This window comes from Anser brachyrhynchus, assembly GCF_964034855.1.
Source record: "Anser brachyrhynchus genome assembly, chromosome: Z".
NCBI classification, from domain to species: domain Eukaryota; kingdom Metazoa; phylum Chordata; class Aves; order Anseriformes; family Anatidae; genus Anser; species Anser brachyrhynchus.
Window position 1 is genome coordinate 5,874,603 of NC_137697.1, and position 108,582 is coordinate 5,983,184.

The window sequence follows — 108,582 nt, forward strand, 5'->3', positions numbered from 1 at the left end:
TTGAGCATTCTGCCATCATGGGGACGCTGCCCAGGGCTGCTGGCTCTTCCCAGCTACCCCTCTGCTGCATGCCGTGGACAGGGTGGGGGGCCAGGATGGCTCCCCCTGGGCTCCCTGCGTAGGGCCAGGGTCACATCCCAGCTCCCAGCTCCTCCCACACCCCACACCATACCCAATGCTCTGTCTCTGCCTGCAACTCCATCAGCAACCCTCCTGCAGTCCTTTGTTTGCTGAGCTGCCGCTGTCACCCTTGCCTTTTGGTTCTGGGTGGCGGGCACTTCCTTCAGCCCCTCCGGCCTCTGTCAGGTTTTCCAGCACCTTCCATAAAGCAGCACCCATGCCCTGTGTTGTCCCTCGCCAGCTCCCTTGCAGCTCTGGACACACACATCTCACCTGCTGCTTGCTGTCAGCCCCGTGGACTCCCATCTCCGTGATGCGTGACACACCGCCAGCTAGCCGTCCGTGGAGGGAATCCTGACAGGGACTGGAGGAGGAGCCCCTCGAAAGTCACGTTGTCTTGAAACGTGTGTTAAAGCAAAACTGGAGCTATGCATGGCCAAACTGCACAGCCTCAGAAAGCTGATTTCAGCCCCTTGTCAGACAGGGGCAGCGCCTACAGCTGCTACGAGGGAAGCACTGGCCCTTCTGGGCACCCACCCCTTCTCCTGCCACCCCCACAGAAGAGGCCACTCCCCCTGTGAGAAACTAAGTTGCGTTTTTGCAGTAGAGAGCTAATTTTCTGTATTCCGAGCTAATTGTGTAGTCATAACAAAGAGAAATGCTAAGTAGATAAGTGGACAGTAGAAGGCCTCACTGTTCCAAAATAAGGTGGAAGCTTGAGAAAAACGGGATGAGCAGTGTGAGAACAGTAAAACAAAGATCACACGTTCTCAATACATAGCAAAGGGAAAAAAGGGAAAAAGGAGAAATTAAAGGGTTAAAAAAGAAAGAAAGAAAGAAAGAAAGAAAAATTGTGCATATATGGTATAGAGGAGCATCGAGTAGCTTGTGAGCCTGTAGTACTCAGCCAATGAGGAAACAGGGGAGGTGATCAGGTGTTGGGTAATAGGGAATAAAAGGTTATGATTTGTTTACAAAAATGCACTCCTAATTGGCAGGACGCCCGCCATTGCAATCATGAATAAAATAGCCTCACAGAAGATCCTGTCTGAAGAAAATTATTTGAGATTTTTCTCACAATACCAAGTTGGGAGAGAAGGGCTCTTGGTGGATACTATGCCAACAAGGGCCTCACTCTTCCATAGAATCATAGAATATCCCAAGTTAGAAGGGACCCACCTCGATCATCGAGTCCAACTCCTGGCTCCACAAAGGACCAAAAAACCAAACGCGATGTCTGAGAGCATTGTCTAAACACTGCATGAACTCTGACAGGCTCACTGCTGTGACCACATCCCTGGGGACCCTGTTCCAGTGCCCAACCATCCTCTTTGGTGAAGAACCTTTTCCTAACACCCAGCCTGACCCTCCCCTGTCACAGCTCCGTGCTGTTCCCTCAGGTCCCGTTGCTCTCCCAAAAGAGCAGAGATCAGCACCTTCCCCTCCACTCCCCAGAGGGAGCGGGTGCTGTTGATGGTCGGTACCGCTCCAGTACCCTGGGTGCCACAGGCTTGGTGCAAGTGCCATGAGCACATGTACCTTGTGGCAGGGGCCAGGATGATGACAAAGTCAGTTCTGCAGCCCCGGTCTTTTTGCAGTACTGTGTTGGCTGGGCTGGGAAGCACAGGGAGGGCCGTGGACAATCCAAGAGTCTGCTGGGACAGGTCCTTCCACCGACATCGCCCCTTGTCTGGTCAAGAAGACTCTCATGAAGGATCATCCCTGTTGCTGCTTTCTGGATGGTGGGACATACCCCATCTGGTGGCTCTCATGCACCATGCTGCCCAGCGCTGGCGGCTGGCTGGAGGAGCAGCCCCCTGTGCACATCATTTCAGCTCCGTTTCCTGCCTTGTGGTCCTGAACCTCAGTCTGGGCAGGCTCAGTTGCCATCTGCACCTGCAGGCAGTGCCCCTGCCTTGGGCAGCATTCTGGCTCCCTTGCAGCTCCAGATGCACTGAGGCCCCAACTCCTGCCCTGCTCTGTGAGCTGCAGGTTTGGGGCCTTTGCATCTTTAAAAGCTATCGTGCAGGCATAACAGTGGCATAACAGTGGGGAGTATGCTAAGCAGATAAAGGGATATTGGAAGGTCCCACTCTCCCAAAACAAGGAGGATGGCTAAGAAATACAACACAAGCAGTTGCGGATACAGCAAAAACAAAAAGTCACGAGCCCCTCCAGTCACAAGAGAAGAAAAAAGGAGGGAAAAGGAGAAATTAAAGGTTGGTCAAATAAAATTGGACATACATGGTATAGCAACAAGCGTCGAGTAGGTTCTGAACCTGTGCTACTCAGCCAGTGAGGAAACAGGGGAGGAATCAAGCATCGGGTAATAGGGGATATAAGGTTATGATACACGTCTGCTTCGCGCTCCTGCTTGCAGGACACCCGGCACTGCAATCATGAATAAAAAGCTAGTTCACTGAGATCCTCAGCTGAGCCCGTGTTACTTTCTACAGATTGCTTCTCACAAGGGTATCCTGATGTGCCCCTTTTTCCCACACACGGTCCGTCAGTTATAGCTGGAGATGAGTTAACTCCAAGGAGGCCAAGCCTCTCGCGGGAGTCTGAGGGGGTGCATCTGGGTTTGCTCAATGCCTTTCACAGGAGCAGCCAGCTCCATGGCATTGCCTTTGCCCAAATCATCTAAATCATCACTGTCAGGAGGATCAGAAGAACCGCGATCGAGCCGGGTATCTCCTGAGTATTCATCAGCCTCTGCGTATGTAGCTCTCTCACCCTCAGGTAGACAACTATTTTCTCGATGGATGCACGAAACAAGTCATGAGTTGTGAGCTACCAGTTGGGAATTGCAAGTTAGGAGTTTGAGAAGGTGTCAGTTAGAATACCCCTGAATTAAGAGAGGAATGGGTGAATTCACACTGGACTAATGGGCAAGCCCCCTGCCCTGGGACACCCCTTCCCTGCCACCCCCCTCCAGCCTGCAGCCACAGCCCACCGTGAGTCTGCCGGCGCTTCACAAACAAGACACGATTCCCACCATGGGGCTAGGAAGAGGATTTATTTGGACCGGAGGAGTGAGCTGCCTGGACCCTGGTCCTCTCTCACACCTTTCCACAATTGCTACTTGTGACCGTGGGCCTTGCCCTGCAGGGCAGAGTAGAGTGCCCGCAGGTTCTGCCACTTGCTCTTGTGCACCGCCTCAGCAGAGTCTGCCTGGTGGGATCCCTGGTTCCACGAGGTGCTCGATGTCTTTGCAACTTTTCAGGGCATGCTGGGCAGGGCGCTGGTCCTTAGGGCTGCCCTGCCACCCTCCTCCTGGGGCACAGCTGACTGGGATGGATGCTTCGTGCCCAGACGTCTCTCAAGGATCTGCAGCTTCTTGGCACGAATGTGCAGCTCCAGGGCCTCACGCTGCTCCTCAGGCATAAACGTGGCCTCAGGGCTGTGGAAAAAGACAGGCACGGGGCGGGAGCGTGGTGTCCTCGAGGCTGCTGGGCAGGCAATGGATGCCCCAAGCCTCCTCTGCTTGACCTGGTCCGGATGCAGGAGGGGCTTGTGCTTGATGAAGCGGACACAGGGACTTCGTGGTGGTAAGGCTCCGGCCCCAGCACAGGCATTTTTGGGCAGTGCTCGATGCATCTTTTCAGTGGACCTCTGCACTGGCCCAGGGAAGCGTTGCAGCTGTACTTCCCGGCACTTCTTTGTTATGTGCTCACTGAGCTTGCTGCGGTGCTCTTCCTTCAGCTGCAGCTTCTTGATCCTGAGAGGCGCTGCAGTGTCGGGCTCTTTCCCATTCCTGACATCCGTCACAAACGGATCCAGGATGATAACATAGTCAGTTTGGCAGCCCTGGTCTTTATGCATAATTCCGTTGGCCGGGCTGGGAAGCACTGGAAGGGCCGTGGACAGTTCAAAAGGTGGCTGGGACAGGTCGTCCTGTGGAAGTCGCCCCTTGGACACCTCCTTCCACTGACATCGTCCCTCTTGTGGGTCAAGTAACCTCTCATGAACAATCATCCACCTTGCAGATGGCTCACTGTTATTGCATTGCGTGGAGCCCCGAATGTCAGTCCTGGGTTGCTGCTGTTTCATGGGGAGCCCGCCCAGTTTCCCTGTGCATTCCTTGGGACTAAGAGCACAGTCTGTGTGCCTGCCAGGTGCAGACCTGCCATCTCTTCTCTTTGCCTGGGGCAAAGGTAGTCCTTTTTCCCTCTTGGCCCAGCTGGGAAATGCTGAAGAGAGCATGGGCAACCCAAAAGGCTTCAGGAACTCCCCCTTCCTCTGAGGCAGCCCTCCATCAGGGCGGAGAATGCTCTCCCGGACAATGCAGTCCATTTGTGGTGGCTGGCTGGAGGAGCTGATCCCAGAGTGTGGCCCTTGCTTCCTCTTTCCTTCCATGTAATCCTGAATCTCCATCTTAGATATTTTGCGTGCCCTCAAGCCCTTTGGGCACTGGTTCTCTGTGGAGAGCCCACTTGGTTTCCCCATGCTTCTGTCGGTGTCAGTGGAAGACTCTAATTTGTGTTTTTTCACAGTCATGCCATGACCAGCATTTCTCTGGATTGTAGGTGGTCTTGCTGTTGGTCCTGCAGCCACTTTGGCCATGCCAGGAACAGCTGAAGAAGCCATGGACAATCTGTGAGGCCGCAGGAATTCCTTTTCTCTTCTTGTCTGCTCCTCATCCTTATGAAAGAAGCTCTTGCGGATGGTGTTCTCAGGGCTCAGTACGGCTGGTTCTGCCCTGGGCTGTGCAGGAGGCCGCAGTAACAATCCACTCATGTAAGGCAGCCCTCCATCCGGGCGGAGAATGCTCTCACGCACAATGCAGTCCATTTGTGGTGGCTGGCTGGAGGAGCTCACCTCAGAGTGCAACTCTTTGTCCCTGTCTCCTGCCCTACGATCCTGAGTCTCGGTTATTGAACGTTTGAGGGCTGTCAGGCCATGCGGTTGCTTGTTCGTTCTGGAGGAATCACTTGCTTTTTCCACACTTCCGCTGGTGTTGATAGAAGAGAGCAATCTGTCTTCTCTTCCAGAGATGCCACGATCATCTTTCCTTGGCATTGCAGCTCGTCCTGCTGCTTGTCCTGCAGCCACTTTAACCATATCAGGAACAGCTGGGGGGGCCATGGGCAATTTGAGAGGGCGAGTGAGCTGCACCCCTCTGTGAGGCAGCCCCCCGTCTGGGCGAATGATGGACTCATGTACGATGTGGTCCACAGTAACTGACCGGTAACGCCTCTTGCCGCCTGCAAAACAGGGAGGGAGTCTGAGCTGCAGTGGGAGAGAGGCACCAGGGCCACCGCAGCCCCATAGGGATGGGCTGCTCGGTGCTGAGGCTCACCCACGGGGGACTCACCTGGCTTTGGTACCGGTGGTTGCCGCTGCCGCCGTCCACAACTTCGCCGGAGTCGGCCGTCACCCTGTGGGCACAGAAGCACGGCACTGTGACCAACCTGGGGAGGGACCCACGGGACCCCTTCCAACACCTCCTGGCCCCCCAGTCCCAAAGCCCCGAGTCTCCCAGCCCCGAATTCCCCCACCCTCCAGCCCCCGTACCTGTCGGTCTCGACCCCTGGAGAGCAGGGAGATCCCGGCCAGCAAAAGCATGAGGCCGGGGATGAGGAAAAAGCTGCTGTCGTCAGCCATCGCTCACAGCCAGGTACGACCGCACTGGCAGACGGGGGGTGGTGGCCGGTGCTTTATAGGGTCACGGCCGTGAGGTCACAGACAGTACACGGCAACGCCTCTGTGAGGTCACAGCCCCCAGCCCACGTTGAAGCAGGCCGGTGCCCCTGTGCTGCATCCTGTGGGGAGGTGGGGGACCAGGACGGCTTCCCCGGGCTCCTCGCTTGGGGCCAGGGTCTGAGCCCACTGCCCAGCTCCAGCCGTGTCGGACAGCTGCTCCTGTCCCTGACCCCAAGCTGGTTAATATGCCACACTACAGGTTCCCTTCTGATGCCATCCATCCTTTCCTGGCTTCAGCTGAGATCGGGTTTTCTTCCTAGTAGCTGGTATGGTACTGTTTCTGGGTGTAGGAAGAGAATAATGCTGATCACAGACCAATATTTTAATTATTGCGTAGCAGTGCTTACATGGAACCAAGGACGTTTCAGCTCCTCACGCTGCCCTGCCATCGAGGAGGCCGGGGGTGCACAAGGAGCTGGGAGGGGACAGAACCGGGACAGCTGACCCCAGCTGGCCAAAGGGATGTCTCATACCATATCGCGTCATGCTGAACAATAAAACTTGGGGGAGTTGGCCAGGGTGTGCCGCCACTGTCTGGGGACAAACTGGGCATTGGTCAGCAGGTGGTAAGCAATTGCGTTGTGCGTCAGTTACTTTGTGTATTCCATTTTTACTACTATTATCATCCCTTCCTTTTCTTTCGCTATTAAATTGTCATTATCTCAACCCATGACTTTTACCTTTTTTGTGGTTCTCTCCCCAGTCCCACTGTTGAGGAGTGAGCAAACGGCTGTGTGGTGCTTAGCTGTCTGCTGGGTTAAACCACAACCCCTCCTTTTAGCAAACTGGTAAAAGAGCTAGAGGAATGGGGAAGCACTGTCAAGTCTCATCGCCCCTGCAGTTCTCCTCTAGCTTCAGTAAAGACTCCAAATGGCAAGTGGCGACTCTCGGGAGATTATCCAGCCTTGAACACTGCCATTGCTCCTCGGGAATCAACCAATACTCCCAGGTCCTTCTCAGCCAGGCATCTTTCTAACCACTCGTCTCCCAGCCTGTAGCGCTGCTTGGGGTTGTTGTGCCCCAGGTGCAGGACCCGGCACTTGGCCTTGCTGAACTTCATACAGTTGGCCTCAGCCCATCGCTCCAGCCTATCCAGATCCTCCTGCAGAACCTTCCTACCCTCGAGCAGATCGATACACGCACCTAACTTGGTGTCGTCTGCAAACTTACTGAGGGTGCACTCGATCCCCTCGTCCAGATCATCGGTAAAGATATTAAAGAGAACTGGCCCTAGTACTGAGCCCTGGGGGACTCCACTAGTGACCGGCCTCCAACTGGATTTAACTCCTTTCACCACGACTCTTCGGGCCCGGCTACCCCGGCAGTTTCTAACCCAACAAAGCGTACGCCAGTCCAAGCCAAGAGCAGCCAGTTTCTTGAGGAGAATGCTGTGGGAAACGGTGTCAAAAGCCTTACTGAAGTCAAGGTAGACCACATCCACAGCCTTTTCCTCATCCACTAAGCGCGTCACTTTGTCATAGAAGGAGATCAGGTTCGTCAAGCAGGACCTGTCTTTCATAAACCCATGCTGACTGGGCCTGATCGCCTGCTTGCCCTGCAAGTGCCGCGTGATGGCGCTCAAAATAATCTGCTGCATGAGCTTCCCTGGCACTGAGGTCAAACTAACAGGCCTATAGTTTCCCAGGTCTACCCTCCAGCCCTTCTTGTAGATGGGTGTCATGTTTGCTAGCCGCCAGTTGACTGGGACCTCCCCTGCTAGCCAGGGCTGCTGATAAATGATGCAAAGCGGCTTGGCCAGCTCTTGAGCCAGTTCTCTCAGTACCCTCGGGTGGATCCCATCTGGCCCCATTGACTTGCATACATCTAAGTGCTGTAGCAGGTCGCCAACCATTTCCTCGTGGGTTGTGAGGGCCACGTTCTGCTCCCCGTCCCCTTCCTCCAGCTCAGGGTACCGGCTATCTAGAGAACAACTGGTCTTGCCGCTAAAGGCTGAGGCAAAGAAGGCATTAAACACCTCAGCCTTTTCCTCATCTCTCGCCACTAAGTTTCCCCCCGCATGCAGTAAAGGATGGAGATTCTCCTTAGTCCTCCTTTTTGTGTTAATGTACTTCTAAAAACATTTTCTGTTATCTTTAACAGCAGTAGCCAGATTGAGCTCCGGATGAGCTTTGGCCTTTCTAATTTTGCCCCTGCACATCCTTACAACATCCTTATAATCCTTCTGAGTGGCCCACCCTCTTTTCCAAAGATCATAAACCCTCTTTTTTTCCTTAAGCTCTAGCCACACCTCTCTGTTCAGCCAGGCTGGTCTTCTTCCATGCCGGCTCGTCTTTGGGCACGTGGGGACAGACTGCTCCTGAGCCATTAAGATTTCCTTCCTGAGGAGTGCCCAGCCTTCCTGGACTCCTCTGCCCTTCAGAACTGCCTCCCAAGGGACTCTGCCAACCAGTGTCCTGAACGGCTCAAAGGCTGCCCTCCAGAAGTCCAAGACGGCAGTTTTACTGGTCCCCCTCCTGACTGCGCCAAGAATAGAGAACTGTACCGTTTCGTGGTCAATCTGCCCAAGACAGCTCCCAACCACCACATCTCCCACCACTCCTTCTCTGTTTGTGTGGTGGTTTTACCGTGCTAGGCAGCTGAACACCACAACCGCCCTCTCACTCCCCCTCCTTAGATGAGGAGGGGAAGAAGTAAAGGAAAGAACAACTCACGGGTTGAGATAAGGATGATTTAATTAAAGGAAAAAAAATAATTATTAAGGAAAGATTATTATTAATTAAACAATTTAACTAAACAATTTAACTAAACAATTAACAATTTAACTAAAGGGGAAAAAGGAAAGGGGAAAAGGGAGGGGGAAAGGGAAAACGAAACAAAACAAGTAAAGGCTATGTGGAAGTGCAGAGGAAAGAAATTACTCTCTGCTTCCCACAAACGAGCGATGCTTGACCACGTCCTTGAAGCAGGGCCTCAACGCACGTAGCCGGTGTTCGGGAGGAGGACAGACGTTTTCACAACGAGAGCCCACCGCTCCCCTCTTCCTCCTTTTTCCACCTTTTATTGCTGAGTGTGACATCGTATGGTATGGAATATCCCTTTGGTTGGTTTAGGTCAGCTGCCCTGGTGACGTTTCTTTTCTCACATCTTTGCCCACCCCTAGTGGAGTTAGAGAGAGTCCTGATGCTGTGCCAGCACTGCTCAGCAGCAGACACAACACTGGTGTGATACCATCGCTGTTCTAGCTACGAGTGCAGAGCACAGCACTGTATGGGCTGCCGCAGGGAAAGTTAACATCCCAGCCCGACCCAGTACAGTTTGTGAGCAGAAGGTCTAGTGGGGCACCTCCCCTGGTAGGCTCACTAACCAGCTGCATCACGGAACTATCTTCCACGCTCTCCAGAAACCTCCTAGACTGCTTCCTCTGAGCTGTATCGCATTTCCAGGATATGTCTGGGAAGCTGAAGTCCCCTACGAGGACAAGAGCTGATGATTTCGCAACTTTTGCCAGCTGCCTGTAGAATTCCTCATCCGTCTCCTCATCCTGGTTTGGCGGTCTGTAACAGACCCCCACCAGGATGCTTGCCTTGTTGGCCTTCCCGCCGACCCTAACCCACAGGGACTCAGCCTTATCATTCCCAGTCTCAAGTTCCACAACGTCAAAACACTCTCTAATATAGAGAGCCACACCACCACCCCTTCTGCGCTGCCTGTCCCTTCTGAAGATCCTATAGCCAGTCATTGCAGCACTCCAGTCATGGGAGTGGTCCCACCACGTTTCAGTGATGGCAACGTCGTCATAGGTATGTTACTATGCGGTGTAACACTGTCTTATGATATGATGAAATTGCTGGTCATGAGACTAACCTGGTATTTGTACTCAGTCGGAGAATGGGAATCATTCCCAAAATACTCTTCTGAGCTCCTGGACCAAGAAACACTGCATTGAATGGGTGTGTCACCGCCCATATCATCCAGAAGCCTCCGGAAAGGTTGAGAGACACAATGGTCTGTTAAAGACTACAGTTCCCTTGCGTTGACCATAGAGGCTCCAAAGAGTGAGAAACAACCTGCAGCCAATAACACAGGCTCAGGCGAGGATCTCACTGAACTAGCATTTTTATTGGTGATTGCAGTGGTGGGCACCCTACAAGCAGGAGCGCGCAGCAGAGGTGTATCATAACCTTACATCCCCTATTACCCAACGTTTGATTCCTCCCATTTCCTCACTGGCTGAGCACTACAGGTTTACAACCTACTTGACGCTTATTACTATACCATACATGTACAATTTTATTTGACCGACTTTTAATGTCTCCTTTAGTTGTTGTTTTCGTTTTTGTTTTTTTCCCTTCTTCTCTTGTGACTAGAGGGACTTCTTCTGCCTTGACTAGACAGTGGGAACCTCCACTGTCCCCCTATCTTCTTAACATACTTGGCACTGTTATACCACCATTATGCCTGCACAATCACTTTTGAATATGCAAGGTTAGTGGCATTTTCCCCTGCAAAACCACAACTCTCATTCCCACAAAAGGCCACGTGGCGACCCACGGATTACACAGCCCTGAATGCCGCCACTGCACTGGCTACTTTGTCTATTCCCAGTTGAACTGATAAAGTCTATTTTTCTAATGAACAGGCGTTTCCACGGATGGACGCAGTAGACACGTAGGATGTGTTTTTTACGATTCCAATACTGGAGACAGATAGAGAGGGATCTGCTTGTACCTGGCAGGGACTACAATATGCATTTACTCACTTGCCGCAGGATTTTAAACATAGTCCTGCCATTGCTCCTGCTACACTGGCTAGAGAGCTAGAAATACAAAAATTCTTTCAAGACATTCCTGTGGTTCATAATAAAACAGAATCTGTTTTGCCAAAATATGGAGCTTCCATTTCCAGGAACTAGAAGCGTACTTGTTTCTACATACCCAGAGCAAACAAGAGCAGAAAACTGGTAAAGTAACTCAGCTCTTCAACAGATACAGGCAGGTGCAACAGAAGGAAATCAAGCAGATTTCTGCTCTTGTTTCCATGGTCCTACAAGTGGCAGGAAGATGTGATCGCTGGGCAGCAATCCCCACCAACCTGAACTCATGGGCACGAAACAGGGCAAGGGGCACTTTAGGTTATTTTACTGGCTTTCAAGAAGACAGGCCACCTTAGCTAGGCAAATGGTAGCAAGCCATCACTCAGCAAGAGGTAAAGCTGATGAAAAATGCCAAGAGAGAAAGAGCAGAGTGAAAGAGAACTTTAAAAAGGAGAAGAGCAACTCTTTAGTGTACAAAGCCAGACTGCAGAGTGAGGAAAATCTGCAGTCTTGCCTGAAGTGCAGGCTTTGGAAAGGAAGCAGCAAGAAGGGGCTGCCTGAGTGCGTGGGTCGGTCCCGCCAGGCCTGCGGATATGGCATTACTGCCCCATGACACCGGCCCTTAATAAAGCCCTTCGTTAACTGCTCATTTTAGCAAAAGTCAAGCGGTTGTGCTGACAATTCTGCCATCAAGTGGGACCAAAAGTAATAAAGAGCTCCTTCCCAGCTGAGAGGAGGCTGAGAGCAGGCCTCATGGCGGCCTGCAGCTTCCTCACAAGGGGAGCAGAGGGGCAGGCGCTGAGCTGCCAGAGGACAGCAACAGGACCGAGGGAAGGGCACGGAGCTGTGACAGGGGAGGGTGAGGCTGGGTGGCTGGGACCAGTTCTTCACTGAGACGGTGGTCACAGAATCACAGAATGGCTGAGGTTGGAAGGGACCCCTGAAGATCATCCAATTCAAAACCCCCTGCCCAGCAGGGTCACCCAGAGCACATTGCGCAGGATGGCATCCAGGCGCGTTTTTTAGAGTATCTCCAGAGAAGGAGACTCCACAACCTCTCTGGGCAACCTGTTCAAGTGCTCTGTCACCCTCACAGTAAAGAAATGCCCTCTCATATTCAGCCAGGACCTGCTGTGCTTCCGTTTGTGTCCGTTACCCCTCGTCCTGGGTTTAAACAGCGGCCTCCTGTACTGGATGAGACAGAAACAGCCCTTTTCAGCCCTGAGAAGACCAACCGCCACAGCTTCTTTCGGAAGGATGAAGGGGCAGGCACGCAGAGAAAAGGAATTCCTGCGACCTCACGGATTGTCCATGGCCTCTTCAGCTGTTCCTGGCATGGCCAAAGTGGCTGCAGGACCAACACAAGAGCCATCTACAATCCGAAGAAACGCTGATCATGGCATGTCTGTGAGAAACCACAAGTTACAGTCTTCCATTGGCACGGATAAAAGCATGGGGAAACCAATAGGACTCTCCACAAAGAACCAGTGCCCGCAGGGTGTGAGAGTGCCCAAGCCATCCATGATGGAAATTCAGGATTACAAAAAAGGAAAGAGTCCTTTTTTGTCCAAAAATGTCCGAAATGTCCAAAAATCCCTGTGCTGGCTCTGCCCCCCTACCAGCACGAAGTCCCTGTGTCCGCTTCCTCAAGCCCAAATCCCTCCTCCATCCGGACCAGGTCAAACAGAAGGAGCTTGGGGCATCCATCACCTGTCCAGTGGCCTCCAGGACACCACGCTCCCTCCCAGTTCCCATCTACTTTCACAGCACCGAGACCAGGTTCATGTCTGAGGAGCAGCACGAGGCCCTGGAGCTGCACATCCACAGCAAGAGGCTGCAGCACAGTGGGGACCACCTTAGCACAGAGCATGCGTCACAGCGAGCACTGCCCCAGGAGGAGGGGACCACCAGCACGGAGGGGACAACACCACCAAACAGAGCTGGTACTGAGGCAGGCCCCAAAGGGCACAAGTGGTGGCCCTGGAGTAGAAAATGCCCCAGCAGTGCTGAGAACTCCCCAGGCTTGGGCTCACGCTCCGAGAGCACCCCCAGGAGCACTCCACATGGCAGCTTCCCAGCAGGAAGGCCACACTGGTCGGCCATGACACCTCCCAGCTTAACAGCCTCCACAAGACCCCAAAAGCCCTGCAGCCACTCCAGCTCATCCTCACAGCACCACAGTGCCCCTGTCACCAGGTACACATGCTCCTGTCACTTGTGCCAAGCCTGTGGCACCAAAGGTACTTTAGCGGTACCGACCGGCAGCAGCGTCCACTCCATCCGGGATAAGATTTCCCGGGGCAACAGAAGACATCACTGCTGCAGAGCTCTACATCTGAGCGCAGCTGCCACCCAGCCTGCAGGAGAGGCAGGGCATGGGGCTTCCAGGTTTCAAAAAACTCCAGTTTCCTACAGAAAAATATTGACTTGTCCATGAGAGAGCTCTGTGGGGTCTCCCCCTGGCAGCAAGGTAGGATGTGTTGGGGAAGTCTCAAGAAAAGTACGCCTTCTTGTTCTTGTGTATAACAGAATTCCCAAAGCCACTGTTCCAATCTTGAAATACCTGCAGGCCAGGTAATAATTTAGGCTGTGACACATGGGTACCGGCCGGGCTGTGCTGTCATAGAATCATAGAATCATAGAATCATAGAATATCCTGAGTTGGAAGGGACCCTTAAGGATCATCAAGTCCAACTCTTGATACCGCACAGGTCTACCCAAAAGTTCAGACCATGTGACTAAGTGCACAGTCCAATCTCTTCTTAAATTCAGACAGGCTCGGTGCAGTGACCACTTCCCTGGGGAGCCTGTTCCAGTGTGCAACCACCCTCTCTGTGAAGAACCCCCTCCTGATGTCGAGCCTAAATTTCCCCTGCCTCAGCTTAACCCTGTTCCCGCGGGTCCTGTCACTGGTGTTAATGGAGAAAAGGTCTCCTGCCTCTCGACACCCCCTTACGAGGAAGTTGTAGACTGTGATGAGGTCTCCCCTCAGCCTCCTCTTCTCCAGGCTGAACAGGCCCAGTGACCTCAGCCGTTCCTCGTACGTCTTCCCCTCCAGGCCTTTCACCATCTTCGTAGCCCTCCTCTGTACACTCTCCAACAGTTTCATGTCCTTTTTATACTGTGGTGCCCAGAACTGCACACAGTACTCGAGGTGAGGCCACACCAGCGCAGAGTAGAGCAGGACAATCACCTCCCTTGACCTACTAGCGATGCCGTGCTTGATGCACCCCAGGACACGGTTGGCCCTCCTGGCCGCCAGGGCACACTGCTGGCTCATATTCAACTTGCTGTCTACCACGACCCCAGATCCCTGTCGCCCTGGGCAAGGGTCCTGTGGCTTTGAGCATTCTGCCATCATGGGGACGCTGCCCAGGGCTGCTGGCTCTTCCCAGCTACCCCTCTGCTGCATGCCGTGGACAGGGTGGGGGGCCAGGATGGCTCCCCCTGGGCTCCCTGCGTAGGGCCAGGGTCACATCCCAGCTCCCAGCTCCTCCCACACCCCACACCATACCCAATGCTCTGTCTCTGCCTGCAACTCCATCAGCAACCCTCCTGCAGTCCTTTGTTTGCTGAGCTGCCGCTGTCACCCTTGCCTTTTGGTTCTGGGTGGCGGGCACTTCCTTCAGCCCCTCCGGCCTCTGTCAGGTTTTCCAGCACCTTCCATAAAGCAGCACCCATGCCCTGTGTTGTCCCTCGCCAGCTCCCTTGCAGCTCTGGACACACACATCTCACCTGCTGCTTGCTGTCAGCCCCGTGGACTCCCATCTCCGTGATGCGTGACACACCGCCAGCTAGCCGTCCGTGGAGGGAATCCTGACAGGGACTGGAGGAGGAGCCCCTCGAAAGTCACGTTGTCTTGAAACGTGTGTTAAAGCAAAACTGGAGCTATGCATGGCCAAACTGCACAGCCTCAGAAAGCTGATTTCAGCCCCTAGTCAGACAGGGGCAGCGCCTACAGCTGCTACGAGGGAAGCACTGGCCCTTCTGGGCACCCATCCCTTCTCCTGCCACCCCCACAGAAGAGGCCACTCCCCCTGTGAGAAACTAAGTTGCGTTTTTGCAGCAGAGAGCTAATTTTCTGTATTCCGAGCTAATTGTGTAGTCATAACAAAGAGAAATGCTAAGTAGATAAGTGGACAGTAGAAGGCCTCACTGTTCCAAAATAAGGTGGAAGCTTGAGAAAAACGGGATGAGCAGTGTGAGAACAGTAAAACAAAGATCACACGTTCTCAATACATAGCAAAGGGAAAAAAGGGAAAAAGGAGAAATTAAAGGGTTAAAAAAGAAAGAAAGAAAGAAAGAAAGAAAGAAAGAAAAATTGTGCATATATGGTATAGAGGAGCATCGAGTAGCTTGTGAGCCTGTAGTACTCAGCCAATGAGGAAACAGGGGAGGTGATCAGGTGTTGGGTAATAGGGAATAAAAGGTTATGATTTGTTTACAAAAATGCACTCCTAATTGGCAGGACGCCCGCCATTGCAATCATGAATAAAATAGCCTCACAGAAGATCCTGTCTGAAGAAAATTATTTGAGATTTTTCTCACAATACCAAGTTGGGAGAGAAGGGCTCTTGGTGGATACTATGCCAACAAGGGCCTCACTCTTCCATAGAATCATAGAATATCCCAAGTTAGAAGGGACCCACCTCGATCATCGAGTCCAACTCCTGGCTCCACAAAGGACCAAAAAACCAAACGCGATGTCTGAGAGCATTGTCTAAACACTGCATGAACTCTGACAGGCTCACTGCTGTGACCACATCCCTGGGGACCCTGTTCCAGTGCCCAACCATCCTCTTTGGTGAAGAACCTTTTCCTAACACCCAGCCTGACCCTCCCCTGTCACAGCTCCGTGCTGTTCCCTCAGGTCCCGTTGCTCTCCCAAAAGAGCAGAGATCAGCACCTTCCCCTCCACTCCCCAGAGGGAGCGGGTGCTGTTGATGGTCGGTACCGCTCCAGTACCCTGGGTGCCACAGGCTTGGTGCAAGTGCCATGAGCACATGTACCTTGTGGCAGGGGCCAGGATGATGACAAAGTCAGTTCTGCAGCCCCGGTCTTTTTGCAGTACTGTGTTGGCTGGGCTGGGAAGCACAGGGAGGGCCGTGGACAATCCAAGAGTCTGCTGGGACAGGTCCTTCCACCGACATCGCCCCTTGTCTGGTCAAGAAGACTCTCATGAAGGATCATCCCTGTTGCTGCTTTCTGGATGGTGGGACATACCCCATCTGGTGGCTCTCATGCACCATGCTGCCCAGCGCTGGCGGCTGGCTGGAGGAGCAGCCCCCTGTGCACATCATTTCAGCTCCGTTTCCTGCCTTGTGGTCCTGAACCTCAGTCTGGGCAGGCTCAGTTGCCATCTGCACCTGCAGGCAGTGCCCCTGCCTTGGGCAGCATTCTGGCTCCCTTGCAGCTCCAGATGCACTGAGGCCCCAACTCCTGCCCTGCTCTGTGAGCTGCAGGTTTGGGGCCTTTGCATCTTTAAAAGCTATCGTGCAGGCATAACAGTGGCATAACAGTGGGGAGTATGCTAAGCAGATAAAGGGACATTGGAAGGTCCCACTCTCCCAAAACAAGGAGGATGGCTAAGAAATACAACACAAGCAGTTGCGGATACAGCAAAAACAAAAAGTCACGAGCCCCTCCAGTCACAAGAGAAGAAAAAAGGAGGGAAAAGGAGAAATTAAAGGTTGGTCAAATAAAATTGGACATACATGGTATAGCAACAAGCGTCGAGTAGGTTCTGAACCTGTGCTACTCAGCCAGTGAGGAAACAGGGGAGGAATCAAGCATCGGGTAATAGGGGATATAAGGTTATGATACACGTCTGCTTCGCGCTCCTGCTTGCAGGACACCCAGCACTGCAATCATGAATAAAAAGCTAGTTCACTGAGATCCTCAGCTGAGCCCGTGTTACTTTCTACAGATTGCTTCTCACAAGGGTATCCTGATGTGCCCCTTTTTCCCACACACGGTCCGTCAGTTATAGCTGGAGATGAGTTAACTCCAAGGAGGCCAAGCCTCTCGCGGGAGTCTGAGGGGGTGCATCTGGGTTTGCTCAATGCCTTTCACAGGAGCAGCCAGCTCCATGGCATTGCCTTTGCCCAAATCATCTAAATCATCACTGTCAGGAGGATCAGAAGAACCGCGATCGAGCCGGGTATCTCCTGAGTATTCATCAGCCTCTGCGTATGTAGCTCTCTCACCCTCAGGTAGACAACTATTTTCTCGATGGATGCACGAAACAAGTCATGAGTTGTGAGCTACCAGTTGGGAATTGCAAGTTAGGAGTTTGAGAAGGTGTCAGTTAGAATACCCCTGAATTAAGAGAGGAATGGGTGAATTCACACTGGACTAATGGGCAAGCCCCCTGCCCTGGGACACCCCTTCCCTGCCACCCCCCTCCAGCCTGCAGGCACAGCCCACCGTGAGTCTGCCGGCGCTTCACAAACAAGACACGATTCCCACCATGGGGCTAGGAAGAGGATTTATTTGGACCGGAGGAGTGAGCTGCCTGGCCCCTGGTCCTCTGTCACACCTTTCCACAATTGCTACTTGTGACCGTGGGCCTTGCCCTGCAGGGCAGAGTAGAGTGCCCGCAGGTTCTGCCACTTGCTCTTGTGCACCGCCTCAGCAGAGTCTGCCTGGTGGGATCCCTGGTTCCACGAGGTGCTCGATGTCTTTGCAACTTTTCAGGGCATGCTGGGCAGGGCGCTGGTCCTTAGGGCTGCCCTGCCACCCTCCTCCTGGGGCACAGCTGACTGGGATGGATGCTTCGTGCCCAGACGTCTCTCAAGGATCTGCAGCTTCTTGGCACGAATGTGCAGCTCCAGGGCCTCACGCTGCTCCTCAGGCATAAACGTGGCCTCAGGGCTGTGGAAAAAGACAGGCACGGGGCGGGAGCGTGGTGTCCTCGAGGCTGCTGGGCAGGCAATGGATGCCCCAAGCCTCCTCTGCTTGACCTGGTCCGGATGCAGGAGGGGCTTGTGCTTGATGAAGCGGACACAGGGACTTCGTGGTGGTAAGGCTCCGGCCCCAGCACAGGCATTTTTGGGCAGTGCTCGATGCATCTTTTCAGTGGACCTCTGCACTGGCCCAGGGAAGCGTTGCAGCTGTACTTCCCGGCACTTCTTTGTTATGTGCTCACTGAGCTTGCTGCGGTGCTCTTCCTTCAGCTGCAGCTTCTTGATCCTGAGAGGCGCTGCAGTGTCGGGCTCTTTCCCATTCCTGACATCTGTCACAAACGGATCCAGGATGATAACATAGTCAGTTTGGCAGCCCTGGTCTTTATGCATAATTCCGTTGGCCGGGCTGGGAAGCACTGGAAGGGCCGTGGACAGTTCAAAAGGTGGCTGGGACAGGTCGTCCTGTGGAAGTCGCCCCTTGGACACCTCCTTCCACTGACATCGTCCCTCTTGTGGGTCAAGTAACCTCTCATGAACAATCATCCACCTTGCAGATGGCTCACTGTTATTGCATTGCGTGGAGCCCCGAATGTCAGTCCTGGGTTGCTGCTGTTTCATGGGGAGCCCGCCCAGTTTCCCTGTGCATTCCTTGGGACTAAGAGCACAGTCTGTGTGCCTGCCAGGTGCAGACCTGCCATCTCTTCTCTTTGCCTGGGGCAAAGGTAGTCCTTTTTCCCTCTTGGCCCAGCTGGGAAATGCTGAAGAGAGCATGGGCAACCCAAAAGGCTTCAGGAACTCCCCCTTCCTCTGAGGCAGCCCTCCATCAGGGCGGAGAATGCTCTCCCGGACAATGCAGTCCATTTGTGGTGGCTGGCTGGAGGAGCTGATCCCAGAGTGTGGCCCTTGCTTCCTCTTTCCTTCCATGTAATCCTGAATCTCCATCTTAGATATTTTGCGTGCCCTCAAGCCCTTTGGGCACTGGTTCTCTGTGGAGAGCCCACTTGGTTTCCCCATGCTTCTGTCGGTGTCAGTGGAAGACTCTAATTTGTGTTTTTTCACAGTCATGCCATGACCAGCATTTCTCTGGATTGTAGGTGGTCTTGCTGTTGGTCCTGCAGCCACTTTGGCCATGCCAGGAACAGCTGAAGAAGCCATGGACAATCTGTGAGGCCGCAGGAATTCCTTTTCTCTTCTTGTCTGCTCCTCATCCTTATGAAAGAAGCTCTTGCGGATGGTGTTCTCAGGGCTCAGTACGGCTGGTTCTGCCCTGGGCTGTGCAGGAGGCCGCAGTAACAATCCACTCATGTAAGGCAGCCCTCCATCCGGGCGGAGAATGCTCTCACGCACAATGCAGTCCATTTGTGGTGGCTGGCTGGAGGAGCTCACCTCAGAGTGCAACTCTTTGTCCCTGTCTCCTGCCCTACGATCCTGAGTCTCGGTTATTGAACGTTTGAGGGCTGTCAGGCCATGCGGTTGCTTGTTCCTTCTGGAGGAATCACTTGCTTTTTCCACACTTCCGCTGGTGTTGATAGAAGAGAGCAATCTGTCTTCTCTTCCAGAGATGCCACGATCATCTTTCCTTGGCATTGCAGCTCGTCCTGCTGCTTGTCCTGCAGCCACTTTAACCATATCAGGAACAGCTGGGGGGGCCATGGGCAATTTGAGAGGGCGAGTGAGCTGCACCCCTCTGTGAGGCAGCCCCCCGTCTGGGCGAATGATGGACTCATGTACGATGTGGTCCACAGTAACTGACCGGTAACGCCTCTTGCCGCCTGCAAAACAGGGAGGGAGTCTGAGCTGCAGTGGGAGAGAGGCACCAGGGCCACCGCAGCCCCATAGGGATGGGCTGCTCGGTGCTGAGGCTCACCCACGGGGGACTCACCTGGCTTTGGTACCGGTGGTTGCCGCTGCCGCCGTCCACAACTTCGCCGGAGTCGGCCGTCACCCTGTGGGCACAGAAGCACGGCACTGTGACCAACCTGGGGAGGGACCCACGGGACCCCTTCCAACACCTCCTGGCCCCCCAGTCCCAAAGCCCCGAGTCTCCCAGCCCCGAATTCCCCCACCCTCCAGCCCCCGTACCTGTCGGTCTCGACCCCTGGAGAGCAGGGAGATCCCGGCCAGCAAAAGCATGAGGCCGGGGATGAGGAAAAAGCTGCTGTCGTCAGCCATCGCTCACAGCCAGGTACGACCGCACTGGCAGACGGGGGGTGGTGGCCGGTGCTTTATAGGGTCACGGCCGTGAGGTCACAGACAGTACACAGCAACGCCTCTGTGAGGTCACAGCCCCCAGCCCACGTTGAAGCAGGCCGGTGCCCCTGTGCTGCATCCTGTGGGGAGGTGGGGGACCAGGACGGCTTCCCCGGGCTCCTCGCTTGGGGCCAGGGTCTGAGCCCACTGCCCAGCTCCAGCCGTGTCGGACAGCTGCTCCTGTCCCTGACCCCAAGCTGGTTAATATGCCACACTACAGGTTCCCTTCTGATGCCATCCATCCTTTCCTGGCTTCAGCTGAGATCGGGTTTTCTTCCTAGTAGCTGGTATGGTACTGTTTCTGGGTGTAGGAAGAGAAGAATGCTGATCACAGACCAATATTTTAATTATTGCGTAGCAGTGCTTACATGGAGCCAAGGACGTTTCAGCTCCTCACGCTGCCCTGCCATCGAGGAGGCCGGGGGTGCACAAGGAGCTGGGAGGGGACGGAACCAGGACAGCTGACCCCAGCTGGCCAAAGGGATGTCTCATACCATATCGCGTCATGCTGAACAATAAAACTTGGGGGAGTTGGCCAGGGTGTGCCGCCACTGTCTGGGGACAAACTGGGCATTGGTCAGCAGGTGGTAAGCAATTGCGTTGTGCGTCAGTTACTTTGTGTATTCCATTTTTACTACTATTATCATCCCTTCCTTTTCTTTCGCTATTAAATTGTCATTATCTCAACCCATGACTTTTACCTTTTTTGTGGTTCTCTCCCCAGTCCCACTGTTGAGGAGTGAGCAAACGGCTGTGTGGTGCTTAGCTGTCTGCTGGGTTAAACCACAACCCCTCCTTTTAGCAAACTGGTAAAAGAGCTAGAGGAATGGGGAAGCACTGTCAAGTCTCATCGCCCCTGCAGTTCTCCTCTAGCTTCAGTAAAGACTCCAAATGGCAAGTGGCGACTCTCGGGAGATTATCCAGCCTTGAACACTGCCATTGCTCCTCGGGAATCAACCAATACTCCCAGGTCCTTCTCAGCCAGGCAGCTTTCTAACCACTCGTCTCCCAGCCTGTAGCGCTGCTTGGGGTTGTTGTGCCCCAGGTGCAGGACCCGGCACTTGGCCTTGCTGAACTTCATACAGTTGGCCTCAGCCCATCGCTCCAGCCTATCCAGATCCTCCTGCAGAGCCTTCTTACCCTCGAGCAGATCGATACACGCACCTAACTTGGTGTCGTCTGCAAACTTACTGAGGGTGCACTCGATCCCCTCGTCCAGATCATCGGTAAAGATATTAAAGAGAACTGGCCCTAGTACTGAGCCCTGGGGGACTCCACTAGTGACCGGCCTCCAACTGGATTTAACTCCTTTCACCACGACTCTTCGGGCCCGGCTACCCCGGCAGTTTCTAACCCAACAAAGCGTACGCCAGTCCAAGCCAAGAGCAGCCAGTTTCTTGAGGAGAATGCTGTGGGAAACGGTGTCAAAAGCCTTACTGAAGTCAAGGTAGACCACATCCACAGCCTTTTCCTCATCCACTAAGCGCGTCACTTTGTCATAGAAGGAGATCAGGTTCGTCAAGCAGGACCTGTCTTTCATAAACCCATGCTGACTGGGCCTGATCGCCTGCTTGCCCTGCAAGTGCCGCGTGATGGCGCTCAAAATAATCTGCTGCATGAGCTTCCCTGGCACTGAGGTCAAACTAACAGGCCTATAGTTTCCCAGGTCTACCCTCCAGCCCTTCTTGTAGATGGGTGTCATGTTTGCTAGCCGCCAGTTGACTGGGACCTCCCCTGCTAGCCAGGGCTGCTGATAAATGATGCAAAGCGGCTTGGCCAGCTCTTGAGCCAGTTCTCTCAGTACCCTCGGGTGGATCCCATCTGGCCCCATTGACTTGCATACATCTAAGTGCTGTAGCAGGTCGCCAACCATTTCCTCGTGGGTTGTGAGGGCCACGTTCTGCTCCCCGTCCCCTTCCTCCAGCTCAGGGTACCGGCTATCTAGAGAACAACTGGTCTTGCCGCTAAAGGCTGAGGCAAAGAAGGCATTAAACACCTCAGCCTTTTCCTCATCTCTCGCCACTAAGTTTCCCCCCGCATGCAGTAAAGGATGGAGATTCTCCTTAGTCCTCCTTTTTGTGTTAATGTACTTCTAAAAACATTTTCTGTTATCTTTAACAGCAGTAGCCAGATTGAGCTCCGGATGAGCTTTGGCCTTTCTAATTTTGCCCCTGCACATCCTTACAACATCCTTATAATCCTTCTGAGTGGCCCACCCTCTTTTCCAAAGATCATAAACCCTCTTTTTTTCCTTAAGCTCTAGCCACACCTCTCTGTTCAGCCAGGCTGGTCTTCTTCCATGCCGGCTCGTCTTTGGGCACGTGGGGACAGACTGCTCCTGAGCCATTAAGATTTCCTTCCTGAGGAGTGCCCAGCCTTCCTGGACTCCTCTGCCCTTCAGAACTGCCTCCCAAGGGACTCTGCCAACCAGTGTCCTGAACGGCTCAAAGGCTGCCCTCCAGAAGTCCAAGACAGCAGTTTTACTGGTCCCCCTCCTGACTGCGCCAAGAATAGAGAACTGTACCGTTTCGTGGTCAATCTGCCCAAGACAGCTCCCAACCACCACATCTCCCACCACTCCTTCTCTGTTTGTGTGGTGGTTTTACCGTGCTAGGCAGCTGAACACCACAACCGCCCTCTCACTCCCCCTCCTTAGATGAGGAGGGGAAGAAGTAAAGGAAAGAACAACTCACGGGTTGAGATAAGGATGATTTAATTAAAGGAAAAAAAATAATTATTAAGGAAAGATTATTATTAATTAAACAATTTAACTAAACAATTTAACTAAACAATTAACAATTTAACTAAAGGGGAAAAAGGAAAGGGGAAAAGGGAGGGGGAAAGGGAAAACGAAACAAAACAAGTAAAGGCTATGTGGAAGTGCAGAGGAAAGAAATTACTCTCTGCTTCCCACAAACGAGCGATGCTTGACCACGTCCTTGAAGCAGGGCCTCAACGCACGTAGCCGGTGTTCGGGAGGAGGACAGACGTTTTCACAACGAGAGCCCACCGCTCCCCTCTTCCTCCTTTTTCCACCTTTTATTGCTGAGTGTGACATCGTATGGTATGGAATATCCCTTTGGTTGGTTTAGGTCAGCTGCCCTGGTGACGTTTCTTTTCTCACATCTTTGCCCACCCCTAGTGGAGTTAGAGAGAGTCCTGATGCTGTGCCAGCACTGCTCAGCAGCAGACACAACACTGGTGTGATACCATCGCTGTTCTAGCTACGAGTGCAGAGCACAGCACTGTATGGGCTGCCGCAGGGAAAGTTAACATCCCAGCCCGACCCAGTACAGTTTGTGAGCAGAAGGTCTAGTGGGGCACCTCCCCTGGTAGGCTCACTAACCAGCTGCATCACGGAACTATCTTCCACGCTCTCCAGAAACCTCCTAGACTGCTTCCTCTGAGCTGTATCGCATTTCCAGGATATGTCTGGGAAGCTGAAGTCCCCTACGAGGACAAGAGCTGATGATTTCGCAACTTTTGCCAGCTGCCTGTAGAATTCCTCATCCGTCTCCTCATCCTGGTTTGGCGGTCTGTAACAGACCCCCACCAGGATGCTTGCCTTGTTGGCCTTCCCGCCGACCCTAACCCACAGGGACTCAGCCTTATCATTCCCAGTCTCAAGTTCCACAACGTCAAAACACTCTCTAATATAGAGAGCCACACCACCACCCCTTCTGCGCTGCCTGTCCCTTCTGAAGATCCTATAGCCAGTCATTGCAGCACTCCAGTCATGGGAGTGGTCCCACCACGTTTCAGTGATGGCAACGTCGTCATAGGTATGTTACTATGCGGTGTAACACTGTCTTATGATATGATGAAATTGCTGGTCATGAGACTAACCTGGTATTTGTACTCAGTCGGAGAATGGGAATCATTCCCAAAATACTCTTCTGAGCTCCTGGACCAAGAAACACTGCATTGAATGGGTGTGTCACCGCCCATATCATCCAGAAGCCTCCGGAAAGGTTGAGAGACACAATGGTCTGTTAAAGACTACAGTTCCCTTGCGTTGACCATAGAGGCTCCAAAGAGTGAGAAACAACCTGCAGCCAATAACACAGGCTCAGGCGAGGATCTCACTGAACTAGCATTTTTATTGGTGATTGCAGTGGTGGGCACCCTACAAGCAGGAGCGCGCAGCAGAGGTGTATCATAACCTTACATCCCCTATTACCCAACGTTTGATTCCTCCCATTTCCTCACTGGCTGAGCACTACAGGTTTACAACCTACTTGACGCTTATTACTATACCATACATGTACAATTTTATTTGACCGACTTTTAATGTCTCCTTTAGTTGTTGTTTTCGTTTTTGTTTTTTTCCCTTCTTCTCTTGTGACTAGAGGGACTTCTTCTGCCTTGACTAGACAGTGGGAACCTCCACTGTCCCCCTATCTTCTTAACATACTTGGCACTGTTATACCACCATTATGCCTGCACAATCACTTTTGAATATGCAAGGTTAGTGGCATTTTCCCCTGCAAAACCACAACTCTCATTCCCACAAAAGGCCACGTGGCGACCCACGGATTACACAGCCCTGAATGCCGCCACTGCACTGGCTACTTTGTCTATTCCCAGTTGAACTGATAAAGTCTATTTTTCTAATGAACAGGCGTTTCCACGGATGGACGCAGTAGACACGTAGGATGTGTTTTTTACGATTCCAATACTGGAGACAGATAGAGAGGGATCTGCTTGTACCTGGCAGGGACTACAATATGCATTTACTCACTTGCCGCAGGATTTTAAACATAGTCCTGCCATTGCTCCTGCTACACTGGCTAGAGAGCTAGAAATACAAAAATTCTTTCAAGACATTCCTGTGGTTCATAATAAAACAGAATCTGTTTTGCCAAAATATGGAGCTTCCATTTCCAGGAACTAGAAGCGTACTTGTTTCTACATACCCAGAGCAAACAAGAGCAGAAAACTGGTAAAGTAACTCAGCTCTTCAACAGATACAGGCAGGTGCAACAGAAGGAAATCAAGCAGATTTCTGCTCTTGTTTCCATGGTCCTACAAGTGGCAGGAAGATGTGATCGCTGGGCAGCAATCCCCACCAACCTGAACTCATGGGCACGAAACAGGGCAAGGGGCACTTTAGGTTATTTTACTGGCTTTCAAGAAGACAGGCCACCTTAGCTAGGCAAATGGTAGCAAGCCATCACTCAGCAAGAGGTAAAGCTGATGAAAAATGCCAAGAGAGAAAGAGCAGAGTGAAAGAGAACTTTAAAAAGGAGAAGAGCAACTCTTTAGTGTACAAAGCCAGACTGCAGAGTGAGGAAAATCTGCAGTCTTGCCTGAAGTGCAGGCTTTGGAAAGGAAGCAGCAAGAAGGGGCTGCCTGAGTGCGTGGGTCGGTCCCGCCAGGCCTGCGGATATGGCATTGCTGCCCCATGACACCGGCCCTTAATAAAGCCCTTCGTTAACTGCTCATTTTAGCAAAAGTCAAGCGGTTGTGCTGACAATTCTGCCATCAAGTGGGACCAAAAGTAATAAAGAGCTCCTTCCCAGCTGAGAGGAGGCTGAGAGCAGGCCTCATGGCGGCCTGCAGCTTCCTCACAAGGGGAGCAGAGGGGCAGGCGCTGAGCTGCCAGAGGACAGCAACAGGACCGAGGGAAGGGCACGGAGCTGTGACAGGGGAGGGTGAGGCTGGGTGGCTGGGACCAGTTCTTCACTGAGACGGTGGTCACAGAATCACAGAATGGCTGAGGTTGGAAGGGACCCCTGAAGATCATCCAATTCAAAACCCCCTGCCCAGCAGGGTCACCCAGAGCACATTGCGCAGGATGGCATCCAGGCACGTTTTTTAGAGTATCTCCAGAGAAGGAGACTCCACAACCTCTCTGGGCAACCTGTTCAAGTGCTCTGTCACCCTCACAGTAAAGAAATGCCCTCTCATATTCAGCCAGGACCTGCTGTGCTTCCGTTTGTGTCTGTTACCCCTCGTCCTGGGTTTAAACAGCGGCCTCCTGTACTGGATGAGACAGAAACAGCCCTTTTCAGCCCTGAGAAGACCAACCGCCACAGCTTCTTTCGGAAGGATGAAGGGGCAGGCACGCAGAGAAAAGGAATTCCTGCGACCTCACGGATTGTCCATGGCCTCTTCAGCTGTTCCTGGCATGGCCAAAGTGGCTGCAGGACCAACACAAGAGCCATCTACAATCCGAAGAAACGCTGATCATGGCATGTCTGTGAGAAACCACAAGTTACAGTCTTCCATTGGCACGGATAAAAGCATGGGGAAACCAATAGGACTCTCCACAAAGAACCAGTGCCCGCAGGGTGTGAGAGTGCCCAAGCCATCCATGATGGAAATTCAGGATTACAAAAAAGGAAAGAGTCCTTTTTTGTCCAAAAATGTCCGAAATGTCCAAAAATCCCTGTGCTGGCTCTGCCCCCCTACCAGCACCAAGTCCCTGTGTCCGCTTCCTCAAGCCCAAATCCCTCCTCCATCCGGACCAGGTCAAACAGAAGGAGCTTGGGGCATCCATCACCTGTCCAGTGGCCTCCAGGACACCACGCTCCCTCCCAGTTCCCATCTACTTTCACAGCACCGAGACCAGGTTCATGTCTGAGGAGCAGCACGAGGCCCTGGAGCTGCACATCCACAGCAAGAGGCTGCAGCACAGTGGGGACCACCTTAGCACAGAGCATGCGTCACAGCGAGCACTGCCCCAGGAGGAGGGGACCACCAGCACGGAGGGGACAACACCACCAAACAGAGCTGGTACTGAGGCAGGCCCCAAAGGGCACAAGTGGTGGCCCTGGAGTAGAAAATGCCCCAGCAGTGCTGAGAACTCCCCAGGCTTGGGCTCACGCTCCGAGAGCACCCCCAGGAGCACTCCACATGGCAGCTTCCCAGCAGGAAGGCCACACTGGTCGGCCATGACACCTCCCAGCTTAACAGCCTCCACAAGACCCCAAAAGCCCTGCAGCCACTCCAGCTCATCCTCACAGCACCACAGTGCCCCTGTCACCAGGTACACATGCTCCTGTCACTTGTGCCAAGCCTGTGGCACCAAAGGTACTTTAGCGGTACCGACCGGCAGCAGCGTCCACTCCATCCGGGATAAGATTTCCCAGGGGCAACAGAAGACATCACTGCTGCAGAGCTCTACATCTGAGCGCAGCTGCCACCCAGCCTGCAGGAGAGGCAGGGCATGGGGCTTCCAGGTTTCAAAAAACTCCAGTTTCCTACAGAAAAATATTGACTTGTCCATGAGAGAGCTCTGTGGGGTCTCCCCCTGGCAGCAAGGTAGGATGTGTTGGGGAAGTCTCAAGAAAAGTACGCCTTCTTGTTCTTGTGTATAACAGAATTCCCAAAGCCACTGTTCCAATCTTGAAATACCTGCAGGCCAGGTAATAATTTAGGCTTTGACACATGGGTACCGGCCGGGCTGTGCTGTCATAGAATCATAGAATCATAGAATCATAGAATCATAGAATCATAGAATCATAGAATATCCTGAGTTGGAAGGGACCCTTAAGGATCATCAAGTCCAACTCTTGATACCGCACAGGTCTACCCAAAAGTTCAGACCATGTGACTAAGTGCACAGTCCAATCTCTTCTTAAATTCAGACAGGCTCAGTGCAGTGACCACTTCCCTGGGGAGCCTGTTCCAGTGTGCAACCACCCTCTCTGTGAAGAACCCCCTCCTGATGTCGAGCCTAAATTTCCCCTGCCTCAGCTTAACCCTGTTCCCGCGGGTCCTGTCACTGGTGTTAATGGAGAAAAGGTCTCCTGCCTCTCGACACCCCCTTACGAGGAAGTTGTAGACTGTGATGAGGTCTCCCCTCAGCCTCCTCTTCTCCAGGCTGAACAGGCCCAGTGACCTCAGCCGTTCCTCGTACGTCTTCCCCTCCAGGCCTTTCACCATCTTCGTAGCCCTCCTCTGTACACTCTCCAACAGTTTCATGTCCTTTTTATACTGTGGTGCCCAGAACTGCACACAGTACTCGAGGTGAGGCCGCACCAGCGCAGAGTAGAGCGGGACAATCACCTCCCTTGACCTACTAGCGATGCCGTGCTTGATGCATCCCAGGACACGGTTGGCCCTCCTGGCCGCCAGGGCACACTGCTGGCTCATATTCAACTTGCTGTCTACCACGACCCCAGATCCCTGTCGCCCTGGGCAAGGGTCCTGTGGCTTTGAGCATTCTGCCATCATGGGGACGCTGCCCAGGGCTGCTGGCTCTTCCCAGCTACCCCTCTGCTGCATGCCGTGGACAGGGTGGGGGGCCAGGATGGCTCCCCCTGGGCTCCCTGCGTAGGGCCAGGGTCACATCCCAGCTCCCAGCTCCTCCCACACCCCACACCATACCCAATGCTCTGTCTCTGCCTGCAACTCCATCAGCAACCCTCCTGCAGTCCTTTGTTTGCTGAGCTGCCGCTGTCACCCTTGCCTTTTGGTTCTGGGTGGCGGGCACTTCCTTCAGCCCCTCCGGCCTCTGTCAGGTTTTCCAGCACCTTCCATAAAGCAGCACCCATGCCCTGTGTTGTCCCTCGCCAGCTCCCTTGCAGCTCTGGACACACACATCTCACCTGCTGCTTGCTGTCAGCCCCGTGGACTCCCATCTCCGTGATGCGTGACACACCGCCAGCTAGCCGTCCGTGGAGGGAATCCTGACAGGGACTGGAGGAGGAGCCCCTCGAAAGTCACGTTGTCTTGAAACGTGTGTTAAAGCAAAACTGGAGCTATGCATGGCCAAACTGCACAGCCTCAGAAAGCTGATTTCAGCCCCTAGTCAGACAGGGGCAGCGCCTACAGCTGCTACGAGGGAAGCACTGGCCCTTCTGGGCACCCACCCCTTCTCCTGCCACCCCCACAGAAGAGGCCACTCCCCCTGTGAGAAACTAAGTTGCGTTTTTGCAGCAGAGAGCTAATTTTCTGTATTCCGAGCTAATTGTGTAGTCATAACAAAGAGAAATGCTAAGTAGATAAGTGGACAGTAGAAGGCCTCACTGTTCCAAAATAAGGTGGAAGCTTGAGAAAAACGGGATGAGCAGTGTGAGAACAGTAAAACAAAGATCACACGTTCTCAATACATAGCAAAGGGAAAAAAGGGAAAAAGGAGAAATTAAAGGGTTAAAAAAGAAAGAAAGAAAGAAAGAAAGAAAAATTGTGCATATATGGTATAGAGGAGCATCGAGTAGCTTGTGAGCCTGTAGTACTCAGCCAATGAGGAAACAGGGGAGGTGATCAGGTGTTGGGTAATAGGGAATAAAAGGTTATGATTTGTTTACAAAAATGCACTCCTAATTGGCAGGACGCCCGCCATTGCAATCATGAATAAAATAGCCTCACAGAAGATCCTGTCTGAAGAAAATTATTTGAGATTTTTCTCACAATACCAAGTTGGGAGAGAAGGGCTCTTGGTGGATACTATGCCAACAAGGGCCTCACTCTTCCATAGAATCATAGAATATCCCAAGTTAGAAGGGACCCACCTCGATCATCGAGTCCAACTCCTGGCTCCACAAAGGACCAAAAAACCAAACGCGATGTCTGAGAGCATTGTCTAAACACTGCATGAACTCTGACAGGCTCACTGCTGTGACCACATCCCTGGGGACCCTGTTCCAGTGCCCAACCATCCTCTTTGGTGAAGAACCTTTTCCTAACACCCAGCCTGACCCTCCCCTGTCACAGCTCCGTGCTGTTCCCTCAGGTCCCGTTGCTCTCCCAAAAGAGCAGAGATCAGCACCTTCCCCTCCACTCCCCAGAGGGAGCGGGTGCTGTTGATGGTCGGTACCGCTCCAGTACCCTGGGTGCCACAGGCTTGGTGCAAGTGCCATGAGCACATGTACCTTGTGGCAGGGGCCAGGATGATGACAAAGTCAGTTCTGCAGCCCCGGTCTTTTTGCAGTACTGTGTTGGCTGGGCTGGGAAGCACAGGGAGGGCCGTGGACAATCCAAGAGTCTGCTGGGACAGGTCCTTCCACCGACATCGCCCCTTGTCTGGTCAAGAAGACTCTCATGAAGGATCATCCCTGTTGCTGCTGGCTGGATGGTGGGACATACCCCATCTGGTGGCTCTCATGCACCATGCTGCCCAGCGCTGGCGGCTGGCTGGAGGAGCAGCCCCCTGTGCACATCATTTCAGCTCCGTTTCCTGCCTTGTGGTCCTGAACCTCAGTCTGGGCAGGCTCAGTTGCCATCTGCACCTGCAGGCAGTGCCCCTGCCTTGGGCAGCATTCTGGCTCCCTTGCAGCTCCAGATGCACTGAGGCCCCAACTCCTGCCCTGCTCTGTGAGCTGCAGGTTTGGGGCCTTTGCATATTTAAAAGCGATCGTGCAGGCATAACAGTGGCATAACAGTGGGGAGTATGCTAAGCAGATAAAGGGACATTGGAAGGTCCCACTCTCACAAAACAAGGAGGATGGCTAAGAAATACAACACAAGCAGTTGCGGATACAGCAAAAACAAAAAGTCACGAGCCCCTCCAGTCACAAGAGAAGAAAAAAGGAGGGAAAAGGAGAAATTAAAGGTTGGTCAAATAAAATTGGACATATATGGTATAGCAACAAGCGTCGAGTAGGTTCTGAACCTGTACTACTCAGCCAGTGAGGAAACAGGGGAGGAATCAAGAATCGGGTAATAGGGGATATAAGGTTATGATACACGTCTGCTTCGCGCTCCTGCTTGCAGGACACCCGGCACTGCAATCATGAATAAAAAGCTAGTTCACTGAGATCCTCAGCTGAGCCCGTGTTACTTTCTACAGATTGCTTCTCACAAGGGTATCCTGATGTGCCCCTTTTTCCCACACACGGTCCGTCAGTTATAGCTGGAGATGAGTTAACTCCAAGGAGGCCAAGCCTCTCGCGGGAGTCTGAGGGGGTGCATCTGGGTTTGCTCAATGCCTTTCACAGGAGCAGCCAGCTCCATGGCATTGCCTTTGCCCAAATCATCTAAATCATCACTGTCAGGAGGATCAGGAGAACCGCGATCGAGCCGGGTATCTCCTGAGTATTCATCAGCCTCTGCGTATGTAGCTCTCTCACCCTCAGGTAGACAACTATTTTCTCGATGGATGCACGAAACAAGTCATGAGTTGTGAGCTACCAGTTGGGAATTGCAAGTTAGGAGTTTGAGAAGGTGTCAGTTAGAATACCCCTGAATTAAGAGAGGAATGGGTGAATTCACACTGGACTAATGGGCAAGCCCCCTGCCCTGGGACACCCCTTCCCTGCCACCCCCCTCCAGCCTGCAGGCACAGCCCACCGTGAGTCTGCCGGCGCTTCACAAACAAGACACGATTCCCACCATGGGGCTAGGAAGAGGATTTATTTGGACCGGAGGAGTGAGCTGCCTGGACCCTGGTCCTCTCTCACACCTTTCCACAATTGCTACTTGTGACCGTGGGCCTTGCCCTGCAGGGCAGAGTAGAGTGCCCGCAGGTTCTGCCTCTTGCTCTTGTGCACCGCCTCAGCAGAGTCTGCCTGGTGGGATCCCTGGTTCCACGAGGTGCTCGATGTCTTTGCAACTTTGCAGGGCATGCTGGGCAGGGCGCTGGTCCTTAGGGCTGCCCTGCCACCCTCCTCCTGGGGCACAGCTGACTGGGATGGACGCTTCGTGCCCAGACGTCTCTCAAGGATCTGCAGCTTCTTGGCACGAATGTGCAGCTCCAGGGCCTCACGCTGCTCCTCAGGCATAAACATGGCCTCAGGGCTGTGGAAAAAGACAGGCACGGGGCGGGAGCGTGGTGTCCTCGAGGCCGCTGGGCAGGCAATGGATGCCCCAAGCCTCCTCTGCTTGACCTGGTCCGGATGGAGGAGGGGCTTGTGCTTGATGAAGCGGACACAGGGACTTCGTGGTGGTAAGGCTCCAAGAAAATTATCTGAGATTTTTCTCCCCCCCCCCCAAAAAAAAAAAAAAAAAAAAAAAAAAGCAGTGTCAGGGAACCTGCCAGCCATGGCAGATGGCACCTCATCCCATGCTAATGAGCCGGCAGGATTTAATTCCCGACTCCCATTAACACTCATTAGATTGTCACTTGGCCATCCCTCTGCTTCTGTCACATCTCTGCCGCTACTGCTTCACCGTGTTAATTTGGGGCTGCCTCTGGGGTGGCTGTCAGACCTCCCTCCAGTAGTGTGCTGCCTCAATGTCCCTCAAACCCCTCACTAAATGGGTCTTCAGGGGAGGCAAGCCCAGAGCAGCTCGACCAACACCCTTGGGATTGATGGGTAGAGCTGGTTTTAACCCACAGACCAAGTCAGGACACAGGGTTTTCCTGCAGCATCCCCAGTTTACCCCAAATCCCACAGCCACTTGCTGGCACAGAGTGGCAGGAAGAGGCAGACAGACCTACCGCAGCCTGCTCAGGGCTAGAAGTAGGTTACTTTCTGCCATGCATAGAAACGATATGATACATATTCATCAGTTACAGTTGTGTGGAGATTACAACAGTCACATAGATTGCAGGTTTAGAGATTGTCGGCCTCACTCCATGACTTTCCCAGGGCTTCCTGCCCTGAAAAATGCATGAAAATTGGAGTAATCTCATGAAAAATAAAAGCTAACACTTTAAGTGTTGCTTTACAGAAATACTGTTCTCTTTACTGTACATTTTTGCCCTGCTCAGGCCAACAATTCAGTGATCAGAAGCTTCATCTTATTATTTTAAATGGTATTCTCAGCTGTAATCACTCTCACTACATTTTCATTCTTAAAATCAATTTACCAAACTCTTCACAAGTATGATGGAAACAAATAGAATTTGAAGCTCAGCCTCACAGGATCAATGCTAAGCAGGTCGCCGCATCTGACAGCTTGTTTACAAAAGGAAAATGTTCTTTCATGCTGCTGCTTTTGAGTGCAGCGGAGCCCAGGGAGCCTAAAAGCTTTGAGAAGTGGAGATGATTTGAGGATCGATGCACTGCAATCATCCGAAATGGTGGGTGCTGGCTTTTAAGGCACCTCAGGGTATGCATTGCCCCCAGGCTGTGCCACCAGCTCCCCAGCACATGCCTCCTGCCCACCTCACCTCGTCTGAAGTGATGACTGTGTGGTAATTGCTTCAGCCAGCGAAGGTCTCACCTGAAACTCTGAATTAGGCAAAGCTGGGAAGAAAAAAGAACAGAAAAAAAAAAAAAAATCTGAGCAGGTTGGTCAGGCAGCCCCAGGCAAATGCTCCTTTTTGTTGCCTGCTCCCTTGCAACCTCTCCCAGAGGTAGCCCCAGCACCATCAGGTGCATGGAGCGATGAGCTGCCGAGCTCTACAGACCACTCACATCTCCACATTTTCAAATACTTCCAAAAGAGTTCCATCGCTAGCCTGAAAATAGTCCAGCACACAATTATTATTCTCTTTCAGCTAGGAAGCAGCTGTGCAGCAGCCGCTGGAAGAGCGACTGGAAGCATTTAGATGTTCTCATATTTGGGGATATCTGTGACCACAGAGGAAAGCGGGCTCTATTCAGCCCAGCCTTTCATTATTTTTTTATCCAAAAGAGAAGCTAATATCTAAAATATAAAGCTACTTGCTTCCCCAAATGCCTCATTGGAACTATATAGGACTCTCAAGACATGACATCTATCTCCCAAGCAAGTGCTGCAAGTGCCTTTGGATAATACTACGGTTCCCTTTCATTGCTCCTCCATCAACCTCTGTATCATTGCCTGTATTTTCACATCTCTTTAACAGCAGAGGAAGCTGTGGGAGTGCTGCTGTTAGGAGCTATTTGAGAAATGCTCCTGCGATCTGTGCATCCTCAGCAGCGCCAAGGAGAGGGGATAATAACTTCCCTCTATCTGCTGGCCACACTCCTCCTAATGTAGCCCAGGATGTGGTTTGCCTTTTTAGCAACCAGAGTGCTCTGTTGGCTCATATTCAGCCTAGTGCCCATGATAACACCCGGGTCCTTCCCAGCAGCTCAGCCACTCGGCCCCCAGCCAGGGTTATTGCACCTCAGCGCTGCTGGATTTCATGGGGTCGGTGCTCACCTTCATCTCATCCCTCCGGACTGAGGCTGTGCTGGTATCACACCCTCATCTAGTGGCACCTGCAGCTTTGCTGAAGATTCCTCCTGTGTCACTGCCCTATTTGTGGGTGGCGAGCCCTGCACCAGCCCCTGGGTGCTTCACTCATTGCTGTCCTTCTGGCTGCTGACGCAGAACTGGTGGCTACCCTCAGCATCCAGTGTGGTTTGCCCTTGGGAAACCCCTGCCGTTTTACCTCCTTGCCCTTTACATTCTCAGAAATGGCTTCCAAGAGGTTCTGTTCCATAACGAGTCTTTGAGCAATTACTGCTCCTTTTAACGATCCGTGCCCAGTCATGTCACCCTTCCCCTGGAGAGCGCAGGGCCCCTTCTTTCCTGGGGGTGTCCTTTGGTTCCTGGATGGAAAATCCCCAGTGTCACTTGCAAACCTGTAGCATAGGAAAACACAGCATGAAGGGGTTGGAGACTACGTGAGATGTCCGTCACTCCACGTGCTCTGTGCCCCCTTTACTCTGGCCCTCAGGATGAACCATCTCCAGCACAGCACAGAGGAAAGCTGTGGGTGATCCCAGCTGTGAGATTTCTGCACAGGCTGGAGCTTTGCATCCCAGCAGCAGCCTCAGCTAGTTTTATACAAAGACGTTAACGAAATTCAGGATGTCTTGGTTTTGAAAGCGCTGCATAATTGCAAGCTGTTATTGTCTGAAACCGCATTTGCAAGATGCAATCTCAACAGCCAGGCAGTTTGGGGAAAAGAAACATTTGCTCAGTGTGGGGGAGGCTCCTGCAGGAGATACAGCCTCACAGTACCCCTGCCAAGCTTTCACAGGTCATCTTCTCAGCTGCCCAGGCACCGCAGTTTTCAGGCAGAAAGCTCTGGAAAGGCTTTGGGCAACATCCAATACCCAAATACAGGTTTCTCTGTCCCCTTCCTCTATATAGCTGTGTAGGCTCCTTCACACCACCAGCGTCAGGCAGCAAAGCCCTTGTGAAAGGGCAGGTCTCCAAGCTCCCTGTCCTGAACTGCAACATCCAGAAAGCTCTGGCAAACCCCACATGTACATGTTTCTACCCTGCTCACAGCACTGCTGAGACTTTGCAGCCCACTGTGCCCTTCCATGCGAGTGTGGTCCCTTCCAGGCTTCTCTTCCTCATCTGCTTTGAAAAGCAGAGGTGAGGGAGATGCTGGGTGTGCTCAGGCAAAAAAGTGGCAAGCAGAGCATTATTTCAGGCAGGCAATCCACTGAGGGCCTAGAGCACCCCAGAAGGAAAATGGCTGGATTTTGGTTTGAGCTTTGTGGTTATATTTCCAGTCCAAAAAAAAATCAGTGAATTTAAGTGGGATCCTACACTCGTACAAGGTCTGATCAATAGGTTGGTGCTGCTCAGCAAAGACTTGAGCGACCAGATCAGCCTTTTCCCTACAAGACATCCCTCAGCCTACAGAGGTGGCCACGTGCGTTCCCCATCACTGTTTTCTCACATGGGAGAAATTCGTATCCCATCCATTCACATCTTGACTCACCCAACTGCACCCAAACTTCAGACGATTTGTTGAGTCACCAAATCTTAGACTGTGCCTCCTTCTTACCACTTGGCCTTGGGAGCGGAGAACATCCTTGCCAAAAGATGCTGTGGGTGCTGTCCACATACTCAGGCTCCCTAGGAGATGTGCTCATGGTAAGAAGCCCACCAAGGACACCCAAATGATCACATGGTGGCCACCAACCCCTGCCCTTGACCGCTAACCCAGGAGGTCTGCAGAGCTCACAGCAGCCTCACACAGCTCCACGCAGCCTGGCAGCATCCAGCAGCATCAGTGTTAACTGGGCTCTGCCCCGGCCCCGCCGTGAGTGCACGTTTGCCTGCAGAGCCGTGCTTCCAGAACGCTCCTCGCAATTACATGCCCTGCCACCATGCAGGCGAGTTATTAATATTTATTAGGCTCAATTATTCATGGCCTCTTTAGGATCCTGTTGTTTAAGTCCAGCTTGAGATCTCCAGGCTAGCAATCACAAAAGTTGCTTTCCAGAGGAATTACAGTAAATCAATCCTTTGGAGATGTTCCAGGCAGCCATAAAACTCACGGCCAGAGCTGCCCAGAAAGGAGCCTTGTGCCCAACCCTTGGTGGCCCAGAAAGGCTGCAGGAGGTGCCTGGGTCCTCCTGGGTGAGTTCAAGGTCCTGGGATACCACGTCCCCTCTTGCCAATGCCTGCATAGATGTCACATTGACCATCTTAAACTGCAGGGGAAAAACATCTCAGGGATAACAACTTGGAGGTTTCTCCCCATCAAAAGGACACCTGGAGAGGACCAAATCCTGATGTTCATGGCAGGGCAAGGCAAAGCAGGCAGCAGCTCCTGTGGGGCAGGAGAGCACAGCCTGTCCTGGGGGCTGTGGCAGGATGCCCCTACCCATCCCAGCTCCTGCCTGATGCTTGGTGGTTGGTTGGGCAGCCCCAGGGTGCAGGATCCAGCAGGGACACCTCAGGGTGCTCCCACCAGGCACACCGCCTGGCATGGGGCATCCCGCTGGGAGCTGCATGCTTTCCTCCATCAGAGTGGGGCTGGCAGCAGCTGGGAGCACACACGCAGCCCAGGAGGTGAGAATTTGCCTTCCTTGCACTGTGTCAGGGGTCTGCCTGCACACCAGATGCGAGCTGCCGGGGCTGCGCCATGCCAGCAGAAAGCCATCTGGACTGCTCCACGACGCTGGGCGAGGCTGATAAGCCAGGGCCTGGCACCACACTAACTGCAGAAATGACGGCTGGAGTATGAGCCTCGGCGACGAGCAGGCAGAAGGGCCGATGGCACGGTGCCACCAGGCTCACACGTGGTTCGGATGGGTGTCAGAGCCTGGCTGAGGGCTGCGGGTGCACGGATGGAGAGAAGCCGAGGCACTCAGATGCCACAGCGAGGGCCATCCCACGGGGCAGGATATCAAAAGGGCCACGTGCCACCCTCAGAATCTGGGTTTCCTTGTACCTCACCCCTCCTCCAACCTGCCTTCCCCTCTCCCCATCTCCCCTGCGTCCCTGCAGCAGCCAATGCCTCCTGCCCATGACGTGGCTCTCTTTTCACTAAAATCTGCACAGCCTTGTGCTCTGGGCACCAGCACAGCTCAGAATATAAAAATTTAATCCATTAAATGGGTTTGCAGGGGAAGCTGGGGGAGCGGGAGGGGGAGCACCCCCACAGCCCCCCCACTGGGGCTGCTCTGTCACCTGCACCGCACCGGGCACTGCCTGAGATGGAGGGGGACAGTGGTGAGGGAGGGCTCATGCCATGCTGGTGCAGGGAAGGACAGGCAGCCCAGAGCCTGTCCAGCCGGGCAGGAGGTGCTGGAGAGGCCTGATCCAGCTCACAAAGGGTCCCTGGGCCAGCTCCCACCCTGCCGCATGGTGACCTTGTCTCACAGCACCCCCCCTTCCCCCTCCCCCCCCCCCGCCCGACCTGTGCTGAAGAAACCCAGACGATGCTACCACCAGCAGTGCTTCAGACGGACTCCAGCAGGCAGGGGCATTTTCTTTTTCCCCAAAAAGCCTCTGAATCCCAGCAAGAGCTATTTTAATCAGCACTTTCTGCCCTGCGGGACTCCTCGTGGTGTAATGAAAGAGGCACAGACAGCCCTTTTACTCTCCCCTCCCATCAACCCCTGTTTGGCCTCGGCTCCTTTTTTTATGTTTTTGTTGTTTTGCTCCCCCTCTGCATTTCCAGCCTGCTTTGTAAGTGTTTGAAAGTGATGCTGCTGCGGTTGTTATGGTGACACCAGGCTGGGGCCCTTGCCTGAAACCCCAAACACACAATTAGCTGATTAAGAGGAAAACACAGGAGCAGGGCAATGCTGCTCTGCAGGGCTGTCCCCGTGCCACCTTCAGGGGTGCCTGTCCTCTGCCCCTGGGTGTCCCCAAGTGGGGTCAGGGATGTTAGGTCCTTCCAGGGGCTGAGATGCAGCCCAGGTAGCATGCACAGCCCCTCGGGTGGGTACAGGACCAAGGTTTCCAGGCTTGGAGAGGCCAAGTCTTTGCACAAAGCCTCCCTGCAGGATGCTGCAGCATGGGAACGGGGCTGGTGCAAAGTGCCGCGCAGCTCTGCCTGCCCAGGGAGCAATGGAGATGCCAAAGGTGCTGGTCTCGCTTGTAAGCACCACAGACATGTTTAAATCACAGCACCCAGGAGCGTTTTTGAGCTCCTAGCTTGGGTGCAAGCCATGCCACATCCCGACTGCAAGGCTGGACCCAGCTGGGATGCAACGGTGCGATGCAGCAGTGCTGGCTTTCAGCTCTGCTGGGACACGCTGCCATGGAGCCAGCTGGGCTCTGCGCTTGCCCCCAGCCCTGGGGGCTGCTTGCTCACCCCCAGCCTCCAAAACAGCCCCAGCAGTGCCCTCACCAGCAGGGCAGAGGCTTGGGAGGCTGCCTGTGCTCCCCCCACCCCCCAGCTGCTCCACTCCTTGCCACTCACACATCTTTATTGCTCACAAAGCGGCTCAGGAAGGCAGCAATCATCCCCGTGACAGCCCTGTTTAATGAAGTCGGCCTTCATTAGACGTTTCCGTTCCACTTGAAAAGCTCCTCTGTGAGGATTCTCGAGTGCCCTGTGGCGGAGGTGGCACAGGGACGGGTGACACTGCAGGGACAGGCAGCAGCAGGCAGGGCTGGTGTCCCTGTGGGGACCAGTGTGTCCCCTACGAGGGCTCAGCTACTTGTTTATTCTCATGTTCCCATTTCAGGCAAGGGAGTAACACTCCCCAGAGAGCCATGGCCACGGAGTCTGGCCTCGACCCCTTTCTGTGGCTCGCAGGTGGCGAGGAGAGTGCAGGCTGGGGCGAAGGCTGCCCGCAGGGAGCCAGCTGGAGTGGCCTTGTGGAGAGGGTCATTTAGATAATGCCTGCCAGAGTGCTCCTCGAGGAGAGAGCTCTGAAGTGCTCGGCAGTTATCTGTCCGGAGGGAGCATCCTCGTCTCATCAGGGCCAGGCCTGGCGAGCTGCCAGCTGCAGCAGGTCAGGAGACACCCATGGCCCCGCAGCCAGCTGCTCTGTGGGGACATGGGGAACACCTCCCTGCAGGCCCAGCAGACCCCTGCCCGTCGCAGGGTGGGCTGTGGGCTTCCTCCTCCTGCCTCGTCACCCAGCTTCCCTCACCCCAGCACCTTCCCTTGGATCCCCATGGGGAGTTTCAGCATCCATCTACACAGTCAGACCGTGTCCTTTCATTGCACCCCCTCCCCAGGTCCTGGCACTGGTCCCCATCAGTTTTCCCCTTTATCACAGCCATGAAGGTGGCTTGGAGCAAATAAACAGTGAGCCACAGCCATGAGGCATGCAGCCAGCACCCGCGGCTTCTTAACCTAGTTCAGGTTCATCACCGCCTGGCTGCTTACAGGGGACAAAGGAGGGGACATGTCCTCACCGGGCACCATCTGGCAGCTTCTGCTTGGGGCTCCCTGGCCACTGAGGGCAGAGGGAGAGCCAGCACCTGCTGAGCCCATCCTTGTCCCCACCTCCAGGACCACAACAGGGTGCATGTGGGGAGCAGGAGCAGCAGAACAATTTGTAATGATAGCCCTGGGGGGGGTGTCAGCTCTGCAACCCCCCACACACACCTAGTAGGCAGCCACTGGTGGGGAGGGTGGTCAGGGTGTGGGAACGCCAGCAGACAGCTGCACCTATGGCTACAGGCGCGGCTGGTGGTGTCAATGAGGCAGCCTCCGTGGTGGGAACACGACGGACAACCATCAGCACGATGCGAGAGCAAGGTGGCTGGGGGTGTGACGGACAGCCGTCAGCAGAGGATGGGCAGGTGGATGTGATGGACAGAGAGCTGCAGCCCTGACGGACAGCTCTCGGTGGACGTGAAGGATGGCCATCAGCAGGCGGCCTTGGGAGGTGTCAGGAGATGTCACATCTGGGTGCCGGTGGAGGATGGGGTCAGGTCTGAAGGGGAACTGTGTCCACGGGGGCGATTGTGTCTGCAGCTGGGTGGGATCCAGGGCCCTGTCCCCTGTGAGGAGCCCACGCACAAGGAGGGAGCCAGACACCACGCAGGGATGCTCTGCCTCCCTCCCCAGCTCGTTTCTGCTCCGCCTGTATGCGGTGATGGGCGATGCTCTGCCCTTCCCTGCTGCAGCCTTGCACAGCAGCCCATCAGGCACTTGCTTTTTATCCCATTTCATGCTGATTTTGGCATCACCCTCGCCTCCCGCACCAGTGCTGAAGCGAACCCTCCATGTGGCGCCTCAACACTATTATCTCCATCAGCCAAACTTGTAATCTCCTGAAAAAAGATCTCTCGCTATTTTGACAAGTTCCCTTTTCCATCACCTCCTGCCGACTGGCAGGAACAGCCAGCTCATGCAGCCGCCCGCTCTGCAGCAGGCTCGTCCTCCAAAAGCTCATCTCCCCCTCTTCCACAGGCGAGGCCTTCACCCCACGACCCCGCTGGGTGCTGCTGGCTGCAGGAAGGACGCCGGGAGGAGTGGAGGCTGCGACATCCCCGGGCTGTGGGCTCCAGAAGCAGCCGCAGATGGTGAGCCCACATGCCGCGTCGCTGCGGGAGCCAGTGACCTACACGCGGGCGTCATGCGAGATTTGGGGAGGGGTAAGGGGGGGGGGGGGGGAGCTGACGAAAATGCACATTCCCGCGGCAGCTCAGCTCTCACCTCCACCCCTGCAGCCCTCCTCCAGCAGCCCGGCGCTGCCTGCAATGCCAAGAGCTTTCTCAGCCTGTTGCCATCGTGCCTGCTCTGATGCACTGGGGGTTTGCAGAGAGGGGCAGGAGACCCTGGGGATGCAAGAGCATCCCGCATCCTGCATCCCGCATCCTTCATCCCACGTCCTGCATCCCGCGCACGGTGGAGCCTGCTGGGTGCCCCAAGCAGGCTCTGAACCTTGCTAGGAGTGGGCACCTGGCCGTGCTACCCAAGGGACCAAATCCACCAGGCCATGCTGGCACTGAGGCAGAGGGTGGCAGCACCCCCTGGCAGCTTGAGCAGGGCTCCTCCTCGCCTTTGCTTTTCCGGGAATCATAGCTCTCATCCACGGGCCTGACAGGGCAGGGCTCTCCCCACAGAGGCACTTAATGCTCTTGCAAACTCCCAGCACAGTCCTCCACCGCCTCCCCCTTCCCCAGTCCTCTGGGGCCTGGGCTTGGCTGCAGAGATGTTTTCCTCTGGCCCCATTTATGGCTCACCTCCCCTTTCTCCATCCCTCTCTGCACCACGTGCATCCCAGCACCCTTCCACTCTGCTCACCGAGTAATGCAAGATTCGCCCTAAAGGCAAGCATCCTCAGGAGGGTTTCATCAAAGGGAGGCACACACGGACAGGGCAGGGCCACAGGACTCTCCACGAAGCTCTGCAGCTGACGGAGCGAGGCACAACAGGACCTGACAGCACAAGCAGCAGGCAGGATGAATCCCGTCTGGAGCACGGCTTTGTGCATCTGCAGCCACCACGGAAGGCAGCCACGGCGCAGCTCGGGTGCCGGTGCAGCAGCCGGGTGCTGCCATGGATGCCACGAGCTGCAGCCTGCCTCAGCTCGCTCCTGGTCGGGTGTGGGAGGATGCGAAAGGTCTTTACGGAGGCGCTGTGGAAAGCTGCAGCTGGTGCAGCAGAAGTGGGACCACTTTCAGCTCCCACGGGGCTGGCACGCGGCGAGGAGCCGCAGGGCCACCAGCTCCAGGGCTGCCTGGAGTCAGCCCAGCCCAGACGGTGGTCAGAGACCAGAATGGAAGGAGTGTGGGGGGGGTTCTCCAGAGCCCCCCCACACACACACTAATGCACAAACTCATAGAATGGTTGAGGTGGCAAGAGACCCCCTTGGAGGTCAGCTGGTCCAACCCCAGCTCAAGCAGGGACACGCAGAGCACTGCTGGAAGCTGCTCCCCAGAGGGCTCCGAGACCCAAGCACCCTAAATCACCCCCAGGTACAGCGGGCACCTCCAGAACAGGACAGCAGACCCCCAGCCAGCAACACCCATCCCAGGAGGGCACTGAGGGCTGAGAGACTGTGGGGGGATGCACGCGGAGCAAATATCCCACCCTCAGAAGTGGCGCTTTGGGGCTGCGCCTTCCTTACCAGCACACCACCCTCCCTCCTTCCCCACCACCTCCATGAGCCCCCAGCCCTGCTGCAGCCCTGCAGCATGCCCCCACCCAGTCCCGGGGACCAGGAGAGCCAAAACCCCGCGCGCTGCATTGCACCGGGCTGGATGGAGCAGGGAGCCAGCACATCCCTGCTCCACAGGGTGAGCAGCAGGCAATGGGTTAAAGTGGCCACAGGCAGATCGTGGCTGGCACTCGGTGCAGGGAAGACCCTGACTTTGGGCAGGGGAGCTCTCTGATCCTCCACACCCATGCAACCCGAGCTCCGTAGTCCTTGAGGTTGTCTCTAAGAAAAGCAGCTCGGCCTCGGGGCCAGAGCAGATGCAGGGAAAGCTTTTATTGGTATCTCCCAGCCAACGTCAGCCCGGTTAAAAAAAAAATTGCTTCATCTCTCGGAGAGCTGTTTAACACGGCTCAGGCAGCAATTGGTACAGGGACAGCAAACCAGGCTGCATCTGCTCAGCCCCAGTCACAAGCTCCCTGCTTCCTCCGTGTGTGTGTGTGTGTGTGAGTGAGCGTGCGTGTGTGTGTGTGTGTGTGCGCGCTAGACACAGGCATCCGCTCCCAGCATCTCGCCGTCTCCTGCATCCTCCAGCAGCGAGCGTGCGGCTCTGGCTCCCCGCGTCCCAGCCTCGCCGCTGTCTCCCCCGGCGGGGATTTGCGCGTGGGGCGCGGGATGCGGTGAGCACCCGCGGGACCAGAGGAGGTGGTGGCCGGGAGCAGCTGCCATGGGCATCGCGTGGGAAGCTTTCTAGGGCTCGTGCTCCCAAGCAGGACCCTGATCCTGGTAAGTGGATTTTTTTTTTAATTTTTTTTTTATTTTTTTGCTGCCGCTGCTGCTTCACCCGGTGCGTGGCGTGGGCTGGACCCCTTGGGTGGGTCACCCTGGGGTCCTGGTGCCAGGGAGGGTGATGATCCTGGGATGGGGTGCCTGGGATGGAGTGGGGGTGTGGATGGTGGAGGGTCCTGCGCAGGTGTCGGGGTCCTGATGTGGGTGCTGGGGAGGGAGACGAGGAGGAGAAGTGGGGAGCTGGGCGGGAGCTGTGTCTGCTGCAGGGGAAGGGACTCTGCTGTCACGGCATTTTCAGCCCCCTCTGGGAGATGGAAACGTGCGACACACCTATAAAATCAGCCATGGTGCGGCAGGACGGGCAGCCGGATCCCGCAGGGAGAGCAGCCGCTGGCTGGGTGTCCCCAGGAGGGGGGCACAGCACAGCTGGGGCTTTGCTCACCTCCCCCAGACCTCCCCACCATGCTCCTGCGCCCCTGCAGAGGGTGGGGAGGGTACCACCAGCATCGGATGCCACCGACCCCTCTGTCCTGCTGCAACGGGGTCACCTCCCAGCAGCAGCCCCGGCAGTGTCCTGGTCCCAGCACGTGTCATCCGACAAGGAGAGGGGACAAGGGGGTGCTGCTGGAACCCTCTGGGGACCCCCCCGGCTGCCCCAGTCAGCTCAGGGGGGTGGGATGCAGGGTGCCCTGGCAGGCAGCGGCGGGCAGGGCTGTGCCAGAGCTGCGTTGACTCCTCCCAGCTCTGCTCAGCGCCCTTCAGACCAAGCTGCCGTGGGTCCTGGGGTCCCCAGGGTGTCAGCACCCCATTGGCACTCCATCCCTAATTCTGCCCCGCACAGGGCAGCGGCCCCAGGACTCTCGTGGGCACGGTGCTGGGGGTAAAACCACAAAGAGCCTCGTGAGGGCAGGGAGCTGGCCTGGCCCATGGGAGCCAGCACGGGGCAGGGGGGGCAGGTGCATCTTTCCTCAACAGCCAGGAGCTGGGGGGGCAGGGGGGGGGGGTCCTTCTCCTTCACACCCCTGCTGCATCCCCTTGAGGATGGGTACAAGGTGTACCAAGGACCCTGCTCGTGGCTGCACCAGACCAAGCGCACGCTGGCCGTCGTTTTGCCCAGGGAGCTGCTGCAGCATCCCACCCCACACCCAAAGCCTGCACCCACCGCCCCTGCAGCAGCCCCCCAGCACCCACAGCCACCTCCAACCCCCCCGCCAGGCCGTAACACCCGCCCCACGCTCCCAGCCGTGCCGTAACACATCCACCCGCAGCCGTTCCCCGAAGCATCCATCCCGTGCTCCCAGCCACCACAACACCCACACCGCGCCGTGCCGCACCCACCCACGGCCACCCTCGCCCCTGCGTACAGCCAATGCTGGCACCCCCAGCGGTGCCTCCGTGCTGGCCAGCAGCCCCATCCCAACCGTGCCTCAGTTTCCCCACGCAGAGAGCCCCGTGGGGCTGGGAAGGATGAGCCTTCGGTGCCAGGAGGATGAAGTGCTTCCTGGCTGTGTTTTGCTCCAGAGATGAAGCAGCAAGAAGCATTTCTCTTCAGAAGAGCGCAGGGAAGTGGGGCAGCCCAGGGGAATGAGGCAGGACGTAGATGAGCAGGGCAAGGGAAGGGAAGAGGGGAAGATGCCCACGACCGCTGTGATAGCCCCTGGCAGGGCTTGGTGGGGCCGAGTGTTTGCAGCCAGCTCCGTCCCAGCTTTATCTCGTTGATGGGAGAAACCTAAAAGTAGGCCCTGTGTTTGTGCCAAGGTGAGCAGGGTGGTGACACCAGATCCCGGACCTCTGGGTGCCCTGGAGGGCAGCCGCTAATAGCGAATGGAGCCGGAGTCCCTCGGGGACACGTGGGGACACAGGAGGTGGCGAGCAGGATGCGGCCATGGTGGGGGCAGCAGGGAGCTGGGCTGCTATGGGCAGGGGTGCCCCTGGTCCCCCTGCATCCAGAGGCCACCAGGAGAGGAGGGGACACCCAGAGCCTCACGGCCAGACCAGGAGCCCCAGGCTGGGGCGAGGCTCTGTGTGGGGGTGATGTGCGTGTTCCCCCCCCCCCCCCCCCGGCACATCCTGGGGGGTTTCTGGGGAGAGCAATGCAGCACTGAGGTATCTGGGGAGCTTTGGGCCTGGGTCTGGATGGGTGGTGGAGGAAGGGGTGAAGCCGTTCAGCCCCTAGATGTGCAGGCATCCTGCGCCAGGATGAGGGAGAGGGGCAAAAACCCTGCAGAGGGGCAAAGGTGGGTTGCAAAGGGCCCAGCCATGCAGGGAGGCCAGCAGGGCTGAGAACAGACACAAGCCATGACAGGAGTGTGACAGCCTCTAGACTTAGTGGTGGCCACACAGCAGCTGGTGACAGGGGACACGTAAGGTGGCCTTGGTAGAGGGCTGTCACTAAGGGCTGGAGGCAGGGAGGTGGGCTGGGACCCTCCAGGTCTACTGCCGTGCTGGGGATCAGGAACACCAGTGCAGCTGCTGGGGAGACTGTTGCACAGCGAGCTGAGGCTCTCCTCTCTTTTGGCTCTTCTCCACGTGCCCAACCCCTCTGCAGCCTCTCCTCCCCGCTTCCTTGGGCAGGGTGAGGCCAGGATCTGGGGACCCTCGGTGACACAGGGACCTACGAAGGCAGGTCGTGATGCTGGGGGGGTTCTACCTGCTGTGCCCCCCAGCTCAGCAGCCTACAGGCAGAGTGAAATAACGCTGCCCAGAAAAATGCTGAACCTACCCATGCCCATTGGGCTCCTGAGCCTCCCAGGTGGGGGGTGACCGTGCTGCGAGGAGGCAGGGACACCCAGGTGTCTTCCCCCCCACCGGCACAGCCGCAGCGATGCTGCTGCGATGGCTTGGACACGTGCCTCCAGCTCACCCCCGCTCCCACCTTTGCTGCGCCGGGTGCCAGCCCCAAGTTGTGTGCAAGGACCCGGGGTGCAAATACCCCTGCCCACGCCCGCACACTGCCAAGGGGCGTGCCAAGCCCGCAGCGTGGCTCCCGGTGGGGCACACGCGTGTGTCCCTGCAGGCGGGACGGGGCCCACGTGTTGCACACCCGGCGCCGCGCGTGGGCATGTGTGCGCAGATGGTCCCGCGGGTGGCGGGGCCGGGAAGCCGCATGCGTGCGAGTGTACGCAGTGGTGTTTGGGTTTGCACACCCATGTGCGTGCACTTGAACAGGGCTGGCGTAGCAGGGGCTGGCTGGGTGTGAGAGTGGGGCTGTGCGTATGCTGTGTGGCTGCTCTGGCACAGACATGACCCAGAGCTGCTGTCGGCCCGCACACCCTGCTCCGATGTAGGGCAGCTGTAATTACTGCACCAAGGCTCCCTGCTGCAGCACTGGGGCCTCCTGCAGCTACGAAATCCCTGTGTGCACGTGTGGTGCTAATTAATCCCGCTCCCCCGGGGACTTCCCTGCCTCCTGGCACGCCGCAGAGGCTGGAGGGGCTGGGAGATGGCTGCACTGATGTGCCCCCCTCATCGCTGTCACCAAGTGCCGGGTGAAGAGAAATTCAGGGAAGGTGGGAGAACCACCACCAGCTCTGCAGAACCAGCACCCAGCCCTGAGCAGATCTGCTGGGAGGACACATCTCACCGTTGGCTGGCCTAAGAGGTTCTCTCGTGTGGATGCAAGCAAGGGGCAGGGTCACAGCTGGTCCCAGCCTTCTGGGATCCACTGGTCTGGTGTGGGAAGGGCCTGGAAGCATTTCTGGTTAAGCTGGAGCCTGAAGAGCTGGGATGGGTGAGGCAGCATGCCCCCAACACTCAGACCCTCTGTGGCCAGGCCCCCACATGGGTTTAGGTCCATCTCCCCACGGCCACCACTGCAGCACTGCTCCCCGCGTGGCTGTCACACAGCCATCGGAACACAGTTTTGGGGCCAGCAACTTGGCTCGATGGTGCAGCAGCTGCGTGCAGCATTGCACCTAAAGACCTCAGCGCCTTCCCTCCCCTTGCAGAGCCATGGGGGTGCTGATGTCGAGGCGGCAGACGGTGGAGAAGGTGCAGAAGGTCAGCTTGGCCGTGTCAGCCTTCAAAGACGGGCTGCGGGAGCAGCCAGCGGCGCGGCGGAGGGGGGAGGCTGGGGGCACGCGCCGAGGGACGCTGGAGCAGACGGTGCAAGAGGGAGAGGAGGAAGCACCCGCGGGGCCCTCGCAGCCGGAGGAGGGCAGCGCCAGCAAGGCCGCGTGGGAGCGGCTGCGGGATGGCCGGGGTGTGGAGCCGGAGGAGTTCGACCGAGCCAACAGGTTCACGCCGCCCGCCTTCATCCGGCCGCAGCGGGAGCTGCACGACGACGAGCCTCCAGACATCAGCCTGGAGCAGCGGGAGCAGGCGAGCAGCTGAGCGTGGGGCTGGGGTGGGAGGGATGAGGCTGGGGCTGGGGACGTGAAGGGGGTCTGCAAGCATCCACAATGCTCACCAGGCAGTGACAGCCTCCTCGGAGCAAGGTGTTGGCCACCAGGGGCCGGAGGCAGGAGCCCGGCTCTGCGTGTTTGTCCATGCAAGCCCTATGGACCAGCCTGGCCATCCACTCCTACAGCCCTCACAGCCCAGCTGATCTACAGCCCCATAGCTCATCCAAGCACACCTGTGATCCTACAGCCCACCCACAGCTTCAACCCTACCCAACCAACCACCCACAACTACAAGCCCGCATCCCAGCCAACCTACAACCTTGCAGCTTCTCTGCCCATGCCTACAACCAGCCAAAACACACGTCAGAACTTCCGTCCACCCACACCGCCAGCCCTGTAGTCCAGCTAGCAGCGGACGGACTGTGCATGGACACAGCCCATCCGTACATATGGCCCTGCAGCCATATCCATTCACCTTCCTATGGATCCATGCCCACTCCTCTAACCCTACCTGTCCAGCAAGCCAGCCATGACCCCACCACCCACCTGCTGACTGTGCCACCACCCCAAAAACCTTCCCTCCCATCCCCTTGGCACCCCTACACCCGTCCCCACCTGCGATGTGGTGGCCCCCTGTTGGGGAGCACCCACGCTGCCTCTCCGAGCAGGGTGCTGAGCCGCAGCTGCCCATCGCTCCGCAGATCCTCAACGATGAGATGTGCGAGATCTGCGAGGTGTGGACAGCCGAGAGCCTCTTCCCCTGCCGCGTCTGCAGCCGGGTGTACCACGACGGCTGCCTGCGCCGCATGGGCTACCTGCAGAACGACAGCGCCGTGGAGGTGACAGAGACCGCGCACACCGAGACCGGCTGGAGCTGCTACTACTGCGTGAGTGCCCGTAGCAGACACCAGCGGGGTCCCATGTCGTGGCCTGCTCCAGCGTGCTGGGGCTCCTGATGCTCCTCAGCTCCTGCCATCCATCCTGACAGGGAGCCACCAGGGGATTGGAATGTCTACAGGAAAGATGGGGACGGACTCCCTTGTCATGGGGTGGAGTGGTAGGACAAGGGGCAATGGCTTTAAAGTAAAAGAGGGGAGATTTAGATTAGAAATTTGGAAGAAACTCTTTATTTTGAGGGTGATGAGGCCCTGGCACAGGCTGCCCAGAGAAGCTGTGGCTGCCCCATCCCTGGCAGCGCTCAAGGCCAGGCTGGGTGGGGCTGTGGGCAGCCTGGGCTGGTGGGAGGTGTCACTGCCTATGACAGGAGGGTTGGAGCTAGATGGTCTTTAAGGTCCCTTCCAACCCAAACTGTTCTGTGATTCTATGACACTGGCCCCTCCCCACCTCCCCACAGCGGCCATATGCTAACGCCCACCCCCCGTCTTCCCCCTCTAGGACAACCTCAATCTCCTGTTGACGGAGGAGGAGATGTACAGCCTGATGGAGACTTTGCGGCAGTGCAAGATCATTCCAGGTGCGCACCCTCCCCATGAGCCCTCCCTCACCCCTCATGCAGCCCTTGGGCTGAGGGTGTCACCGCTGCCCTCGCCAGCAGAAGGTAAAAGCTCTGCTAAGGGCAACAGCCTTGGGTCCCCCGTAGCGGTCGAGGAAGCAGGGGAAGGTGGGAGGGACGCATGGGACTCCCAGGGGGAAGGCTGGTGGAAGGGATGCCCCAAACCTGCCCCCGCAGACACCTGCCTGACGCTGGACGACTTCCTGCACTACAAGCACCTGGTGCACAAGCAGCAGTTTGAGCAGCCCATGGGGGAGGCGCAGGAGGAGCGGGCCACCCTGCAGTTCTCCGCCCTGGACCCCGACAAGAAGGGGCACGTCGAGTGGCCGGACTTCCTCTCCCACGAGTCCATCCAGCTGCTGCAGAAACTCCGGCCGCAGGTATGGCCGCAGTGACGGGGCTGGGGTATCCACTGTAACTCTCTTGTGACCCCGCGGCTTTGCTCAGATCTTCCCCGGTCGGTGAAGGGGGTCCCAAGACCTGGGCATGGGTGTTCCCTGTTCTGTTCTTCGCCCCCCCCAGAACTCCCTGCTGCGGCTGCTGACGGCGAAGGAGCGCGAGCGGGCACGCGCGGCCTTCCTGGCGCTGGACCAGGACAACGACGGCTTCATCGTGGAGAGCGAGTGCCACAAGGCGCGGCACGCCTGGTTCCGCAAGCACCAGAAGGAGACGCCGTCCTGCAACGTCAGGTACGGGGGCACCCACGGAGGGGCAAACCGCGGTGTGGGAAGGGGCCGCGGGGATGAACGGCGCCCTGCCTCCCTCCCTGCAGCATCAGCCACGTCGGGCCCATGTCGGAGAGCAGCCCCGCCAGCAGCGCCAGCGCCAAGAGCCAGGAGAAGACGCTGCTGGCCGCGGAGCAGGAGGACGCCCGGTGAGGGGGCAGCGCCGGGGGGGCGGCGGCGGGCGGGGTGATGGGGTGGGCACCCCCAATGCCTCCCCACGCGGGGGGGGGGGCTGTTTTGGGGTGACGGCATCTGCCCCGCAGGCGCGTCGACTGGCCCGGCTTCCTGCGGGACAACGTCGCCTACATCCTGGCCGCCCGTCCCAACAGCGCCGCCGTCCACCTGCAGCCGCCCGCCTAGCGCCCGTCCCGCCCGTCCCGTCCCGCCCGCCCCGGCGCCATCTTGGCCGGCGACGCCTTCCCCCACGGGGCGGGGGAAGAGCCCCGTTGCCACGGCAACCCGCCCCGCAACATCCCATTGGCTGAGGGAAGCCCTGCTCACTTCGCCCCGCCCGCCAATCCCGCGCGGCTCCCCGCTGCTTGCCTGGGGGGGAGCCAGCTGCTGATTGGCTGGCGGGGGAGAAGACGCTCTGCTTCTCCCCCTGCCTCCGCGTCGGATTGGCTGGGAGGGATGGGTGGTGGGCTGCGATTGGGTGAGGGAGGCTCGAGCAGGTGCAGCCCTGGAGAGCTCTGATTGGCTGGGGGGAGGCAGGGCAGGACCTTGGTGCCCTGGAGGCCCCGGAGGAGGCTGGAGGTCCCTGGAGGCGCTGGGTGCAGAGGCTCCGTGCTGGGGGGAGGCCGTCCCCGCCCTGCCCCACCGCCTCACGTCCCTGCGGCCCCCAGGGAGCCGCCAGCCGCCGGGAGCTGCTGCCCATCTCCTGCAGCCTTGGGAGCGCCCAAGGGGATGGATGGGTTCCTCCGTCCTCCCTCCGCAGGCTCGCAGGGCAGGGGCGAGGCAGGAGGCCACGAGGCAGGGGGGAGGCGCAGAGGAGCTGGGTCCCCTGCAAGCCTCGCCCCTCCACACCCCCTGCATGGAGGCCAGGACCTCCGACCCACACCCACGGCAGCGCCATGGCCTCATCTCCACCTCCCCCTGCCCAAGCCAGGGCACCGCTCCCCGCTGCAGGGACTCCCTCCCTTGCAAGCTGTGAGACCATCTCGGAGCTTCCGGCCGTATAGCGAGGCCGGGAGATGCGGCAGCACCATGGGGGCATTTCGGGGGCTGGGTCCGAGGTGGGGCGCGGGCGGGCTGGAGCCGTGGCTGGAATGAGCAAGCCACCAGGGACGGGGCGTCGCAGCCTCCACGCTGTACTGGGAAGTGTCCATTAAACAGCTGTGTCCAACCACCCTCTGGCTGCTGATGGTATGAGGCACGCGCCGCAGACACAGATGGCAAGTGGTGCCCACCTGCCTTCTACCCGGGAGTTTTTTGGGGACCCCACTGCTGCCCGATGGAGGCCGTGAGCAGGCAGAGGGAGAGCCCTGAGCAGCAGTGAAGGCTTGGTGCTGAGAGCAGGCTGTTTGCAGCGGCTCTGGGAAACCTGAAATAACCCCAGAGAGACACAAAGTGCACCCTGGAGGTGTTTTAAGAATGGTGCCAAAGGCTGGAGGCTCTTCCAGTGCTAGCCACATCCCTGGAGCATCCAGGGAAAGCTGCTGGTGGCACTTGGTCTGCAGGAACCAGGCTGCCAGCAAAGGAGGCTCGCCTGCCCAGGTGGCTTTCCTGCAGCCTGTCCCCATGGCTGCAATTCCTGTCGGAGGAGCTGCCGCTGGGTCCAGACCATGGTGGTGCTCTCCAGTCGACCCCACAGAGAAAATCCATTGCCTGAAGGAAGAGGATGGTGGAAGGAGGAAGGAGCTGGTGGGTGGTTTGGGCGCCTGAAGCCAGGATGCGGCAGGCGGGCGATGCTGCACTCTCCTGGGGAGATGCTGGTAACTGCTGCTGGAGCTGCAGAGAGCTGGGGCAGAGAACAGGTCTTGGGGGTCCTCGGGGTGCAGCACCCTCTGCCAGCACCCCAAATCCATACTCTGCAGGATCCAAGCAGGGGAGCAGGTCATGGGCCAGGTCTGGTCTCTGAAACAACATGTGAAATGTGCATGGGGGCTCTTTTCCTTTTTGTTCCCCCCACCCCACCCCCCCTTGCTCTCCAGTCCCTGGGACACCCCAGGACAGGTAGGTCTGTCCCCAGACCACCCTGCCACTGCAGCTGTGCAGTGCCACGACAGAGCCAGCCCCACTCTGCTCCCAGCCCTTCCCCGTGCCTGGGGACAAGGCACAGAGGCATTCCCAGCCCCATCGTCCCCCTGCCACCCCTCTGCAGCAGCCTGGCATCCCTGCCAGGCCACGTGGCCTGCTGCTGTCCCCAGGGAGCTTGCTAATGAGGGACGCAGGTGGCCGGGCTGGCCCACGTCCTGCAGGGCTCTGCTGTCACCACCCAGTGTGCACGCGGTGCCGCAGCTGCAGGTCCCCAGCCAGGGGCTGAGCACGTCCCCAGCCAGCCGGCACAGTGTGGACAGCGCACAGGGTGCTGCCGTGGCATCTGCCACCTTCTGCTCAGCCAAGACTGGTGAGCTCAGCCTGGTTGTGGTTGGGAATGTGTCCCTCTCCCCAAAAAAGCTTCAACACTGGGCAGCCTGCCTCCAAAATGCTGCTGCAAACCTCTCCCAGACGCTGGTGTGAAGCATGACAGGTCCCATAGCCTCAGATCAAAGGATGGGGATGCTCTGGAGGGATTTAAGGCTGGAGCAGGAACGGCCCAGCCCCAAGGACCCTGCTCCCACTCCTCCCTCTTGCCCAGACCCTGGCAAGAAGGAAATCCCAGGGTGATAAACTCATTTTACTGGAGGTGTTGAAATAGTCCATGGGTCCATCACCCCAGGTCCCTCACTACCACAGGGTGCTGTGCCATGGGTGCTGTGCTTCTCGTCAGACACCTCACGGGGGGTTCTCTCAGCCCCAGAGCCCCAGGAGAAGGTCGCACATCCTGCAGCGCTGTGCACCCAGGTTTCATTGCCCAGCCCGGGGTGTCCCCGCTGTCCCAGGGGACGCCGCTGCAAAGGTGCAGGAGGTTGCACCCTCTGCTGGATGCACAGCTATTGCACAAGGAGGCAAAGCCGCCCCAGAAATCTCTGCTTGTGGGGAAGACGGGTGCTTGGTTTTGCACCCCGGGGTGCAGGAGAGCATCCTTATCCAAGCTTGGGCATCTGCGGGCTCAGCATGGCCCCGAGGCTTCCCTGGACATGCCCAGGTGCCATCAGGTCTGGAGCAATGGCGAGATGACCGCAGTGCGCCCCACACCGGAGCCAGCCACCCACTGGGGACGTGTGGCAAGCTGTGCAGGCATGGGCAGACAGAGGTGACCTAGCAGGATGAGACAGCGTCACCATGAGTGGTGGCACCAGGTCATCGCTGAGGCACGACAGTGAGATGTCCAAGTCTCACCCCGTCTCTGCCAAGGGATGGTCAGTGGCGACCAGGAGGAAAAACGGGCTGTCTCTGGGCAGCGTCTGCCAGTGACAGCAGTGGTGACAGCTCCTGGAGGCGCTGCTACCCTGGCAGCCCCACCATCAATCCCTCCAAGGCCAGAGCAGGAGTGACCGAGCCGAGCAGGGACAAGTGTCTCAGCTCCACTGTCCCCCCAGCAGCACCCCGAGAGTGGACAATTCAGGACCAGAGCCCTCTAGGGGGGCCTCCATGAGGCCTTGGGGGGCAGAAGGAGCTGGGATGGGTTGCGAGGGGCCATAGGAAGCCCCGCCAGCCCCAGGCAGAGAGGTGGCCGCACGGTGTCGCCCCTGCTCCGCGCTGCGGGCGCACGGTGGCACTCGGGGACCTGCGCGCATCCCCGGCGGTCCCACCAGGGATGGGGACACGGCCTGGCGTGGTGGCAGGGGACGAGAGGTCCCTGCTGTCCCCTGTCCAGGGCTGGGGCTTGGGGACAGCAGGGACAGCCCAGCCCAGAGCCCCCCCACTGGTGCTACAGCCGTCGGAGCATGCAGAGATGAGGGATGCGGGGGCTTCTCTCCATCCTCATTTTGTAGGGGTGTTTGCAACCCCCTTCTCCTCCTGCCCCAAACAGCCAGACCCCATCTACTCTGCCCCATCGCATCCTCCTGCAGGTCCCCCCGTGCTGCCCGTGCTCTCTCTCCCCATACACACCGTGCCCAGGTCCCATCCTGTACCCATGCAAGGCCAATCCTGCCACCCTGCACAGGGAGCAAAGCCGCTTTTTTTCCTGTCAGCCCTCCTCAGGTGGCTCTGACACGGCAGGAGGCTGCCAGCCGCCTCCTTCTGTCCCCAGCACGCTCACTCCCACGGCCGTGCCATATGCGAGGACGCAGGAGGGGCCGCACGGTGCAAGGACAAGGGGATCACGGTGCGGCAGCGGGCTCGGCCAGCATCCTGCGCTCTGCTGGAGGCTGTGACTCATGCCGGCAGCCCACGCAGAGCCCCGGCAGGGTGTCCAGGTCCTCTCCTGCGTCAGCGTAGGGAGCAGCACGGGAACAGCAGAAGTGCTGGGTGCCTCTCTCCGTGCCCGCTGCGCCTTCCCACCCGCATCGCCCCGGCCCTGCAGGGGGACCAGGGGGTGGCACGGGGGACGGCGGCCGAAACGGAGGGAAGAGAAATGGCTTGGGGAACAGCAAAAGGCAGGTCCTGCTTTCCCATTTCAGCTGTGCAGACCCGAGCCCTGCTGCTGGCGTCAGAGCAGACGCTGATGGTCCCTCTGGAGAGCAAGGGCAGGCGGCTGTATGATGCCATGCCTGTCCCCTGACATGATCCCCAACATCCACACTGCATCTGGGATGTGCCCCTGGGCATGACAGCCAGCACATGTGGTCCCCTCTGTCCCCTGAGCCCTCACATTGTGGCAGCTCACAGCAGGAATGCAACAGGGACACTTGTGACAAGACATCAGCCCACAACTTATCTGGGAGCCCTATGGGGCTGAAGGAAACCCGGGTGGCCAGGGAGGGAGGAAGGCAGCCGGGGTACCTGGAAAGCATAGATCTGGCTCAGAGTCACCCCAGCAAGCCAGCCCTGGGCTGGGAATCAGCCAGGTTGGGAATCACATAGAGCCTGGTTTGGGTGACACGCACCCCACGCAGGAGGCAGGGCAGCAGAGTAGCCCCCAGCCTGCCCCGGCCCCCCACGCACCTATATGGGGCTGCCACAGCCCCTCTCTGCCAGCAGAGCGACGACAAGAGCAGAAAAGTGGGGGGGCACCTCCTGTTCAGCATGGGGCACCCCGATACCCAGCAGACAGCCAGGGACCAGCAGCAAAACGATCCGGGGGCTGGAGCGAGCGATCCGCGAGGAGCCGCACCCGACTATATCTGTCTCGCTTGGCTGAGTGATGACTAAGGGAGGGACACGAGAGCAGACTGCAAACCACCAGGCAGAGGAGGAATTATTTAGGCTGGAGTGTGGGGGTGGAGTGCAGGGGGGCTGGAAGGAGCTGGGCGGAGGGAGGAGGCTGGTGGGATGCTTTGGCAGCAGCCCCCTCCCTGGTCCGAGTACCAGGCCGGGGAGAAGCAACGCAAGATTTGGGGGATGGCATCCTGCAAGCTTCCCACATTTGGGGAGAAAATCCCTCCAGCCAAGAAGGGGGGTCCTGCCCTTCCCCAGACCCGCAGCCACCACCTCCCGCATGCTGGCGCGGAGACCTGCCGTGCCACAGAGCCAGCAAATTCCCTGCCAGAGGGACTTGTGTGTGGTGAAACGCCCCACAGCTGCCTGCACAGGGCAGCAGCAGGCGTGCACAGCCCCGTCCCTGCCCGGCCGAGGAGTGCAGGATGTTTGCAGGAGCTATTTCTACTCGCAGGTCACACCGCGCTGTCGCGGGCCAGCGGTGGGGACGGCTGCTGGGGGACAGCTGGGAGCTGGCCCTGCAAGAATTGACCCCGGCGCACACGAGGTGAATTTTTATCAGCGGGGAGAGGAAGGAGGAAAAATGACCCCACTGTGTGGCATCTCTCCTGTACATGGGGAGCAGAGCCGAGGCACACGCATGCCCTTCAGCCCAGGAAGATGCTCGCAAGGGGAGAATCATTTCTAACCCCAAAACCCCAGTGATTTGCAGCCAGGAGTGCCTCAAGGGGGTAACAAGATCTTTGGCTCCCTTTAATGGTGCAGATGAGTGGCAGAGTTGAAATGAGCACAAGATGGTCAGGGAGGGCAGATGAGGTTGCGTATGGGCTCCATTAGTTGACCATCTACAGGCTACAAGAACAGGACTGTGGTCCAGGAGAGGAAATTAAGTAAAGGGATATAACTCAGTGCCTGCCAGCGTGATTTCATGCCTGTGTGTTCAACAACAATGTCAAATAATCCTGGTTTCTTTATCTGATGACTTCATAAATCCGGTTAATAAAACACTGCTGCAGAGGTACCAGGCTGCTGTCAGGCCATCCATCTCTTCAGCACCCTAACCGCGTTATGGGGATGAATTGATCAATGCTGGGGAAGTGCCACAAGGCCAGCAGCTGGCCGGGAGCCAGCCTGGGGACTGCCGGGCATCATCCCAGCTCCCAGGGGCAGCGACACCTCTGCAACCACCAGGTCCCCTCTGGCCCAGCATGGGTGACGTGCCGTGCCTGGCAGGTCCCCAGGCTGGCAGCAAGGGGGGACTCTGAGACCACGGCATCACCTCGGCTTCATCTCCGGTCGCCTCATCCTCAGAGCATCTTGACATCCTCTTCCGACAGCCTCGGCGTAGCCTGGCAACAGCGGTACCGGCATGGCAACGTGGGTGCTGGAGGAGAGACAAAATGCCAGCGGATCCCCCTCGCCTTGGTCGGCTTCTGCTTCCTGGAGGCTCCGTGTCCCCGGGGACATCCAACGGGGGACAGCTGCTCCCCATCGCCTGGCATTGCATGAGATGAGTTGTGGGGTCTCAGCACGGGTCTGGCAGGTGCTGGCATCCCGGCAGGGAGCTGTGGAGGCACACACTGCTGGGGGACTGTGGGGGCTGATAGCGGGTGGGGAGGGCAGTGCGGGGGGGCTCCGGAAACACAGCTCCGGGGGGGCTCTGGGGCACACACCCCCTGTTTAGCGGCTGGGCAGGATTGAGCCTGGAGATGCAAACCCACCTGGTGGGGTGCAAGGAGGCAAAGCACAGCATGGTCCCCACATAGTGCTCCCCCATCACCCAGCTCTGTCCTTCCTCCAGCACCCCCAAGAGGTTTCAGAAGTCAGGTCTCTCGGTGGTGCCAGGGCTGGTCCCCTCCGTCCCCCCTGAGTGCACAGAGAAAACCCCAAATTCCTCCCCTACACCTCCCCGAGCACACACTTTGTTTAAGGATTGTACATGAGAGAACAAGGAAAGCAGACAGATTTTTTTTTTTTTTTCTGCATTATTTTGGGGCTGCCAAGGGCTTTTTCCGGCAGCAAACCCCTCCATCCACCACGGCAGGGGAGACACCAGGAGGACGTCACTGGGCTGCAGGCAGGGTCTGCAGCCAGAGCATCCCCTCCACGTGGCCGGAGACCCGGCACGGGGAGCGGCACAGTTACACAACGCCGTGCCAGGCAGGAGAGGCAGCGGGGCCGGCGGGGGTGCGCCAGCCCCCGGCGTGAATTCCCTGACGTGGCAAAACCTCTCCCGAAGCCCCCTCGCCACCCACCCGTGCACGCAGGCACGAGCCCACGCGCATACGCAGGCAGGCGCCCACGCACGCCTGCCTCTAAAGGAGAAGCCTCGCCGGTGGCAGCGCTGAAATAGCGACTTGCCTCATTCATGCGGCCTCCCCGGAAGCCGAGCGGGTGCAGGCAGCACGGGCGCAGGCAGGCATCTGCGCCAGACGCGCTCGCCCCCCAGGAAACCCCCCCGCAGTCGCCGCCTGCGGCACCCGGCTCCCGAACGCAGCGGGGTTCGCACACGCGCGCGCCTGTGCTCGCATGCAGACCTTTCCCAGGGCAGGGGGATTTGGGGATGAGGCAAATTTCACCTGCCACCCCTTCGTGGCGTGGCTGAATGCTCACACCTGCGCTTCCCAAGGGATGGAGGGCTCCTGTCGTGCTTTGGTCCCAAACGCCCGCAGCAGGGAGATGTCCCCTTAGCATGCACGGTGAGCAAACCCCCTCCCTGTGGCCAGAGGGGACCCTCCAAGCACAGGCACACGAGCGTGTCCCCAGCAAAGCTGAACCCCATCTCCTGCCACCGCGACACCGTCCTCTTCCTCACGCCGTTGGACTCCCCCAGGGTCACCCCCTGCAATGGGGTGACACTCACCATTGCCACCCCCAAAAGAGGCTGTCCCTCCTGTCACCACTGCAGACAGGTATCCCAGGGCTCCTGGGGTCTCACGTTGTGACACGTGTGTGATGTGTGCAAGCATGGCATGGCATGTAAATGTGACCAGGCACATGCAGCACACGTGGCACGTTGGCAGGGCACATGCATGGCGTGTAGCACAGGCATGGCACATGTATCTGCGTGACGTGCAACGTGTGAATGCCACGGGGCATGTGATGCATATATGCATGCACACGCGTGGCACAAGCATGTGCTTTTCCTCCTGGAGGGGTCCAGAGCAGAGCATGCCCAGACCCTGTCCCTCCAGGACACCCTCGCAGGGGACCATGGCCTAAAACCTGAAATCTCCATTTCTAAGCTGGAAGGTTCTGGCCTGGGGTTATCGCCTCCGCAAGCACACCGCTTTGGGATGTGGTGGATCACGGCACGCTCTTTCACGCAACCGAGGGCACGTGCAACGCATGCACACATGTGCACACGTGGCGCATGGCTCTGCACTGGGGGTTCAGCACGCCCAGGGCACACATTTGGGGCACAGAGATGCCTGCACCCTGCCTGCCCCCCTGCATGACCCCACTCTCCCTGCGTCCTTACGTAACTCCAGCTGGGAGTGGGACAAGCCACCGCACTGCGCGGGGAGAGGGAGCGCGTTCAGCTCATTTCTTTTCCTAGAATAACTTCCTTTTTTTAAAAAAAAAAAAAAATCTTTTTTTTCCTTAAGCCCGGGGAAGTGCCCGAGAAAACATCCCATCTCCACCACCCGCCCCCTCACCAGCAGGCTCCCAGCAGCACCCGGCACCGCGGTTCAGCGCCAGCACAGCATGCGGCAATGCAGGCACCGAGGGGTGCCTGGAGGGAGCAAAAGCACCCGGAGCCTGCACCCTGTCCCTCCCTCGGTGCATTTCCTTCCAATTTAACGCCTTTTTTTTGGTTTGTTTTTTTTTTTCCTTTTTGAGCTTATCCAGAATTTGAGACCAGCCCCGAGGACTTGCATTCATCCATATCGCCTTCCCCCTACGCCAGCGCGGGCTGTGCACATGCTGTTCCCCGGCCATGCAGCAGCGCCGGGGGTTGAGTGCCGTTTGAAGGACTGCACTTTGCCGAGGAGCAGACCTGCAATCGTCCCAGCGTGCAGCAGCTCCCCGGGGCCACGGGCAGCGCAGCCAACCTGCTTTGGGCACATTGAATGAGTTCTTGTTCCCCTTCAGCAGCGACAATTTCTCCTCCCCGCCTCCCTCCCACTCTTCCCCTCTGCTTTGGGCTGCACATTCAGTGCCGCTGCCCTTATTGAAGGCTGAGGCACAGGGGGAATTAGCTTTGAGGCTGGTTTTGCTCCAGCATTAATTTTCCCAGCCCTTTGCTGGGCAGAGATGCCACTGTTTGTTTGCTCCCTGTGAGAAAAATCTCAGATAATTTTCTTCAGACAGGATCTTCTGTGAAGCTACTTTATTCGCGATTGCAATGGCGGGCGTCCTGCCAATCAGGAGCGCATTTTTGTAAACAAATCATAACCTTTTATTCCCTATTACCCAATGCCTGATCACCTCCCCTGTTTCCTCATGGCTGAGTACTACAGGCTCACAAGCTACTCGACGCTCCTCTATACCATATATGTACTTTTTTTTTCTTCAGCCCTTTAATTTCCTCCTTTTTCCTTTTTTTTTTTTTTTTTTTCTCCTTTCTTATATTTTGAGAACGTGTGGTCTTTGTTTTACTGCTCTGACACTGCTCATCCTGTTTTTCTCAAGCTTCCACCTTATTTTGGAACAGTGAGGCCTTCTACTGTCCGCTTATCTACTTAGCATTTCTCCTTGTTATGACTACACAGCTACCTTGGAACACAGAAAATTAGTTCCCTACTGCAAAAACACAGCTTAGTTTCTCACACTCCCCAACCACACCATGCTGTAACTTTGGCTTCTTTGCTTGCTCTCTTTCAACAAATTGGAGAGCGGTGCTTGCCAAGGCTCCCTTTAACCTTAGCCCACTGCAGGCTGCCGGGCTTTGCCTTGTCCCCAGCCCAGCATGGGCACTGCACTCAAGATCCCCACAGCCAGGCAGCGAATGTCCAGCCAGAAACAGCCACGGCCAGCTTTATTGGGGTGCCTTGAGCTGCCTCCACCACCTTGAGCAACGAGATGTGGCTTTGGGAATTAACCCCCCCCCGCTCCAAATGTGGCCCCACAGCTGCCTGGATCTGTAGGGCCTCCACACCTTTGCATCCCCAGAGCATCCTAACCCTGATGAGCAATCCTGCGACTCAGAGGAGAGCTCGGGGCTCTCTTGGCTTTTGGGGTGTCCTCGAGGCAGCGTTACAGAGGGGGCTGTGGCAAGCGGGGGGCTGAGCCCTGCCATCAGACGAGCAGGAGCCTGATTCCATGCTGGGCAGCCACAGGAGGAGCAGGGCAGCAGGTTGTTGGATGCCTTCGAGGCAGCCTGGGCAAGATCCAAGCCCTTTTCCCTGAGGAGCAGGGCAACGCATCCAGCTAAAGCACCTGCAGCAAGCACCCGCTAGAGCTAGGGGCATCTCTGCCAGGCAGGACAGGGTGAACATGCCCAGATACCACGGTGGTGGTCACTCAGGGAGACCAGCTTAAGCAGAAAGCTCCAAAGACACCCTGGAAACTCCAAGGACTGCTGAGTCTCTGTCCCCAGCACATCACCTGCATCCCACAACGATCTCTGAGCAGCCACCTGCCGTCGGGCTGGGGCAGTCACAGGGTTTGGGAGGCAATGAAGATAATGAAGACAAGAATAAAATAAAAGCAAGCCAACCTGTTCTTTCAGAAAACTGCAGTTGGCAGCCAACCCCCAGGTCATTTTTTTTAAGAGGTCACACTTTGGTAACGCCACGGAGGCATTAAGCTTCCTACAGCAGTCAACTGGGCACCACTTTGAGCCCTGATGAACTAATAGATCTTGGCGCAATCAGCTCCATTTGGAAATTACTGATTAGATCCGCAGATACGCAAGAGGATGAGCATGAGATGGACACACTCCCAACAGACGCAGAGGTTTTGTCTAGCTCTGACACTATCCACCTCCAGCCATAACCCATCCCTGCTGGGAGCATCCGTGGTTAAAAACTAACTTGGAACCGGCCGCAGGAGAAAACACCAGGTGCCACAGCACTCTTCTGCTGAGGAAATCAGAGCAAGCACCAAATCAAGAGCTGGAAGCTGAAATGGAGCCAAGCCAAACGTCAGCACATGCTTCCCATGTGCAGATGGGTCCCCAGGGCTGACCGATGCCCTTCGGGCTCCTCAGCAAGGCTGGCCTCCCTGCTGGGGGTCCCCCCAAAAACACCGCAGCATTACCCCTGTTGCCCTCCCGTCCCACTCCCACATGTTCTGCCCTCTGGTTTTGGCTGCTCCACCAGAGTCTGGGCACAGGTGTGGGCACCAGAGGGGACAAGGTCCTCCCACACAGAGCCACTCGCATCTCCTCCGTGTGTCCGACACAGGAGCCCGAGGGGCTCACCACGGGGGGCTTGCCGCAGTCAGCCTAGGAAGAGAGGTCCAGCAGGGGCTGGGTGCCAGCACCGGCTGGGAACCGCTCGAGAATAGAGGCAGGAAAGGGGAAAAAAATAAAATTAAATAACCCAGCTGGCAGCACAGACACTGCCGGGAGAGGAAGCGGCAGGTTGAGCCGAGGACACGGCTCATTATGCCACCCCCGCGGGTGCACAGCGCGGAGCGGCCGGCTCCGCCGCCGGCAGTGCTGGCAGGGGGAGGCAGCGGCCGGCATCCTCGGCACCGATGGGCGAGGACGGATTAAACATCATCATTAGCGCTAATAGCGGCTTCCAGCCCCTTCCTCCTGCGTGCCCTCGGGAGACCGGGAAGGCTCTGATGAGATGCAGCGCCACAAGGACGTGGGAGAGGCTGCTGGAACAGGATCTTCTAGCGCTGTCGCCATCCTCAGAGGTTTTCAAGACCAGGCTGGATAAAGCCCTGAGCAATCCTCTCTGATCCCAAGGCTTTGAGCAGGGCTCTGGGCTAGAGACCTCCTGGGGACCCTTCCCACCTGAATTGTCCCAGTGCTCAGAGCCGGGCAGGCACAAACCTGCCTCATGTTGGGGCTCACAACACAGCTGGGGTTACAGGGGCTGGCAGAGCCACCCCTGCTGGGTGGCTTCCTCCAGGGACAGGCCAGGGGGTGGCTGAGCCCAGAGGAACAAGGTCCCCATGCCCTCAGGACCGTGGTCAGCTTGCAGGTAGGAGCTGCCCCCAAGCCCAATCTGGAAGGCAGAACCCCACCAACACCACCTTAGAGATGCAACACCCTCAGACCACAGCAAGGACACCAGAAAGTGAGTAAGGGGGCAGTAATCCAATAATAACAATAATAATGATAATTGGGAAAGAAAAAAAAAAAACGGGTATGGATTTTTCTTGCAGCCCTTTCCTCATCCTGCAGCACAGGGTGCTGGAAAAGGAGGGCGGCATCTCCGAGGATGGGAGCAGGCAGGAAGAAGAGACAGCACCGAATACGTGGGCGCTGCTCTCGCTGCGGAGAACAGAGTACAAACCCTGCTGCTGCCGCCAAGCCCGGTGTCCTCAGATGCATCTCTGGAGCTCACCCAGGCAGAGACTTCCCCGCGCCATGTGGAGCGGGGGAGCCTGAGCAGGACCAGGGGCATGGCAGCAGTGAAAACCTCCCTCCTGCCCACCAGCTGAGCCGTGCTGGGATCCCTGTGCCCTGGGCAGGCCGAGCCGTGCCCCACAAACACCTCCAGCTCGAGGGGGCTGTGGTGGGGCCAGGGGAGAGGTCTCCTTCACAGCAGTAAGACAGCAGCTGGGGACTTGGCAGCCACAATGCGGGTCAGGAGTTGGCAGAGCTTGGTGGCCTCATCCACTGCTCTGACCTCCAAACACCTAGAAATGATGTAATATGTGTTTTAACAGAAAAGCAGCCCCACAAGGTCCCCTGCCCCCCTGTCATGGAGACCAACAGCCAACGCCTTGGGAAGAGCTGAAGATTGAGGTGAGCACAACATCCCTGCAACGTGCCCCCCCACTCCGGCTGCCCATAGCCTGGGGATTTCCTGAGCCAGAAGCATCATCACTGTGCTTACCAGCCTGCAGTGGATTTTCTCTTCAGGAATTTGCTTAATCGCTTTTTGATCCCAGACAAGCTTTTCACACCTTCGCAGCATCCACCCCCCCAAGGCCAGCAGCTCCAAAATGTTAATCCCAAACTGCACCAAGAAGCAAGCTCATGCCCTGAGGTGCCACTGCCTATTTCAGCACGTGATGCCCGCAAGCCCTTTAAGGGAAGAAAGCTTAAGCAGCCATTCCCTGCTCACCTTCCCCCAGCCACACATGATTTTATTATTCTCCGTCATCCCTCCCTCAGTCATCTCTTCCCCCAGACGGAAGAGAGCTAGTTTATGTAATTGTTCCTTGTATGGAAACTGCTTCATACCTTTAATTATTCCTGTCACCCTTCCCTCCGCTTTTCTAGCGTTTCTTTAAAAGGGTGCCGGATGTGCTGGCAGACAGGCTGTGGAGGAAGAGCAGTTTTGCTTAAGACAGCCACTGTCGGGCGCAGCACCCAGGGAGGGAAGCAGGGGCTCTGCTGACCCTTCCCCTGCCCAGCTTTCTTTCGGTGGCCTACAGTCTGCATCCAGCCCCCACACTGCAGGCTCCTGAGCCAAAGCACTTGCTCTCGCAGCCCTTTTTTCAGCCCACGCAGCTGCACGCCAAGCCAGTCATTTGCGGACAAAGATGTGGTCAGTGCCAGCTCTGCCCCAGGGCCTCCAATGCCTTTGCTGACGAAAGGCTGGGAAACAGAACAGAAAAGAGCTTGCAAGCCCAGGACATTGACGTTGCCCTGGATGAGCTGCACGAGCCCTTTGTAGCAGGAGCAGCAATCCCTCTGGGTACACAGATAGCAGAACAAATAGACAGCAAGATAGACAGATAACAGATAACAGTAAGTGCTGGTTTAATATCGTGATGACTCAGACGCTGTGCAGAGAGCACAATGAAAACACTGACTCTTCCAGTTCAGAGATGCTCCACAAACACCTCATGGGAGGAAAGGAGCCTGGGCAGTCACCGGCATCCTGCCAGGAGACAGCAGAGCATGATGGAGACCCCAGCCCCAGGACAGGAACGGGGGGACCAATGCTGTGACGAATCCCCAGGGGAAGGGCTGGTTGTCACCCCAAAATTACTCCGGAATGTCCATTTAAAGACTTCATCAGTTAAGGTACAAAAGCACAGCACTTTAAGCGTGACAGATGCCATGCTAACAGCCCCAATGTCTCACATCAGCTCTCAACTTCAACATCTGAGGCTTTGTAGGTCACAGAATCACAGAATCATCTAGGGTTGGAAAGAGACCTCCAAGATCACCGAGTCCAACCTCTGACCTAACACTAACAAGCCCTCCACTAAACCATATCACCAAGCTCTACATCTAAACGTCTTTTAAAGACCTCCAGGGCTGGTGACTCAACCACTTCCTTGGGCAGCCCATTCCAATGCCTAACAACCCTTTCGGTAAAGAAGTTCTTCCTAACATCCAACCTAAACCTCCCCTGGCGCAACTTTAGCCCATTCCCCCTCGTCCTGTCAAAACTGGGTTCATTGACCTTGCAGGCGGGCAGTGCTCTGCCTCCAGTGATGAACCGAGCACTGCTCTTGGGCCAAACGGGAGCAAGCCACGGCCACGCTGGCTTCCCAAAACCAGATGTGTGGCTTTCCTTGGATGGAGGAGGACTCAAGAACGGCTGGGTGATGACGCCATGAGCCCCACAGGGGGTGTTCAAGGAAAGACTGGACATGGTGCTTAGGGACACGGTTTAGTGGGTGACACTGGTAATGGTGATGGTTGCAGCAGGTGATTTTGGAGGTCTTTTCCAACCCTAACGATTCTATGACAGGAGCAGCAGCCAGCTCTCGGTCCCCACAGACGGGCGCTGAGCTGCTGACAAGGGGGGGCACTGAGGTACCGCTGCCCCAACATGGCCGCCGCCCGCTGAGGGGAGGGGGGCGCCGCGCAGCGCCCCGCTGACGTCACGCCTTCCAGAAGCTTCCCGAGGGGATCCCGCCGCGCCCGGCCGCTATAAAAAGCCACCGGGCCTCGGCGGCGAGGGGCGGGGCCTCGCCCCGAGCCCTCCACCAATGGCAACGCTCCGACAGGGCGGTGCCGGCTTGAACCACCCAATCAGCGACAGCGGATGGAAGGCGGGGCGCCCCGCCTCCCCTCTCCCTCCACGCCCCGCCTCCTCCCCGGGGGACAACCAATGGGCGCGGCGCCTCGCTTGGACGGACACCTGCCCTGCCCAACGGGGGGGCGCGGCGGGGAGAGCGCTCCCCCCCCCCCCCCCGTTCCCCCTGCGCACCGCCCCCTCCCCTCTCCGCCGGGGGCGCGCGGGCGGGACTCCCCTGACGTCACGGGGGGGGGGGGCAGTGCGTGCGCGGCGCCGGCGGGAGCGGTGAGTGCCGGGGGGGGGGGAGGTGACAGCCCCCGGTGTGCCCCGGTGGGGGGCGGGGAAGGCGTTAATGACACCCCCCCCCCCCACACACACACCCATTTGGTATCGCATCGCAGGCAGGTTGGCGGGAGGGAAAGGGTTAACAGCCCTCCCCCTCTCCTCCCCCCCCCCGGTGGGTGGAGGGGGCGGCGAGGAAAGGGTTAATAGGGAGTGTTGAGCTGCACGGCGAGGAAGGGGTTAATAAGACCCTGTGTGACCCCCCCCCCAAAGTGGGGCCGGACAGGAAAGGGTTAACAACAACCCCCCCCGCCCCCCCCCCCCGGTCATACGGGGTCGGCGAGGAAAGGGTTAAGTGCTGTCCCCAATGGGGGTGACAGCCGGCTGGGCAGGAAGGGGTTAAATACAACCACCTGTGTCATCTGGGCAGGAAGGGGTTAAACACCCCCCCACACCCCCCCCCGTGTCACCTGGTCCATGTGGGTCACAGCACCCCCGCAGAGGTTTTGGGGACATGGTCCCTACAAGGGGCACGGAACCCCAAAAGGGGCTTGGGGTGACACGGTCCCCAAGTGGGTCAGAGAACCCCACAGGGGGTTTGGGGACATGGTCCCCACAGGGGTCACAGCACCCCATAGGGGTCTGGGGTGGCATGGTCCCCATATGGGTGACAGCACCCCGTAAGGGGTTTGGGGAACATGGTCCCTATGAGGGTCTGAGGGTCACATCACCCCATAAGGGGTTTGGGGTCATGGTCCCCATATGGGTGACAGCACCCCGTAAGGGGTTTGGGGGACATGGTCCCCATATGGGTGACAGCACCCCATAAGTGGTTTGGGGACATGGTCCCTATGAGGGTCTGAGGGTCACATCACCCCATAGGGGGTTTGGGGACATGGTCCCCATATGGGTGACAGCACCCCGTAAGGGGTTTGGGGGACATGGTCCCCATATGGGTGACTGCACCCCATAAGTGGTTTGGGGACATGGTCCCTATGAGGGTCTGAGGGTCACATCAGAGGGTCACATCACCCCATAGGGGGTTTGGGGTCATGGTCCCCATATGGGTGAAGCACCCTATAAGGGGTTTGGGGACATGGTCCCTATGAGGGTCTGAGGGTCACATCAGAGGGTCACATCACCCCATAGGGGGTTTGGGGTCATGGTCCCCATATGGGTGAAGCACCCCATAAGGGGTTTGGGGACATGGTCCCTATGAGGGTCTGAGTGTCACGTCACCCCATAAGGGGTTTGGGGACACGGTCCGTATGAGGCTCACACCACCCCATAGGGAGTGTGGGGACATGGTCCCCATATGGGTGACAGCACCCCGTAAGGGGTTTGGAGGACATGGTCCCTACGAGGGTCACAGAACCCCATAGAGGATTTGGGGACACGGTCCCCACGCAGGTCACAGCATCCCATAGAGGGTTTGGGGGACACTGTTTCCACATGGCTCACAGCACCCCAGAGGGGCTGGAGGTGGGGGACCCCACGCGAGGAAGCAGCAAAGGGGCTTAACCCCGTCCCCATGCAAGTGCACGCACCCCTGTGGGGCTAGGAACTGGGGAGACTTGGGGGGGGGGAGACTGGGGGGTTAACCCCGTTTCCACATAGGGGACGGTGCCCCGGTGGGGAGGCAGTGAGGGGGCTCAGCCTCGTCCCCACAAAAAGTTACAGACACCCCAGTGGGGCTGGAAGTGGGGGACGCTGCCTGGGGGGGAGCTTAACCCCGTCCCCACGCAGGTGGTGGTGCCCCAGTGGGGCTGGAAATGGGGGACCCTATTTGGGGGGGGACATAAAAGGGGCTTAACCCCCTTCCCATGCAGGTGGTGGTGCCCCAGTGGGGCTGGAAAGGGGGGACCCTATATGGGGGGGGGCAGAAAAGGGGCTTAACCCCATTCCCACGCGAGTACAAGACACCCCAGTGGGGCTGGAAACGGGGGACCCTATATGGGGAGGCAACGAGGGGGCTTAGCCCCATCCCCACGCACCCCAATGGGGCCAAAAGCGGGGGACCCTACTCCTTGGGGGGGGGGGGGGGTACAGGAGCCTAACCCCCTCCCCACGCAGCCCCCGGCGGTGGGGTTGGTTGTGGGGTTCCTGCGGGGGCTCGGCAGCCGGGGGCGGGTTAACCCCGTCCCCACGCAGGTGCCGGCACCCGAGTGGGGAGGGGTTGGGTGTGGGGGGGGGGGGGGCAGGCGGTGGGGAAGGGGGAGGCGGGCGGTGCGCGTGGGGGCCCGGGGATGGGATGATTCATTGCGTGTACTCATGACATCGCTGGCTGCTTCCCTGCGGCTGCCAGCCGGCACGGGTGGCACTGCCTTGCCCCGACGCGACGCGTTCCCCTCGAGCTGCCTGAGCAAAACTTGGGGCTTCGCCCGGCCCCGGCGCTGCTATGCCGGCCATCCTGCTCTTCTGGAGCCGCGCGGAGAGGTACGGCGCACCCCCGGCTCGGCACCCCGCCGACCGACCCCTCGGACCCCCCCGACCGCCGCCTGCAGACCCCGCGTGCCCTTTAGGCGGGTGAGGGTTTCTCCCCGAGGGGTCCCCTTCGATGCTCGGCCACCAAGTTTCTCCGCTGGGCTGGGGAGGGGGGGGCCGGGGTTGGGGGACACGCGGCGGGTTTGAGTTCCCTCGGCGTGCCCCGCCGTGCCCCCCACGGCGGGAGGCGTGAAGGTGACTTCTCCAGGAGGAGGTTTTGCGCCGCAGGAGGGGAGGTCGGGGTCGCAGTGGTGGGACCGCGGCTGCTGGATCCCTCCTGCTCCGGCACGGGGAGCGGTGTCGGCACCCGGGGAAGGGGGGGGGACACACACGGGGACCCCCCAGCGGGCCGGCGCGAAGCGGTCCGCGTTACTTTTTTCCGCCTCGTGGTGCATCAGCGCTGTCCTACTTTCCTCCCTCCCCGTGTGGCCCCACCGTGACCGGCACCGGGAGCGAGCCATTAATTGCCGGGGACACCGGGCTCCTCGTTACCACCGCTTTTGAGGGGTTGGGGAGAGCTGCGCCGGGGCCGTTCAGGTAACGGGGGGCTGGGGGTGGGCACCCCATGCAGCAGCGGGCTGGGGAGCGGGGAGGATGCCTGAGCCGGCAGCAGAAAGAAATGCTTTAATTCGGGAGCCCGTGCCCACCCGGCACCTCTCGGCTCAGGGAAGCGGCGAGAAGCCACCGAGAGGAAAATCTCTGCCCATCGAGCAACCTCGCGGACGGGCTCCCGCGGGCTCCCAAGCCCCCAAAGGACGGCTCGCTGGCACCCCTGTCCCCGCTTCCCCTCCTCTGGGGCTGAGGTCGCAGCCGCGTCCCCGCCGGGCTGAGGAGCCGGCGCGACGTCTAAAATAAAGGTCGAGCCTTTAAAGGCGACCGCTTGGACTCTGAATGTCTTGGTGAAGTTTCGGTAAGCGGGTCTCCCCCCGCGTCTCGTGCCTGTGTGCTCGCGGCCGAGGAATAATTAAATGCCCCGCGGTGCCCAGCTCGTCACCCTGCCGCCACCGTACGGTGCGGGGCGGAAAACCTCGGCGGGGCCGCTGGGCGCGTGGGCTCGTTCCCTTACGTGACTGCAGAGCGGAGGGATTATGTCAAGTGATTGCTATTCAGCCGGCTCGCCGATCCAGAGGTTGCATGGTCTGATGTCATGTGCGGGGCTGGAACAAAGCTTCTTCTCTCTTTTTTTTTTTTTTTTTTTTAATAAAATTATTTATTTATTATTTTTTAAGGGGAGAACGGGGGCCGGGCGCTCGCCAGCGCAGCCGCCAGCTGGGAGGTGCCGGCGCCTGCGTTTTTTCCGAATGCAGCCCCTTTTTCCTAAGGTGTGCAGGGAAGGGAGTGCAGGTGCCTGACCCGCCTCGAAGCCCACCCCCCCTGCTCAGCAGCTCCTTTCCCCCGCTCCCGAGAGGGTTAAATGGGAAGGCAGAGCAGGATGATTGAGCGGCGGGGGGGGAGAGGGGAGCTGTGGCGAGGCGCAGCTGATCCCGGGGAAGGTGGGAGGGAGGCTGCGCGGGGACAGAGTCGTGTTTTACCACCGCACATGTGAGCGTCGCCTCCGGAGCGTGGCTTAACCCGGCGGGTCACCCGACGCGGGGCGTGGGGACGGCGGCGCCAGGTGACGGGGCCGGGAGACGCGGGACCGTGAGATTTGGGGTCCCGGGGCAGGAACGGGACGCGGCCGGTCCAGCCCGCGGTGCCACGGCGCGAGCATCCCCTGCAGGCATCCCCCGCACCCCCCCCACAAAGACCTCTCGAGGGTAAAGACCTTGGGTGGGTGTGGGGTGTGTGTGTGGGGGGGGGAGTGACGGTTTGGGGACTTTTATAGGAATTGCTGCAGGGATTCGGGGGGGGTGTCTCTGGTGGTACCATTGTGGGGTGAAATCCGTGGTTTGCGACCTCCGTGCTTTGGTCTGTGTGGTCGGGGTGCGAAAAGGGGTGGAATTCGGCGCTGCCTTGTTTGACCTTGCTGGAGGAGGCTTTTTTTTTTTTCTCCCCGGGATCGGGCAGAAAAGGGTCTGTTGTCCCTCCGGAGGCCAGGTCCTGGTCCGGTCCGTGCCCCGGTGCCCAGCAGGTTGCCACCTGTCAGCACTCACGGCGCGGCTGACCTTGGCCGCGCTGCTGGTTCCCTCGCCTCGCCTTCCCACGGGAGGCTGTGCCAGTGGCTTATTTTTACAGCATGGTGAAAAAAAGACATTTCGGGCCACCTCCGGTGCCGGCCGGGGACCTGCTGCGTCCCCCCCCTCCCCCTGTCACGGGCTCCTGCTGGGAGTCATCGGAGCAGATGCAGACGGTGGTGGGCACGGGGTAGAGCATCTCGTAATGGCTGTGTGGGCTCGGCAACGACGGCTGCTCTGTGCACAGAAGCTGGAGGGCTCCTGCTGGAGGCTGTGCTGGTAGAGAAACGTGCTGGCATTTAGAAGCCGGGAGCTGGAGATGCTGTAGGATGCTCTTTACGCCCCCAGAGGCCTTCCTGTGCCTCTAACAATAGCGCGGCAGCGCTGCCTCTCGCTTCTGCCCCTGACGCCCGTGGGGCGGGTGGTTTGGGCAGCTCCTGGTGTCTTGCCCCTTCCTTCAGACCTCCAGGTTCAGGGGATGGGGCAGAAAGGGCAGAGCTGGTGGTTGGGAGCAGGGGGTCCCTCCAAGACCTCCACCGGGAGCAGCTGGTTATGGACGGAGTACGGACAGGGGGAACACCTGGTATGACCGTGCAGGAAAGGGCCTGATGCAGAAACCCATCTGCTGGAGGGGCTCAGAGGGCTGGAGCTGCCCACGTTGGTCTGTTCAGGGTTTTTTGGAGCAAGGGTGGGTCTGGAGCAAGCCCAGGAAAAAAAAAAAAAAACAACAGGGCTGGAGAGGGGAGTAGGACGTGAGTACAAAGGCTTAGCAGAGAGCACTGAAGGTCGGAGGATCAGCTGGGGGCAAGGTCTGGAGAAGAGCACGGCAAGGAGCAAGCACCAAGCTGTGCTCGGCCAGGTGGGGCAGAGCAGGTTGGGCTTGGCAGGGACAGGAGCTCACAGTGAGAAAACCGAAGGGTAAGGAGCACTGGGAAGTGTGCTTTGAGGAGCCTAAGTCTTGCTCATCTTTTGCCCCGAGCCGTTGGTCTCGTGCCTCCTCGAGCTGCTCTCCGAATTTCCATGACTCTGCTGGGTTTGCTGCTCCAGCAGCGTGCCTGTGGAGTGAATTAATTGCCCACCCGTTTCCCTTTGGGTTTCGGCCACTGGGTTTTCAATGCCTTAGTATAGGCATGGCTCTGTCCTAAGCCTCCCACATGATGGAGAAAGTGAACGCAGGGAGCTGGTTGCCCGTGCTGACCTCACTGTGTCGTGTCAGGCTGCGATGACATTTTACCACCTCTTAATATTTCTGGCTTACTGCAACATTTAGCTGAAGACTCTAAGGGAGTGCAAGTCAGGCTAGAAAGTGCTTTTTTTTCCAGAAAAAAAAAGAAAGAAAGAAAAACCTCCCACCATCACAAGATGTTTCTGTCTAACGGCTTCATTCTCTCTCCGCTAAATACAAATTACAGCTCTGACATGCTGGAAGCACTTATCTCCAGCTGAATGCCAATTGCTTTCAGGAACAAAATGTTTGAAGTTCCTTTGAGGTGAGCGCGGCGGCGCAGTCCCTGCTGGCTCCCCGACTGCGCCGCCGCCCCCCCAGCCCCTCGAGTCGCTCCTCTCCTTGCCCTGGGCTGGCGAAGCCCCGGGAGGCTGCCAGCAGGAGGCCGGGGAGAGGAGGGGGACGGGACGGCTGAATTTAGACCGTCACGCCTCCAAGGTCGGCCTTGCCCCTATAATAACCCAGCGCAACGCCTCGGTGCTCCCCGTCCAGGATGACTCTCCGCACTCCGCAGCTCGGCAAGGCAAAGGCAGAGCCCAGGGACATGCGGGTCCTGCCGCGCTAGCGCGTCCCCCTGCCGCTGCTCCGCGTCCTCGCGCTTGTCTCGGGCCCCTCGGGGGAAAACGTGGACTTGAGGCGGCTGTGGTGCTGCTGGCCGGTGCGATGCGGGGAGAGGCGGCTCGGCGATAAGTGTGTGCCGCTCCCGTCTCCGTCCGCCCGAGCGCCGCGCTCGCCTTGCAGCCAGCTGTCTTTCTGCTTTCAGGAATAAGTACTCGGCACCAGGCAGCGTCGCCGTCATGGGGAAGGACTATTACAAGATTCTGGGCATCCAGTCCGGAGCCAACGAGGACGAGATCAAGAAAGCCTACCGGAAAATGGCCCTGAAGTACCACCCTGATAAGAATAAAGACCCCAACGCCGAGGAGAAGTTCAAGGAGATCGCAGAGGCTTACGACGTCCTGAGCGACCCCAAGAAGCGAGCCGTGTACGACCAGTATGGGGAGGAAGGTAAGGGGGGGGACCTGTTCTCCTGCTCCAAAGCAGGGCTGGCCAGGGCACGGAGACATCCCAGTGGCTGTCTGTTTGGGTCCAAGGAGGTTCGTATGGGGCTCGGGGGTGTTTTTGCACCCCCAGGGCTCACGCCTGCCTCCAAATCAAGGTTACTAGGAGCGGAAGTGGGGAGAGCAAACACTCCACCGACCCTGCTTTGCCTTGCTGCCAGAAATAATGTCCCGACCCATTTCTGTGCCGCCGCAGAGCCACTTTTGTTTCTCTTCCCAGCTGGGGAGATGGCACTTGAGAGCTCCGCAGTGCTGCCTCCAAAGGGCGAGCGCTGAGCTGATGGAAGTGAAAAGGAGCTCGCCTCCTGGGCCGTGCCTGCGCGCTGCGATAATGCTTTAGCGACCCTTCACTCGGCCTAAATTTCCCAGCCCAGTAATGTCCCTTTTTTCCTGGATGTCCCCCCGCAGGATCCCCGGTAGCGTGCTGGTTGGAGCGCTAGTCCCACTTTTCTCCCCGGTACAGGCTGACCTACATGAATCAAAGCTTTTCCCAATTTAAGTAATAGGTTTTTGTTTTGAAACTAAGTGGCTGCTGTTGTCTCCCGGTTGGCATGGAGGAGGAGAGCAGCTCCACCACACACAGCCTTATTAGTCGAATATGGAAGACTGCAACCCCATTTGCTGAGGGTGAGGAGAGCACTGAATAGCATCTGCATTAATCAGCCAGGGACTTGGGTGCTTAAAAGAGCAGCAGGTCTGCTATGGACAGGCTGCTCGGAGGAAGTCGCAGCCCCTCCTGTGTGCCCAGCAAGCGGGTGCATCCTCTTTGGGGACACCGGCAGGAACACACAGCGGTCAGAGATCCCTTTATCAGCTCTGTCCTGCTCCCAGCAGGCGCGGGGAGGGCTCTCTGCCATTCAGAGCTGAACAGGTCTTAGGGGGTACAGAGTCTTGCCCTGGCCTGATGAAGTTACACTCGCTCCTGAAAGATGCTGGGGAACAAGAAATGTCAGAAACTTATAGGAAAAACTGAAGGAGCTCCTGGAAGAAGCGGTCAGAGGTGCCAGGTGCTGTCAGCAGTCAGGCTGCTGGGTGTGAAAGCTCAGACAGACCCGGGGGAACTCCCTCATGGTTTATCTGAGCAAAACTACAGAGCTGGGCAAAGCTTTGGAAAATCTTTGCCTGGCAGCACACGCTCTGCCTATACGAGTTGCTTAACCCGTTATTTATGTCACCGCCACGAGGGACGCACCGAGCCGCGGTGATTTGCTGCTGTTTAAAATTAGAAGCGGCTATCTCAAGCGAGAAACTAGCATTTCCTTGGAGGCACTGCCGAAACCGGACCCTGCCTCTGCAGGGGCCTCTGACTGGCGTCATGGGATTAAGGCAACTGCATAAAGGTGAAACCTCCTGGCTGCAGCCTGCTGGGGACGGGGGCTCTCCAGGGATGACGACGGCTAAAATAAGAGCGAGTTAAGTAGTAAGGAAAAAATAACTTTAGGGGAGCAGCCCCCTCGTTGCAACGAGACGGGGAGGCTGGGCTTGAAGTGGGACCTCTTTGTCCCTGGTTCTGGGGCAACAGACAGGGCCAGAGCTTGGGTTGAATTGCCCAAAACAGGAAAAACAGCAGGTTTGGTTCTTCTTGAGGGGCGTGGGGTTCTCTGGAGAAATTGCAGCATTTGCCCCATGGGGCTCAAGCACCAGCAACACCAAACCTCTTCGATGCTTTTGGTGAGCTGTGCTGGTTGCCTCAGCCTCGGTCCTCTCCCATCCCACTCCATGATTTTGGGAGTCACTGGGCCTTTGTCTCCCAAGCAAGGGCACGGCCTGGATTTCCTTGTGACTTGCAGCCACTCGAGTTATCCTGGAGCTCCCCAGTAAGTAGCTCTTTCCCTGCTGGCCCATAGTCACGCACCTAGCCTCTTCCTTTCGTAATCCATCCTTTTGCACAGAGGGTGCCTCATCCCTCAGGCTGGGGGAGGCCACCTTCCCCTGCCTGGGTTTCTCCGTAATTCCAGCTGTGTGAGCAGGTGGACACAGCAGCAGTGCCCAGAGAGCCCATGCAGAAATTCGGGGCACTGAGAAATGAGATGAAAGACATGGAAAGGCTTCATGGTAGAGGGGCAAACCCCATGAGCCCACCCCAAGCAGTGACTTCCACACCAGTCCAGCACTCCCGCAATGGGAAACCTTTCATTTTCCAGAAAGTGCTTGTTTTTCTGGAATACATGGCCTGGGGGTGGAGAGTCAGTGTTTTGAGGGTCTTTGGCGTCCCATAAACTGGGGTGGGCTCATGGGGTTTGCTTCTCCTGCCCTACAGCCCAGTCCCCATGCATGTTACGGGCTCTGCAACAGCACAGACATTCGTGCAGCAGGGCAGGGGTCAAGGAACGAGAGCCACCAACTACATGAGGAGGCTGAGAGCATCAGAACAGACCCCCCAGATTTGTCTGCTCTGTTTAATCCCCCTGTATCTCCAGGGCAGTTCTGCCTGGGAATGGCTGCTGGAAGGTGCAAGCCTCAAACTCTTCTGTCGGTTTGTGAATTGGGGTGCTAGAACCACAAGGGGAGGATTCCCACCCCCGTGGTGGAGGCTGACCCTCAGGTCAACCCCTTTGGCCAAAGGTGCAGCGAGTTGCTTCCCTGCTGTGCTGGGGGGTGGCTGGGAGGCCTGCTGACCTCCCTGTGCTCTGCCAGCAAAAGTCCTGACGGCTGCGCAGTTGCTCACTGAGTTCAAAGCATTTTCTAACGTGCTGGACACAATGCTCCAGGGCTGCGGCTGTCAGCGCCGTACACCTTGGGTAACAGATAACTCACCCAAAATGGGTTTTGTGCAGCACAACTGGGTGCCACGGACCCGAAGCGTTGACGGTGGCAGATCAGCTGCACACGCAGCTTGGAGTGGCTGTGCAGAGCCAGCAGCTTTCTTCTGGCAGGGAGTATTTAATGTCTCATCTTCCCCCTTCTCTTCCAGGTCTCAAGACTGGAGGTGGCTCTTCAGGTGGCTCAGGGAACACTTTCCACTACACCTTCCACGGAGACCCCCACGCCACCTTCGCGTCTTTCTTCGGAGGCTCCAACCCCTTCGATATCTTCTTCGCTAGCAGCCGCTCCCGGGTGTTCAATGGCTTTGACCAGGAAGACATGGATATCGATGACGATGATGATCCTTTCAGTGCCTTCGGCCGGTTTGGCTTCAACGGCATTAACGGGGTTCACCGGCGGCACCAGGAGTCCCTGCACACGCGGAGGAAGGTCCAAGACCCACCCGTCATCCACGAGCTGAAGGTGTCCCTGGAAGAGATCTACCACGGCTCCACCAAGAGAATGAAGATCACCCGCAGAAGGCTCAACGCTGATGGCCGGACCATGCGGACTGAGGATAAGATCCTAAACATTGTCATCAAACGGGGATGGAAGGAGGGAACCAAAATCACATTCCCCAAAGAAGGGGACGCCACGCCGGACAACATCCCTGCTGACATCGTCTTCATCCTCAAGGACAAGCCTCACTCACACTTCAAGAGGGACGGGACGAACGTGGTCTACACCGCAAACATCAGTCTTAAAGAGGTGGGTATCAGTGGAAATGCCCTGGGTGAGAGGTGGCGCTGGGCTGTGGCCAGGACAGGGCTCAGTCCTCGTCCTGTGCTGAAGAGGAAGGACCAGGTAGGGTGTGAGAGACATGAGCAAAGTCCTCTGCAGGGAGGAGACCAGCTCGTGCTCAAGTTTTGGAGAGCCGCTCAGCCTCCATGCTGCAGGTAGGACGCGGGTACTGCAGTCCTGACTGAGCACACCGGGCTGCCTGAGCGAATGCAGGTGGTATTTACCCATTTTCTCCCTTCCCCATATGTCTTGCCCTTCTATTTTAGCGTAGGGTATTCACATATGGAGGAAAGCCCAGGTGCTCTGTAGGAGCAAGGGAAACCCGAAGTTTGCTGACACAGGTCTGGTCCCTGCTTGTTCATGTTTCTCTCCTGGATGGTGCCAGGCACCACCCCATAAGAGAGCAGGGTCACGCAGAGAAAGGCAACACCTTGACCCTGCTGAGCGCTGCTTTAGCCCCGAACAGCTGCTTTCTTTGCTTCTGGCTTCCCTGGACAAAGGGCAAAATCTCAAAAAATGTGCTGTGAGCAAAACCCAGCGCATCCAGGCTGACAGCCCTGGAGGTCACGGTGACACTCGCTGTACCAGAGCAGCAAACTGTGCGAAGGTGGGAGAGGAAGGGGATCTTACCCCAGAACAAGATGTGCCGTTTGCTGCTGCTGCTGCTGTCTAACTACCTTTTAATAAATCCCAGCTGGCAGCTGCATTTAACATTGACGTTTTTGGCAGCTGCCATTTGCTGTTCCTTTCAGACTGTAGACGCTGTCTGTCTTCTTAATGAGCTGATTTTTTTTTTTTTTGAAGACAGATTTGTGTTCTCAAATACATTTAATAGAAATAAGCTCAATGGGCCAGACCTGAGGTAGGGAAACGTGAGCTCCTGAGTGTGCCAGCAAGTCAGAAGAGCTTTGCAACAGCTCTGCATCCCTGCCGGGGCCGTGACCAGCTACAGTGGGGGCAAGGGCAGCCCTGTGGGGCAGGCAGAGCTGGGCGCTCCTGAAACAGTCATCTCAAGCTAACCTGTGAGCTTGGGAGTTGAATTTCCTTTGTGTTGCAAAGGGGATTTGAGTAAAGAGGTTTATTCCTGTGGTGGCTGGCCCTGCTGGCCCCTCCAGAAATACTTGGGAGAGGCTGCATTATTTATGGAGTCCTGCATGCCATATCTCAGATGTTTCCTTCTGTGCATTCCCGTATCTGTTAAAATTACCCCCGGGACGGCTGTCCTGATGTCTGGCCCACGTTGGTCCAGGTTGATGCTCGCCACGTGCGGAGCTGCCCCGTGAGCAGCACGCTGAGCAGCCCGCCCGGCCCCGTGCACTGGTGCTGGGCCAGGGGAAGTGCTGGCTGCCTCCTGCCCACAGGACCCCTGTGGTCTCCATCCAGCTGCCTGTAAACAGGGCATTTGCTTCACATCACGGCAGTCACAGAGAGAGACCGGTGGAAATTGCTGGTCCAGGCAAATTCCTCTGCTCTTTGAGCCGGGCTGCCTGCTCTCTGCGCTCCCTCACCGCAGACCAAATGTGCTGGGGATGCTCGGAGAGCTGCTGGCCTGGCTGCCAGCCCCAGCCTTCTGCTTGCCAGGGCAGGGCGAGCAGCGCTTTGCTGCTTTTATCTTACATGAGAAGAAGTAGCTTAAGTGCTCTGAAGCAGGAGCAGATGCCAGGAGCTCCCCGACACCATATGCCAGCATCTCGGTACGTGGCGGAGTGAATCACAGCACAACCTCTTCATCACCTAAGCCTACAGCCGTAGCCCCGAGTGCTTTCCTTGCACTGTTCATCCTTGCGAGTCTGCCTTTTTTAGCTTGAGCCTTGGTCTCCTTAGCTGCACAGCGGGGTGCCAGCAGGCATTCGGAGCTGTGATCCCACTCGTGGTCACGCTGGAGACCCCTGGCCAGCATCTTACAGCCAAGGGGGCAATGCTTCTGGCCATGGCCCTGCAGGGAGCATTTGGGGCACCAGGGCAGGAGAGGGTGACAGGAGGGCTTGGGAACGCAGCATCTGCTTCCTTACGGTGCCTTCTTGAACCTGAGCCTGCTCTACAGACTGCTCTTCCATAGGAACCTGTAGCACCCAGCACCCACAAACCTCTAACCCATATTGTCTCTGATGCCACCTTGGTGGCCAGGCTGCCACTTCCCATCCCCACGTCCCAGCACCTCTGGTGCTCGCGTCCTCATCCCGCTGGGCACTGTGTCCCTCGTCTGGGACGGCTGCTGCCGCCGCAGGAGGTGTGAGAGGGCTTCCCCAAGAGACTCGTGGGCTGCAGGGACGTGTCCGTGCCTAAAATTACAGGCGCACACCGCAGTGGGAGGCCGAGGGAGGGAGGAGTGACACTGCTACGGCAGCTGCGCTCCTGGAAGGCAGATCTTCAGGCAGCGCTGGCGGGCTTCATGGAGATGGCAGCGGCGCCTTGCGGCATCCTTTACCTGGCGTCACCTTCCTCGAAGCATCCAGGCGGCAGCATCCAACAGCCCCCCCGCTGCTGCCAGCAGAGCGGGACCCACCGCTGACCCAGATAAAGCTCAGCGCTCGCGGCTCAGCCATCAAACTCACGCTGGTTTCATACGTGGGGATAAACCGAGCCTCCTTCCAGGATGCAGGGCAGCTCCGGGGCTGCGCTCAGCGCGCGTCGCCCTGCTACAGGCTCTCGCTCACGAGCACTGGTGTTGCTTCAACAACCGGTTTCTCAAATGCCAACCAAGTTGGGCGAGAAGGCTTAAAAACAGGAACATACGGCGAAGGAGCGATCGCCTCTAATTCTTGCGTCTTGGCTCAGGGAAGGAAACACTGAGATCCTGTCTGCGCTCTCACCGCCTGCCTCTGCTCGCGTCCCTCTGCTTTTGCAGGGCAAGCACGGCGCTGAGGAGCAGCGCCCACGCCGCGAGCCTGGCAGGGGCTCTCTGCTTGGTGTTCCCAGTCCTGTCCCTTGGGCTGGGTGCAAGCATCCCAGCCACGCTTCTGCTGCCCTACTTTAGTCTCAAAAGCTCATTCTGGAAGCTGAAATAGTTGCCTGGGTTCCATCTGGCCCCGTTGTGGTGAGGACGGAGCAGGGGACAGCATGTGAGTGGTCACCCCCTGCACTCCCCAGGTGCACTGGGTTGCAGCAAAACCTCCTCCAGAGCAAAGGCAGCACATCAGTCTTCTCTTGGCTTTTCTGCTACAGGCAAAAGGACAGTTGGCTGGTCCTGTTGGCTGGAAACCTGAGGTCTATCCGCTGTGCCTGTTCCCTTTCTGCTTCCCATTGCGTGGCCAGAGATGTTTCTCTGGCACATGTGGACCCGTGCAGCACACCATGTCACATGCTGGTGGGCGCCAGGCAGCAGAAGGGCTCCAGTTTCCCTGGGATGATCTGTTCCCTCCATCCTTCTCTTCCCTCCAACCTGTCGGAGCCACAGCCATGCACCCCCTGCTCGCACAGAGCCAGCGATGAACCTCCTCCTGCAGCCAGAAAAAGCTCGTCTGGGAGGAGACCCAGCACAGATGGGCTGTGCAAGGAGACAGCAGGTTCCGTCTTTCCTCTTCTCAGCTCACCTGAGCCCTAGAGCCAAGCCCAGCATGGGTGGCTCTGCGTTGGCTTCGGTGCCAAGCCCTGGCACCACAGCAGAAGCAGCAGCCATCAGCCTCAAGCCAGGGGGTCAGCGGGGAAGAAGGGCTGCTACTGCTGCTGCCTCCTGTTGCTGTGGCACTGGAGGCTTTTCCTGGGGAGGAGGCTGCAGAACATCCTCCCCCGCTTCCCTTGCAGGGTGTCTTTTGGGGACAGGCGGGCCGGGACCTCCATGCCCCATCCCGAGGGGACAAGTGCTTTGCATGCAGGACAGGACCAGCCCCTTCCAGAAGTATCGCTCCGCAGTCCTCCGTCAGCGGCAGCCTCTCTCCTTGCTGAAAGCCTGGAGACGCTGCTGCCCACGTGTACGGCAGAGCTGTCTGAGTTATTTAAGGACACGAGGATTTTCTTGCTGCATTCCCGCGTCACGTGGCTCGCTAACGCAGGGCGGCTTGCGGCTGCTGCCGGCTTCTGCAGGAGGCAGCTCCCGGCCCCGGGATGGGGATGGGGATGGGGATGGCAGCCTGGAAAACCAGCTCCTGGCTTTGCAGTGGGGGGGGACGTGGCTGCATGGAGGTCCCTGCAGCGGGGATGCAGGGCATGCTGGACCCACTCTCCCCAAGCCTGTGGTTTCGGGGAACCGTCTCGTTCTTGCTTCCTTCTTGGGCCACCAAGGTATAAAAATAGCCGCGGGGCATTGGCGCAGTGCAGTAACCCAACCCTTCGCCTGAGCAGGGCCTGGCGGTGGGGAGCAGCCCCACGGGGCCCCAGCTTCCAGGAAAGCGCGGTGCCGTGCCCCGTGCCGGCGTAACCTTCGGGAGGCTTTGGCCGGGGCAGGGGGGCACAGGCTGTGCTATAGATAACCCCCGGGCTCCGAAGGGTGACAGCTGATGAACCGCAGAGGCATCCGATGAGCTCAGCTGGGTTTTTGGCTGCCCCCCCCCCCTTTACCCTGTTGGGCTCCCAGATTGGGTAGCGAGGGGCTAAATTTGGGCTGCCCTGTTGCTGCGAGCCGCCGGGCGCTCGCTGGCAGTGTCCGCTGGGAGGAGCAGGGGATGGGGAGCGGGGATCCTGCCTCCCGTGGGGCTTCTGTCCCACAGCGCTGGGGATGGGGAGCGGGGCGGGGGTCTCTCTGGGTGCACCCCTGGGTGCTGTGGGGCTGGCAGCCCGGCTGACAGCGTCTCCCTCCTTCTCCCCGCAGGCCCTGTGCGGCTGCACCGTGAACATTCCCACCATCGACGGGAGGGTGATCCCGCTGCCCTGCAACGACATCATCAAGCCAGGCACAGTGAAGAGACTGCGCGGGGAAGGGCTGCCCTTCCCCAAGGCCCCCAACCAGCGAGGAGACTTGATCGTGGAGTTCAAAATCCGCTTCCCAGACAGAATAGCTCCCCAGACGAGACAGATCCTCAAGCAGCACCTCCCGTGCTCCTAGAGCCCCGGGGACTCTTCGCCAAGCAGCAATACTCCAAATGCACGTGCCACAGCATCTGGCCCACACGGAGCAGAGGTGCCAGAGCACTTTCAAATGCAAAAAAAACACTTTCCTTCCCTAAAATTCCCATCCATCCCTCCCACCCCTTCCCCTCTCAGCCTGTTTTCAACTCCAGCAGCGGGGGAATGGTGAGCGCAGGCTCCTGCCCTTGCAACTCTCCTCGCTGCCAGCCTTTTTTTCGTTTTGTTTTGTTTTTCTAGAGGTCCAGCTTTGCTGCCTTGCACAAGCGAGCAGCACGGGCTGTTTGCCCGGGGAGGTGCATCACTTTGTGTTTTTTGTGTCACCTGCTTTTCAAGCCAACCCTCTGACTAGAGGATGGGCTCATAGGGGATTAAGCGCAATGTAAATAGGACTTCACAGGATCTCACATCCCACCGTGTTAGTTTTCTCCTCCCCTCTTTGATACTTGCTGCTGTTTGGGGTCCCGGCCATACCGAGGTGCCAAGGAAACTCCTTAGCGCGTACGGCCAAGGGACCGCTCCTGCGCGCGGTGGCCACTGTAGCCGGACCGTTTCTAACCGGGGACCACGGTACCTAGTCCTACTGCGGTCCACTCTCCTGTGCCAAGACCACCACCGAGCATCACCTGTGCCAATCAACGGAGCTCAAAGCACTTGGGGATGGTCCCTTCCAGCCTCCTACCCCCGCTGTCCCCCGCGCCTGCTGCCGGCCGGGGGGACGGGGGAGCCCAGGGTGGGAGCTTTCTTGTTCAGATGTGTTGAGTTTGCATTGCTGCTTTTTTTTATACATATATTTAGCTTGTTAGGTAAACTCCGTAAGGGTTTGCTCTGCCCGTTTTGGGTTTCCTGGAGTGATTCACCCCTACTTTTGGGGAGCAGCTCAGCCATACCAACATCATGCCTGTGAGAACATAGTATGTGTGTAGCACAAGTCTGGGTGCAAAAGCAGAGCCAAGCGTCAGCAGAACTGTGGTTTTGACAAGCGTTTGAGTTCAACCTTAGGGATTTTATTAGGAAGAGAAAGGCACGTGTATATATTTTTCTACAGGAACGTTTAATTCAGGAGGTATTTCTGGGTGTTATGGTGGAGCTGGAAGGAGCATGAGGCAATCTGCTTGGTGGTTTTGTTTTTAAATGCTGTATTTTTTTAAAAACTTTGGATTTCCATCAGGAGAATTTTTATATTTCTTAACTTTCTCGGTCAACTCTGCCTCTTGACAGTTTTTCCCAGGAGGGGTCCTGCAGACCAGCCGACCTGGCTCTGTATGGCTCCTCCACCACCTCAGCTCCGCATCTCCAGCCCGACCAGCACCGAGAAAGCCAAAACACCCCCCCCCCCCCAGGCATCCTTTTTATAAAGAAAAATCAATGACTTGAAATAGGGGTCCTGGGGGGGTTCAGCTCACAGCGAGGCACCTGCCGAGCTGGTGTGGGGTGTATAGCTGTACAGTGCATCATACACGGCGGGAGGGCGGCCTGTGCCACGGCCAGGGCATGGGGAGAGGAGACCTCTTAAATTAAATTAAAGCACTGCTTAATTTTGTGACCAGTTTGAATTCAGGTTAGGGCATGATGCCTTTTCCCTCCGCCGCTCCCTGTGGAGTTCGATGTACGGAAACCTGGTGGACACTGATGGAGTGAGAAGACAGGTCAGCACGCAGATGCAAGCTGCTTTGTTTTTCTCAGTTTCAATGAGACCTGAATGTTTTATAGTGGTTCTCTCTTTTTTTTTTTTTTGTATTTTTTTTTTTTTGTAATGTCAGTATTGAGAGAAAAATAAAGTATTTTAAAAAATATTAACTCCTTGGTGTGCACTGCGATGGGAGACACAAGGGCTGTGGTTGCCCTGGTGCAGGTGGTGGGGCTGGAGAAGGGGCTCAGCCCCCCCTCCCCATTAGTGCTGGGGGGACCCCATTTTAGGGCTCTGCATCCTTTCAGGGCTCCCAAAACACAACCAACATGGGTGGGGGGATGCGAGTCCAGCCAAGATACCAAGGGGATGGAGGCCAGGGTGGGCGAGGAGGGGCTGCGGGCAGTGGGGAGCTGTGGCCGCGGCCATGAAGGGGGCTTCTTGCTGGTGGGGGCTGCCCGGGGACCCAGCTCTTCTCAGAGATCCTCGGAGGCCTTCAGCCCCGGATGGTGGGCAGAAACCCTCCATCGGGGGGCTGACGATGCTGACAGGGCTGCCATGGGGCTGGGGTGGCCACGGGGCAGCTGCGGCCGGCCCAGGGCCGTGGTGGGGCTGTGGGGACCGGGGCCACAAGAGCACGGCCACGGCCTGCCCTCTGGTGGCAGGGGAGAGCGGCTGAGGGAGACGTTTGGGGTGCTGCAGGAGGGGGCCCCACTAGAACCGCAGAATCATTAACGTTGGAAGAGACCTTCACGATCATCTGGCCCAACCACCCCCCTACCGCCAATGTCACCCGCTAAGCCCTGTCCCTAAGCACCACGTCCAACCTCTCCTTGAACACCCCCAGGGACGGTGACGCCACCACCGCCCAGGGCAACCCGTCCCAGTGCCTGACTGCTCTTTCTGAGAAGAAATGGCTCCTCATTTCCAACCTGAACCTCCCCTGGCTCAACCTGAGGCCATTCCCTCTGGTCCTGCTTTGGGGCCGGGCCCAGGCTCTAGGCCCCAGCGCCTTGCCCCCATGCTGCACACACCGGGCTGGGCTGGGGCCCTGAGGGCGTTGTGTGGGCTCTGGTGGGGCTGAGCTGTAGGGCTGGGGCACCACGGGCATGGTTCTAGGGCCACAGGGGCAGGACAAGGAGCTGCCACCCACGGCAGCAGTGAAGGGGCCCAAGCAAGCTCCCTCTCACGGGCTACCCCAGCCTCCACATGCTGCTCCAGGGCAGAAGCAGATGCTCCGGGAGCTCCCCCGAGGGCTGTCCCCATCAGGAGCCACATCCCAGAGGAGACAGAGAAGAGGAGGGGTTCCAGCCCTCCTGCTGGATTTAATTGTGCTAATTAAATTGCAATTAGGAGAGGAGGCAGGGAAACCTTATGCTCCCAGGAGCTGGGACACACGCACCACCACCCCTCTGCCTCCTGCCCCAGCCCGCACAGCCCACAGAGATCTGCCACCAGCAGGGACAAAGCGCAGGGACTGGGGGTGACATTCCCAAACCCACCCCCTGACAGAGCTTGGCAAGGCTTTTGTGAGTCCTGTGCAGCTGCTGCGGAACAGCCCTTTTCTCCTCCCCAGGTGGCTGACAGCAAACACATTGCAGAGCAGCAGCACGGCCCCATGAGCTGGCAGCATCTTCCCCGTAGTGCTGAAGCAAGGTGGTGCGAGGACAGGAGAGGCACGGTGCTGGCAGCCGGCTCTGAACTAGGACAGACCACCCGAGCAGAGGCCGCCCAGCCTCCCCGGAGGCTCCCGTGGCCTCCTAGCACAGCCTGCAGCAGGTGGCTGTGCTATTTAAGCAGCGCTCCCAATTTTAGTGCATTTCTCCCCACAAGCCCCCTTTCTCCTGGAAAGCCCCATCCTTTGGCCATGGTGAGACTCCCCTCGCCCCTTTCTATCCTCCCTTTAAGCCTTGGTAGGCTGATGGAGCTCATCTACAACTGAGAGGCTTTAGGGCCCAAACTCCCATTGCTTGGGGCCCCCACAGCTCCTGCTGCAGGAGAAGTCACCCCAAAAGCCCTGGGGGATCCCTTCTGCCTGTTTCATCCACAGTTCATCATCTTTGCTGAAATCCTCAGTTCCTGCAACCCTCTAGAAGCCGACAGCACACATCCATGCTCTGTGCCAAGACCTGTTGTCCTCTGGTTCAGGGCTGGGCCACATGCGGCCAGCAGCATTGCTCCTGTGTTTAAACACATCTTCCCTCGTCCAGCTGTACTTCCCCACCACCGCTAAATCCAGCCCCAAGCTGGATGATCCAGGCAGATGGCGAAGGGTGCCCCACCTACCTGCTGGCAGCCAAAGCTGCACGTTCAAGTCAGGCAGGGAAAGGAGAATCAAATTCAGCCGGCTGCATTTGCTGCGACTGCTCAGGGCAAGAGGAGTACTCAGCTCCCAGACTTTGGGGTCAAAGGCGAGCACCAAGGCGCTGAGCTGAAGCTGTGCTCACCACACTCAGAGCTGGTCCTTGCGTGCCACTCTGCAGCTTGGGAACGTGCAAGCACCCAGGGCCTCCCCTTTTCCCTGTTTTAAAGCCAGACCCCACGCAGAACAAAATGGAAGTGAAAAGTAACCGTACAGAACAGGAGGCTCCCTGTCTTTCCATGGAATTCAGGGGTGAGCCCGAACACCACGCAGCACAGGGCTAGGCTCACAGGTACAGGCTCACAGCTGTTCCTCCTGCTGCAGCACTGCCCTGCAGCTGGCCACGCACCTTCCTAAGAGCAGCTCTGCTCTTTGGGCCATTTACCTGCTTCAGCACGCGCAGCCCTGGCTCCAGCTACAGGTGAATGAGCACACGCACCAGGATAGGGCAGGTGCCAGCTGCCAGACCCAGGGCTTCTCTTTGCATGAAACGCTAAGTACAGCAGTAGCACATTTTTCAGTTCGGAGAAGGGAAAATAAACCAAGGAGTGGGCCAGGAAGCTGGAAGAAATTGAAGGAAAAGCACAAGAATATGATCAAAACCTGACTGCTGAGTGAAAGGCACAGTAAAGGCCAAGCTGACAGCAAAGAACCAAACCTTTCATCAGAAGCCCACAGGGACACACAAATCGTTTCTGCAGAAGGGGGAAATCTCTCTGCAGAACATGACAAACACTGCTGCTACAGCATCAGAGGAAGCTCCTGTTCCCAAACCACACTCAGGTCACGCTGCACCAGACTCCAGAGACAGCCAAAGAACTCCCTTGTGCCTGCCTTCAGGCAGGGTGGATGAAAGGGGGATTTCTGGAGAAGCCCTGGGCTGCACAGGAGTGAAAGCAGCGGGACACCCAACAGCTCATGGGCAGCATCAGAGAAGCAACACCAGATACCTGCCACTGGCAGCAGGGCTCTCTTACACGGTGCTTACTGCCAAGTTATGGCACAGGAGAGAGATTGTCCAACCAGTTTCTTGTGTTAACACGAGCTAAGAGACGTATGAGCAGAGAGCAACCTCAGATGCTCCAGGGAAATGCACAAAACAGACAAGAGGGGCAGCTGAGGAGTGCTCAGACAGCAAGTGAGAAATGCGGTTTACAGAGACAGCGCTGCTGATGCTGCAGCAGTACCACAAAAAGGAATTGCCAGGGGCCTGGCTAGAGTTTTGTGGGATTTTTATTTTTTTTTTAATTATTTTTTGTGTTTTGTTTTTTTTTTAATACAGGCTAGCGTTGTACCCTTTGCTAAAGCTGCTGATTCTGCCACGTAAACTAGAACAGAAATTTCTCAGAAATTAAGTCGGTTCCCCTCCTTGTTAATTCACTGTCTGCCTCCCAACTGAACATCGGTCTGTATTTGTGTGTTTGCAGAAAACATTCCCTGTACAAAGTCTGACGTGCAGCTACACTGTTCTGACTGAGGAATGAAGAAGCCGAGAGTCCACTGAACATTGGATTTTCCCTGTACAACGTGGCCTGATTTGGAGTTTGGTCCAATGAGGACAGCGAGTTAACCGTAGAGATCGTCGTCATTGTCTTCACTGTACACGTTGCCCCCGCTGCCACCTCCCGTGCCTTGGCTTGGACCAGCACCTCCCTGGTTTCCTGATGGGAACCTGCAGGCAGCAGTGAAAAAGGGGAGAGAAGCTCTTCAGAAGCTTCTTCACAGCTCAGCACAATCCCCTCCCTCCACAACAGCTCCCGGGTGCCAAGTAGGAAAGGGGAGAAATGTGGTGAAGCCTTACGGTAGGTCATGCAAAGGCTTACAGTGCTGCCAGACGTTGCTCTCATTAAAGGAAAAAGAGCTGATGGGCTTCAGGAGCACTAACAGAGCAGCTACAGCTGACCTGCAGCACAGCCTGTACCACTGTGTGCTCAGCTGGCTGCTGTACACACTGCAGGGAACCAGAAAACGCGGTGGAAGAGGGGATTGTTACCCAGACGACAGCAAAGCTGCCCTCAGTGCTCTGCTCCTAGGGCTAGCTGAGCCACTTTGCCTTCCCCGCCTCCCTCACGGTTACCTGAAGCTGCCAAAGCCACGGCTCTGCTGTAGAGTCTGTGCAAACATCTCGTATTTCCTGATGTCATTGTCACTGACAGAGCGGCGAGCAAAGCGCATGGCCTCCTCAAAGTGATCCCTGCGTATCTCAGGAACCGGGTCCTCCTCCTCCACCTCCTGCAGCGGGACAGAGGGCCCAGGTGAGCTGTGGGCAGCCCGACACCCGCCCACAGCCCCCTTCTGGGTCAGGATGCAACAATACTCGCCAAGGCAGGGGCTAGAGAGGGATGCTGCAGCAGACTGAGTCACAGCTGCAGCAGGGGCCTTCTGAGCAATGCCAGAGATGAGGCACAACAGGAGGCCCTCACCCTCCCACAAGAAGAGAACAAAGTGCTCCAGCTCAGCACTCTGTGCCGAGCCTACTCGTCCTCTACTGAGGATTACAGAGAGGAACACATCATCCCTCACCCACGGGCAGAGGTGGGCTGCCTCTCTCATGAGCAGGGAAAGCTGAGTGCCCCGCTCACCATGGCAGAAGGGTTGGTCTGCCTCTCACGCTCTCGCCTGATCTCACTCTCGATGGACTCGCGGATGGCCAGTTTGCAGGCACGCTGGCAAATTTCTGTCAGGTCAGCCCCCGAAAAGCCGTTGGTCATCTTAGCTAGGAAATCCAGGTCAACATCCTAGGGAAAAACAAGAGAGGCCTCTCCTTTACACCTTGCACTCACAGGTGACAAAGAAGTGCTTTTAGATCCCACAGTACCAAGGTGCTGCCTTAACTTCGGCCAATTTTAGGAAGATGAGCTGTTAAGACTCTTGTTTCTGGTAAAAATTAACTACACACAAAGGCAGGCCACACTCTCCCCGCTCACAGAAAGAGCCTGCTACACAGCTACAAATGCCTCTGCACTGTTCACCTTCAGGAAGAGGCAGGCTGACTTTCAGACATGATTTCCTCAGGTCTCAGCATTCGGAGTCAAATGAGATGACTGGAAGTGGAGATGGGGAGGACAAACAGCCTCCTCTCCTCCTTCCTGTCAACTGACAGAGTAGCACTGCAACCTTCTTTAAAGCTTTCCTTCCCAGCAGTACTTAAAAAAATAAGAATGGCCTAAAAAAGTTTGCGCGCTTGACACCCGCTTTCCTCTGATTAACCCTGTGAGTTTCATTATTGCCTGCTTCCCAGGCAAGGGATAGAACTTGTATCTATGAAAGAGCTCAGCAACAATTAACTGCGATGGTTCCTCTTCAATTTCCATTTCCCACCCCCGTTTTCTACATTTATTTTTCTTTCAGAGTACAAGAATCTCCTCCATCTTGCCATAACAGGCGTTCCTGTTCCTGCACTGTAGGCAGAACTCTACTATGTGACAAAGACCTGCTGTGCTGACACACTGATATCTAGCTGCGTTGGTACCTCGTTTTAGAACTCGAGCCTCCCCCTATCTCTGCCATCTATTTCCACTCTTCAGGGATGGAAGGTTTCACAGCTCTGCAGTGCGTGGAGCAGTCCCCAGCCCTCCTCTCTGTCCCCAGCTCATGAGGAGCACGTGCAGCACACTGCAAAACCAACTCAGGTACAGTCATGGCACGGATCCTACCTTAGCAACTGGTGATTTCCTCAGGTTGGCCTTAAGAATAGCAACCCGGGACTTCTCGTCAGGCAGGGGGATGTAGATGAGTTGATCCAGGCGGCCAGGGCGCAAGATGGCTGGGTCAATGATGTCCGGCCTGTTGGTGGCACCGATGATGAAGACATTCTTCTTGGTGGACATGCCGTCCATCTCTGTCAGGATCTGGTTGATGACACGGTCTGCAGCACCGCCGCCGTCTCCGATATTCCCACCTCGAGCCTTTGCGATGGAGTCCAGCTCATCAAAGAAGAGCACACAAGGGGCTGCTTGGCGGGCCTGCAAAAGGCAAAGAGAAACAATTAGTCCCTGTTAAATAACACCAGGCGAGGAGCACACTGATTTCACTCTAAGCACACCCTAAAATTACAGCAGCTCAGAGGAGTACCAGGACACTACTGCCTCAAGGAGAGCTTGGAGGAGCTGCTCTAGAAACCCTCAATTAAATTCTGAGTAACAAGGTGAATTTCCTCAAAACTAAGAGCATCGTAGAGCAAGCAGAAGCGTGGTAACTCTAACGCCAAGAGGGAAAGCTGGAACCGATCTGCCAGGACCAAACTCTCCCAGCAAGATCTGGGGATGTCTGGTTATTTAGGCACTGGGGTATCCATAGTCACAACGTATCAAATAGAAGGGGCAAATCCAGTCCACCTTCAGCTACCTAATGGGTAATTACAGGAAAAAGGAGTCAGATCCTTCTTTGAGGTACGCAGTGAAAATGGGTGCAAACTGCTGCAAAGAAAATTCCAGTTAGAAATAAGGACAAAATTCTTTATAATCAGAGAGTTCTAACATCAGCACACAGGCCCAGAGGTCAGCGATTCTCCATCCTTGGTTGGTGCTAATATGCTAATGTACTCATCAACTAACACACACGAGAACCTCACATACACAAACCAGATTTCCAAGTTATCTTCCTGCTCTGGACAAACAGCTGGAGCAGATGGCTTCTGAGGTTCCCTTCCAACCTACATTTTCCCCTCTCATTCTCCTTCCTGCTTTGCTCTTCCAGCAGCTCCCCTGACCACAACAGTGAGGATTCCCAAGGTAATCCCTACGTAGGACAGGAGGCGACACTATCTATAGGGAACTGGACAGCAGGAGAGGAACTCCTTTCTGCACCATGCATATTGCAGGACAAGACCCTGCAAGATGTTTTGAAAATCTGTATAAGTAAATAGCTAACGAGGTGTCAAAATAGGTTTTCAAGGTATATTGAGGATATTTATGTCACTCTAATGCCAGCCTCATGGCTAAGGCTCTAGCACATTTATTGTTCTGTAACAAAAGATGCAAATTGTAGTGGGAGAAAGAACATTTAATTAGCTATGTTCCCAAACAGGATTAATTCCCTAACATCAGGAAAGCAGCCCCTGCTCACAGTGCAAGTGGGGAAAACACACACACACAAAAAAATACACAAATAAGAACTGGGCCAGTAAGACAGGCACAGTGGAGACGATGTTCTGGGAGTATCTCAGCCCAAACGTAGCACAGGGAGCAGAAGAAACACTTTACCTTGTCAAAGATCTCGCGCACATTGGCTTCAGACTCTCCAAACCACATGGTGAGCAATTCTGGACCCTTGATGGAAATGAAGTTTGCCTGGCATTCGTTGGCAATGGCTTTGGCCAGAAGTGTCTTACCACAACCAGGTGGCCCATAGAACAGAACCCCTTTCGATGGAGTCATGCCAAATTTGAGGAACTTGTCTGGGTGCTCCACAGGATACTACAGGAGGAAACGACAACAAAAAATTCTCGTGATGAGCTAGAATAGGCCTGTACCTTGCTCCTAACAGAAACACTATCTGAGATTTCTAGTCAGTTAAACACAAGTTTCTGCCTGCTCAGGGCCTCTACAGATTTTAGATGAGAACTGGTTCAAAAAGCACCACAGCTCAATGGTAAAGCTGCCCTAAAATGCCTATTTATCCCTAAGAACTATTCACCAGTTTGGGTAGTTTTCCAGTACACTTAACCCCAGCATTTTTCTGTCCTGCAGAAGCAAAAGGGAACAGCTCATTATCCAATCTAGTCAGCTCTGCCCTCCAGAGACATGCAAGGTGCCTGATGTGAGCATTTATCCTCAGAAGCAAGGTCAGAGCTAGGTGACTGTTTAACACCAGAAAATCAGACCGGAAATTAGATTTCTATTTATTTATTATTAACTCACAGACAGGTTGCCTCTACAGTGAGGACTGAGAGCAGGGATGTATCAGAAAGAAACCATCCTGATGCAGACACCAGAAGTTTCCACAGACATTCATGACTTTTTGTCTCCCTTCACAGAAGGCTTCACAATTATTTTTCACCTGTCTCAATGGTAACACTGGTAAAAAGCCCTTTGGAAGCTCACTGCATGAGAATCTTTGTTTACCTTCTGGCAGTTAAAGCCACCATGTAACAGGATTCTCAGCAATGGCCCCATTGCTGGCTTCCACCTATGAGAGGCAGAACTACTACATTTCTGCATTAAGCACAATACCCATGAAAGATGTCACCGTATGCTCAACTAAGGAAAGTCTGACACTGCTTTCCATCACCTTCCTCTCCCTAAGTTCACCAAGATGGAACACTGTGGTATTTTCAGTCCATTACAAGCAGTTATCATAAAAACTGCATTTACCCTGTTCACAGTCCAAACAGTATACGAAGAGGCTCTGGATTTTACCAGAATAATTATTACTTAACTGACTAGGCAAAAAATCAGCTGTAAACTCTTACCTGTACAAGCTCCTGGAGTTCTCTCTTTACATCTTCTAGACCACCAATATCTTCCCAGGTAACTTGTGGCACCTCTACCACAGTCTCCCGAAGAGCAGAAGGGTTGCTCTGGCTCAGAGCCCACTATCGTTAGAAGAAACGGCATTAAATAAGCATTAAATAATGCTATCATGTCATGTTCACATGCTTCAGACAAACAACTAGACAAAAGAAAGGGGCACTCTTGCATTACCCTGAAGTCATCCATGGTCACAGCCAGCGAGTTCATCACTTCAGCATCGATGGTTTCATCTTCTAGGTCTATGAGATCCATCTTCTTTCTGATAGCCTGAAGAGCAGCTTCTGAGCAAAGAGCAGCCAAGTCAGCACCAACATGTCCATGGGTCTCGTTTGCCACCTGAAAGCAAAGCACTGACTATGACTCACAGGGACGCAAGCAAGAACTCTGCATGCTCTGGTGACTCACTCGGAGGTGCAAAGAAACTCTGGAGGACAGAAACATCAATGTTCCACTGTGGGTTCAGGAGACAAGTGCCACCTCATATTTAACAGGCAGAGACACTGCTGTTCCACCTCCCACTTGAGATCAAAGCTGCAACTGGAATTCAGATGGCAGAACACAGAAAGATAACCCCAAGAATGGAGTTCTTCATTCAAGACAGAAATAACAGGAACCAACTGAGTTTATATGCGGTATCCCATGTCACCACAACACTCACTCACCTCCCTGAGAGCTGTTTTAGGGTTACTAGTAGACAACCACAGCAAACAAACCCAGAAGGACAGTAGCAAGGCACATGCAGACTGTACTGATACACAGTTGTTTCTCTTAGCCATGCCACTTTCAACTAGTGAGAGAGGATTTTGGGTCACTGGTAAACTAGTTGGAAGGAAGCCCAGAGATCACACGTTCACCCAGTTTCACATCGTCCTAAATGAGCAACTACGTTTATACGATCAAAGCCATAACAACTCTGCCACAAAACACAGCATCAGTTAACATTAGCCTGCAGAGACGAGCTTTCCCAACAGCATTCTGCTCACCTGTTCCAGATCCACATCATCAGCCAGTTTCATATTTTTTGTGTGGATCTGCAGGATCTCCAGGCGCCCAGTTGCATCTGGGATACCGATATCTACCTCTCTGTCAAAACGACCTGGGGAGTACAAAACATATGTTGAGCTGCTGATTCTGCAAACCACAGAAGCTGCAGTTGCTGTCTTCCTCGGACTGAACGACATAATGACAAACCACACGGACAATTTCAGAAAATGCCAGAGCTTTGGGTTTCTGCACAGCATGTATCAGCATAGTTGCAGAGTGAGAAAGGAAGAAAGGCCTTAGCTATTTAGGAAAAGTGGAACTAATGTATTAACTAGACTTCAAGACTACAAAAAGTGGAGTACTACTGGTTTAGCAATATTTTCCAAGCTTCATTTGTAGGAAAGGATACTTCCTCTAACCAACATACCACGAGACATTTTTGCTTGCTTCCACCTTTGTGTCCTCAGCATAAGAGTATACAAATTCTGAGAGACATATTTAGTTTTTTAGAACTTCCTACAGTAATCATCACAGCAAAACCCAGGTTGTGAAAGAAAAAAATTGCCCCATTATCTGGGGAGGCAGGTAACCTATATATTACTGCAGTATTAACTTAGGTACATACACCTATCATTTGCCTCTAGCAATGCCTCTACACACTGAAGATGCCATTTTCTCCTGCAAGCTTGACAGGTTTGCTGTTACACACTTTACCAACTGCTCATACACCAGACATTCATTCACACTGTAGAGCTTTGAAAACATGGAGCTTGGAAACTACCAGACTCCTCATTAATAGAAGCGAAGTCAGACAATGCTTCTGCAACCTGAGGCGCACACAGCTCCTCAAGCAGTCTTTTACTCCTTCAGTGTGTCCTGAGCTAGCCTCACCTAATAGAGACTACCACATGATTTTGAAGCATTTCGTTACTTCTACAAGTTCTAACCTAATAAAACAGGAAATTATATCAAAGGCCAGAAGCCTAGAAATTAATTAAAAAGCAGCAGCTAGACACAAGTCAATAGTCTATGAAACACACAGAAGACATTTAGTATTAATTTCTGCTCAAACTTTCCAAGGCCCCTGGAAACATAGTCTGTAACAAAGCATCTGATTGTATTGGGTTTATGTGGCATGGGCTTGGTAGCAGCGGGGCTGCAGGGGTGGCTTCTGTGAGCAGAGCCCAGCAGCTGCCCCATGGCATAGAGGAACCAGCTCCAGATCCTCTGAAAGGGACCTGAGCCAATAAGCGATGTTGTTTGTGCCTCTGGGAGAGCAGATTTAAGAAAGGGGAAAAAAAATGCTTGGGGGAGGACATAGAAGAGGGTGGATATGGGAGGGAAGGTGTTTTTAGTTTGCTCTTCCACTTTTTAGTTTTCCACAGTGCTAATCTGCTAGTGATAGGCACTAATTACTAATCTCCCTATGCTGAGCCTGTTTTGCCCATAAAGATAATTGGTGAGTGATCTCCCTGTCCTTATCTCAACCCTTGAGCCCTTTCCATGGTATTTTCTCTCCCTTCTCCTTTGAGGGGGAGTGAGAGAGCAGCTGTGGAGGAGCTCGGCTGCATATCAGGGTAAAACCACCACAGTGATACAGAAAACAGTTGACAATTCTGGTTACCAAATCGCCTGAGTGCTGGGTCAATGCTGTTAGGTCTGTTGGTAGCTGCCATAACAATCACATGTGCTCTCTGTTTCAGTCCATCCATAAGAGTCAACAGCTGAGACACTATGCGACGTTCCACCTCTCCATGCGTCTACAGAGAGACAAAGCAATTATTAGACTAAAAAACAATTATTAGACTAGAAGCTCTACAGCACAGGAGCTGGACACGAGAGCCACGAGCTGCTAACAAACATTGTGAACTGCGTATGATTCTTCTCACACCTGACTGAGTTCAAGCATTAACTGCTGCTTTACCCTAAACTCAGACAGAGATTCATGCCAGCTGCTAACAGAAAGGGTGTACGTACACTTCTTTACCTCCTACAGGCTATCTTTACCTTCTCTCTCTTAGGAGCAATGGCATCCAGTTCATCAATGAAGATGATGGCAGGAGCGTTCTTTTCTGCTTCTTCAAATGCTTTCCTCAGGTTGCTCTCAGACTCACCAGCCAGCTTGCTCATGATCTCAGGACCTGAAAAATAGCAGCACTGTGGCACCCTGAAGAGACACAGCTAGCCCCGAGGCATGTAGATGATTTTTTTTTTAAGTACAACATTCATATGGGAGTATCTATAGTTCAAGCCAAAGCAAACACTATCAACCAAGTTCACTAAATTTGCAGCTGAACAGGCAACAGAATGCGGAATTACTTTCTATCATTATTCTGGTGTGTTCAGTTTACTCTAACAGAATGCAGTGCTAGTCAGTGAGCTACCTTTAGCTGCCTCTTTTCTTACCCTATTTCACACTTGGTGAGCTTCTCTGTAATGTGCCACCACACACTGTTAATGCCAGTCCTAGCTTGCAAGAGAAGCAATCAAATTATATGGTGATAAATTATCAGGATAGGGAAGGAAAAAGCTGTAAGATACTGAAGCTGACTTTAGCTTGCATTACATGGGCACACATTTACCTCTATAAGATCCTATAAATGAGTTCCAAAACTAAAATAAAACAAGCAAAAACAAACAAACTAAAAAACAGCCTGCCAAAAAAAATATCATAACCTCCCCTCAAAGAGTGAAAAAAAAAAAAAAAAGAGTAAAAACACATCAACCGCAGAAGGAACAACAACAATCCCCTGAGACTTCCTACAACTGCTGACCCTAATGTTTAGGGATCTATCTATTCTGTTTATATTTTTCCATCACGATGATGGGAGTGGTCACAAAGAGAAAGCAAGCCTCTTCTGAAAGATCTGAGGAAAAGAAACCTGACCCTCCGGATGCAAAGCTGCTGCAACAGCTGACTGAAGTGAACCAGCTGCAGAGCCACGGGTGTGGGCAGGTACCACACTGTTTCACTTCAAGTAACTCACCGATTCATACCAGTTCTGCCTACAGCGCTGCCTGCAGCTGCAGGCTTGGGCCAAGCACACAGAGAACGCATCACTAATTCTGACAATGAATGTTACTTTTATTATGCACCAGAAGTACAAGTCTCTAAAGAAAAGGCTGACTTATTAGCACACAGTGACACCTTCCACAGACTTAGGAAGTAGATGACAAGGGTGACATACGGTTAGGAACAGCCCATTTACTTCTGACATCTTGAGATAAAAAGCGAGGCAGTTCCCTACTGCTGGTCTCTGCTATGCTGTGCTGTACAATCCACTGCTTTCACCTTCATCGATCTGATAGAAATCAGGGAAGAAGAGCAGCGCTCCTCAAGTACAAGCATTCGGTTATTCCAGCACTGATTGCAGAACAGGACAGAAAAGCAGCGAGGAAAATTCAGAATCTGGTCTTCAATGGCCATGGACCAGTATCTACCTCAACTGCTACAGGTGAGAGCGAACAATACGAGGTCCTGTCACTTCTAGCTAAGTTCCAAAGTACTCGTTATAGCTTTCAGGAACGTTCCTCCCAATTTAATGTTATGTGAAACAAAAGTGGTCTTGTGCTTCACTTAAGGAAAAAGAACTGCAGTGCAGACCAGCTTCTTTTCTGAATAAAACATGCTGGCAGCAACAGACATGAGTGTTCTACGCCCATATACAAAGAATAATCTCACTGCTTCACTCCTAGCTCTGCCCTTACCAACATAAATGAACACTCAGCTAAACAGACTCCAAATTCCCACATCACAAAACTGTCTTTCAACCGCTGGTACAAAGCAATCAATTTTAAGGACAATGCCACTACCACTGATGCTTCCACGTAAGTGGCCTCTAAGTGTCCTCAGTGGGGCACTTGAAAGAGGTAAGAAAGGATATCAAGGACAGAAAGGTGGCTATAAGGTGGCCTTATCTAAACCATTCATTACCATTAGCTGGAAGAATGACCACACAGCAGGTCTGGGTCCAAAGCAGACACAAAGCTTACCATTGATCAGGAAGAAGAAGGCCCCAGTTTCGTTGGCCACCGCCCGGGCAATCAGCGTTTTACCAGTGCCAGGAGGACCATACAGCAGGATGCCACGTGGAGGCTGGGGACAGAGGCAAGGGATTTAGCTGGAAAGCCAGTATCTGAACGCCTGAGTAGCTTCACAGTGTATTCTGAGCATTGGATAAAGCCAGTCCGAAACTGTGATGCTGGCTCATGCAACAACTGCCATCCAACCATCAACACCCTGACTACTCTGCATGACACACAAACAAAAACCTTGCCAGTAACTGACAGTGATGATTCAAAGCATCTCTCTGTTTTACAAGTGCCAGTATTTTAATCTGTGTCTAAAATGTAAGGAAATAGTGTCCTAATACCAGCATTAAAAAAAAAAAAAGTTACTTATTCCCCTCCAATAAGTCATAAACCTCCTACATCAAAGCGAACAGCAAAGGCAACCTGCAGCACGCAGGTGCTTACTTACCTTCACCCCTATGGCCTTGAAGAGCGCAGGGTGTCGGAGGGGAAGTTCCACCATCTCTTTGATCTGAGCCAGCTGCTTCCGGCAGCCACCTATGTCATCGTAGCCCACTTCATTCAGTGACTCTTCTTCATCCTACCGGGAAGGAAAATTATTAAATATTTGAGTGAAGACAAGGGTTCAACAATCCCTTCCGGTTTACAGAACCAGGAATCTGGGCTATTGCTCATTGTTCCTTCTTTGCTGTTTTGAGATGCTTACTTCAAAGACTTCATGGTTTCTTCTACAATTGTTTTGTAGCTCTGACTTCCCAGATATACAATGGGAATTACCTGCATGTACCTAGACCTCAATGAAACCCGGCCTCTTGAATGACAGCCTCTTCTGCTACAGACTCAAGCACAAAACAAGCTGTGTGATCTTCTCGTGTGTCTAACTGATTAAAGCAGACAACGAAGCCCAGTATAAAATATTCTTTAAACTGCAAATGACATTTCTCAGTACTTGAAATACCCTAGCTACCATACAGTTCTCAGATGCAGTGTTTTCTTTTGGGACTGACTCAAACTAACTGAGAACGTTGAAATTCAGACATGCAGATAAGACCAGCTGTAGCTAATTCTTCCAGTACAGCCCTACAGCAATCATTCTGCTCATGGGTGTTGAAATCTCTACTGGCCTTAGTTATCCGTAACCTAAGGCCACAATAAAATCATAAAATAACACAGCCTGGAATCTCAGAAGGGATTGAGCCAGAGCCCCACAGAGCCAGGAAAGCTGTGAAGCAGGCTGCTCAGAGCCTTGACCCTGTCAAGCACTGAAGGTCTCCAGAGCTGGAGATTCCTTCTCTCTCTAGAGAGAACCATTTTCCTAAAATCTACTGGGAATTTCCTTTGACCCAGCTTCTGCAGTTGTCTCTAGTCCCGTCCCCAGGCACAACCCTCAGAAGGACGCGGTCACCTACACCTTTCCATCAGGCAGTTGCCAGAAAGCCTGCCCCTTCACCTTCCCTTCTCTAGCATAAGGCCATTCTCACAGCCTCTCTTCATTTATTTTGACCTCCAGCTATTCATCATTTTGCTGGCCTTGGCTGAACTTGCTCCTAACCGCCTCTACTGTGTCCTGAAGAGCCCAAGCAGGACTCATCCAGTGCTTCAAAAACAGAGATGATTTTTTCACAAGGCAGCTAACTTTATGAGGTATACAGCCACCTTAGCTCATAGCCCTGAGATTTCCTACTCTACAAAAGTAAGGTGGCCAACTCCTGACAGACAAGTAACTCAAGCTGCCTTAAACTTGGGATACTGAAGGCTAGACACCTTAAGGGATTGAATTAAAATAAATAAAACTGTTTAGAGGTTTCAAGTTTCTCATTCAAAAAGCATTAATCGCTTTCTCTTCACATGGCACGAAATTTAGCAACACATTAAGTCCTCCCTGCTATGGATTAACAGAACTCAGGATTTAAAAAGATACATCTAAGTCCAGCATGAGTTATCCAGAAGCAGATGCAAAACTAGCTGCTTTCAAATTGTACCATTTTCTCAGCAAACCTAAGCATTAGTCTTATCTTGGTGTCTGAGGAAGGATATTGGAAGCACATTTCTCCCATTACCTTCAGCAGCAGTTCATCTCCTGAAACCAGAGTTCCTAACCATTACATTCAATATACAAAATGGCAAACCAGGAACTGCAACTCTGCCGCTCTCCAGGGCAGCCACAGAAACAGATTTCAGTGGACAGAGCAGATTCAGGACAATAACTGCGTGGCAGGATTGAGCTCACCTCTCGTTTGATGGGCTCTCCTTCACAATGGATCACTGTGTCCGGAGCCACTATGCAGTAGGGACTTGGATCTGTCTCCACCACTTTGAATTCCACTGCACGCATTCCTCCACGCACCAAGAAGATGTCACCTGTAAAATCCCACCTTTTAGTAGCCTGCTGCAGCTGATGTCTGCAAAATGTCAACCCTTGTACTACCAGCAGCCATAGAGGATAAGGAAGTAGGTTACACATGCATATGCCACTGGCATTTTTAACACTGCTCTACATTTTAGAGTCAAGAGCTGCACGTACTGTGTGACTGCCAGAGCACTGTTTAGATCTGCAGCAGTTAAACTTTTCAAATTTCATCCAGAAACAAACAGCAAACAAGAGAAAGGAATACTCTGCCTAAATACCAAACAAAGGCAATGAATCACATTTATTTCCCATTCAGTTCTAATTCAACTGTTCTGGAACATTTTTTATTAAAAAACTTCCTAAAAATAATTAATGTGTAGTTTAGGAAAAAAATGTTCAAACTGGTTTACAATTTGTGTTTGATCAGCTACCTAGGCACAAACTGAGGTCAAGCATCCCTGATCTTTTGAAACTGGCTAAGAATAGGGACCAAGAGTAAGACGCTCAAGTTTTTCCTGTCTCCTTTAGAAACTAGCTATCACTTTACAAAAGAGGTGCCTGCCTCCAGCGTACGGCCCAGAGACAGTAAACGGTGCAACCACCAAAACTGAAAAGTCATGAGACAGGAGAAACCAAAGCCAGACTGAAATGTCAAACCACTCTGAGATACAAAAAGCTTTCAAGAAGTTTGCAGAGCAACACGAGACTCGATCCCAAAAACAGGTTTCTTCAGCCAACTCTCAAACTGTCCCACTTTGACTCGTAGTGCCTTGCACTAAAGCACAGCAGCAGCTGACTGTTTCATTAGAGAAATTCTCTCCAGACACCATCTGCATATTGGTTTTGCTACTATTGCTCCAAAGAAGTGACTTTCAGAGTGGCTGTTCCAATCTGCACATAGACACGCGAAGTGCAGCCTTGAATGTCCTACTTCTGCCTACTGCCTCGAAGAGGGAAAACCCTAGCCAGAAGCACTAGAAGCAACCAGGGAAGAGGCAAAAAGCCCTAACAAAATAAAAACTTATTTGGAAGTGGTTATAATAAGTTGCTATTAGTTACAGTAACTGCTTGTCTCCAAAAGGAGAATAATACGTAATATTGACTACGACTCCTGGCTAAACTGGGCTACAGAAGCTGGAAAACTTCATTCAACTAGTGTTCATAATGTATTAGGACCTACTTCTTCCAGCAGAAGTGCTGCTAGCTCAGCTGTAAAAGTGCATTTCATTTTCTAAGCACTCTCACAGTTATTAATTGAATTACTCTGAAGAAGTGAATTTAGTCAGAGTGCCAGCTGCTCTATCCAACCAACTGATGAACACACAGGCAAACACACAATCCTTTTGAGTGGTAGTAGCAAGATAGGAGAGAATCTTATTAAATTAAGTTCTACCTAAGATTTTTCTAACACACTCCCATCCAATGTAGCAAGAAAAAAAAAGCAGAATACTCATGCTGCTGTGCCAGCCAGTAATAGACATTACCCTTTCTTCTGAAGATTAGGGAAAATTGAATCAGAACAAGCAAAATCTCACTCTGCAGATGTCAGTCTGATGCTTTGTTGAGATCTGTGCAAGTCCCCAGAAATTCTCTTTACCCAGTCTCAGGACTAGACCACAATCAGCAGCATCAGGACTGCAATAACATGTGCTGTTACCTTTCCTGATGGGTCTGTATGCTTCCAGGAAGTATGGCTTGAGATAGACCTCGAACAGATTCCCCGTGATCCCTTCTACTGTGTCATCAATTGGCAGCACGTGGATACGTTTGCCATATTTCACATCTGGGCAGGGCTGGATGCTGCAACAGAAGAGAACTCCAGTTAGTCACATCATCCTCGACTTACACCTGAGTCTGGAAACAGCAGTGATGTCCCTTCCCAGGCCAGCACAACCACCAGAAAGGACTCTCCAAATCTGCGCAGAGACTTTCCACCTGCCTAAGAACATTTCAGTGCTGACAAGGTAGATACCATGCCCAGCAGAGAGCTAGTCTTCACAACATGTGCCTTTCTTCATTCCTCTCAGCCCTATCCAGGCTGCCGGGGAGTTTCAGACTTTCTTCCTACCTCTGCTCTTCTGCCAGGATTGCCCCTTGCCATCCCGAAGGCAAATTCAGAAATTACTAGTGCAGCCAAAAGACCTGAGAGAGTCAGAAGCTAATTTTTGTTTTAACAAGGAGCTACTGCTAAACCAAAAATAAGAGAAGGGGAGACGGGGGTAACTTTTTTCGTTATTCTCTCTAACTTACTACAAGGAATAGAAGCCCCTGCTGCCAATAACCCTGATTCAGAGCAAAGGCTCTCAAAGTACCAATCAGTGGTAATTGGCTTGCAGCCAGGCATCTGTCAATCCCACTTCGTGGAGGCTGACATTTAGGTTAAAGTCCTAAGGCCCTTTTCCGCTTTTTAAATAAACACCACAGCCGTGATTTTACAGGGTAGGCAAACAGCCTACCGTAGCGATAGCTGACTATCGAGCTGCAGCTGAGAGGCAGAAAGTTCAAATGTGCTTCACCTGCTACGAAAAGCCTACACTGAACTGCAGCTGAGCGTACCACTTTTCATAGGCCGCTCTGTCAGAGACTCTTAGATTCATTTACTGCATGCTTTACCGAGAGGATACAGCAAAAGGGTAAAGGAAAAGACCAACTGTCCCAGAAGGAAAACAGTTTACAGACCACAAGCAGGAAGTGATTAATGCATGAATCTGTATTTTGGCAGAGACCAGAACACGGCAGGTAAGACAATAGGTAATTAAAGATCAGCAAGAAAAAGTTATGAGGGCGAGAGGTGTCAAAGTTCTCTGACCCTTGCAACAAAGCTAATGTAATGTAATGCATCTGGAGGGAAAAGAACCACTATAGGCACAGTCCCAGAAGAAGAGGGGAGGGCAGAGGCTCAATTGTTACACTAGGAAAGACTCCAACAGCAGCCTCATATTATTTTAAGGTAAGAATTCACCTTTACTTCACAGGCACTGGGTCAAAGCACTGTTCTGTTTCAACCCCGGCTGTGTTTAAAACTTGCATTTTCAAGTACAGTGAGGTACAAGTGAGGTACAGCCTCACCCCTCTCCTCTACGAAGCTTGTATGAAACATATTTTACATTTAAAGATTTATCCAGGTATCAATCCAGGAAGAGAAGTGCCAGAAACCAGGTTCCAATTTCCCTAGAACATATAGGATATTCCACATCAGGAAGATGCTCAGGGGGAGGAGCTGTCAGCCTTCCCATATTTAAGCCTGCAAATTAGCATTTTTGTATTTCAGAAGCGTTCAGGCAGTTTCGCCCTACTCCTATCACAGAATGGAAACTGTTTTCTGGAACTTCAATGTTTTCTCACTACTTTCTTCAAGTGTTGCACAACAAAATTCCTGCAACACGTTTAAAACGTTCCTAATTCTAAATTTACTTTTATAAGAAGAATTGAAATATAGATAACATGACTATAAAGTTCCTTTGGGGATTTTTAATCTTGGTATTCAACTGATTCATGTTTCTGTCATTCATTCCTATCAAGTTTCAACTTCTGTATGCCACAGGGCAGCTTCATGCTTGAGCTAGATACTGTGAGATCAATTACGATATTGCTTAATGCCTTCCACTGTTAATGGCATAGAGATTAGAAATTCAGACACAAAAAAATTGCAAGTCCATCTGACAATGTAAAGTTGGGAAGAAAACTGACAGCAGTGGAATATTTAAACTATTCAATTTAATGACAGGACCTGGGCTCATGGAAGTGCTGAAGAGACTTCAAGAACCTTTAGCATTGCTTTTTAGTATTAACCCCAATATGCACAGAGCCAGAAACACACCCAAAAGCTAACTGAGATCCCTGATGTAAGCCATGCACTTGAAAATGTTTCTGGGGTCTCCTCTGGAAGACATAAGAATACTTCCTGCAGATCCTGTCTCTGCTACTGAATGAATGAATTCAGGGCCAGTGCAGAAGTTATTTAGATAACCCAGGGAGACGCAACAGTCAGCGAAGCAGTCCCCACCTGATCACATCACCCAGGCGCACTCTCAGGTTATTGCGAACAACCCTGTTCATGCGAATCTTCTCATCTGAGCAGGTATCATCTGACAGTACAATGCAGACTGCTTCTCTCCTCTTCTTTCCTTTTAGCAGAACAGTATCGCCTCTGAACAGTTGCAATTCATCCATTTTTGCCTATAAACAACAACAACATTAGAGCAAGCTCCTGACAAAACAAGAATTCGAGTATTTGAAGGAGTTACTTGACTTTGGAGAATTACATGTCGGAAGACATGAATTAAATCCACAAAGACACAGGATCCCACTATGAGCTGATCCTGAAGCCAGACTAAGGGCTTAAACTCAACAGAATCTTAAAAGTTCAGCATCAAAATATATTTTAGCATGGAAGAGTGCTCGAAAACAAGACAACCCACCTCCCTTGCTTGTAACAGCTGCAGCTTCTTATACAAATAGCTAGATTCATCTTGCAAAGTTAAATTTCATGTTTTTTCAACATACAGCAGCAGCTTGCGGATTACCCAGATGAAATGCTTTGATTTTCCCCAATGACGCACCTGGGACAGTGACACAACACTGTTGTCTTCATTGATGGCTTCATCAACAATTAACCGATTGGGCCTGTTCTTCTGCTTCAGAATTGCAGTCGATAAGTCATCCGCTTTAGAACTGGGGAAGAAAACACAAGTTCTGAGTCTAAGCGATTCCACTCCTCCCTCCCCAGCCACCCCCCTGCTTTGGTCTCTATTTTCTATAGGTTTTGCTGTCACATCTTTTAAAAACCATACTTGTTTGTAAGACAAAGGAGACATTCTTCCCAGGCACCCGCATCAGGTGTTCAAACCAGAATGCTTTCTGTGAGCAAATATTGACTACCTTACCAGCCTCAAATGGAAATAGCTGTGAAGCTATCTGTGAAAAGAAGTGGTCAGTGAGATGTTGCTGACTGTAAGATGTTTCGCCTAAAAGAATTAGTCAGACCCAACTGCAATCACACGTAACCACTGCAACTGAAACGAAAGTTTAAGTCTATTTGGTGACAAATCCCAGATAAATAGGGGAATTAAAGCACAATGTTGCAGCTCCACTGACAGGGAGAGCTGTAAGAGTTTAGCCTGTCAAGGGCTATTAGTTAAACCCAGCAAGCCAGTAGAAATATCCAAGTGTTCATTAAAAATATGATATATATGTTTTTTTAAGGATATAAGCACCTTCCTGCAACATCTTCATAGGAGTCACAGCAGCTCTAGCCCACTACACCACAAGAAATGTGACAGATTATTCGTTTGTCGTGACAAAAACGAAGCAAAACAAACAGCAAGGAAAGGGAAGAAAGGCAGATTAAATCATTTCCTTCAAAATCTAATACAGCAAATTATTCATTTCCTTTAAAAAAAAATGAATTTGAACAAAGCAGATCTTGGAAGTTGTACATTAGCCAATCAAAACATTAAGAGATGTTTGGAACTTCCCTTGATGGGCGTCTGACTACTTTCTGAAAGTAGTCCACAAGTGCCAACATCTAAGGACATAACAGAAAATGATGCAGACTTTGGCTTGATCCTAACGAGACAAAACAAACAAACAAAGAATACCTGTCTTTGTCCTAAGCAAGTAGCAAGCAGCAGCAGAGAGCAGGAAGCTCTGAGGACAGCCGTGCTGGCTGCACCCTCCGGCTCTGTTTAGCTCTTTTAGGGACAAAATAACCAGAAGAAATCAAACCCTGAGTGGAAGTGGCAGAGCAAGCAGCTGCACAGCATGAACGCAGCACGCTGCAGCAGAGCTTCGCTTCGCATGTTCACTGCATCTTTCAGAGGTACATCAGAGAGCTGTGACAAACCTCCAGCAATGTTACCTGAGGTACCCCTCACACCCTCGAGACAGAAGCGTTTCCAAGACAGGCTGTGCAGTATTGGCTCCTCTCTCCGAGGCTTTGAAAGAAGAGGGGAACAATACAAGCCTATGAGAGCAGCCAGCTTGTTTCCAAATGGTTTTCAAGCTTTGCATAAGCTCTAGTAGCATAGGAAACATGTTGCAAATTAGGACATTATTTTAAGCAAACAAAACAAGGAGTTGTAAAACATGTCCTTCCAGGACTGCCAGCACTGGCCAAGTTGCCTTTTTCCCTTTCTCCATTAAGAGTGCAATAGGTAAGAAATTAACATCGTCAATGAGCATGTGAAGTGTTACACATCCACTCTCGAAACCCAAAGAGAGACAAGGAAGTCTGCTGGACACATCCAGGAAGAAGCTCACAAATTTCACCTTCAAGCTAAAACATGGTACTAGGAGAGTCTTAAAAGGGCTGGGATTTCCATGAAAAACAAACAGAGCACTAAGACAACTGAAACAAATAAACTGTCAGGTCCGATAGCATCTTGTAGTTAAAACAGAGGGCAGAAATAACAAACTACTTGTAAGGACCTTGCATCAGCTCCTGGACACTGGAAATTAATTTAGCAGGTGCATTTAAAAAGTTGAACTAGGGGACACCAGAAAGCAACAATACTTCTATTTAGTTCAGAGGCTGAATGTAATTCATACCCCTCCACACATGAGATGTGGATCCAAAGAGCTTCTGATAAGAAATCATTGCCGGAGTTTGGCTGCATAAACTGGTACTGAAACTGAGTAGCTCTGCCTCAGGACGCAGAGATTGTAATGCAGCCGAAAACACGGACTGGGACTCCAGAGAAAAACAAATGGAAGAGGAATTGAGCAACAAGAGAAAGCTTTTTGACCAAAGCTTCCAATAAAGTAAAAGCTGTACAAGAATTGGAAGGGAAAAAACAAAGTTCAGCAATCTTCCAGTACACAGCAAGAGTTACATTTAGTTCTGCTGAATCTGAAAACAAAGTTTTAGTACTGAAGAACTGAATCTGCAGTTCCCTAAGTAAGAAGTGAGGGCTGGATCAATGCTATCGGTACATTACTGCACTTAAAGCAATCGAAAAACTTGGGGGCATTAAGAAAGGAATAAAGGTATCCAGGAAACAGCACACAGATACCTAAATGCTTGGGCTCAGCTTCAGTTCTCTGACCTAAGAGTCGTGCCGACAAAGGACCAAAAGTGTTAAGAAATCACATGACAGCTACACAGGCAAGTGATGTTGTTTCTCCTGCAGACAAGTGTAAGGACTTTGACAGAGTCTTCCCGGAACAGCTGGGAACATTACCATCACCATTTGCCCTCGTTGCACCTCTCCTGGCGATTCCTCATGCAGTAACTGAAATGACAGCAAAATATGCCTGCGCCCCTCAACCACACTCAGACAACATCTACGCAGCAGGGAAGGAGAGCCTGAACCAAAAATACTAAGCTGGAAAGCCTGAAGCACGGGTTGTGATCCTCTTCTGCCAACTTTCCTACACATGCTGGTAAAGTTCATTGAGGGGCCAAGGCAGACGGCTAACCTAAGTAATTTTTAAAGCTCCCCAATGAGTTTTCTGTCAGAAATTGCAGCTTCTTCAGATCATCTGCCCAACTCATCCCTTGTATCAGCTCCCTCACACACTTTCCTCCTCCCTCACTTCTTTCACTGACTCAACAAAGAGACAAACTGAACACAAAACATAGCTTTAGAGCTGCTTGGGGATTAAAAGGAAATTATTTAAAGCTTGCCCCTAGACAGAGGGCAGGAGTGAGGACATAATCCCCTGCACAGCTAATGGGCAAACTTGTACATAAAGCAGGAGACATCAGTAAAATTGAAGCAAACACGTACTAGCCCTGAAGCCCCCAAAAATGGGTTCCCAAGTCTCATCCTTAGCCGCCCTTTCTTTCAGCGAAGCAGCCCAACAGACCCATTTTACACTGGGAAGGGGAGGGAGCCACTCTAACAACTTTTAACACTTCTATGTTTTTCTTTGTCAGAGCACCCCTTGTTCAGCACACAGTAACGCCCAAAGGCTAAGCGTTAGGGCAGACTATAAGAAGAGAGAGCAGAAGATAATTACTGACAAGCATTTTTTCTGAAAACAAGCACTAATCTCCAAAAATCCCCATGAACTAGGGAACTAAGATGTTCCTGCAAGTCTGCGGTAAATATATAGTGGAAAAGTCCCTGACTCAAAACGATTCCAGCTTCAGCAATGAAAGTGAAAACAATCACGCCTTCTGGAGGCTGGTGGGCCTTTTAAATCAATGTCCTCATGAACCCTCTTTTGAGACAAACCTGGAAGTAGTTTCTTACAATCCTGACCCTCAATATTCATGTTATGGACTGAACTGCCTTCCCCAGGTCGGCATTATAAATCCATAACACATTTTATCCATTAAAGCAAACGACTGATGCTCCTGGTGACTGCAGCCACATACAGGGCAACCAAGCAGTGAGTTCATCCCCGTGCCTGAGATGCCAAGTTCTCAAATGCTGTGCCAGGCTGGTAGGCACATGAAAACGAGAACCTCTTCAGAAACCACGCTCTGGTGGCTCTTGCGGTGCTGAAGCTCAGCTCAGCAAGATGGTTGCCAACAGCACTGAGCCCAAAATTGCAGCCAAGATGCAACTCTTGTTGCAGAGTAACTTCTGCTGATTCCTACGCGGTGGTGATAACTTTGTGAAAGTGGACGTTTCTTTTAAAGGCAGCGTTCACCTCAGCCAGCTGCAAAATGGGGCTTTTGGCCTATTGCTTCTAGCTCTGCTACGGTCACTGGATTCCCGGCACACCTTGGTAGGACCAAGCGGGTCTGAATTCCGGGAGTTGCAAAGGAAAAGGACAACGTAAACACCGGTCACTAAGGGGACGAGGAGTGCCTCCGGGAGGGCGAGCAGGTCACCGAGGCGTTCCTCGATTTGGGAAATTCTCTTCAGTGCTATTTTTAACACCCCTCGGCGCCCAACGCACGTGGGACGGCAGCGGGCTGAACACCGCCGCTCGGCTCCGTGCTGAGGAGCCTGAAAGCCGATCCGGGGCCTGGAAGCGAGGCCAGGCCGAGGGGGCAGGAACCGCCACAGCACGGGGGGGGGACTCGACCACAACATGTCCGCCTCCACAGCGCCGGGCCGGGGGGGGGGGGGGGGGGCAAAAACCGGGCCGGGGCCGGGCCGGGTCGAGGCGGGGAGGCCTCGGGGCTGGGAGGAGGCATCGTGAGGGAGGCCCCGGCCTCGCCTGCCCTCACCCCCCGTCAGTGACTCGACGCTGGGGGGGGGGGGGGCGTTGGGAGGCGCGCACGGGGGCCCCCTGCGGGCACGCGCCCTGGCCGGGAGCGCGCACGGCCGGGAGCGCGCTCGGGGAGCGGCCCCTCCCCACCCGCCCAGCCCCGCCTCCCCGGGGCCTGCATGACACAGCGGGATCGGGCAGCGGGGGCCCCGCCGCCGGGCCCCTCCGGCCGGGCACGGCGCCATCGCCGAGCCTCTGAGGGGAAGGAGGAGGAGGAAGGGGGGGGGGAGGAAGGCGGAGGCCGGGCCTCGCGCCTCATGGCTAGGCCGCGGCCCGCACTTACTCGGATCCCGAGGCCATGGCGCTGAGGGGGAAGGGCCGAGGGGCTCCTCGGAGCGGGGCGGCGGAGGAAGGAGGCTGCCGGGGCGGGCGGCGGGCGGGCGGGCGGCGGCAGGCGGCGGCTCTCGGGGTGCTCGGCGCTGCCTCGGCCTCAGAGCCGACTCATCGGAAGGGGGAGCTCCGCCCCGCGCCGCCTCGCCTGCCTAGCAACAGCGCGCGCTGGCCAATCGGAAATTCCGACCGGCGGAGGCTCAGCCAATGGGAAAAAGGAGAGGGGAAAAAAAAAAGGGAGCTCTCCTCCTCTGCCCCGCCCCTCTCCTTTTTCCCCTCCCAATTGGCGCGAGCCAAGCGCGACGGCCGACAGCCAATCGTAGTGCCTCCACTGTCATGGCTGATCTACCTGGCAACGCGAGCCGGGCAGCCAATGGCAAAAATAGGAAAATGGAGGGGGAAGGCCCGCCGCGCCAGCGACCAATAGGAGGCGCGGGAGGCGGGTGACTGACAGCTCGGGCAGAGGCGCTGGTGCGCTGAGCGCACCCGGGCTCAGCACGGCCGCAGCCCTCCGCCTGGCCCCAGGGCAAGTTTTGGGAAGTTTCCCCTGTTTTAAGGTTTTTTTCTTTTTTGGGGGGCTCTGTGGATGGTGAACTCCCTCCAGTTACCTCAGAGAACACCAGGCACTGCTGACGCTTGCTCCCAGCCAGCCACTCCCTTGTTTTCCTGTAGGTGCTTATGAATAAATTAATAAATAAATTAATTACCTGTGCTCTTGTACTTAATTCTGCCCTGCCCTCCTTTGTTTTTAGGGCTGAAGTAAGGGGGGAGTGAAGCAGAGCAACCACAGGGCCTGTCCGCCACCAGACTCCCCGCTCTGAGCACAGAGGAGTGGGACCCCACTGAATTTAACCTCTTCCAGGAGCGCAGTTTCACCCTGCGGCCTATTTGGGTCAAGGCCAAATTCTTGCCTCATGAGCACCGACCTAGTTAGCGAG

The 108,582-nt window shown here is 55.1% G+C and overlaps 4 protein-coding genes and 1 long non-coding RNA gene across 11 annotated transcripts; 2 read left to right on the forward strand and 3 right to left on the reverse strand.

Moving 5' to 3' along the window:
* Nucleotides 1-17,292: 17,292 nt before the first annotated feature.
* LOC308185177 (uncharacterized protein) lies at nucleotides 17,293-28,500 on the reverse strand (the record flags this gene model as incomplete). Its single annotated transcript, XM_080572968.1, has 3 exons — nucleotides 28,311-28,500; nucleotides 19,388-19,451; nucleotides 17,293-19,277 (listed from the first exon to the last, which is right to left on the reverse strand). The coding sequence occupies exons 1-3, from the start codon at nucleotides 28,341-28,343 to the stop codon at nucleotides 17,293-17,295; spliced, it is 2,082 nt and encodes a 693-aa protein (XP_080429094.1). The 5' UTR covers nucleotides 28,344-28,500.
* Nucleotides 28,501-31,180: 2,680 nt separating this feature from the next.
* LOC308185934 lies at nucleotides 31,181-41,973 on the reverse strand. The gene is made up of 3 exons (XR_013943834.1): nucleotides 40,967-41,973; nucleotides 32,759-32,834; nucleotides 31,181-31,440 (listed from the first exon to the last, which is right to left on the reverse strand). It is a non-coding gene; the product is annotated as an uncharacterized lncRNA (long non-coding RNA).
* A 184-nt stretch (nucleotides 41,974-42,157) lies between these two features.
* On the forward strand, nucleotides 42,158-50,534 carry PHF24 (PHD finger protein 24). Of its 2 annotated transcripts, none has more exons than XM_080574658.1 (8): nucleotides 42,158-42,605; nucleotides 46,556-46,928; nucleotides 47,653-47,838; nucleotides 48,347-48,425; nucleotides 48,642-48,844; nucleotides 48,987-49,153; nucleotides 49,237-49,338; nucleotides 49,453-50,534. In XM_080574658.1, exons 2-8 carry the CDS (start codon nucleotides 46,560-46,562, stop codon nucleotides 49,547-49,549), a joined length of 1,203 nt encoding a protein of 400 aa, XP_080430784.1. In that variant the 5' UTR covers nucleotides 42,158-42,605; nucleotides 46,556-46,559; the 3' UTR covers nucleotides 49,550-50,534. The 2 variants fall into 2 exon arrangements, with proteins under 2 accessions (XP_080430784.1, XP_080430785.1); XM_080574659.1 differs by having other exon boundaries at nucleotides 49,519-50,534.
* A 14,205-nt stretch (nucleotides 50,535-64,739) lies between these two features.
* Nucleotides 64,740-82,111, forward strand: DNAJB5 (DnaJ heat shock protein family (Hsp40) member B5). Of its 6 annotated transcripts, none has more exons than XM_080573771.1 (4): nucleotides 64,740-64,887; nucleotides 71,471-71,715; nucleotides 74,683-75,281; nucleotides 80,062-82,111. In XM_080573771.1, exons 2-4 carry the CDS (start codon nucleotides 71,505-71,507, stop codon nucleotides 80,293-80,295), a joined length of 1,044 nt encoding a protein of 347 aa, XP_080429897.1. In that variant the 5' UTR covers nucleotides 64,740-64,887; nucleotides 71,471-71,504; the 3' UTR covers nucleotides 80,296-82,111. The 6 variants fall into 6 exon arrangements, with proteins under 6 accessions (XP_080429897.1, XP_080429898.1, XP_080429902.1 ...); XM_080573772.1 differs by lacking the exon at nucleotides 64,740-64,887 and adding an exon at nucleotides 67,114-67,320; XM_080573776.1 differs by lacking the exon at nucleotides 64,740-64,887 and adding an exon at nucleotides 67,887-67,905.
* Nucleotides 82,112-85,522: 3,411 nt separating this feature from the next.
* On the reverse strand, nucleotides 85,523-107,794 carry VCP (valosin containing protein). Its single transcript, XM_080573741.1, has 17 exons — nucleotides 107,598-107,794; nucleotides 102,709-102,820; nucleotides 102,153-102,325; nucleotides 99,804-99,946; nucleotides 98,027-98,157; nucleotides 96,245-96,376; nucleotides 95,758-95,860; nucleotides 93,772-93,905; nucleotides 93,389-93,524; nucleotides 91,764-91,876; nucleotides 90,952-91,116; nucleotides 90,720-90,842; nucleotides 89,512-89,724; nucleotides 87,964-88,272; nucleotides 86,890-87,045; nucleotides 86,385-86,539; nucleotides 85,523-85,979 (listed from the first exon to the last, which is right to left on the reverse strand). Exons 1-17 carry the CDS (start codon nucleotides 107,612-107,614, stop codon nucleotides 85,874-85,876), a joined length of 2,421 nt encoding a protein of 806 aa, XP_080429867.1. The 5' UTR covers nucleotides 107,615-107,794; the 3' UTR covers nucleotides 85,523-85,873.
* Between the last annotated feature and the right edge of the window lie 788 nt (nucleotides 107,795-108,582).

Excerpts from the sequence above, each read along its gene's own strand:
- PHF24 (XM_080574658.1), top strand. The coding sequence starts at position 46,560 with ATGGGGGTGCTGATGTCGAGGCGGCAGACGGTGGAGAAGGTGCAGAAG. Across the intron at positions 47,839-48,346 it reads GCTGGAGCTGCTACTACTGC|GACAACCTCAATCTCCTGTT; the intron begins GTGAGTGCCCGT and ends TTCCCCCTCTAG. Across the intron at positions 48,426-48,641 it reads GCAGTGCAAGATCATTCCAG|ACACCTGCCTGACGCTGGAC; the intron begins GTGCGCACCCTC and ends CTGCCCCCGCAG.
- DNAJB5 (XM_080573772.1), top strand. The coding sequence starts at position 67,283 with ATGCCGGCCATCCTGCTCTTCTGGAGCCGCGCGGAGAG. Across the intron at positions 67,321-71,470 it reads TTCTGGAGCCGCGCGGAGAG|GAATAAGTACTCGGCACCAG; the intron begins GTACGGCGCACC and ends TTCTGCTTTCAG. Across the intron at positions 71,716-74,682 it reads CGACCAGTATGGGGAGGAAG|GTCTCAAGACTGGAGGTGGC; the intron begins GTAAGGGGGGGG and ends CTTCTCTTCCAG.
- VCP (XM_080573741.1), bottom strand. Across the intron at positions 95,861-96,244 it reads TCAAGGCCATAGGGGTGAAG|CCTCCACGTGGCATCCTGCT; the intron begins GTAAGTAAGCAC and ends CTCTGTCCCCAG. Across the intron at positions 90,843-90,951 it reads TGACCATGGATGACTTCAGG|TGGGCTCTGAGCCAGAGCAA; the intron begins GTAATGCAAGAG and ends TTCTAACGATAG.